The 144,179-nt window shown below is 35.7% G+C and overlaps 1 pseudogene; it reads left to right on the top strand.

The window, feature by feature from the left end:
* The first annotated feature begins 38,773 nt into the window (after nt 1-38,773).
* Nucleotides 38,774-142,720, top strand: LOC116274199 (annotated as a pseudogene).
* The last annotated feature ends 1,459 nt before the right edge of the window (nt 142,721-144,179 follow it).

Genomic DNA, 144,179 nt, shown 5'->3' with positions numbered 1-144,179 from the left:
TGATATATACAAACATTCTATTGACCAAAGTCAAGGATTTTAGTACCTGAATTACATTTATAAATATGCTACAAGTTCTGCTGTAAATTTAGCTTCTATTTCATTAATTTGGGATTCTACCTCAGGAAAATTTTTAGAATATCCACATGACTATGGGTATTTGAATTTTTCTTTGATAGTTTGAGGCCATATGGGCAATAAATGGGAAACTTTGTCAGTCAAAGCAGTCTTACTCACATAGTTTGAAGCAATTGCATTCAAAACCAAAAGGCATGCAGTTAGATTGACTCAAAGAGGGATGGAAGTTAAGAAAGCCAGGGATAACAATGACATTACTGTTAGAACCTAGTCAGGATAGCTTGCCATACGTAAGGAATTCTGTCCATCACTCACAAAAGTCTCCTTGAATCCCTGCGTAACTACAGTGGGATTGAATGTTGAACATGAAGGGAAATCTATACTCAACATATGAAGTATCTCAACCACACTAAAATTAATAAACTCGGTGAGGTAAATAAGCCATTAGTTAGAATTGGTCAAAATAGGTTTGTTGTCAATTGAGCATTTTGACTATTTGGGTCAGAACAGACAAAAATTTGACATGACAAAAAATGAAAACAGAGTTATATATCAACATAATGGATATTTATTAGAATTAATTAAAGTTCAGAGCAAAATAATTATTTGAATTTGGTCATTAAGTAAAACAAAAAACCAGTGATTTTAAAATGTCCACTTAAAAAAATACTGAAAAAGGTACATAATCAAATTTCCATTTATTTATATGTAGAGTAAAAATACTGTATATTTCATTTGTTTAAATGGATTTTCAAAGATATAAAAAATTGTCGGAAGTGATGGTTCACACTTGTAATCCCAACAGTTTGGGAGGCTGAGGTGGGTGGATCACCTGAAGTCAGGAATTTGAGACCAACCTGGCCAACATGGTGAAACCTGTCTCTACTAAAAATAAAAAAATTAGCCAGGCATGGTGACACCCTCCTGTAATCCCAGCTTCTCGGGAGACTGAGGCAGGAGAATCTCTTGAACCTGGGAGGCAAAGGTTGCAGTGAGCCAAGATTGCGCCACTGCACTCCAGCCTGGCAACAGAGTGAGACTCCGTCTCAAAACAATAAATAAATATAATAAAAATAAAATGTATGAAAAACAATTTGTTGGAAATTTAAAATCTTCACTGAAAAAAATATTTAATCTCTGCTATTGTGGTATCAGAAAACTATTAAATATATCTTCTACCATGTCCTCACTTCGATTATGACATAGCCTTTCTGTTTTAGATGAGTCATTCATAATTTTAAAGGTAGCTTATTATAATTTAAAAAGGGACACGATAAGAAACCAATTAGGTAAAATTAGAAAACAAAATAAGTGAAGATAAATATGAGAAAAACAAGATACAGTATAATACTAGAAACATTATATATTATCAAATAAAAATAGATTTTAAATTGTAGTTCAGATGCACCTATATACATGCAGTTTCAGAAAAACTATGTATAGGCAACAGTCTTATAAAGAAACAAGGAGAAAAGATAATGGGATTCAAAAGAAGAACCAGCATTGCAATATTTTTATAATTTTATATGAAATTATTTACGTCATTGTAAATTTTATCACTTTATTGACAATCAGATTATATGAACTAATGATTAGTTTAAACTGGAAGCTTGAGATACATAGTGATGTCAGGAAACCACATATGATAAGAAAAAATATAAAGACACGCTTTGTAATTTGTAGCGCTCTCCATGTTTTTGTTTTTCCTTTATTTTCATGTAAAATTATTCCTGAAATATTTCTGTACATCACAGGAAGAATTGTGCCTTTTCCTTGTTACAAAACTGATCAAGAACTTTGGGCTTCCTGGACTGCCATGGAGAATGGGATGGAATGAGAATTAGAATTCAGTAGAGGATTTTTAAAACCCAAAGAATAGAATATGTTCGCATTTAATCAGGCTTAGGTTTTTAATGGATTTGGGGATAAGAACACAAACACTTTTGTTTGCTGTTCCATGTCTTTAAATAGTCTAGTGGGAGGAAATCATCAAAGTGTATTCTGTAAATGTGGAATTAACAAGGCAAAACTAAAGACACTTAGGTTTGCATCATAAATTGTGGCTATTGACTAAATTGCCTAGAGAAAGTTCTAATATGCCTTTCTGGTTATCTAATAAGTTAACCTTTTCCATTTCCCAATTGGAAAATATTGGCTCAGCTTTGTCAACATATCTAGTGCCAATCACAAGGAGGTGTTAGCTTATTTCCATAAAAACTAATATTTTGGCAGAAACTATTCTCATGTATACAAAAATTTAGAATCTCATGTGAATGACATTTTAATTTAAAAGAAATCTGTTTGAGTATTTATGTCAACTTTGTCTACATAAAAGTCTACTTTTCCATGTAGAAATAAAGTGATTATGGAAAATTATACTACTTTGGAGATGTAAGAAATTGGTTTTTGAAAGAATACTTAAAAGCAGATTTTCTTCATAAGATGTCACTTTTTAAAAAGCATCAAAGCCTTAATCTTTCCTTATTTTATTGAAATAACAGTGGTTAGTGGCATTTCACTGAGTTTTGTACAATTTCTATATATATGTAATTCCACAGCTTTTTATTGCATGCACTTAACGTTTATGTTCTGGAATGACTTAACCATGATTATTGTAAATATCAGAAGTTGAGTGTCAACTGGTATTCAGATTTATAATCTAATTTGTATTACAGTAAGATTGCCTGTTATTTGGCTAAAAGAAAATCTTTTACATTTTGCATTTGAATTAGTATTTGACAAATGGGAAAAGCATTTACATTCTTACCTGTCTGTAAGTTTAATCCAAAAAGCTAATTTGTTTATTTATACTTATGTACTAAGTTCTGTATCCTGGATGAAGGAGTTTCACATATTAAAGTTAAAAATAACGTGATACAAATTTTAGGCAAATGAATGATTGAAATTGAAATTGAAGAATATGTTTATTTTCTTGTGTCTGTCTTAAGACTAAGAGCAAAAAGCCCTTGATTTCATTCACTAAGTGAGATCACGTGATTTCTGAGATAAAATAAGGAATTTATTTTATAAACTTTGGGTTAAAACCTCTAGAAATAAGATATGATTTTGTGCATTAAGATATGATACGGCTGAGGTGCCTCTGATCTTGCACAATTAAAATATTTTACTTTATAAATTGTCTTAGGGTTTATTAGTGTATATTATGCTAAACAAATTTCACAACAAAATTTACTAACCTGAATTCAGGAAAGCACTTTTTTATTTTCTATAATATCTTAATTTTTTCTATTTGTCTTGAAATGAGAATCAAGTTTGTGGAATCAGAGCAAACAACTTGAATGTTCATATTCATCCCAAAACAGAAAATAAAGACTTATTCCTGCTTTATTATGTGTCCATTAGACACATCTGACTCTAATTAGAACAATGCTGGAGAAACACATTCTTTACTGTTCTTCAACTTTTCTACTTCACAATCTATGTAGCTCAGCACGCCTCTATTGGTATTACCAGCCTCATGAAGTTTAAGTTTCTAATATCATAGCTTATTTTAAATAGAATACGAGGATTGCTACTTTCTATTACATTCAATGAGCCATTTAGCTATCATTAATAAATTATATCCAAGTGTACATTTTACTAGATAACCTTGAACCTTTATTTCACATATGTATTTGATATTGATATTTCATAATTTCCATATATATATATGGAAATATATATACATATACATGGTTTTTGCAGTGTCTCTTATTTTTGAAATTTCAGCCCTCTTCTCATTACATCTACAAAAGAAATTAGTATTTCCCAAACTGTGATCCAAGGATACTGATTTATATAAGATTTTGATAATTTTTAGCAAAATAAGAAAAAAGATTTTCTAAGACTAAATTCATTTAACTTATTTTTAGCATTATATTTCTTCTATAAAAAAGTGTTCATAATACATATAAATTATAGCAAATTTTTTTTCCTAATTTAGTAATTTTGGGAAAATAAAATGCTGGCAATTCTATATAGGACTAGCAACAATTCCTTTCTTGCATCCTTTTCCTCTTCTTCCTCCAGGAACAACTGTTGGGCTAATAAAGTTTTTCAGGTTTTATTTTTTTAAAAAAAGATTGTTGACTGAAAATGAGGCTGCCTTAATAGTCTTGAGATGAGTGGAAAGGTCTGACAAAGACAGATCAAAAATGTTGATGATATTGGAATCATTCCCACGAAGCAGATCTGGGAGATTTTACCTGAGTGCCCTGAAAGCTTAGCCGACTGGTTTTCCATAGAGAGGGAGTTGTGGGAGTGGTGAGAAATTCTAGCAAGGACCTGTAACTTGGCAGGAAGTTGTAAATATTTGGGAGGAAGAAAGTATAGCGAAGGCCTCAGCTTGAGTCTAAGAAAGATTTGCAGAGGACTGGACTTGTCTAGTGACCAAGTACTTCAAGTCTCCTAAAGCATATTTTCTTAGAGGCTGAGAAGCCTCCTGAAAAAGAATTCAAACTTTATCCGCCGCATATAGTAAAATTTGTTGGAACAATTGTCATAACTTAAGTGGACTGTTAAAGCACATTTTCCAAATGATTGGAAAGTTTTGGTTACTATTTTCTATATTGTGTCTTGAGCATTGTGGAAATAAAACCAAATTTGTAAAAGTTTTTGCTCTTTTAGTTTGGTGATTTTTTTCTGCAGATTTCAATTCTTTTAAATGTCATACTGGAAAATCTAATGTATTCTTTGTGGCATACAAGGCTTAGTGAATATTTGTTAATCTATTTTTTAATTATACATATGTGCAGACCTCATTCAATAATTGAATGATATAACCTTCAATCCTAATTTGCTGGGTACACACTCTATGATTAAGGGCCAATCACAGAACTTCCTGAATTTCTGGTTCTCCCTGTTGTGAAATGTGATTTTAACAGTAAATACTGCATAGGGTTCTTTTCCCCCCAGCTTTATTGAGACATAATTGACATATAAAATTATACATATTTAAGGTATACAATGTGATATTTTGATATACCTATACACTGTGAAATGATTTCCACAATAAAGCAAATTAATATATCCATCACTTCAGTTACATGTTTTGTGTGTGTGTGTGGGGGGGGGGGGTAAGACTTTTAAGATCTACTCTCTTGCAAATTACAAGTGTCCAATACTGTATCATTGACGATAATCACCATGCAGTATACAAGATCTTCGGAAAGTATTCATCCTACATAACTGAAACCTTAAATGGGGAGTTGTAGGTTAAAGGGTACACAGTTTTAACTATGCATAGAGTTGTAATGGGGGTTATGTGAGTTCATTCTCATGAGGTTCTTACTTCAGTCTGTGGCACAAGAAAAAGAGTCAATTCAAGTTAGTTTTTTTTCCCCCCCAATAATTCTGACATTTAGCATTGTGCAAAAAATTGAACTTATCATGAATTGTGCACTTTTGTAGTGTCTAGTCTGGTCATGCTTCTGTAACAAAATACCTGGGACTGGGTAATTTATAAAGAACAGAAACTTATTTCTTAGAGTTCTGGAAGCTGGGAAGTCCAAGATCACTGTACTGGCAGGTTCAGTTATGAGGGCTGCATCCTCCAGAGGAGAGAAATACTGTGTCGTCATATGTCAGAAGGTCAAAGGGCAAGAGATCTGAACACTGCATAAAGCTTCTTTTTATAAGGGTCTTAATCCCATTCATGAAGGAGCAGCCTAATCATCTCTTAAAGGCCCCATCTCCTAACACTGTCACATTGACCATCAAGTTTCAACATCTGAATTTTGGATGGAACACATTCAACCATATGAGGTGGGTAACCTGTCTTTTTTTTTTTTGCTAGTGTGCTTATAGAACCTGCATTTCATTCAACATTATTTTCAACATTATTTATATCTTGAAAATAATGTTGTCTTATTGATAAATACTATGCTTTATTTTTGGTTGTAAGCTCTGATTGCTTACAAGTTAAGAAAGTTTGCTTAACAATATGCTTATACTTCTGAGACTCTAGCTTCTTTATCAAAATCTCTATATTATTTCATCTGCAGCACTACTTTTCCACATTTATAGTCTTTAATCGATATTTTTATCTTCTTTCATTCTTCAGTAGAATTCATATGCTTCCAAAATGTGATAAGAATGCATTTTTCTACTCCATCGCAAGATTTTCCCCCCATTTTGGTAATCCAATTTCTTTCTAAGCAGCATTTCAGCTATTATTACCTGAAGGTAACAATAGCACTTACTGGTAAGGGGTAAGTGCTTTTAGGGAAGAAGGCATATTTGATATAGGGAGGGATCCTATTAGACAGATGTAAAGGCCTTCCCAGAAAAAGAATGTCTGGGGTTGAAAATAAGTTTCTTGGCATGTTGGTCTCTGTATTTTTCTATCTTCTTTAGAATGATATATAAAATTTTACATTTGTATTAATGGGATAATACAATTGATCCCCCACTCCATCTTCATTGCCTCCCCGATATGTTTTTTTCTTTTTTGGTAACTTTTCCCATTTCATTCAACACTATCTCATTATTACATTAGATATTGGAAGAACAAATACTATCTAGAAAGACAAAATACATAAAATAGGACGAGTTCCCATAACATGGGAAGGGGAAGCTCTTCAGATACCGGAAAGAAGTGTCAAGGAATAAAACAGGGATATTACACATTGAGAAGGACTGCTTTTGAATTTCAGACCCCAAAAGGCAGCAAGACTAAGGAGTAGTAGTTGTCTTGAAAGAAAAAAAATAGGCAGAGGAAGTTCAAACCTTGGTCCAATAGAACAGCGAAAATGTGAAATATACTTCTGGCTCCCTACAACCTGCCTATAGAAGACAGGGGATCCAGGTATACAGGATGTCTCAAGAGTCCACCAGTTCACAGGCAGTGGAGAATAACAGAAAGCTGACTGATGAGCTCCCATGGAGACTTATTTTGATGATGGGAAGGTTTGCCATACACTGAGTGCTACAGCACTGACTGCTCCTGTTAAGGATTGGGCTATCACCTTAAATCCCATCAAATCAGCAATAAGAATACAGCAGACACAATAGATGTTTCCAAGCAGTTGACTGACAGCCTCTGTTAGGTAAGCTGGACTGAGGGACAAAGTGATGTCCTCATAGAAAAGTCACAAACCTCGCTGGCTAGTATCTATGGTTCTGTAGCAGAGGCACTTCTCAAGGTGAAGAGGAGGTGGGAGTTGGCCTAGTCCCCAAGCCTTTTTAAATATTCATACCAAATTATTAACAACAAAATGAGACATTGTTTTTTGTTTTAGTTTTAGTTTTTATTTTGGAAGTGGGATAGCAGAAAAACCCAAAGGGATCAACTGCTCTTAGCACAAAACTAAGTGTCTAAGAAGAATGCTGAATTTATCTGTAGGAAAAAGTTGATGCTGACAGTAACGGAAATCTTAATTGCCAATGATGACCAAAAATAAGAGACAGAACAGTGAGAGATGGAGATGATAGTTGTAAACAATTTGATTTCCATTTAACTGAGAGTGTTAATGAAACTAGGGGAGGTGACAACTGCTTTGACTCTACATTTGTGTAGAAATATGAGTTTACATGTACAATTTAACTCAAATTGAACAAACAATATTGATGAGTTTATGAAAGTCAAGGTTAAGCATAATTTAATCATAATGCTTCTTCCCTGTTATTTGACTAAAATGAGTTTTAACTTTAAGTACATGATTGTAATCCCCAAACTCAAAATGTTAAATGGGCTTCTTTTAAAAAAAAAATTCAAGTAATTATTGGCAGCATCAGAAATGACAACTGGCAAATATATTACTCAACTGGTATCATTTCTTTACCTGCCCACCTGCTCACTATAACAACATGCTACCATACACTGTGTGAGGGTTAATGAGCAAATCACAAAAACCACTTCAGCACCATCTTTTTTCCCCTCAGTTATATGAAACTATTTGTTTCCAAATTACCTTAAATTGCATTCTAGCTTTAATTTTCCAATAATTATAGGACTTTTGAGTAGAAGTAGAAAACTCTTCAGATAATTTAAGGTAGAGATAAGAATTTCATGTGATTTCAAAATTAATTTTTATTCTACAACCTTTGAATTTCCCTCAAACATACTGTGTTTAAAAGAAGACAAAGCCTTACTCCCTTAGGGGTTCCTATAAGACTAATCACAATTTTCACTTTAATTTTTCTCAGAATATCACAATAAAGTGCTTTTTTTTGGAGTATGACCTTTGAAATCTCAACTAAAAACTGGGGCAGAGGGTAGTGTAATCAAAAGAAATGAAAGTTAACCTAAAAGTGTAACTTTCAAAAATATTTAGCTTAGGATAAACTGTGGACGAGGATTTAAAAAAATCAGATTATTAATTTTTTTTTTCCTCTAAAATGTTCAATCATCTAGGCACAGCAGGGAGACCAAGAAGCCATCTATCTTTCCCTTTCTCTCACTTGCTCCTGTTTCTGGAAGCATGGCAGATAATGCTGCAATTACAGATAGAAGGAAAGTGAGTTCTTTGACACCAGTATCTTCCCTTCAGTTTTTCTGTGTATCAGTTCACCCATTTCCAAGTCAGTGTAGGCTCTTTTAAAAACGATTAAATGCCAGATAGTAGAACCACTTTCAACTTTCACGTAATCAGGTGCAGTAAATCACATACAAAACAATTATCTTACTTTCCTTTTTTACTTCTTACCAAAATTCCTTCTTTGTTTCTTTCTCTCCAATTTTATCACTTGAGCGTCACTTTTTAGTCATTCTTTAATCACCATCATCATCAATAATCAGTAATAATTAAAGTTCAATATCTAGTTGACACAATATTAAGTACTAGATTCTATAGTGAAGGGGGCCAGAAAAAATCACCTTATTCAAAGAACATGCATTTTCATGCTTACAGTAGAATACTAATGGCAAATACTTACAAAATAATATTTTATTTTATTTTATTATTATACTTTAAGATTTAGGGTATATATGTACCACATGCAGGTTGGTTACATATGTATACATGTGCCATGTTGGCATGCTGCACCCATTAACTCATCATTTACATTAGGTATTTCTCCTAATGCTATCCCTCACCCAGTCCCCCACCCCATGACAGGTCCCGGTGGGTGATGCTCCCTGTACTGTGTCCAAGTGTTCTCATTGTTCAATTCCCATGTATAAGTGAGAACAGGAGGTGTTTGGTTTTCTGTTATTGTGATAGTTCGCTCAGAATGATGGTTTCCAGTTTCATCCATGTCCCTACAAAAGACAATAACTCATCCTTTTTATGGCTGCATAGTATTCATGGTGTATATATGCCACATATCCTTAATCCAGTCTATCATTGATGGACATCTGGGTTGGTTCCAAGTCTTTCTTATTGTGAATAGTGCCACAATAAACATATCTGTGCATGTGTCTTTTTTTTTTTTTTTTTTTTTCTGAGATGGAGTCTCGCTCTTTCGCCCAGACTGGAGTGCAGGGGCACTATCTCGGCTCACTGCAAGCTCCACCTCCTGGGTTCATGCCGTTCTCCTGCCTCTGCCTCCCGAGTAGCTGGGACAAAGGTGCCCACCACCACGCCCGGCTTATTTTTTGTATTTTTTAGTAGAGACGGGGTTTCACCGTGTTAGCCAGGATGATCTTGATCTCCTGACCTCGTGATCTGCCCTCCTCAGCCTCCCAAACTGCTGGAATTACAGGCATGAGCCACTGCCCCTGGCCGCATGTGTCTTTATAGTAGCATCATTTATAATCCTTTGGGTATATACCCAGTGATGGGATCGCTGGGTCAAATAATATTACTATTTTTAGATCCTTAAGGAATCACCACACTGTGTTCCATAATGGTTGAACTAGTTTACAGTCCCACCAACAGTGTAAAAGTGTTCCTATTTCTCCACATCCTCTCCAGCACCTGTTGTTTCCTGACTTTTTAATGATCAGCATTCTAACTGGTGTGAGATGGTATCTCATTGTGGTTTTGATTTGCGATTCTCTGATGATCAATGATGATGAGCATTTTTTCATGTGTCAGTTGTCTGCATAAATATCTTCTTTTGAGAAGTGTTTGTTCATATCTTTGCCCACTTTTTGATCGGTTTGTTTGACTTTTTCTTGTAAATTTGTTGATTCTGGATATTAGCCCTTTGTCAGATGGGTAGATTGTAAAAATTTTCTCCCATTCTGTAGGTTGCCTGTTCACTCTGATGATAGTTTCTTGCTGTGCAGAAGCTCTTTAGTTTAATTAGACCTCATTTGTCAATTTTGGCTTTTGTGGCCATTGCTTTTGGTGTTTTTGTCATGAAGTCCTTGCGGATGCCTATGTCCTGAATGGTATTGTCTAGGTTTCTTCTAGGGTTTTTATGGTTTTAGGTCTAACATTTAAGTCTTGAATCCATTTTGAATTAATTTTTGTATGAAATGTAAGGAAGGGATCCAGTTTCAGCTTTCTACCTATGGCTAGCCAGTTTTCCCAGCACCATTTATTAAATAGGGAATCCTTTTCTCATTTCTTGTTTTTGTCAGCTTTGTCAAAGATCAGATGGTTGTAGATGTGTGGTATTGTTTCTGAGGCCTCTATTCTGTTCCATTGGTCTATATCTCTGTTTTGGTACCATGCTGTTTTGGTTACTGTAGACTTGTAGTAATATTTGAAGTTAGGTAGCATGATCCCTCCAGCTTTGTTGTTTTTGCTTAGGATTGTCTTGGCAATGCAGCCTTTTTTTGGTTCCATATGAACTTTAAAGTAATTTTTTCCAATTCTGTGAAGAAAGTCATTGGTAGCCTGATGGGGATGGCATTGAATCTATAAATTACTGTGGACAGTGTGGCCATTTTCATGATATTGATTATTCCTATCCATGAGCATGGAATGTTTTTCCATTTGTGTCCTCTCTTATTTCCTTGAGCAGTGGTTTGTAGTTCTCCTTGAAGAGGTCCTTCACAACCCTTGTAAGTTGAATTCCTAGGTATTTCATTCTCTTTGAAACAATTGTGAATGGGAGTTCACTCACGATTTGGCTCTCTCTTTGTCTGTTATTGGCGTATAGGAATGCCTGTGATTTTTTCACATTGATTTTGTATTCTTAGACTTCGCTGAAATTGCTTATCAGCTTTAGGAGATTTTGGGCTGAGAGGATGGGGTTTTCTAAATATACAATTATGTCATCTGCAAACAGGGACAGTTTGACATCCTCTTTTCCTAGTTGAATACCACACCATTTATTTCTTTCTCTTGCCTGATTGCCCTGGTCAGAACTTCCAACACTATGTTGAATAGGAGTGGGGAGAGAGGGCATCCCTCTCTTCTGCCAGTTTTCAAAAGGAATGCTTCCCATTTTTGCCCATTCAGTATGATATTGGCTGTGGGTTTGTCATAAATAGCTCTTATTATTTTGAGATATGTTCCATCAATACCGAATTTATTGAGAGTTTTTAGCATGAAGGGCTGTTGAATTTTGTCAAAGGCCTTTTCTGCATCTATTGAGATAATCATGTGATTTTTGTCTTTGGTTCTGTTTATATGCTGGATTACGTTTATTGATTTGCATATGTTGAACCAGCCTTGCATCCCAGGGATGAAGCCACCTTGATCATGGTGGATAAGCTTTTTGATGTGCTGCTGGATTCGGTTTGCCAGTATTTTATTGAGGATTTTTGCATCGATGTTCATCAGGGATATTGGTCTAAAATTCTCTTTTTTTGTTGTGTCTCTGCCACGCTTTGGTATCAGGATGATGTTGGTCTCGTAAAATGAGTTAGGGAGGATTCCCTCTTTTTCTATTGATTGAAATAGTTTCAGAAGGAATGGTACCAGCTCCTCATTGTACCTCTGGTAGAATTCGGCTGTGAATCCATCTGGTCCTGAACTTTTTTTGGTTGGTAGTCTATTAATTATTGCCTCAATTTCAGAGCCTGCTATTGGTCTATTCAGGGATTCAACTTCTTCCTGGTTTCGCCTTGGGAGAGTGTAAGTGTTCAGGAAATTATCCATACCTTCTAGGTTTTCTAGTTTATTTGCGTAGAGGTGTTTATAGTATTCTCTGATGGTAGTTTATATTTCTTTGGGGTTGGTGGTGATATCCACTTTATCATTTTTTATTGCATCTATTTGATTCTTCTCTCTTTTCTTCTTTATTAGTCTTGGTTGTGGTACATCTCTTTTGTTGCTCTTTTCAAAAAACCAGCTCCTGGATTCATTGGTTTTTTGAAGGGTTTTTTTTTGTATCTCTGTCTCCTTCAGTTCTGCACTGTTGTTAGCTATTTCTTGCTGTTTGCTAGATTTTTAATTTGTTTGCTCTTGCTTCTCTCGTTCTTTTAATTGTGAGGTTAAGGTGTCAATTTTAGATCTTTCCTGCTTTCTCTTGTGAGCATTTAGCACTATAAATTTCCCTCTACACACTGCTTTAAATGTGTCCCAGAGATTCTGGTGTGTTGTGTCTTTGTTCTCACTGGTTTCAAAGAACATCTTTATTTCTGCCTTCATTTCGTTATGTACCCAGTAGTCATTCAGGAGCAGGTTGTCCAGTTTCCATGTAGTTGTGCAGTTTTGAGTGGGTTTCTTGATCCCAAGTTCTAATTTGATTGCACTGTGATCTGAGAGACAGTTTGTTGTGATTTCTATTCTTTTACATTTGCTGAGGAGTGCTTTACTTCCAACTATGTGGTCAATTTTGGAATAAGTGTGATGTGGTGGTGATAAGAATGTATATTCTGTTGATTTGGGATGGAGAGTTGTGTAGGTATCTATTAGGTCCACTTGGTGCAGAGCTGAGTTCAAGTTCTGGATATCCTTGTTAACCTTCTGTCTTGTTGATCCGTCTAATGTTGACAGTAGGGTGTTAAAGTCTCCCATTATTATTGTATGGGAATCTAAGTCTCTTTGTAGGTCTCTAAGGACTTGCTTTATGAATCTGGGTGCTCCTGTATTGAGTGTGTATATATTTAGGGTAGTTAGCTCTTCTTATTGATTTTTTCCCTTTACCATTATATAATGGTCTTCTTTGTCTCTTTTGATCTTTGTTGGTTTAAAGTCTGTTTTATCAGAGACTAGGAGTCTGCAGAAGTTTCTGCTGCCTTTTGTTCAGCTATGCCCTTCCCCCTGAGGTGGAGTCTACAGAGACAGGCAGGCCTCTTTGAGCTGTGGTGGGCTCCACCCAGTTCAAGCTTCCTGGCTGCTTTGTTTACCTACTCAAGCCTCAGCACAGGTGGAAGCCCCTCCCCCATTCTGGCTGCCACCTGGCAGTTCGAACTCGGACTGTTGTGCTAGTAGTGAGCAGGCTCTGTGGGCATGAGACCTGCCAAGCCAGGCAGGGAACATAGTCTCCCGGTTTGCCATTTGCTAAGACCGTTGGAAAAGCACAGTATTAGGGCAGGAGTGTCCCAATTTTCCAGGTACCCTCTGTCAAGGTTTCCCTTGACTAGGAAAGGGAAATCTGGACCCCTTGCACTTCCTGGGTGAGGCGATGCCCCACCCTGCTTTGGCTTACCCTCCGTGGGCTTCATCCACTGTTCAACCATTCCCAATGAGATGAACCAGGTACCTCAGTTGGAAATGTAGATGTCACCCGTCTTCTGTGTGGATCACTCTGGGAGCTGCAGACCAGAGCTGTTCCTATTTGGCCATCTTGGAACTATCTCTCAACAAAATATTATTTTTAATCAGATATCCTGTTTTTCCAAAATAATGATGGAACTTGTTTCATTATGCTATACATATGAAAGGTCATTAATAGCTGTCACTTTTTAAAGTAACTGAAATTCAGATATTTTTATAAGTAAAACTTACTAATGTGTATTCATTCCTTAAGACTATTCTGTTTTTATTTTTAAATAATACTAGTAAAAAAGTTAATTATATCACATATCTCCTTTTATTTACATATAATACATGTTATTTACATCCTTTGTGTCTTCTACACTTACAACAACCCTTTGATGTTTACGCTATTTTATCTCACTTTTACAGATGGATAAAACAGAAGTTCAGCCTCCCAAGTCATTAGTCTTGTTTGGAGAAGAATGGACAGGATAAGGCCCATACTTGTTAAAAAAAATTCTCACATCCTAACTTTTATCAATCAATCACAAATGCGTATAAAATTTCTAATAATTCCTCACTTCAAAATTGATAGCTTCCAGTTACCAAACTTCTTACTGCATAGCTACTAGGTATAAGGGAAAGAGTAACTGACCTTAATCCTATAGAGTACCACAAGTAGCTGTAACTCTCTAGTGAGTTGCCAGTGATTCTTTTCAAGCAATTGTCCACTTAAGGATTGTTTCTTTCTTCTCCTTGCATAGAAAAGTATACTAAAATTATGTGGCTACTTTGGTTATTTGGGATTTGTATTTTATGGAAAGGCTAATACATGACATATAAAATTGTATGTAAATTTTTTTAAGCAAATAATCTTCTCTTCTAAGACTACAAACGTTCCAATATACTCACAACAAAGTCACTCACAATTTAGATGAGCCTCTGAGGTATGGAATTTAGGAAAAACAAGATTGACTTAAAAAAGACTTTGATTTATTTCAGTTACAGTAATATAAGATCTTCTTATCATTGTGAACCTTTTTCTGAGTTTCTATACAAACAAACAAGCTTAATAATTTATTATTTCATTTGTCTAAACCAAAAACTTTTAAAGCAAGAAAATAATAGTATAAAATATCAATTAGATTTGAAAAGTAGTCTATTATTTAATTGCATTTTTAAATTGTTTAATATAACCTATTTTATTCTCACAGAAATATGAATATATTTTCAAACTTTCAATGTTTTAGACAATTAAAACTTTTTAAAGCTTTTTACTTAAAATTCAAAATATTGGCTCAAGTTATGATAAACCCGAAATCAGTGTAATCCTAACTATTACTTTCAAAGCAGGATGTCATTTATGTGTATAGGATGTTTGTGCAAGTTAACTTTTGTGTGTCTTTTATTTAAAGAGTTTAACAATATTGACATATTTTCTTTCAGTAAAATAACACATGCTCTTTGGCTTTGTCAGGAGATCATGGGGGGATGGATTTCATGGTAATTAAAAATAGAGAAAATTATACATACTAAATTGAAAACTTCCTCATATCCCGACTACTCATTCTTATTGGGTAACCACTATTAACAGTTTGCTTGTATGTCTTTCCGGACATATATCTCTCAGAATTCCAAAAACAACCCCACATGTACATTTAATCAATGCTAATATGCTATGATTTCTGTTCTGAAACTACTGTATTTTTATATTTGATACAATAGGAGTCTCTCTCATTATATATCTTAAATTTGAATTCTACCTAATATGCTTATTAGTTATGTGACTTGAATAAATTCCTTTGTCTCTCTAAACTTTGGTGTTCTGATTTGTAATTGCAGAAATCATTCTCATATGAGTTAGTCTGGAAAATGTTTACTCTCTAGGTGCAGTGACTATTCATCCTGGATTTTGCCTATTGCACCAGGAAAAGTATTATAGTGTTCCTTTTCTCTGTCTGAATTGTGCTGGTATGGAGGTTAATAGATATGATCCTACGTATAGAGTTTCTGAGAGGATTATCAAAGATAGTGTCTTGTGTGTTGTAAGAGTTCCACATATTTAATTTATGAGTAAAATTATACACACACATATATCAATATAAACACACATATGTATGATGCTAAGTCAACATATACGTAAATTACCCTAGTGTTTTCACTTTAATTTACAAGATGAAACTTAGATATATGCAGACTTACACAAATTCAGGATTATTACAGATCCACTAAGATTTTATATTTAGAGCAAACACCTCAGAATAAACCAATTCTGATGTTACTAAAACAGACTTTACAATATTGTTTGTACAAGGCCTATCATCCAGTTAAACTATAACAATATGTAAACAGAAGCCACTATTGAACTTGATAAGAAATGGCGGCACTTTTCACATTGTGTATCTAGCATAAAAAATAGGGTATTTTCATTGATTTATATCTCTTTTTAATTAAAAAAAAAACTAACCATCTAGAATCTTAATGTGCTCTTATTTAAAAGTAAACACAATGGATGGATAATTCCAGTGTTCAAAGACTAAGGTAGCTATTTCTGCAAGAAAAAAAAATACAGCATTAAATAAGCCAAAATGAAAGCTACAAGTGGGAAAAATAATGTCAAAAATACTAACATCTCAACTCTTTGTTAATAATTCTTTATTAACAGTTCTATAGGGAAATATTTAAATTGTATGTTTTCTTTGTCAAACGTGACTTCTCTTTCAACTTTTTGGACATATCTAAAAGTTTATTCCATTTTCCATTTATTATTAAAAATTGTTTAACAATAACTTCAACTATTTATTTATATTTATAGCTTTATGTAGATTATCATGATATTTTGCAAATGACTACTTATGTTGTAAATAAGAATCTTAAAAGCATTTGGAGGAACTTTTCATAACAATAGAAGTTTGAATCATGGTAAACCAGATACACTCAAAGACAGAACCTCAAATTAGTCAATTAGTATGCTATTTACGAGACTAGGGAAATTGTCATTGCAAGTGCATGGCCCTTTTTTAGAGTTTCTCTAATAAGCATAAACAATTGAGAAATAACAAATAATTAATGCCAGCCCATTTAAGTACCAAACAAGTGTTATAGCCAAATGATAGGTTATGCTTTGTGGTATATGTTGGTAAACATCAAAAGAAAAATTTTAAACTATAATTGGTTGCTGATTTTAAATGTTTGAAAATAGAGCAGAAACTGTTGTATTTCATTTTCAGCACATTAATGCTCTTGGATTGTTAATTTATTCATATATTGTGTTACAAAAATAAAGCATAATATAAAAAAGAAAATCTAAGTAGAATGTTTAGTAGTATTCAGATTTATTTTTAGCAGTAGACTTTTGTTGAAGAAAATCAGGCAAAGTTGAACTTGGAAAAAACATTGTAACGAGATTTTTTATACACCTTGTATAAAAGGATTGAGGCTTTATTTCAGAGGTGAAAAAATTTTTGCTATTCAAATATACCTTTTAAAAAAGAAATTATTCACAGTCAGAAAATAAATTAAGATCATTGGTCTGAATTCATTAAAAAATAGTTCATTGCTTCAATTGTGGGGAATAAATTAATTTTCATATTTCTCTATAAATATAATTCCTTCTATTAAATCTGTATGTTAAAGTTGTATCTAGGTCTTTGGAATTTATTCCTTATAATGGCTCCTTGTTTCACATCAGGCCTAATCTTCAAAGTTAAAGTTTTGTAAGATCAAAGCATTTCTGGGTCACACAGAATGAAACACATCTGGTACAGGATAGTTTTTCTCAACACAGTGGGTCAGAGTCAGGCATGCTGCAGCCATAACTTCCCAAGGAGATTTACCCACCTAGACAGAAGAGTTGATGGGGTGACCTGCATCTAATCAATCGCTATGTCAGATCCTTTCCATCACAGTAATGAAATGTTAAAATAATATACTACAAGTTACTGTATATGACTTCTAACCTTTGCATTATTATCCAGGATTAAATGGTAATCATCATTATCCTCCTACTTATTCTTAAGTCTCTCTTTTAATGACTCCTTAAGCCCTCTTATCATTTGCTGTGAAACAATTTTCAAGTTTGTTGTTTAGTCAGCTTCTTTATAACTTTGAGCATCCTGCTTCATTTCATAACTGTCCTTAATATGTGATATTTCTTCTAATAAGAATGGGGCCTGTAAAGCAGATATGCAGGGTGATGAAGAAAATTTTGGAGTCTTTCCAGTGAAATTTCACACACAATTTTAGGGGATAGGTAATCTCCCCCAAATTTTTGTAGCTTAATTTTGATTACAGTTTATATTCCATATTCAGAAACTTTCCCCTTTAATTTTAGAATTATTTCTGTATTTTTCAAACGTAAATGTACTTTAAAGGTCAGAAAATAATTTTATTTTGTAAAAATACCATGATTTAACTTTTTAAGGGCTGTTATTTTATGTCATTTGTTGTAAATAATCTATCTGTTGTCTTCAATTTTTCTGTTCTAGTTTAGTTAGTCATGACATTACTTATACTAGATAAAACTTCCATGGCAGTACAGTTAATAATCTGTAAGAATAAATATTTTTGTTTAAAAATTTACCTTTTGAAAATAGCAAAACACTTTTAGTTCTTAAATCTTCTTTATATTGCTGGAACTAGATGGAAAATTTGTTATTATTGCTTTACTAATTCAGTCACAGAGTCACAGAAATATTAAGGAAATTTCTCAAGGCTGTGATGCTCCAAGGACTCATGAATTTACTTGTTTCATTAAATCAACAGAGCTGTACTTAATTAATGAATTATTAAAAAAAATCATCATAATTTAGAACTCTAAATTATTATTGAGAGTCTCTCAAAATCAAAAGGGTTACAAATTTTCAGTCAGTTGCTTTTTGAAATTAAATTTTAGAAAAGAATTAAATTGACTCTCAATTTCCGCTCAGGTATATAGAGAGCCAGAAACATTATCATTCTCAACGTTACAACGAAAACAACAAAAGTCAAGTAAACAAGAAGTTTGTTTTAGTGTAGATGCTGATTTGCCAGAAGCTTGTATATTTTTTAAACACATCAGAGCATGGAGGCTGCAGGCCCCAAAATCTAAGGAGAGGCAGGCACCTGTGAGTATGGCATAAAACCAGAACACTGGCTTACCTGGGCAGTCTGCTCCTGGATTCCTGTAGAGTTCAAGTAAAATGACTGGCAAATTTCTGAAGTCTTAGTGCGCACATACCCCGCCAAATAAGATATAGAGAGTCCAGAAAAACTCTGCAGTGTGGGGAGAGAGAACAAAGGAGAGGAGAACAGAAACCAATGCAGAAGCAGTAAGGAACTCTGGGGGCATTCTCCCTCAGCTCCCCTAATGAAGAAATGCCATAATCTCTGAGGCAAAGGAAATGAATTGTCCTCAGGCACTGGTGAAAACCCACTACAGCTGGGAGAAAGGGACAGGCCATGAACTATATACCCCTGGGAAATAAGGACTGGGCTCACAACTGTGCTGGAGAGAGAATCATTAAAGAGGTAATGAATCCACCTTTGCAAAAATTATAACTGAGAAAATTATGACAGTGAAAAAGGTCTGATGTAACTGACTAAATCTTGCTTCTAATCTCCAAGCTGTCCTTGTTCATTCCTGGGCATAGGCCAAGCTAACTTTGTGGGGAGGTGGGAGGTGGAACTTAGTTTATAATTTAACTTTTAAACCGAGACGATAGCAGCCCTTTCTCAAAACAAACTGCCTTACTGCCTGGGAACTAGGCTGCCTTTGCAGGACTAAGAAATTAGCCACAAGATTAGAAATTATGGTTTAGGAGTCACGCGGCTGGAGACTGCAGGATGCTGAACCTCCCCAAATCGCTCCTGGGGATAATATCCTTAATATAAAACCTAAGATCAGTGCTTGAGATATTTTGCAGATCCTATACACCATGGATCAGCTAGAAACACCCAGATCAATAAACTGGACCATCTAGTCTTGTGGTCTCCACCCAGGAACTGACTCAGTGCAAGAGGACAGCTTCTACTCACCATGATTTTATCTCTGATCCTATCAGTCAGCACTCCCCACTTTCTGACCCCCTACCCACCAAATTATGCTTAAAACCCCACATTCCCTGGTTTTCAGGAAGACTAATTTGAATAATAATAAAACTCCAGATGTCTGTGTGAATTAAACTGTTTATTGCAATTCCCCTGTCTTGACAAAATCGGCTGTCTGGCCAGTGGGCAAGGAGAACTCATTGGGTAGTTAAAGTAATATCCTAGAGACCCAGGGACACCCTATCTACCTTGTAGTTAAATTTTATCAGAACAACATTGAATTCCCCACCTTTACCATCAGGTTAACAATTGTTCAATAAAGAAAGAATTACTTGCATGAAACAAAGCATTTCTGAGGTACAGTACGAAGGGAAAACCTAAACCTCAGAGTAGAGTAATTAATCGGGGGAAAATTCTGGCAAATCAACACCTACACTAAACAAAATAATCCCTTAAAGATTTTAACACCTGTGGTGTACTAAAACTAACTATAGCAACAATAAACATAAAACCCAGTTCAAGTCTTAATTAGATCAACTAAATCCAACTTACTGGAGGCCTAGCACAAGGAAATGCATGTCCATCTCAAGCCATAAGAACTCTTTGTTGTCAAAAAATAATGAGTGTCTGAGTTTTAGCCCTGTTTGCAGGCTAACAAGTTAATTTGCCACAGTTTCATGAATCCTGCCGGAAAAGAGCAAGAGTCAGAGACAAAGGATAGTCTTTTAACATACACCAATGAAACAGCTGGAAATCTATATGCAAAACAAAGCAAAATGAAGGAAAACCTTTAAGTAGCGTTATAGTTTCTTTAAAAAGAATTCAAAAGGTTCTTACAATGAATTTTTAAAAAATGGTTTATACACTATAAAACTTCTCAAAAAATTCCTAGAATATCTGAAGCTAAAAACAAAATAACTGTATGCAAACTCTGTACTCTGATTAGAAAGGCTACTTCTCACAAGGAAACAGGTCAGCAAGTAAGTCTGAAACTATTTTATAGCTATACTTGAACCGAATAAATGGGCAAATACAGATAAAGAGAATTGTTAAGGTAGAAGTCATAATTAAGCAAAGAGTGAATGGAAAAAAAAAAACAAAACTGTGCTCCTGGAGTGGAGTCAGAGATATCTGTATAAAATATATACACATATGTAGATACACACACACAGAGATGGATATACGTGGGTGTAAACATGGGTTAGTATATATACATATATAAGTTTTCTAGCTTTGTCTTCTGAGCAGCTATAGGCAGTGATACCCTAGTAGCAGTGAACAAACTTGATGCCTCTCAACATATCTTTTTTTTTTTTTTTTATGGTATTTCTTTTTTTTTTTTTTTTTTTATTATACTTTAAGTTCTAGGGTACATGTGCATAACGTGCAGGTTTGTTACATATGTATACTTGCGCCATGTTGCTGTGCTGCACCCATCAACTCGTCAGCACCCATCAACTCGTCATTTACATCAGGTATAACTCCCAGTGCAAACCGTCCCCCCTCCCCTCTCCCCATGATAGGCCCCGGTGTGTGATGTTCCCCTTCCCGAGTCCAAGTGATCTCATTGTTCAGTTCCCACCTATGAGTGAGAACATGCGGTGTTTGGTTTTCTGTTCTTGTGATATCTTTATTTTTAAATAGTATTCTCTCGTACAAGGAACCGGGACTCTTTAAAGAGGTGGTTGATTCTAGGGATATGCAAGAAAAATATAAATTAAACCTGGGTTATTTTGTGTTCCTAGAAGGAAGTTTCAATTAAAAAGAGTGGGGCCTTTTGAAAGACGTAAGAATTAACCTGAAAGGGGTCCCAATATCCAAAGTTGGAACAATTTGATCAGCAAAAAGAATGATAATGTTGAATTGTAGCATAATAAAATAATTGCTCATAAAATAAAATAAATATTCATATGCCAAACTGATATAAATAAATAATAAAGAGAAGGGAAAGTTCTTTCATACAGAAGAGTTATAATTAATCAATTTTGAAGAAAGAAAAATAGAATATCATCATTAGAACACTATATTCGTAATTACTGTAGGCATAGAGATTATTGTGCAAATTAAGAAGAAAGAGGATGTGTTTAATTAAAACAGTATATGTGCATAGTCTCAAAATATCTCCCTAAATAAATATTATTTACAAAGTATAAAAGTGTAACTTTACTAGAGAGACACCTGGAAAACACCACTTTAATCAAGTGATGAAAGTTAATATTATCAGTATTAAGACTTATAGTCACACACACCTTACCTAAAGCACTAAGGGGCACCTCACCATTGTGGTGTTCTTTGCTCAAATTCACAACTTCAATCTAACTAGAGAAGACAGTAGAAAAAAACAAATTGACGCACTTTCTATAAAACTATTGACCAGAGTTTTTAAAAAGTGTCAAGGCCATAAAAAAACCAAAGACTTAGGAACTGTAACATATTAGAAAAGAGTAAGAAGATAAGACAAAGAAATGCAATGTAGGACTCTAGATTAGATCCTTGGACAGATAAAAAGATGTCAGTGGAAAAACTGGTGGAATCTGAATAAGCATATAATTTGATTAATAATAACGTTAGGTTGGCAGAGCAAGATGGCCAAATAGGAACAGCTCCAGTCTCCAACTCCCAGCGCGAGCGACACAGAAGACCGGTGATTTCTGCATTTTCAACTGAGGTACTGGGTTCATCTCACTAGGGAGTGCCAGACAATCGGTGCTGCTCAGCTGCTGCAGCCCGACCAGCGAGAGCTGAAGCAGAGGGCGAGGCATCAAGGCCACCTGAAGTGCAAGGGGAAAGGGAATCCCTTTCAGCCACAGGGAAACTGCGACACACAACACCTGGAAAATCGGGTAACTCCACCCCAATACCAAGGCGCTTTACAAACAAAACCTAAGAGATTATATCCCACACCTGGCTGGAGGGTCCCACGCCCACGGAGCCCCTCATTAAGCAGTACAGCAGTCTGTGATCTCGCTGCAAGGCAGCAGTGAGGTTGGGGGAGGGGCGCCCGCCATTGCTAAGGCTTAAGTAGGTAAACAAAGCCTCTGTGGGAAGCTCGAACTGGGTGGGAGAGCTCAGAGCAGCTCAAGGAAACCCTGCCTGACTCCTGTGGTGACTCCACCCTGGGACAGGGCACAGTAACAACAAAAGCAGCAGAAACCCTGCAGATGCAGAAAGGACTCCTGTCTGACAGCTTCTATGAAGAGTGCAGTGGATCTCCCAACACGGAGGTTGAGATCTGAGAAGGGACAGACTGCCTGCCTGGCGGGTCCCTGACCCCCTGAGAGTAGCCTAACTCCTGGGAGACATCCCCACTAGGGCAGTCTTTGACACCCCTACACCACAGGGTGAGGCACACCCCTGAGAGGAAGCCTCCCAAGCAAGAATCAGACAGGGTACACTTGCCACCAGCAATATTTCCTATCTTCGGCAAGCCTCTGCTGCTGACACTCAGCAAACAGGGTCTGGAGTGGACCTCACCTCCAACAGACCTACAGCTGAGGGTCCTGACTGTTAGAAGGAAACTATCAAAACAGGAAGGACATTCACATCAAAACCTCCCATCAGTACGCCACCATCATCATCAAAGACCAGCGGCAGAGAAGCCGGTGCGATGGGGAAAAAGCAGGGCAGAAAAAAGCTGGAAATTCAAAAAATAAGAGCGCCTCCTCGCAAAGGAGAGCGAGCTCATCGCCAGCAACGGATCAAAGCTGGAGGGAGAATGACTTTGACGAGATGTGAGAGAAGAAGGCTTCCGTCCATCAAACTTCTCAGAGCCAAGGAGAATTATGTACCCAACGTAAAGAAACTAAAATCTTGGAAAAAAGTGGAAGAATTGATGGCTAGAATAATTAATGCAGAGAAGGTCATAAACGAAATGAAAGAGATGAAAACCATGACGAAATAATGACAAATGCACAAGCTTCCACTAACCGAATTCATCAACTGGAAGAAAGAGTATCAGTGATTGAGGTGATCAAAATGAATGAATGAAGCGAGAAGAAACCAAAGAAAAAGAAGAAAAGAAATGAACAAGCCTGCAAGAAGCGGCGCGCGCGAGATTATGTAAAAAGACCAAATCTACATCTGATTGGGGTGCCTGAAAGTGAGGGGGAAATGGAACCGTTGGAAAACACTCTTCAGGATATCATCCAGAGAACTTCCCCTCAACCTAGTAGGGCAGGCCAACATTCAAACTAGGAAATACAGAGAACGCCACAAAGATACTCCTTGAGAAGAGCAACCTAAGACACATAATTTCGCTAGATTCACCAAAGTTGAAATGAAGGAAAAAAATCTTGTTGGCAGCCATAGAGAAAGGTCGAATACCCACAAAGGAAGCCCATCAGACTCACAGCAGATCTCTCTCGGCAGAAACTCTACAAGCCAGAAGAGAGTGGGGCCAATAGTCAACATTCTTAAAGAAAAAGAATTTTCAACCCAGAATTTCATATCCAGCCAAACCACGCTTCATAAGTGAAGGAGAACAAAATCCTACAGATACAAAATGCTAAGAGAGATTTTGTCACCACTAGGCCTTCGCTGCCTTACAAGAGATCCTGAAGGAAGTACTAAACATGGAAAGGAACAACCGTACCAGCCAGCCGTAAAAAACACAAAATGTAAAGACCATTTAGACTAGGTAGAAACTGCATCAACTAACAACGAGCAAATAACCAGTTAATATCATAAATGCGGCATCTAGTTCACACATAACAATATTAACTTTAAATGTAAATGGACTAAATGCTCCAATTAAAGACACAGATTGGCAACTGGATAAGAGTCAAGACCCATCAGTCTACTGTGTTCAGAGACCCATCTCAATAATGCAGAGACATACATAGCTCAAAATGTGGATGTAAGGGAAGATTTACCAAGCAAATGAGAACAAAAAGCAGGAGTTGCAATAATACTAGTCTCTGATAAAACAGATTTTAAACCATCAAAGATCAAAAGAGACAAAGAAGGCCATTACATAATGGTAAAGGATCAATTCAACAGGAAGAGCTAACTATCCTAAATATATATGGCACTCCAATACAGGAGCACCCAGATTCATATAAAGTAAGTCCTTAGAGACTTACAAGAGACTTAGACTCCCATACACAATAATGGAGACTTTAAACTCCACCGTCAACATTAGACAGATCAACGAGACAGAAAGTGAACAAGTATCCAGGAATTGAACTCATCTCTGCAGCAAGCAGACCTAATAGACATCTATAGAATTCTCCACCCTAAATCAAGAGAATATGATTCTTCAGCACTATCAAGACTTATTCCAAAATTGGTTCATAATTCAAAAGCACCCTCAGCAAATGCACAAGAATGTGAAAATACAAACAACCGTCTCTCAGACTCACAGTGCACCTAAACTAGAACTCAGGACTAAGAAACTCAATCAAAACCGCTTCAATCCACATGGAAACTGAACAACCTGCTCCTGAAATGGTATATCAATACTGGGCATTATTAAACTTAAAATGAAGGCAGAAATGAAGATGTTCTTGGGTGTCCAAATGAGAACAAAAGATATGCATACCAGAATCTCTAGACACATTTAAAGCAGTGTGTAGAGGGTACTTTTATAGCACTAAAGCCCATAAGAGAAAGCGAAAGATTCCAAAATGGATACCTGAATACAATTAAAAGAACTAGAGAAGAAACACATTCAAAAAGCTAGCAGAAGGCAAGAATAACTACATCGTGAGAACTGAAGGAGATAGAGACACAAAAAACCTTCCAAAAATCAATGAATCCAGGAGTTACTTTTTTGAAAAGATCAACAAAATTTACAATCACTAGCAAGACTAATAAAAAGGAAGAAAAAGAGAGAAGAATCAAGTAGATCTAATAAAAAATGATAAAGAGGATATCAAACACCCACCCCACAGAAATGTACAAAACTTACCATCAGAGATCATGTTCACCTCTGGCCAAATAAATCCTAGAAAATCTAGAAGAAATGGATAATTCCCTGGACACTTGCAATTCCCAAGACCAACCAGGAAGAAGTTGAACTCCCCTGAATAGACCCAATAGCAGGCTCAAACTGAGCAATTACCAGCCCACTAACGAAAAAAAGTCCAGGGCCAGATGGGATTCACAGCTGAATTCTACCAGAGTGTATGTAAGGAGGAGCTGGTACCATTCCTTCTGGTAAAACTATTCAACGGAATAGAAAAAGAGGAATCCTCCCTAACTCATTTTATGAGCCATCAACCTGATACCAAAGCCTGGCAGAGACACACAACAATAGTAAAGAGTACCTTTAGACCAATATCCCTGATGAACACTGGATGCAACCTCACAAAATACTGGTAAACCAGATCACAGCACATCAAAGCTTATCCACCATGATCAAAGCGTCAATCCCTGGATGCAAGGCCGTCTAACATTCTAAAATCAATAAACATAACCAGCATATAAACAGAACCAAAAGACAAGAACCATGATTATTATCTCTTCAATAGATGCAGAAAAGGCTTTCGGTCAAAAATTCAACAGCCCTTCTTCATAAAACCGGCCACCTGCATTGATGAACGCACTCCTCAAAATAATAAGAGCTATTTATGACAAACCCACAGCCAATATCATACTGAATGGGCAAAACTGGAAAAATTCCCTTGAAAAACTGGGCAATAAGACAGGATGCCCTCTCATCACCCTATTCAACATAGTGTTTGGAAGTTCTGGCTAGGCAATTAGGCAAGAGAAAGAAATCAAGGTATTCAGTTAGAAAAGAAGAAGTCAAATCGTCCCGCCTGGTAGATGACATGATTGTATGGCTTAGAAAATCCCATTGTCTCAGCCCAAAATCTCCTTAAGCCATTAAGCAACTTCAGCAAAGTCTCAGGACACAAAATTAATGTGCAAAAATCACAAGCATTCTTATACACCAGTAACAGACAAACAGAGAGCTGTAACTCATGAATGAACTTCCATTCACAATTGCTTCAAAGAGTGGCCAAAACACCTAGAACTAACCATATGGGATGTAAAGGACCTCTAAGGAGAACTACAAACCACTGCTCAGTGAAATAAAAGAGGACAAACAAATGGAAGCAACATACCATGCTCATGTGGATAGCAATCAATATCGTGAAATGGCCATACTGCCCAAGGTGTAATTTATAGATTCAATGCCATCCCCATCAAGCTACCAATGAGTTTCTTCATAGAATTGGAAAAACTGCTTTTAAAGTTCATATGGAACCAAAAAGCAGCCCTATGATCTCCAAAGAGACAATCCTAAGTCAAAAGAACAAAGCTGGAGGCACTACCTGACCTCAAACTATACTACAAGGCTACAGTAACCAAAACAGCATGGTACTGGTACCAAAACAGAGATAGTAGACCAATGCAATGCAGAACAGAGTCCCTCAGAAATAATACCACACATCTACAGCCATCTGATCTTTGACAAACCTGAAAGAAACAAGAAATGGGGAAAGGGACTCCCTATTTAATAAATGGTGCTGGAAAATTCACAGTCGTGAAGTAGAAAGCTGAAACTGGATCCTTTCCTTACCTCCTTATACTTAAAATTAATTCAAGATGGACTAGAGACTTAAATGTTAGGACCTTAATACCATAAAAACCCCTAGAGGAAAACCTAGGTAGTACTCATTCAGGACATAGGCATGGGCAAAGACTTCATGTCTAAAACACCAAAAGCAACGGCAACAAAGCCAAAATTGACAAATGGGATCTCATTAAACTAAAGAGCTTCTGCACAGCAAAAAGAAACCGCTACCATCAGAGTGAACAGGCAACCTACAGAATGGGAGAAACATTTCGCACTCCACCATCTGACAAAGGGCTAATATCCAGAACCTACAAAGAACTCAAACAAATTTACAAGAAAAACAACAGCCCCATCAAAAGTGGGCAAAGGATATGAACAGACATTTCCTCAAAAGAAGACATTCATACAGCCAACAGACACATGAAAATGCCTACCATCACTGGCCATCAGAGAAATGCAAATCAAAACCACAATGAGATACCATCTCACACCAGTTGAATGGCGATCATTAAAAAGTCAGGAAAACAACAGTGCTAGAGAGGATGTGGAGAAATAGGAACACTTTTAAATGTTGGTGGGATTGTAAACTAGTTCAACCATTATGGAAAACTGTAGTATGGCGATTCCTCAAAAGATCTAGAACTAGATGTACTATATGACCCAAGTAGCCATCCCATTACTGGGGATATACCCAAAGGATTATAAATCATGCTGCTATAAAGACACATGCACACGTATGTTTATTGCGGCACTATTCACAATAGCAAAGACTTGGAATCAACCCAAATGTCCATCATCAGTGACAGACTGATTAAGAAATGTGGCACATATACACCATGGAATACTATGCAGCCATAAAAACGCATGAGTTTGTGTCCTTTGTAGGAGATGGATGCAGCTGAAACCATCATTCTAGCAACCATCACAAGAACAGAAAACCAAACACCGTGATGTTCTTACTCATAGGTGGGAACTGAACAATGAGATCAGCTGGGACTCAGGAAGGGGAACATCACACATCGGGGGCCTATCATGGGGAGGGGCCGGGAGGGGAGGGATTGCACTGGGAGTTATACCCGATGTAAATGACGAAGCTGATGGGTGCTGACGAAAGTTGATGGGCGTAGCACAGCAACATGGCACAACCATACATATGTAACAAACCTGCACATTATGCACATAAAAATTCTGTGAAACTTAACGTATAATTCTAAAAAAAAAAAAAAAAAACTAGAAAAAAAAGAAAATAAAAAAACAAAACAACAGCAAAAAAATAATAACATTAATTTCTTAGCTTTGATTGATGTAAGATGATTATGTAATATGTGGGGAACTGGGAGAAGGCATTAAGGGAAGTCTCTTTACTGTCTTTGAAATGCTTCTTTAAGTCCAACATGATTTTAAAATAAAAATGTAAAGAGTTAAATTTCTCAGTGTTAGAATTTACTTTTTTAAGTGAATATCTTTCAGATCCTGATATATGAGAGTCCTCTGCAAAAGGTATTCTACATTAAATATAAGATATATATGTTCTTCTGCTAAAAGATCTTGAATCTAAGAAAAATCTTTAACTCAATGTAATGTTTTTAACTTTTTAATCATAATAATATTGTATATAACTTAGGCCATGTTTATGTTGATTAAGCCATTCCGAGTGTGTGTGTGTGTGTGTGTGTATATATACACATATATACAAATATATATACGTATATATATACACAAATATATACATGTATATATGTATATATTTATATACGTATATATACAAATATATATACACATATACACAAATATATATACACATACACAGATACATATATACATATAAAATAGATTCTTTAGGATATGTTATGATTCTTCTACAGTGTATGAAGATCAAGTGGAAGACTACTGAACTTGAAAAACTTAACTTTGACTCTCAAATCTGCTGCTGATATTACTATGTGAACGGGATATGATTTGCTTTAATAAGTCTCAGATTTGCACTGTTATAAACTCTGTATAAATTGAAGGTAATAATTATCTTTCTGGGGCACCATTTTAACAGATTTATTAAAAATATAAATTATTTTTCTAATTTATATGTGACATTTAGGGAAACAGAAAATTTAGAAGCATAGGGAGAAAAAGAATTACTGTATATTTATTATCTTTATTCCTATGCATGTGTTTACATAATAGGAATCACATTACATACATTGTTTTGTTACTTACCTTTAAAAATGTAGTTAATTAACTAGTTTGTTTATTTAGACTATTTTCTAGAGCAGTTTTAGATACATAGCACAATTTAGCAGAAGATACAAAGATATCCCAAATACCTCCTCAGATATATACTCCCCTATTATCAACATTCTCCACCAGAGTGATACATTTTTTAAATAATTGATGAATCTACATTGACACATCTTCATCACTCAGAGTCCACAGATTACATTAGGGTTCCTTCTTGATGTTGTATACTCTGTGGGCTTGGACATAGATAACATGTACATTCCATTAGAGCAAGATACAGAGTAGTTTTACTGGTCTAAAAGTTAATTTTATTTTTTTCATTTAACATTGTAACAGTAAAATTTCCAACGCTATCACAAATTATTTTCAAGTAAATCTAATTGTTGTATTATATTACAATGTCATATGCATATATGTATATATACATATTATATATGTGTGTATATTATATTCAAATATTCATATATGAATATATGAATATTTAAGAGTTTTCAAGCTTTTTCTTATTGTAAACAATCTCTCGATGAACCTGTATATTTTTCCCTGTGTCTGGGTTTATTTTCTACTTGTAGGTCAATTTCCTAGATATTTAGTTTTGAGATGTATTGCGGGAACTGGTCAGCAGTCTGCAATGCAACGGGGCTCTCTCTTTGCTCCCAGGCAGATTGGCAGGTCGAGAAATAATAGACACACACAAGATAGTGAAAGCTGAATCCAGGGGGGTCACCGCCTTCTGGTCCTGTGGTGCCAACAATGCACTGGATATGCCAGCATTTATTATTGAGTTTAGTGAGGGCAGAGGTAGTTTAGTGAGGGATTTAGGGACATTTGATTATGAGGTGAGATGGTCACATGGAGATGAAGTAATTCTTTAACATAACATCTGTATGCAGAAGTACAGTATACAGAGATAAGAATTTACAGTATAGTGTGTGCATCAGTAATTTCTAACAGAGCCTTAAAACAGGAACAGCAGTAACAGTTACGGCAAAAGCTGGTTACAAACAATTCATAGAAACAGGACCTGAAGTTTAATTTCTAACAGAACCTTAAAACAGGAAGACAGTCTTTCCATAACCCATGATTAGCAAGATATTAATCAGCAGTAACAGTTGCAGCAAAAGCTGGTTCCAAACAATTCATAGAAACAGGACATGAAGTTAGACAACTGGTTAGACCAGAAATTCTCAGAAGGGAGTATGCCTTAACCCTAAAGAGGCCTAGAAGAGCCGCAGCAAGATAAGGGCGTTTATAGCTCGATCTTATCCATATGGACAGGTGCGCCCCCACCCCCCCCATCCATTTATAGGCTTTCCACGAGGGTCGCATTCCATTCCCAGAGCTATGAACATCTGCTTTTCTGGGATAGGAATCTTGGTGATGTGAAACCTCCCTGACTGCACGTCCATTCATAGGCTCTCTGCAGGGGGAAGCACATCATGTGCTGTTGGCTCATTCTGGCAGTCCAACCTGGCATTGTCTTTACACAATCCTGCATGCAGTTTTGTATTTACAATAATCAGGAGCATTTCATCTTTTATTCCATAGCAATAGTTTCAGGGGGTCTCCCTACAGGGATGGATGGATTACTATCAAGGAAGGTGGCAGGGAAGAGCACTGAATTGGGTAGAGGGAGAATTTGGGCTCTGATGCATGATCAAAGTGATCTCAGAGAACTTCATGTGAAACTGTAAGCTGAAATACTCCTTCAGATTTATCCTGAGTTGGGGTAGAAGGGCTAAATCTTTTTATCAATGCATTTACTAGTTACTGGTTGTGAGGTGCTTAAGGGAAGGGAGCAAGACTTCAGGTAAGAAGGATTTATACAGCATAGCTGTTCCCAAAGAGGGCTTTCTGCTGCCGACATTCCCAAGAAAAAGTGGAGTAATAAGTTCTTTCCTGATGGTCTGGCCCACCACAGCATCTAATATAAAGGGTGTCACAATTTTCAAGGCTCTTTATATATTGTAGCAAATATCTCTGCAAAACTGTTGTATCATTGCAATTAGTGCTGATGTATTAATTAACAGCTAAAAGTTCCTTTAAAGCAGTTCACATAATAAATTCTTAGTCTATTTAGTTTGTTCATGAAATACTTCACTACATAAACTTTAACAAACTATTATCTGGTCTTACTTGTATATTTAATTTTACTTAGATTTTATGAAATGTTTAAATATGTTTTCTTACCTTAAAATTAGAAAAATATTCTATTATACTTGGCTTCATAATGTACAGTTTATTTCCATATATAATCTTGCAGAAATTTGTTTTTGTATTTAACATTATGTAGGAAATACACTTTTTCTGTTTCCAAACAAGTAGTCATTTCATGAATAATCAAATATTTCCTCATTGATTTGAAATGTCACCTTTATTACATAATAAATTATCATATACACATATTCTCCATGCTTTCCATTGATCTATTTGACTATTCCTCCATCAGCACCACACTTTCCATTAATAAAGATTTATTATGAAAACCTCTCTCCATTCTTCTTTTTTTTCTCATTATTACCTTGGCTATTTCATACATTTAATCTCTGAGATGAAATTTAGAATCAGTATGTCAAGTTATAAAACAACCACAACCACAAAAAACAAACAAATCAAAAAGAGATTTAGGATGGATTTGTATTGAATTTATGTATTAATTTTGAAAGAACTGGCATCTTTACAGTACTAAGTCTTTTCTCCAAGCATGTGAATCTATTTCATTTACTGACGTCTTCTTTTATGTTGTCACAGCATTTTTTTTTTCAGGTGATTTGGCATTCGGTTCAAGCATAGATAAGAAATAGAATGGAATATCTGTATAAATCGATTCTAGGAAGAGTTTGGGTCAGGATGACCTACAATGTTGGCAGTCTGTTTCTGTCTAAATTTCCAGACTATAAAAACTGTACATTTGAATGTATAAACTTCAAGCATCTCACAGTACAATCTTTTTAAAGTTCCTTTTTGTCTACGTTTTGTATAATATTTTTCTGTGCAGCAATATTTTAGAATCTTCTCTCAAAGGAAGGGCATTCACTAAAACAAAAAACAGACCAACGTAATAGTTGATCTGAGACCAAGATTTGCTTTCTGTGACAATGTTCTTAGATTTTTCTTTTTCATAAAAGTGATTTTTTAACTTTTACCTATAAAACATATTGCTTTCATTTTTATAGAAGTCATTCCAAATGCAAAGGTTAAGAATTTCTCATTATTTCTTTCTAATAATTTATAGCATGATTCTTATATCAAATTATTTAATACACATTGTGATTATAGAATCAACATATTTTTGTGAACAATTTGGAAAATATAAATAATCCTTCCCCAATTATATTTTGCAATTAATAGCAAACCTGAAAAATTACTGTCTACAGATTTAAGTATTTCTCTATTATCTTAATATAAAAATAACAAAGCAGGTATTTTAAAACTTTTATAAGATACTTTCCCAAACACTCATAATTCAAAAAGATTATACTGAAGTATTTAGTATTATGGAATAATGTTTGAAATATATATTTCATTACATATATAATAATATATAATTATTCCATGATGTTAAATATACTTCAGCATAATCTTTTTAATTGACACATAATATCTTACCATATAATGTTAAAATACATTGAACTAATCCATTATATGTGGCTTACTAGGTTATTTTCAATCTTGTTTCTCAGAAAAGAATGCTGAATCTAAGTAAATGCTTATTTCCTTAGTATCAGTACCTAACACTGAAATTACCAATAGAGAATATAGTTTTTTTAATGATTTCAATGTATATTGCCAAACTGTGCTCTAGTAATTTGGTATCAGTTCACATTTGCATACATATGTTTGAACTCTATGTTCCAGACTGATTTTTAGTAATGAGAATGCAGCAGTGAATTAAACAGACAAACATCTAAGACTTCATGTAGCTTACATTATAGAAAGAAAGCAAAAATCATCAAGATAAATAGATTTACTTTTACATACACTATATATGATCATTATGAACTGAAGTGCATACTGAATTCATATGTTGAAGCCCAAACTTCCAATATTTAAATCTATTTTTAAAAAGAACTTTTAAGAGATAATCAAGGTTTAAGGAGGTCATAAGGATCAGATCCCACTCCTATAGGACTTACAGCCTTATAAAAAGAGGAAGAGGGAAAGCTCTTTCTCACTTTCTACAGGTGTCAACCAAGACACGGCTGTGTGAGCCTATAGCAAAAAATGGACTGTCTGTAAGCCAGGAAGAAACCTACACCAGAACAGAACCATATAACCACTCTAGAACCCTGATGGCAGACTTCTAACAACCATGAGAATATAAGTTTTTGTAGTTAATAGTCATAGAAATAATAAATCAACAGAAAGAGCAATATGGGTTGTCAAGGGTGCTGAAGTTTTATAGAGCATTCAGAGAGTCTCACTGACAATATGTCAATAAATATAGTAAGATAATAAGGAAGCCAGCATGCAGATATTTGAATAAGAGCATTTCTAGGCAGAAGGAGCAGAAGTGTATAGGTCTTAAGGTTAATATATTTGTTATGTAATCAAGAGACAACAAGGAAGGCAGTGCCACTACAATGCACTAAATAAGTGGAAGAATAGTTGCTGATGAGGTTGAAGAGATATTTTTGGAGCAAGACGATAACAAAACGTAGTAAAGACTTGGGCTTTAATCTAATTCTATGCGTAATAGTCAGAAGTCTCCAATAGAACCAACCAACCTTCCTTCCTTCCTTCCTTCCTTCCTTCCTTCCTTCCTTCCTTCCTTCCTTTTCTTTCTTTCTTTCTTTCTCTTTCTTTTCTTTCTTTCTTTCTCTTTCTTTCTTTCTTTTCTTTCTTTCTTTCTTTCTTTCTTTCTTTCTTTCTTTCTTTCTTTCTCTTTCTTTCTTTCTTTCTTTCTTTCTTTCTCTTTCTTTCTTTCTGTCTGTCTTTCTTTCTTTTTCTTTCTCTTTCTTTCCTTCTTTCTTTCTTTTTCTTTCTTTCTTCTATGTATGTATCTATTGACATCTATCTATCTATCTATCTATCTATCTATCTATCTATCTATCTATCAAAGAGGAGACTTATTAAGAGAATTGGCTTTCATGATTATGAAGGCAGAGAAGTCCCATAATATGCTGCCTGTAAGCTGATAAAATAAGAAAGTTGGTAGTATAATTCAGTTCAAGTCCAAAGGCCTATGTAACAGGAAACCGGCGAGCTGGCATGTCTCCCAGTCTGAGGTTAAAGAGAGGTAGAGGTGGGGGATGCTGATGTAAGTCCTGAGTCTTAAAGCCCAAGGGCAGGAGAAGACTGATTTCATAGCTCAGAAAACAGAGACAGAGTTCACCCTTTCTTAGTTTTTATTGTTCCATTCAGGCCCTCAACAGAGTGGATTTTGCCCACACACATTGTTTAGGATTTATCTTTCTTGCTCAGTATACTGATTCAAATGCTAATCTCTTCTAGAAACTCCATCACAGAAACATCCAGAAAAAAATGTTTTTTGTTTGTTTGTTTGTTTTGTTTTGTTTTGTTTTTTGAGACGGAGTCTCGTTCTGTCGCCCCGGCTGGAGTGCAGTGGCCGGATCTCAGCTCACTGCAAGCTCCGCCTCCTGGGTTTAGGCCATTCTCCTGCCTCAGCCTCCCGAGTAGCTGGGACTACAGGCACCCGCCACCACGTCTGGCTAGTTTTTCATATTTTTTTAGTAGGGACGGGGTTTCACCGTGTTAGCCAGGATGATCTCGATCTCCTGACCACGTGATCTGCCTGTCTCGGCCTCCCAAAGTGCTGGAATGACAGGCTTGAGCCACCGCACCCGGCCCAGAAATAATGTTTTGCTAGCTGTCTAGGTATCCCCCAATCCAGCCAAGTTGACAAATACAATTAACACATGATATGACATACATTTTAATAAACTCACTCCAGTTTTTCTGCTGAGAATGTACTGGAGAACTGCAAGAGTATAATAGGGATACCACTTAAGAGACTATTGCAATACTTTAGATACATGGTAGTGGTTTGGACCAGATTATTGACAGCATGAGTAGCAATAACTAGTCAAATTTTTAATATATTTCTAAAATAGAGGTAGTAAGATTTTATTTTTGATTGGATATGGTGGCAGAGAGTGAAATATAAATAACACCAAACTTTTGGCCTGAGAAAGTGCAAGAATAGAATTATTAACTCACACAGGGAATTATGGAAAACTACAGAGAACATTTTGAAGGAGAAGTAAAAAGTAGGTTTTTGGATCTGTTAAATCTGAGATGCTTATTAGATGTTTCAGTAGAAATGTCAGTAGGCACTTGGATATGTGAGTCTGGAAATTAGGGAGAGGCAGAAGGTAGACATCTTCAGAATACAAATCTGAAGATATAAGATTGGGGTTCACATATGGTGAGTGTGAATATAAAAATATTACAATGATTAGCTCCAGTGTACACCACTATTTCACTGTGGATGTGAGAAAAAAGCAGCAAAAGACTAAGAAAAAAAAGGTCAGGATTATCATAGGAGAGATACTAGTGAATGAAATGTCTTGGGAGCAAGTGAAAAAGGGTTCCAAATAGGAATGATTAAGTGCAGCTGATAGATCAAATTAAATGATCACCACATTTATTAATAATTAGAGACTATCATTGGTGACCTTGGGCAGTTTCAGTGAATTGGACAGGGCAAATTCTAAATGAGGTAGATTCTAGAGCAAATGAGAGAATGTAGGTATAGACAATACTTTCAGCAGTATTGCCGTAAAGACTTCAAGATAAATGGATGCAGTATCTAGAGGGAGAAGTAAAAAGATGTTTGAAGTTTCTTAAATTTATATATTACTTATTCTTCGAGATGAGAAAAACAAGGTTATTATTATTAACCACATAAATAAGGTCAAATATCCCATTTAAATGATTCAATTGAGATGGAAAATTGAGGAAGTAGAGAAAAAAGAAAACTGTTGAAGTACTGTAGTTAAGTATTTGAGAGGATGGAGGCACTGGCGATCAGGCAGGAGCAGACACAATCCATCCACTGAAACAAGAGAGCAATGAAGAGAATATGGATGATAATTAAATTAGGAGTGTAAGGAAGCTTGCTTGGTACATCTTGTCAGCATTAGGAATTAACATTATTTAAAAATGAGTACAGACCTCAATTCAATCAGCTGGAGATAGGTATTGTAGACATGAGGTCAATGGACTTGAAATCTGCCTCCAACTTTTGGCGAAGTAAATGTGTAAGTAATCAGAAATTAGATGTTGCTATAGTTTGGATGTTTGTCCTACCAAACCTCATGTTGAAATTTGATCCCCAATGTTGAAGGTATGTCCTAATGCAAGGAGTTTGGGTCATACGGACATATCCCTCATGAATGTCTTGGTGCCATCCTCTCGGTAAAGAGCAAGTTCTTGCTCAATTAGTTCTTGTTATCCTTTTGTCGTGAGTGAGTTCTTGCTCTATTAGTTCTCCTGAAAGTTGGTTCTTAAAAAGAGCCTGGCACCTCTCTCCTCTCCCTCTTGTTCCTCTCTCACCATGTGATACCTGCATATGCTGGCTTCCCTTTGACTTCTGCCATGATGAGTGGAAGGAGCTGAGGCCCTCACCAGTGCCCAGTCTTGAACTTTCCAGCTGGAAGAAAAATAAGCCAAATGAAGCTTTATATATATATATAAATCAGTATCATGCATTACTTTACAGCCACACAAACAAAGACAGATGGCTTGCATTAAAAAGTGGAAGAATGAAGCAAATTCACAAGGAGGAATAACAAATATTTTTTAAAAGTAGCGCATACAACTCCTGTAATAGATGACTTTGACATGACATTCTCAGTTCTACACTTTACATTTAGCAATTAAGTTCCATAAAAGTCCCAAGTATCCATCTAAATATGAGTAAATTTGCCTCAAAGTCTATTCCATGATATCATATGTTTCATAATTAACTCATGTAGGGAGTGTGTATGTGTGTGTGTGCGCGCACACACACACAGATACCCAAATGTTGTTTGGCCTTTAAATTTTGTTATGGATATTTCTGCCTCTATGACTGAATATATCAGACTAACAATCTTACTAACACAAGCTGTAAAAATAAGACTAAAAAATGTTTTAAAAGCCTGTTTGCAAGCCGGGCATGGTGGCTCATGCCTGTAATCCCAGCACTTTGGGAGGCTGAGGCAGGCAGATCACCTGAGGTCAGGAGTTCAAGATCAGCCTGACCAACATGGAGAAACCCTATCTCTACTAAAAATACAAAATTAGCCGGGTGTGGTAGCGGGCGCCTGTAATCCCAGCTACTTGGGAGGCTGAGGCAAGAGAATCTCTTGAACCCAGGAGGCAGATGTTGCAGTGAGCCGAGATGGTGCCATTGCATTCCTGCCTGGGTAACAGTGCGAGAGACTCCATCTAAACAAACAAACAAACAAACAAACAAAAACCTGTCTGCAGATATTATAAAGCAATCAAGGCAGCCAGGTCTTGATGGGCACAGTTTCTGTAGAGAAGAAACATACTGAGGTGAGATTTACATTTCCTCTGGGTGCATTTGCTCATTCACTACACTGGACATAAATGTCAAACAGAAAACAACATTTTAGAGCCCGTGGCAGTCTCTGTGGGTTTTGTAGACAAAAATTGGAGCTCAAGGCTGCCAAAGCAACCATGATTTGAGGAGTCAAAATCTTGGAGAAAAGAAAAATACTGTATAGAGAATGCAGCCTAATAGTCTTCCAGCAATTTCGAGTCATTTACTGATTCTTAAACTGCATATGCCCAGGGCAAGTTATTGTGAATATAAGCAAAACACAGTTAATTAGAGGATAAAATGTTAAGTAAAGAGAGCAAAAGACTCATTTGGCTGGAAAGACAAAAATTGGAACTCAGGAACTGCCAAAATAGTAGGGGCACTTGTAAACACCCAAAACTTTCAGTTTGAGATTCAGTTTTGGTTTTACCTTGGAGATAAGAGAAATTAGAATAATGCCAGACCTCACACAAGAAGAAGTTGAGCTAGAATTTATTCACGATGATCTTTTCATATTCTATGCATTTTCCAAAAGTAAACTTACGAAGAACTGATGACAAAGAAAAATTATAAAATCAACTATAGACTCATTACCTTCAAGGAATAATAATAAAGGTAATGGCCAACTTTTCACCATAAGCCATGGAAGCCAGAAAACACAATGACACCCTTACAGTGCTGAGAGAACTGGCAAACTATAAAATTCTATATTCACTTAAAATATATTTCAGGCCGGGCATGGTGGCTCATGCGTGTAATTCCAGCACTTTGGGAGGCTGAGGTGGGCAGATCATCTGAGGTCAGGAATTCCAGCTCAGCCTGGTCAACATGGTGAAACCCCATCTCTACTCAAAATACAAAAATTAGCCAGACGCAGTGGAGCGTGCCTGTAGTCCCAGCTACTCGGGAGTCTGAGGCTGGGCCCAGGCGGCCTGGGGGAGCGCAGAGGCCGTGGATGTTGACAGATCCGTGGCCCAGTACGCTGTGGGGATTGCCACGCTAGAAAGAGACGTCAGCCTGGGCCCAACCCCCAACCCCGAGCTCACACACCATCGTCGGACTTGAGAGCCCCGCCTTCCTGCAGGAGGACTTCATTCCTTCGCTGTGTTGAACATGATGATGGGCGGAGGCGGCTCCTTCTCGGCTGGCGGCCTCGGCAAGGGCATATTCTCCAGGCTCCACTCAACGTGCTCAGTAGGCACCACTGGATGTTTAATGCAACCTCCTACCACCTCAGCTAAGAGGACACTGGCCTCCTGTGCATCCATGCCAGCGCCCACCCGAGACATGTTCGAGAAATCGTAAAAATCAGCACGAAGGGGTTTATTTTAATGGGCGGAACCCTGGACGCGATGGAGCTGGAGCGAGCCCAGGCGCAGCTGACGTCCATGCTTATGACGAACCTGGAGTCCAGGCCTGTGGTCTTCGAGGATGTGGGGAGGCAGATGCTGGCCACTCGCTCCAGAAAGCTGCCACAGGAGCTGTGCACACTCATACGCAACGTGAAGCCGGAAGACGTGAAGAGAACTGCTTCTAAGATGCTCCAACGGAAGCCGGCAGTGGCCGCCTGGGCGACTTGACCAACCTGCCTACTTATGAGCACATCCAGACCGCCCTGTTGAGCAAGGAAGGGCGCCTGCCCAGGACTTACCGGCTCTTCCGGTAGAGCTGCTCCCTGACCTGCTGGATGCAGGAGCTGCAGCTGCGGCCCGCTCTTGCGTGTTAGTTTGGACACGAATTTAGTCTAAAACGCTATCTCGTTTTACAAACAGTGCGAACAGTGTCGCCAGAGCACCCACACAGTTTGCATTCCTTCAGAACTGAATATGCCAATCAGTGGAGTAAATACTGACACTGACCACGGGAAGGCAGGAAGCAGGTGAAGTGCCGAGCGCGGGAGGGCAGCGTGCCATGAGGAGGCTGGGTCAGCGCTCCCCCTCCTCAGGGGCTCTCAAGGCACGTGGTGTCGGGCAGGTTACTTGAGAGGAGCAAGCCCTGAGCCAGGAAGCAGCAGAGGCCAAACTATCAGAGCCTCCCCAGTGGCCACCAAGTTCCTATGTCGGGTACCAGGACTCACCTCTGACAAACGGGAGAAGACAAGGGCCTGGTCAGCTCCGAGGAGCGCGGTCCACGTGTGTGCACGCCTGCTTCCCTGGTAAGAAAGAGCTGTTATCTTTCTTAAAAAAATAAAAAATAAAAAAATAAAGTATTATTCAATCTTTCTATTATTTTTGCACCCATTAACTGTCTGCACCTCCTTTGCCCCAGCCCCGCAACCACTCTTCCCAGTCTTTGGTAACCGTCATTCTACTCTCCATGGCCAGGAATTCAAATGTTCTGATTTTCAAATACCAGGAATAACTGAGAACACGCAATGTTTGTCTTTCTGTGCCTGGCTTATTTCACTTAGCATAATGATCTCTAGTTCCAACTATGTTGTTGCAAATGACAGAATCTGCTTTTATGGCTAAATAGTACTACATTGTGTATATGTACCACATTTTCTTTATCCATTCATCTGTTGAGGGACCCTTAGGTTGCTTCCACATCTTGTCTATTAACAGTGATCCAACAAACAAGAGTGTATGAATATCTCTTAAATATAATGATTTTTCTGGCTCATACCTTATCTCTATGGTTGGCTTTTTTGAGAAACCTCCAAACTGTGCTTCATACTGGTTGTACTAATTTACAATCCCACTAACAGTATACGAGGGTTTCCTTTTCTCCACATCCTTGCTGGCAATTGTTATTGCCTGTATTTTAGATAAAAAAGTCACTTTAGCTGGGATGAGATGATATCTCACTGTAGTTTTGACTTGCATTTCTCTGATGATCAGTGATGTTTCAAATGTCTGTTTGCCTGTATGTCCTCTTTAGAGAAATGTCTATTTAAAATTGTGCCTCTTTTTTTTTTTTTTTTTGAGACAGAGTCTCACCTTGCCGCCAAGGCTGCAGTGCAATGGTGTGATCTCGGCTCACCACAACCTCTGTCTCCCTGATTCAAGCAATTATCCTGCCTCAGCCTCCCAAGTAGCTGGGATTACAGGTGTGTGCCGCCATGCCAGGCTTATTTTTGTATTTTTAGCACAAATGAGGTTTCACCATGTTGGCCAAGCTGGTCTCGAACTCCTGACCTCGTGATCCAGCCACCCCAGCCTCCCAAAGTGCGGGATTACAGGTGTGAGCCACCGTGCCTGGCAAGTTTTCCCATTTTTAGTGAGTTTTTTTCCTGTACAGTTGTCCAAACTCCATATATATCCTGGATATTAATGCTTTGTCAGAGGAGGAGTTTGCAAATATTTTTTCCCATTCTGTGTGTTGTCTCTTCACTTTGTGATCATATCCTTTGCTGTGCAGAAGCTTTTTAACTTGATGCAATCCCATTTGTCCATTTTGTTTTCGTTGCCTATGCTTGTGCATATTGCTCAAGGAAGTTTTGCCCCAACCAATTTCCTAGAGATTTTTCCTAATATTTTATTGTAGTAGTTTCATAGCTTGAAGTCCTAGATTTAAGTCTTTAATCCATTTTGATTTGATTTTTGTATATATAGTGAGTTAGGAGTCTAGATTTATTTTTCAGCATATGGATATCCAGTTTTCCTAGCACCATTTATTAAAAAGACCGTCTTCTCCCCTGTGTATGTTCTTGGCACCTTTGTCAAAAATGGTTTCACTGTAGGTATGTGTATTTGTTTCTGTGTTCTCTATTCTGTTCCATTAGTTAATGTGCCTGTTTTTATGCCAGTACCATGCTGTTTTTGTTACGATAATTCTGTATAATAATTTAAAGTCAGGTATTGTGATTTCTCCAGTTTTGTTCCTTTTGCTTAGGATGGCTTTGGCTGTTTTGGGTTTTTGTAGTTCCATGTAGGTTTAAGGACTGTTTCTTTGTATTTCTGTGAAGAATGTCATTGGTATATTAATAGGAATTGCATTGAATCTGTAGACTGCTACAGGTAGTATGGACATTTTAACAATATTGTTTTTTCCCAATCTATCAGTATGAAATATCTTTCCATTTTTTGTGTGTCCTCTTCAATTTTTTTCATCAGTATTTTATAGGTTTTCATTGTAGAACTCTTTCTCTTTTATGGCTAAGTGAATTCCTAGGTATTTAATTTTATGTGTGGCTATTCTAAATAGGATTGCCCTTTAAATGTCTTTTTCATATTGTTTACTATGGGCATATAGAATTGCTACTGATTTTTCTATGTTGATTTTGTATCCTGCAACCGAGCTGAATTTATTTATCAGCTCTAACAGTTTTTTTGTGGAATCTTTGGGCTTTTCTAAATATAAGATTATATCAGCTGCAAACAAGGATAATTTGACTTCTTCCAATCCAGTTTGATTGCCCTTTATTTCTTTCTCTGATCTGAATCCTGTGGCTAGGACTTCCAGTATTGTGTTGAATAGCAGCGGTGAAAGTGGATATCCTTGTCCCATTCCGGATCTTAGAGGAAAGGATTTGAGTTTTTCCCTATTCAGTATGATGCTAGTTGTGGGTCTGTCACATATGGCTTTTATTATCTTGAGTTGTGTTTCTTCTATATCCAGTTTTTTGAGTGCCTTTCTTATCATGAAGGGACGTTAAATTTTATTGAATGCTTTTTTGGCAGCAATTGAAATGATCATATGATTTTTGTCCTTTATTCTGTTGATATGATGTATCACATTCATTGATTTGCATATGTTGAATCATCCTTGTATCCCAGGGATAAAACTCCCAGGGTCATGGTGAATGATCTTTCTAATGTATTGTTGAATTCAGTTTGCTAGTATTTTGTTGAGGGTTTTTGCAACAATATTCATCATAGATATGGCCTGTAGTTTTCTTTCTAAATGTGTCTTTGGTTTTGGTATTAGATACTGGCCTTGTACAATGAGTTTAGAATTATGTGCTCCTCTGTTTTTCAGAAGAGTTTGAGTAGAATTGGTATTAGTTCTTCCTTAAATGTTTGATAGAATTCAACACTGAAGTCATCAGGTCCTGGGCTTCTCTTTACTGGGAGATTTTTTTATTATGGCTTCAAGCTCATTACATGTTATTGGTCTGTCCAGGTTTTAGGTTTCTTCTCGTCTAGTCTTGGTATGTTGTATGTATGTAGGAACTTGTGAATTTCCTACTTTTGGTTTTTATTGTCTTCTCTGACATTCTTTACCCTGATGTTACCACATATATTTAACAGGAGAATTCCTTAATATTCTTAAAGGCACAGCCTGCATTATCCTCAAGTGCTTTAAAATATTGGCTACTTAGGGACTACACTCACCATGCCCAGTTAGGATTATACTATTGCATTGACAATATGGGTGTTTTTCCTATGCTTTCAGGAAACATCATCTGTGAAAATATAATAGTTTAATAGTTATGATATATACCCTGAATATGATATTTAATAAAAACTTTTCATATGCACACTATTATTTATTACAAGTATAAGATTTGTATTTTTTTAAAAGTAAGGAAATAAAGACTTAGGATAACAATGTGATTTACCAAGAGTATTTTGTTATTAAGTGATATATGCTTGAACACAGGATGCCAAACTCCAAATCTCAGAATTAAATGCTATCTTGATTTATATTAATTGTCTTTTAGTAGACATTACACTAATGCATATGTATACAAAATGCACAAAATTAAACGTTTTGTCTTAAGGAGATATTGGAGAGATAGTGTGTGTCCCTAAACTGTATTTATCCACTATGTCAATGCCAAAGTTTCCTTCACAGAGCCTTACTGGGTAACCTTTTTATTAGAAAGAACCATCTTCATTGCATGAGCTGTAAGTTACCAGTCACCAATCTTAGCTCTGGTTCTATGTTTCTTACCAACAAAATGTGTGGTTTTGAGTAAGATCATAAAATTTATATGAGTCTCACTTTCTTCCTTGGTGAAAAATATGCATAACTACTAGAATAGTAGATAATTCCTGAATAGGCTGAGATTGTTCCTGCCTCAGATCTTTGGCTTTAGCCTTTCTTTTTAGTTGGAATTTCATCCACACGTTTTTCTTTCTAATTTTATTTTACCTGTTTATTACCAGAATTCGCATTGTATGTGTTTTATATGTCTAATTTCCTTTTGTGTTTTCTAGAATATAAGCAGCGTGAGAGCTAGAAGTCTGTTTAACTTTAATGTTTTATGTCTCATGCCTAGAGCACTGTTTAACACATAGTAAAGACTCAATATAAATTTTCTTTAATGAATGAATGAATACATAAATATTTGTAAAAACTAAATGAAGTAATATATAGTGAATGAAAATTAAACACTTTCATGGCATTCTATTATTATAACCCTTTCACTTCGTAAATATTTATTCAATGCATGTTCATTGCTAGGATTTCAAACGCTTTCACCTCGTAAATATTTATTCAATGCATGTTCATTGCTAGGATTTCCATGTGCCTATTGTGGTCTTTAATTAAATGAATCAGGAAGCTAGACCAGTCAATGATGCCAAATAAAACTAGTTAATAATGCCGAATTTTGTGCTCAGTTTCTCCAGGAAAAAGATTGTGATACATCTTTCAATAGTAGCAATAATGGAGACGGAAGAATGAGAGGTTGGGAGAGAGGTAGATGGGATTTTGTTTTCTATAGCAAATGTAATGAAAAATGATGGGATTAAATGGTTAAGACTCAGGAATGAAAATTAAAATGATTTCCCCATTCCCCGACTAAGCATGTGCTATTGGCAAGCTGTAGAATTTACACTCATGGGCCCCAGTAAGGCCAGGGAACAAAGACCATGGCTGAAAACCTGGCAGAGTTAGAGTCTGATATTGCTTCTGTGTAACTGCATGTGGCTGAGGCTTTGGCAGTTCAATAGAGGAAGGTGTCTGTACCCTCAGCCCCATGAATAACACAGATAAACATATATTTTATACAATAAAAGTTTTTATTTCCATGTATAATATCTAGATATAGTATTTAAAATTATTGCTATCTATTAAAATATTTCTGTAACTTTTTGTTTTCTTTTGTTGGACTCTTGCTAATGTGGATTTTGGTAATGTCTCAGTAAGCAGTAGTAGGTATAAAAGCTACTCCATTCTTTCTCTGGAACTAGGCAAACATCAGCGGTTCAGGTAGTCAGTAGCTCTTTCTTGATTATCAACATTATGAGCTAGGCTTTGATTTAATAGTCTTGAAATTTGTTGAGGAACATGAACACTTTTAAGAATTGCTTAAACAATAGCTACTAATTTCAGCCCAGGGAAATGCACACATACACACACACATGCACACACACACACACACACATAATTTTTGGCATATAATTTCAGGAGAGCTAGAGATCTCTTTACACTGATCCATGGACCTAGGAAATTTTCTATCCTTTTAAGTAAATGGTAAACTCAAAGCTCTAAAATATGAACCGTGCTTTCTATTTACTGTGAAAGGTCTCTCTGAACATTTTTTGGATATTTGCTGAATTAGAACATTATAACTTTTTTACTGAAAATGTTCACCTGCTTTTAATTCAGCTTATAATAATGAGATCTACTTAGTGTGTGGGAATTAAAGTTATTGAACATGGACAATTGTAGCAAGTACACACAAATAGTACACAGAGTTGGGTTTGAATCCTAACTTTGTCGACTTACGAGGACTCTTTCGCTTGTCATTTACAGAAAATCTAACCCAAATTGGCTTAAGCAGAAATATAAAAAACAAAATGACAGGGAACTTCATTAGTGGTCAAACTTTAGACACATCAACCTAGGAAATCAAGTGCTACATTTAAATATTGTTTCTCTCCTTATGATAACTTACTTTCATCCATTTAGGTACAATTCTCTGGCAAGCTACATTAGATAAGAGCTAACAGGTCCCAGTTAATTTTCAAGTTCACTAGAGTTAGAAAGAACATATTTTTTGATATATCAAACTGAAGATGAATTCTTTTGTCTTAGGTCATGGCCCTATATCTGAACCAATTACTTTGGCCAGGGTTTGAAATTGGCCAAATCCAATTCATATATACACCTCCAAAACTATCAGGGGTAGGTGTCAGGTCTCCCTGAAGTTCACTGAGATCCTCTGAATTGAAGCCAGGATTCCATGGTCACTAGAAGAAAACTAGTTAATAGTTACCAAAAAAATAAAAGGAAAAGATGCAAGACTGGCAAAAACAACAGATGTTTGCACACACAGCCCAATTGCTATCTGTGTGCCCTGGGACAAGTTACTTAACACTGTGGCTGCCAGTTTCTCTAACTATGAAGCAGGAATAATAATATCTATCTTCCAGGGTTTTCATGACCATTAAATGAGATAGGCAATCTACATAACTTTGGCATAATTACATATATAATAAGTTATCAACAAATAATACTGTTTTCTTTTCATCTGTACCTCCTCTGACTCCTTGCTCTCTTAACCAATATCAAATGCACAGTATAGTTATATTTTATCCAAAACATAAGAATCTTTTAAAATTTGGATAAATCTGTTAGAATTTCTCCTTTTTAGACTTCTGTTCTCCCTACTCCTTCATAACCTCTGCAGTCTAGAGCAAGTAGGACTGATACAGAGAGGAGACAGCCAAGGGTCCATGGCAAAACCCTGCCTTCTAGCCTAAAAAAGCATGAAGGCTGAAAAATCAAACTGCTGCTCCCGGATGAAGCCCACCCTTTCCCGACTGTTTCTCTCTGACTAATGCCCACCTATAGCCTGGGAGGATAGAGTGGAGCCTCAGGCACTTCATGCCATTTGCAACCGAGAGGAGCCTGGCCTCTTCAGTTCCTGTGTGATGACCTGGGATTCAACCTGTGAGGTGGAGGGCCTGTTAACAGGACTTCATCTCACTTTGCTGAGTTTTTTATTTTCCTTTTTTCTTTTCATCCAATAAATTTTGTTCCCCACCCTTCTATGTGTCCACGAACCTAATCTTTTTTGGTCATGTGACAAGAACCCAGTTTTAGCTGAACTAAGGAGAAAGTTCTGCAATAGGATGAAGTACAAATGCTGACCGCAAAGGTTTCATGCTTAAAGCAGTCTGAATATAGAGTGTAGTGGTAGTAATTGCGAAAAAGCACATTAGCACCACCCCTATAATTTGAACAATTATAATATCAACATTTTCCAAATAAATGATTTATTTTAATATCATATTATTTGTATTCATCTTAGGTCAATTCAAGGTAGTTTATATTGTACTTAGCATAAAATGTTCACTAAGAAATCACCTAAATTAAATCAATAATTCTTCCTGTGCCACTACTATTAGGTTCAATTACTTGAGAACAGAAAATTAATATTAGGGCTGACAATAGTTACTTATGTATCGTTATATCTTAATGAGTTTAAAGTGTTAACTAACATTGGAAGAGAGAGTTACACCATGAAACTAGTATACATTAATTTAAAAACTATATTGTAATCACACCCCAAATCAAATACTCCAGACCCCTTGACCAGGGCATACTTCAAATGTGAAGCCCCACGACATCAAGAGGCACTGCAACGAACCTTAAAAGTTTTCATAGATTCATTAATTTGTTAAAATGTATGTGGAAGATAACTTGAACTTTCAAACAGATTTTATTAAAGCATTGTCTGTGTCACATGAGGCTTATTATTAAGAGAAATATAATAAACATACAAACCACAAAAACAATAAAGATTTCAAAAATATTACCTTTGCTTCCGTGCTACTGTGAAGCTGACTTACTTTAAATTATATAAAATTGTACATTAAGAATGTTGGCAAAGTATTCACTCATAAAACTCATTTAATTTTCTGCACATTTTGAATACATAGTTTAGCAACTTGTTTCTTCATATTATGTCTATATTTCAGGAAAGCAATTTAGTACATGATAAGAAGCACAGTTTTTAAGTCAAGTGAAATCGTATGTGTTAAAATACTGCAAAACCTTAAAACCCTGATTTTTAAAGTGTTGAGATACTTAAGTCTTTGAATAAAGATATATCTTTATCCTAAATCAAACACTTTATTTTTTTTTTGCCGTGTATGTCCTCACTCAATCCATTGGAGAATGAGCTATTCCTTCAGCTTTAAAAAATGTTTTTAATCTCAGATATTTAGAATAGCAAGATGAGTGGTGGTTGAGCTGGTCTTAATTCAAAGTACTAAAGATGGGAATAGAGTTTGAGTTGGAAGTAGAGCTCCCTGGAATTTCCATTAAGATACCATTAATTTTTCTAAAAAAATTATTCTATGATTGCCAACTGCCTTCTCCATCTCTTATTTTTCCATAAATTTATATTTTAGGGAATTTGTGCCAGCTTATTTGATATATTTCTTTTCACTTTTTAGGTTTTATTTTTAAGTTATCCATTCTACCATATTCCTTTGATTTTATCTTCCAAGGCTTCTACTGATTTAAAAAATTATTATGGAAGTTATATTTTAAACTTGTAAAATCTGAATAGTCAATTCAATCTTGTAGAATAACAAACCCAGTGCATTCATAGTGTTAGAGATTAAAACCTAGTATAAAGACACAGTAATGAATATAGTCTATGTACCAACATAGAAAAGACCAATAACAACTGAGAGTCAAAAAAAGACCCCCATACATATCTGTCTCTTGACTTATGACAAAGGTAACACTGAAGTGTGATGGAAGAATAACAGTTTTGCCAATAATTATTGCTGAAAATATTAGCTATTTATGTGAAAAAAAGTATTGACCTTACTTAATACCACATGCAAAAACAGTTACAAAAATATTGCAAATCAAATGTAACAAGTAAACTATAATGTTTAATGAGAGAGCAGGAGCACTGTCATCTTGGACAAACACCTAAGTTCCGGCTCCCTTTCTAGTTTCATGCATTTCAAGGAAATCACTTCTAACTATAAGCAGACAGAAAGAGCAGACAGTGAAACACAGATAAGACAGCTCAGGCACAGAGAAAAGTAGGGGGAAAGTCTCTTGGGTTATTGCCGAACTTCACCCTCATACAATGGGCCCCAGTAAAACAGTGGGCCTTAATAAGAACACTCCTTTCTCGTCAGGTGCACTAAGGTAGGGAAGCTAAAAGCAAACTCCGGGGGATATGCCTGCAGCTGCAGAAAGATGTATGGGAACAAACACCCAACTCTCCCTCTCAGATAAACACAACAAAGAGACACAAAAGCAGTCTAATCTTCTAATAAACTCTCCCACACTAAATGCTTAAAAACTCTTAGCCTGTAAAAAAGTATGGCTCTAACCTAACTCGGCCAGCAACCCTTCTCAGGCTTGTTTAAAATAAACCTGTTCCTGTTAACTGTAAAGCCAACCTTCATGTTTCTCTCCTGTTTCTTTAATTCTTACAGTTTTTATTAGAAAACCAAGAAAAATATCTTAATGGCATTAGATTACATAATGATTTATTTACAAGCACACAAAAAATACAAATAGGAGTTGAGATTTATCAACATTAAACACTAAGTGCTTCTGTTCCTCCAAAGACAACATTGAAAGAACAGAAATTCAAGCCACACATTGGGAGAAGATATTTACAATACTTCTATCTGACATAGAACTCATATCCTGTATACTTACTGATAAGACTCCTATGAGTTACTATAAAAAGAGAAAGCTACAAAGAAATATGACAAAAATACTGACTTCGATATGTTACAATATACAACATTTAAATGTATAATAAACATATCAACTTATGCTAAATTTAATTAATCACTAAGAAGGTGCAAATTTAAATCCCAGTGTAATACTACTCAACACCCATTCATATTGCAAAAATGAAAAAGACTGACACCAAGCATTGTCAAGGGTGTGGAGCAGCTAATGGTGGGAGTATAAATGATTGGAATCATTTTGGAAAATAATTTGGCAGTATCTGCTAATGTTTAGCATCTATATACTGTTTAGCATCTGCATACTGTTTGAAGCAGCAAATCTCCTCCCAGGTGTAAATGTAACAGAAATGTGGACCCATGTACACTGAAAGACAAGTTCAATGATGTTTATAACAACACTATTCATAATAGTCCCAAACTGGAAGCAATGCAGACATGAGTAGAATTAATAAATATACCTATTACTCAGAGTGAAAGTGAACAAAATTATCACTGAGCAACATAATCACAAAAACAAAGTGTTGAGCAAAAGAAACCAATCACAAAAGACTTCCTACTGTATAAATACATGTAACTTTTTTTTTTTTTGATAAGCGAAACTAAACAGTGTAGTAATTTTATTTGCTGACAAGAGGGAAAGAGGCTGGAAATGATGATAACAAAAGCATCCGTGGTGTTGATATTATACTATGTTTTGATCTTTATCTCATTACAAGGATATATTCACTTTATTAAAATCATACAGCTATGTGAATTGATTTAAGCACATTTTGTATGTATATTTCATGAAAATATTGCATAAATTTCCAATGTCTTTTTAAATGCTTTCTTTTTCTTTCTCATATTAATTTTTTATAGATATACATTTTTCTTGATCTTTTCAAAGTGAAATTTTAAGATATTTAAATTATCAGATCATCTTAGGATTTTCTTTTTTTCTTGGTTTTTAAAATTTGTTTATCCTTATAATTCCTGTTTTCAGAAGATATATCAGATATGTGTTGATTCATTGTTTCTATTTCTATCTAAAACGAATCATTGAGAAGAACAGTATTTCACTCAATGCAAGGCAAAACTTGCTTACCTGCAACATTGGTCTAGGGCAGCTGAACAGCTAACAAGCCATTATGCTGGTGTTTCTTTAAAGAACACAATTAAGAAAGCTTCACTTACATGAGTTGCTCTGTTTCTCCTAAAATAGTATATTGAATTTATTTTGAAAATAATTTTGTTTTTGTGTTTGTCCAAGATTAATGCTTAGAGACTGACTTTTCCGCTACGGTTGACATTGAATGTTGTCTGCATGTCTGGATATAAAGCATGTAGACAAGGGATTCTTAAATACTGTTGCAATTGAATCCCTAATTTTTAGTCCTATATCTTATGCTTGCATCCCCTCCTGTCCTGCATCCTTGAACTTGTCTAGAATTCTTCCAAGGAGGGGAATTCCCTCTTTGGTTAAAATCTTCCTGCACACATTCTCATTTGTGAAAATTTAATTTCCTTCTTTAGTCACTTCCATTTATATTCACCTTCCAGAAAATATTTGAAATATTTCATTTTATGATTATCTGTTTCCCATGATCTTCATTGTCATGGGTTTATACCTTTAAAAATCTTTCATTATTATCTTATTAGTATCTGTGCATAAAGTAGATCAATGCATAGACTTAATTTGTAACCTTGAATCACAAGGCATATAGATATATATTTAAACATAAGAGTGTTTGTGTTAGTGTGTGTGTGTTACAGCTGAAACAGCACTGTAGTTAGAGTCAAACGATATATAAATCTGAATTTAAGTTTCTTTACAGCCATATACCAGATGGTTGACCTTGAACAAGTATGTAATAACCCTGAGTTAAATTAACATAAAACGTAAGGACCTAAAGCATATTAATCTAACACATGAAGCTCAGCACATAAACTTTGAAATGCTATATAATTGAGAATGATTTATTATATGTCCTTACTGAAAACAATGAGTTTCATCATAATTATATAGAAAGCAGTATACTCTATAATTTTTTAACAATCTTATTTAACATTCAATGCAGTAGTAATTGATGACTCTGCAGATTTTATTCTTACTAATACTAATTATAATGTTGAAGCCATTCTATATGTACTATATTTTCCTAAAGCGATTAAGAAAATATAATAAATTATAGCCTCCCTATTTTTATTCAGCCTGTTCAGTTATCTTTATATATTGCATAGCTCTTAAGATTAAAATGGATGTGTTTTTTTTTTTAACTCAGTAGATTATGAGAACCAGAAATATGTACATACATTGGAATAATGTAATGAATTTGTACTATGTCAACAAAACTAAAGTGGAACTATGTTCCCTAGAAGTCTGTTCCGTATGAGACTCCAGGTTAGGATTTTCCACAGGAGAATTCTCTGCAATATTTGGAAGGCGGAAGTGAAGCAACAGCCATCGGTAGGCTTAGCTAGTGAATGTTGGATACAGCGCTGCTGCAATTCATCCACATTGTCTCCCGTCTGCTGGGTCACTTTGTTGGTGTGGGCCAACAGCTGTGCCTACAGCTTGTGTATGTAGTATATACAAATTTTCCTCTTTCATTTTCTCTAATACCTGTGCCTCATAGCTGTGTGGTTTCATGGGAAAGTTGCTAATGTTTTCCTCATGTGAATTTGGTGGCTGGAAAGGTTGAGAAACAGATGATGATTTTAATTTGTCCCAGAGGTTCCACCACATCATTAGATCTGCTAGTTTGTCCTTGCTCTCCATACTTCACATCCAATTTTTTTCTTGCCGTTCGACCTGATGACGAAATCCAGCACCAAAAGCAGAATCAACAGCTTTAAATAGGCTGCTTGACTTGCCCTCACAATTGAGCAAGTTCAAAATCCTATAAAAGCACACTCTACTCATATTATTAACAGTAACTCTGCTTATCTGATTGAAACATATCTGATAATGAACAGTAAGATGTAATCATGAAGTAGGCACAAGACAATGGACTGCATGCATCTTAGGAAATGAAAAGCTGAACATGACCTAGACAAGATGAATCTGAAAATTGATATAGAAATAAAGAATATGTAAAGAAAAAGAGATTGCATATATTTTCCTAGTGGTAATTAGAAGACAGTGCAGGAGACTTCAGAATTATTGTTTTATTAATCAGCAAAAATATTACATCATATTTGCTGAAAGATAAGCCAAATTGATATGTTGATGACTGACATGTAACGAAGGGAACCATGGTTGTAAATACCAGTGTATTGATCAACATGTTATGTGAAGAATTTTAAAATAACATAAGGTAAACCCATTTAATGTGCCTATTGTAGATGACATCAATGTGAAAATCAGATAATTTATTCTAATTTTTAAATTTTAGTTTCAAGAGGGGACATGTGCAGTTTTGTTACGTGGATATATTGCATAGTACTAGGATTTGGGTTGCTATTGAACTCATCACCCAAATAGTGAATATAGTAGTTAATAGGTAGTTTTTCAACCCTCGGTCCCTCCCTCTCTCTTTTCCCACTTTTGGAGACCACAGTGTCTATTGTTTCTGTCTTTGTGTCTGTGTGTACCCATTTTGTAGCTCTCACTTGTAAGGGAGAACATGCAGTACTTGATTTTCTGTTTCTTCATTAATTCAATTGTGATAATGACCTCCAGTTGCCTCCATGTTCCTGCAAAGGACATGATCTCATTCTTATGACTGTGTAGTATTCCATGGTGTGTATGTACCAATTTTATTTATCCAGTCCACCATGGTTGGGTACATAGGTGGATTCCACGACTTTGCTGTTGTGTGTAGTTCTGCAGTAAAGATGAGTTCAGGTGTCTTTTGGTAGAATAACATCTCTTCCATTACTTAGATATCAGTAACAGGTAGTTCTATTTTTGATTGTTTGAGGAATCTCCAATCTACTTTCCACAGAGGCTGAACTAATTTATATTCCCACCACCAGTGTGCAAGCATTTCCTCTTCTCTGCATTCTTGCCAATCTCTGTTATTTTTTGACTATTTATTAATAGCCATTCTGACTGATGTGAGATGGTATCTCATTGTGGTTTAATTTCATTTCTCTGAAGATTAGTGATGTTGAGGATTTTTTCATAAATATTTTGGCTGCTTGTGTGTCTTCTTTTGAAAAAGCAGTGTTAATGTTATTTGACCACTTTTTAATGGGGTTATTTGATTTTTATTTGTTTAAGTTGCTTACAGATTCTGGATACGAATCCATTGTCAGATGCCTAGTTTGCAAATTATTTTCTTCCTTTTTAGTAGGTTTTCTGTTTACTCTGTTGATTGTTTCTTTTGTTTTATAGAGAGCTTTTTAGTGTAATTAAGTACCATTTGTCAATTTTTGTTTTTGTTGCATTTGCCTTTGTGGTCTTAGTAGTGAATTATTTGCCTAGGAAAATGTCCAGAATAATTTTTCCTGGGTTTTCTTCTAAGATTTTTATAGACTGAGGTCTTACATTTAAATCTTTACTACATCTTGAGTTAATTTTTTTATATAGTGACAGGTGGGGATCCAGTTTTGTTCTTCTGTATATGACTGGCCAATTTTCCCAGTACAATTTATTGAAAAGGTGTCCTTTCCTCATTGTTTATTTTTGTTGACTCTGTCAAAGATCAGTTGGTTGTGGGTGTGTGGTTTTATTTCTGAGTTCTCTATCCTGTTCCATTGATCTATGTGCTTATTTTTGTATAGTACCATGCGGTTTTGGTTATTAGAAACTAGAAGTATAGTTTGAAATGAAGTAATGTGAAGCCTGCTCCTTTGCTCCCTTTGCTTTGCCTTGACTATTGGACACTTTTTTGGTTCCATATGGATTTTACAATAAATTTGACTAATTCTGTGAAAAATTATATTGGTAATTTTATGGGAATTGTATTGAATCTGCAGTTTGCTTTGGGCAGTGTGGGCATTTTAACAATATCACTTCTTCCAATCCATGAGCATGGAATGTTTTTCCATTTGTTTGTGTCATCTATCAATTTATTTCAGCAGTGTTTTGTAATTCTCCTTGTAGAGCTCTTTCACCTCCTTGGTTAGATGTATTCCTAGGTATTTTTTTTTTTTTATGGCTATTGTAAGTAGGATTGCACCCTTTATTTGGTTCTCAGCTGGAACTGTATTGATGTATAGAAATGCTAGTTATTTCTGTATGCTGATTTTGTATCCTGAAACTTCACTAGAGTAGTTTATCAGATCTAGGAGTCTTTTGGAGGGAGGTTTAGAGTTTTCTAGGTATAGAATCATACTGTAAGCAAATAGAGATAATTTAATGTCCTCTTTCCTATTTGGATGCCTTTTATTTCTTTCTCTTGTCTGATTGCTCTGGCAAGTAACTACCATGCTATATTGAATAGAAGTGGTGAGAGTAGATGTCCTTGTTTTTGTCCAGTTCTTTGAGAAAATGTTTTCAATTTTTTTCCATTCAATATGATGTTTGCTGTGAGTTTGTCATAAATGGCTGTTATTATTTGGAAGTATGCTCCCTTGATGCCTGGTTTGTTGAAGGTTTTTATCATGAAGAGATATTGGATTGTATTTAATGCCTTTTTGCTTCGATTGAGATTATCACATGGTTTTTGCTTTTAATTCTGTTTATGTGGTGGATCATGCTTATCGATATGCTGATATTGAACCATCCTTGCATCCCAGGACTAAAGCCCACTTGGTCATGGTAAAATATCTCTTTGATGTGCTACTGTATTCATTTTGCTAATCCTTTTGTTGAGGATTTTGGTGTCTATGTTTACCAGGGATAATGGCTTGTGGTTTTCTTTTTTTCTTGTGTTTTAGCCAAATTTTTGTATAAGATGATTCAAGTTTTGTAGAATGAATTAGGAAGAAACACATCTCCTCAATTTTGGGTTAATAATTTCGGTAAGATTGATATCAGTTCTTCTTTGTACATCTGGTAGAATTCAGCTGTAAATCTAAGTGGTCCAGGAGTGTTTTTGGTTGGTAACTTTTTTATTGCCAATTTAATTTTATAATTTACTATTGGTCTGTTCATGGTTTCAGCTTCTTTTTTGTTCCATGAAGAGAGGTTGTGTGTTTCCAAGAATTTATCCATATCCAACAGGGGTTTTTTTGTGTGTTCATTTAGAGATCTATATAGTAATCTCTGAGGATTTTTGTATTTCTCTGAGATCAGTTGTTACGTCACCTTTGTCATTTTTGATGGTGCTTATTTGGGTCTTCTCTTTATTTTCTTTGTTAATCTAACTAGTAGTCTATCAGTCCTGTTTACCCTTTCAATAGCCAACTTCTTATTTTGTTGATCCATTGTATAAGTTCTTTCTTTGGTGTCAATTTTATTTAGTTCTGCTTTAATTTTAGTTATTTATTTTCTTTTGCTAGCTTTGGGTCTACTTTGTTCTTGTTTTCATATCTCCCTTCAGTGTGACTTCAGGTTGTTAATTTGAAATCTTTCTATTTTCTTGATGTAGGCATATGGTGCTCTAAACTTTCCCCTTAACCATTACTCTTGCTGAATCTTGGAGATTTGGGCATGTTGTTTCTCTATTTTCATTTGTTTCAAATAACTTTTTTTTTTTATTTCTGCCTTAATGTCTTTGTTTATTCAAAAGTCATTCAGGAACAAGTTGTTTAGGTTCCATGTATTTCTGTGGTTTTGATAATTCCTCTTGGTATTGAGTTCTAATTTTACCCCACTGTATTCAAAGAAGATGGTTGGTATAATTTTGATTTTTCTGAATTTATTGAGACTTGCTTTATGGCCAAGCATGTAGTCAGTCCTAGAGAATGTTCCATATGTGGATGAGAATAAGGTATATTCTATAGTTATTGGGTGGAGTATGCTGTAGCTGTCCATTAAATTCATTTGGTCAGGTGTTCTACTTCAGTCTGCAATTTCTGAGTCAGTTTTCTACATCAATGGTCTCTCTAACATTATCACTGTGGTGTTAAAATCCCCATGATTATTGTGTGACTTTCTATCTCTTTTCTTAGGACTAATGGTAATTGGTTTATAAATTAGGATGCTTTGATATTGGGTGCATATATATATATATATATATGTGGTTATATATATATATATATATATATATATATATAACCAACATATATATATATGATGGTTATGTCTACTTGTTGAATTTCATAATGCCTTTTTTTGTACGTTTTCACTATTGTTAGTTTTAAGTAAGTTTTATGTAATATAAAAATAGCAACCCTGGCTTTTGTTTGTTTTCAATTTGCATGATAGATCTTTCTCCATCTCTGTAGTTTGAGCCTATGATTGCCATTACATGTGAGATGGGTCTCTTGAAGAAAGCAGAAGATCATTTATTTTAGCCAATTTGCCATACTGGCTTTTAAGTGGAGCATTTACACCATTTATGGTAAAGGTTAATATTGATAATGTGAAGTTTCCTTTCTCTCATATTGTTGATAGCTAGTTGCTTTGTAATCTCAGTAGTATATTTGCTTTATAGGGTCTGTGGACTTTGTACTTACGTGTGCTTTTGTGGTAGCAAGTATCATCATTTTGTTTCATTGTTTAGAATTCTGACATTTTTTTGTAGGTTTAACCTGGTGGTGACAAATTCCCTTAACATTTACTTGTCTGAGGAACACTTTATGTCTGAAGCTCAGTTTAAAAGGATATTAAATTCTTGTTTGGCATTTTGTTTCATAATTAAGGCTAAAAGTAAGTCCACAATCTTTTTTGGCTTGTATGGTATCTGCTGAGAATTCTGCTGTTAGTCTTATGGAATTCCCTTTATAGGTAATTTTGCCTTTTTCTCTATTTTTTTCTTTAAGATTTTTTCTTTCACATTGACTTAGGATAGTCTAATGACTGTGTGCCTTGGGAAGGTTGTCACATGCAGTGTCTCACAGAAGTGCTCTGGATTTTTTTTTTTTTTTTGTATCTGCATGTCAACGTTTTTAGCAATTCCTGGATTATACTCTGAAATCCCTTTTCCAAGTTGCTTACATTTTCATCTTCATTTTCTCTTTCAGAAATGCCAATAAATTATATGTTTAGTGGCTTTACATAATCTTTTAATTCTCAAAAGTTTTCTTCATTAAAAAAACTTTTTTCTTTATTTTTGTCTGATTTGGTTAATTCTGATTTGATTTTTGAGCTCTGAAATTTTTTCTTATGTTTGATCTAGTCTATTGCTAAAGACTCTGATATGGTTTGGCTGTGTCCCCACCCAAATCTTATCTTGAATTTCCATGTGTTGTGGGAGGGACCCACTATGAGATAACTGAATCATGGGGGCAAGTCTGTATCTTGCTGTTCTCGTGATAGTGAATAAGACTCATGAGATCTGATGGTTTTAAAAATGTAAGTCTCCCTGCAGAAACTCTTTCCTCTTGTCTGCTGCCATGTGAGACATGCCTTTCACCTTCTATCATGATTGTGAGGCCTCCCCAGCCACGTGGAACTTTAAGTCCAATAAAACTCATCTTTTTTTTTTTTTTTTGTAAATTGCCCAGACATGGGTATGTCTTTATCAGCAACATGAAGATGGACTAATAAAGTCTCCAATTGTATTTGAAATTCCTGTAGTGAAATTTTCAATTCCATAAGCACTCTTTGATTCTTTTAATATAGTGATGTCTTCTTTCAAATCCTGGATCATTTTACTGTTTTCTTCGTGATGGATTTCAACTTTCTCTTGGATCTCATTGAGTTTCTAGCAATCCATACTTTGAATTCTTTATCTTTCATTTCAGATGTTTCAATCTGGTTCAGATCTATTGCCAGGGATCTAATGCAATTTTTAGAGGTAACAGAACACTGTTTTTTTTTTTTTTTTGTACTGCCAGAGTTTCTGTGCTGATTTACTCTCACTTGAGGAAGCAGCTATTGATTCCATTTGTTTTCTTTGTTTTTCTTTGGTTTGGATGGGACTTTTTAACTTTTAATTCTTTTTCCCCTTGAGGATTTGACTGTGGTGTATGTTGTATGTGATCCATTGGCTTTGTTTCAATTATTTTGAGGGGGCCAAGTCTCTGTATGGGTGTCTTGGTTGTGAATAGGTTCTGTGTGGTGGTTTTCTCAGATGCTTCTTGATGTAGTGATATATTTTTGTTTGGTGATGCAGTTCAGACTGTACTCCAGTATGATGGCATTTAACATTAAGAGCGGGCACGTGGCCTGGTGCCTAGGGGGCACAAACTGCCCTAATGAGGTTGGCACCTAGAAATCATGATGGGGTGTGCTGAAATATTGGGGGAAGAGTGGGTGCACCAGTTCCTTGACCTGAGTCAGCAGAAATGTCATCCATTTCCCTATCATGCCCCTGTTTTGAGTCTAACAATCTTCTGTTTGTATAAAGGCTTTCTCCTTTGATTCCTGGCCTTAGTGCAGTTCTGGGCTGCAGATCCAACTCTCTGATGACTATAGCTAGAATAGGGCTTGGAGCAGAACTTTTCCCCAAGGCCAGGGCAGGAAACTCCACAGTCTCTTATTAGTTTCTGAGGCACTGCTGCTCACTGAAGGGAGAGGAAGTTGGGCCTCACTTTTCATGGAAGCCTGAGCAGATGCCAGTTTACGTTCGGTGGAGTGGAGTGTCTAGGAAAGTGGAAAAAGTTCTTTCTTTCCATAGGTGCTCACTGGCGCAATGGGAAGAACTGCTGTTGCATCTGTAACGGTGTATTGGCAGTGGTGGGGGCGGGGGGGGGGGGGGGCGGGGGGCAGAAAGAGGGTGAGAGATGACCGCCTCTCCACATCCATTGCCAGGCATTAGTGGTGCCTCCTTTGGTGGTTTATGCCATGCTCACATTTCCTTTGTATCATAGGGGGTTTGGGTGGGTTGCTCTCTCCCTTCCCTTAGGAATGGCTCATGCTGAGGGTGAGATGTCCAGAGGGCACACACTCCCTGGGGACCTGCCATTTCCCTGTGCTTTCCAAAGTCAGAGAGGGTTGTGAGATATGTCTGTGGGTGGTCTGGTGGTGCAGTGGTTCAAGGACAGAGGTTACCCAGGCAGGGGAGTGACACCATGAATGAACCACCAGTATGGTGCGTACCATCTCATTTTGGGTGTTAGGGGTTGTGGCATGGCTATGTGAGCTGGCCACCCAAGTCTCTGTTCCTAAAAAGTTCTCTACTTGCCACCTATGGTGTTGCCCCAGGTTTCATGGGCAGAAGGGCTCTCCAGCAAGTGGTTAGCAGATTGCCAGAAAGCTGAGGGGAGCAGAAAAGCCTTTCCATCCATCCTTTTTACTGTGCTCTGAGTTCCTCAGGAGTCTAACTCAGCCAGACTCTTGCTGTTTTTGTTTTATGTGCCCCAACATCTTCCCATGGGTGCTGCAATAGGTCCTGGCTAACTTCTCACCATTTTTCTTTTAAAACTTGACTATTCACTGGTAAATTTGATCTTCTTTCTGAGGAAAATGGGCTTGTAATGTTCCTAGTCAGCCATCTTGAAAAATAAGAAAATTTTTTAAAAAATAAAAAGACTGAATAATTGATCTTTTCAGATAATGGAAAGAAACAAAAATATTGGAATATTTGTAGAAATGAAATAATACATACAGTAAATCTTGTCTTTAAAGATCCTATAGACCAGAGATGAATATGTTTATTACCAAATGGCAGCTCTAAAAATATTTCTTTAATTTTTCCTCTTTGTTCCATCTCCACTATAACTCTTAATGTAATCACCATCAATTCACATGTGAACTATTGCAAGGGCTTCCTGTCTTCTTTGGTTTTCACCTCCAAACTATTCTTTATAGTACATCCAGAGATAACTTTAAAATATACAAACCTGCATATGTCACTCTTTTGCTGAAAATCCTTCAGTGACTTCCCATGTTTTTTGGATATTGTACAAAATCTTTTATATGTATTATAATAGTGAATAAATGGAATTCACTAATGACATCTGTAATCTTGCTTGAATCTCTCTTCAATACAAACATACTCCAGACCACCTGAACTTAATTCAGTTTCTTGTGCAAGATAAAAATTTTGTCACATCATGTTATACAAATGTATACCTGCCAACCCCTCTGCCTGCAATGTTTTTATCCCCAGTTTTTGTCAGTTTCTTGCTTGTAAATCCTTCAGGACTAAGCTCAGGGAACATTTTCTCACAACAATCTCCTAAACCAGTGAGATGGTTCTGCTGTGTCCCCACCCAAATCTTGTCTTGAAATGTAGTTCCCATAATTCCCATGTGTCTTGGGAGGGGCACAGTGGGGGGTAATCGAATCATGGGAGCGGGCCTTTCCCATGCTGTTCTCATGATAGTGAGTGTCATGAGATCTGATGGTTTTATAAAGTGGGGTTCCCCTATACATGCTCTCTTGCCTGCCACCATGTAAGATGTGACTTTGCTCCTCATTCACTTTCCGCCATGATTGTGAGACCTCCCAAGCCATGTGGAACTGTGAGTCAATTAAACCTCTTTTCATTATAAATTACCCAGTCTCAGGTATGTCTTTATTAGCAGAATGAGAACAGACTAATACAACCAGGTACTGTTCCCTTTTCCACAAATCATAACAATAGAAGGTTTTCCTTTATGGCACTTACCATCATTGTAATGAACATTTTGTGCAGTATTTTGTTTATCTCCTTACTTGTTAGAAGCTCTAATTTGGCCACAAACAGTGATCCATAGCTACATCTCCCTAGTATTTGTTAAAGAAATGAATGAAGTGTCTATGTTACTCAGGATAGGATTTTGACCTCCTAATTGTTAAAAGTATTATCAAAAGATTGATAGTGCCTCTCATAATATTAAATTATATGAAAATATTGGGAAATGCCTTAAGAAGTAAACAAAAACTTAAATGTTAAAACTATAAGTACATCTCTCTCTCTCTTTAACATATATGTGTGTGTGTGTGTGTGTGTGTGTGTATATATAGTCCAAAGCTCTGACACGATTAAAATATAATGTGGGATAGTCTATATTTTTGTAATATAGACCTCAAATACATCACCAATAATAACGAGAAAGATAAATTTTTGAAATAAATATGTTAAAATTTCCAAAGAAAATTAAAACAACAACAGACTCATGTCATAATTATAGTGCATATTTTGTACCATTTTTATAGTATCTTTTATGAACTTCATAGCTCTAACATGATAATAACACCAGGATATACATCCATTACATTGTAATTGTTTAGGAAATGTAGCTTATTAACCAAAATTAAATGAACATGGAAGAGACTGTTACCTAGTATCAATCATAAAAAATTATGATAAATACCTGCTTACCACATAAACTTTAATATGCTATCTTTATTTTAAATATTTATTTCCATATTTTATTTTTATAGTTCAGTGATTTTCAGTAATCTGTGTTTGTGGATCTCATATCAATTTCTTATGAAAACCAGAAAACGAGAATTTTCATTGTTATCAACTTCTACAACATGATCCAAACTTCATAGGTGATGGTAAAGGTAAAGAAAGATGATAATATATTTACTGATCGCCAAGACGTTATATTAAAATTAAAATTACTATGACTGCCATATTGGATAAACTATTATAATAATGTCATTGGCAATGAAGTAATTTATAATTGCTTGTAGTTCTGGGGTCAATGTGTAAACACCAGGAAAGTACTTACAAAATTACTTCTGTAGCTAAATAAAGCTAATATCTATATGTACTGACAGTCTTTATGGATGATGTATTATCAGTATCATTCCTCTCTTTTAAAGAGAGTAAAGATTAGCGGTAGAGTTTTCAACAGATAAAACGTGGCTAGAATTAGGTCATGGAGGACTGGAGTATTAGAGTGTCAGCCACAAGGGAAGATGCTAAGCTTGGAGTGTGGAGCTGATCAAGAAATGATAATGCAGAGGCTAGATCAGAAAATAGTGTAGTCTCTATCAAGGGCCTGAAGGGTATTGAAGCAAGATTTTGAAACCAAAGGAAATAGATCGAATATCAAGATCGATATTGGAAGGCTAATTGTTCTGAGTTTTGGATATTAGCTGACTCTAAAATTTCTTTTTACAACTCAATAGAGAAAATAATTTAAAGGGCCAACCACAGGAAAGGTAGTGTTACACATATGGGCATACTGAAATTGATCCATGTGTAATATTTATTGCTTTAAAATACATATTTAGAATGGTTATTTCTGAAGCATTTGGGAAAAGATTGATCCTGGAGGCTGATTTTTCTACATATTTAGGGCTTAAAATTTTATGTGATGGAGTTCTACATGGTTTCATTTTATAAGTGTTTCAAATGCCTTGTGCATTATCCTATCCTTAAAGAGAGAGAGTGTAGACAGTGGTTAAAGAATAGTCTTTGGAATCCACAGACTTGGATTTGAGTCCTTCTTTTACCATTTGCTGTGTAATCTTTGTCAATATTGACTTCAGTTTCCTCACTCAGTTATAGTATTATATAGTTAAAATTATACTTTAAGAATATTTCTGGATTCAAGTATTCCCATAGTTTGTTACATAATATAGTTTAAATTAGTTAAAGAAATATTTATTGAGCACTTCTATGTCCCAGAACTTATTTTAAACACTGGTAGGTTTTGAGCTACTTTATTTTTTGTATCAGTTTTATGTTCAATTCTCTTGAATAAAATTCAGTATGACTTCATAACACATTTTGAATTCTGGAGTGTTTACAGTACAGTAATTTAACATCCACATTTCTCATCCCCTTAGGACAGAGGAATTTATAAAATAATTATAAAGATTCAATGAGGGTATAGTTCAAAAAGACGCAGAGGATTTGAGGACTTAAATTTCTTTGAACAATTTGTGCAGCAAGATTAAACCCATTAGGAAAGAAACTGAACAAATGATATGAATCAGAATAGTTTAGCACATTAAAAACATTACATGATCAAAGCAGAAAACATTTTTTAGTCATCTATCTACTTATAAATATTTATAAATCAGGAGAAAATATGTGTTCCATATAAATCATTTATATATATATTTGAAGTTTTAATAATTTTTGTATACCATTCCAACTTTGAAATCCTTAAATTTTGATTAATTTAGTTGTTAATGACAGAGTTTTCAGTGTTTTTTTAAAAAAGCGTTGGCCAGTAGTTCACGCCTATAATCCCAGCACTTTGGAAGGCTGAGGAGGGCAGATCACTTGAGCCCAGGAGTTCAAGACTAGCCTGGGCAACATAGTGGGACCCTATCTCCGCAAAAAATAAAAAAAAATTAGCCAGATATGGTGAGACATGTCTGCAGTTCTAGCCACTCTGGAGGCTGAGGTGGGAGGATTACATGAGCATGGGAGTTTGGGACTGCAGTGAGCTGTGATTGCACCACTGCACTCCAGCCTGAATGACAGAGGGAGAACCTGTCTCAAAAAAAAGAAAAAAATTAATTTAATTTAAAATGAATAAAAATAAAGTCTTTATCTCTCAAACACTTGATGTTTGCTCTTTAAAGATGCTGTATGATGCTTAATTAGACTGTCAAGGATTCATATTTTTGAAGATAAAATTATTAACATCAATGCTTATTTAAAAAATGAGGAGATGATTTTAAAATGCAACTTCTCTTGAGTATCTTGTTTGCTGGAAATATTTTTCTTTGTCTAGAAAATGTATTTGGTTACCAGTTTTATCACAGTGATATTGAAATATTTAATTAGGAATTCTGATAGATTAAATGCACTTAAAAAATATAAATAATTTAACCAAATGCTTTCATTTTGACCTAGGTATAAACTAGAGGGAAAAGCTTAGAAAAAAATCACAATAGATTAAATATTAAAAAGGTTGGATATGGGTAGCTCAGATACCCTTGTACTCAAATCATCCCACTTAGAGGAATTATGTTAAATACAAAAGTGTGAAAAAGATTCAATTGACATACATAATTTCAGAAATATTTTGATCCTATCTACACAATACCATGTCTTTATTTTAGTTAAAAAAAAAAAAATTGACAACTTAAAAATTTTATATTCCAAAATATGGATACATTATTTGTAGTAGAAAAAGAGTGTAAAGGAAAAAAAATAGTGCCAGAAGTTAGAAAACCTACCATTTTTTTCCGTAGCTTTGCCACTAATACATTTTATAAGATTCTGATTTCTCATGCCTGAAGTATAGATTATATAGTTTCATTTTTAAAATTCAATAAATGATTTAATTACCTTTCCATTTTAATTTGTTAAAAGTTGACAAATAACATGGTACATTTCAATGGAGTACAACATGTTGTTTTATTTAATTTAAAAATATACACTTTAAATATATATACACATATACATTCTTTAAATATATATAATATATATACTTTATATGTGTAGAGTGAAATAGTTACATCTAGCTAATTAACAAATGCATTACCTCACATAGTTATCATTTTTGTGGTGACAGCATGTAACATCCACTTTTTTATATTTTTCAAGTATATTCATTTACTATAGTCACCTTGCTTTACAATGTATCTCTTGAAATCAGTTCCTCCTATAAACTGTAATTATGTATCCTTTAACCAACATATCTCCCCATCAGCCTCTTCCCCATTACCATCAGTCTCCAGGAACTACTATTATATTCTCCTTCTACTTCTATTTTTTTGGTTCCCATATATAAGTAAGATCATATAGTATTTGACCTTCTGTGCCCGGCTTATTTCAGTTGACACGATGTCCTCCAGGTTCATCTATGTTGTCACAAATGACAGGATTTCTTGTTTTTGTGTGTGTGGCTGAATAGTATCTCATTGTGTATTTATACCACATTTTTCTTTATCCATTTATCATTTGATGAACACTTAGGTTAATTTTATATATTGACTACTGTGAAAGGTACTACAATAAACATTAAACTGTAAATATCTCTTCAGTATATTCATTTTATTTCCTCGGATAGAAATGGGATTGCTGGATTGTATGGTAATTCTATTTTTAATATTTTAAGGAACCTTCCTGAGGCAGGCAGATCACTTGAAGTCAGGAGTTCAAGACCAGCCTGGCCAACATGGTGAAACCATGTCTTTACTAAAAATACAAAAATTAGCTGGACATGGTGGCGCAGGCCTGTAATCCCAGCTACTTGGGAGGTTGAGACAGGAGAATCACTTGAACCTGGAAAGCAGAGGTTGCAGTGAGCCGAGATCGCATCACGGCACTCCACCCTGGGCGACAGAGTAAGACTCCATCTCCAAAAATAAAAAAATAAAATAAATAAAATAAAATAAAATAAGGAACCCCCATACTGTTTTCCTTTATGACTATACTAACATACCCACCACAGAACACTGTGTAAGTATTCCCTTTTCTCCACATCTTCAAAAATTCTTATCTTTTGTCTTCAATAATAGCCATTTTAACTGGGGTAAGATGATTTCTCATTGTGGCTTTGATTTGCAGTTCCCTGATGTTTAGTGAGGCTGAGCATGTTTTCCGTATATTTGTTGGTCATTTTTATGTCTTCTTTTGAGAAATATCTATTCAGGTCCTTTGTCTATTTTGAAATTAAGTTATTTGATTTTTCTGTTATTGTGGTTTGAGTTCCTTATATGTTTTGGATATTAACTCCTTGTCAGATGTATTTTCTCCCATTCTGTAGACTTTCAATGGATTCTGTTGATTTTGCCCTTTGCTGTGCAGAAGGAATGTACCTCAACACAATCAAAGCCATATAAGATCATCCCAAAGCTAATGTCATACTGAACAGGGAAATGTTAAAAAATTTCCCTCTAAGATTTGGCATAAGACAAGAATACCGACTTCTATCAATTCTGTTCAACATAGGACTGGTAGTTCTAGTCAGAGCAATAGAGCAATGAGGCAAGAGAAAGAAATAAAAGGCATTCCGATTGAAAGGAGGAAGTTTAATTTTCTCTGTCATTATTGCAGATGACATAATCTCATATACAGAAAACCCTAATGACTCCACCAAAAAACTGTTAGAAATAATAAATTCAGTAAAGTAGCACGATACAAACTCAACATACAAAAAGCAGTGGAATTTTTATAAGCTAATGTTGAACTATTTGAAAAAGAAACTATGAAAACAATCCCATTTACAATATCTTTAAAAAATAAAACCTCTAGGAATACATTTAACCAAAAAGATGAGAGATCTCCGCAATGAAAACTATAAAACACTGATGCAAGAAAGGAAAGAGAACACAAATAAGTGGAATATACACTGTCTTCATGGGTTGAAAAATTAGTATTGTTAAAATATCTGCACTAAAAGTGATGTACAGATTCAATCTAATCCCTATCAAAATACCAATGACATTCTTCATTGAAATAGGAAAACAAATTCTAAAATTTGTATAGAACCACAAAAATCCACAAATAGCTATATCAATCTTAAGCAAAAAGAACAAAGCTGGAGGCATCAACATAGCCTGACTTCAAAACATACTACAAAGCATTAGTAACCAAAACAGCATGATTCTGGCATAAACACAGACACATAGATCAATGGAACAGAGCAGAGATCCCTGAAATACATCCACACATTTACAGCTGATTAATTTTTGGCAAAGACGCCACACACACATTGGAGAAAGGACAGTCTTTTCAGTACATGTTACTGGGACAACTAAATATTCACATGCAGAAGAATAAAATTGGACTCTTACTTCTAAACATATACAAAAATCAACTCAAAATGAATTAAAGACTTAAATATATAACCAGAAACTGTGAAACTACTAGAAGAAAACATGTGGGAAATGCTTCATGACATCAGCATGGGGAATAACTTTTTTTTGGATAAGAATTTTAAAGTACAGGTAGGTAACAAAAACAAAAACCAACAAATGAGATTACATTAAATTAAAAAGCTTCTGCACAGTAAAGGTATCTTCATTTATAAAAAACATTTGAGTGATCTGATTCTAAAATAGATTTTTTTGTGTGTGAACCATGTTGAATAATACTGAATTAGGTGATGCCTGTGGCTATTTCCAAGTTCTGAAGTTCTACGAATTGACAGTGTTCTGTAATCAGTATATGGAGAGATATTAGTAGCAGAACATGAAAACCATAAAATGAACTTTACTTCTAATTTGCAGGGGGAAAGAATAACCCAGCTGTTTTGTTTTGATGGTTAATTCTTTTTAATTATCTACATATAAAATAGAAAAAGGAAAATTGAATCACATGGAAAATCCAGTCAAAAAATACCCTTAAATACTATCTTTAAAGAAGACAGCTGATATTTTTATATTTCAATAATCCTAACATCCAATGGCTTTTCAGCACTCTGTTACTTACTAGAACTATACTTAATAAAAAAAAAAGACAAATGATTGAAGTGGTAGAAAAATTATCAAAGACTGGGCACAGTGGCTCACACTTGTAATCCCAGCACTTGAGACCAAGTGGGAGACGATAGCTTTAGCCCAGGAGTTCCAGACCAGCTTGGGCAACATAGAAAGATCCCATCTCTACAAAATAAATAAATAAATAAATAAATAAATAAATAAGACAGGTATAGTGGCACGTGCCTGTGGTCCCAGCAACTCAGAAGGCTGATATGGGAGGATCACTTGGGCCTGGGAGGTTGGGGCTGCAGTGAGCCACTGCATTCCAAGCTGTGATAGAGCAAGACTTTGTCTCAAAAAAAAAAAAAAAAAAAAAAAAAAGATTTATGAGGTAAAATTATAATTGATATTTTTAAAGAAATTCATCTGTTTACTTTTTATGAATGAATAAATATCAAATGAACACAAAACTTAAAATATTTTTACTCATTACCACAAATTGCATAGAAATATATTCTGATTAAACTTTTCTGTACCAACATTTTAAAGTTGGAGAGGAATTTGGAAATCTTTTTTTTACTTTTTCAAACAGATGTACCAAACAACATAAATGAAGCTGACATGAAGTTTACTAGAGAAAACTTTAAATTTTAAATAGACTAAAGTTTTAAGAATAAAAAGAAAGCTAGAAAATTTGCAACAATGTCTCTTGTCCCAAATCATACCATAAATAATTTTTGTTTGTATGTTAAATAAAAATAAAATTATGATTGCATTTTTATTACATTTTTCTGTATTAAAATGATTAATTTACCATATATTTACTTGTATGTATACATGAGGTAAAAGGGAAAAAATTACATTTTTTCTTGCTATTTCCATTTTAATGATTTATTCTCACAGACAGAAAGGTACTTGTAAATAATTTGTATGATACAATATAAGCAAATATGTCTGTAAAGGCAAATGATTATTTTGCATTAAAAAAGTGTTCAATGTATTAGTCATCAAGAAATAATTTTTTTTTTTTCCGAGATGGAGTTTTGCTCTATCGCCCAAGCTGGAGTGCAATGGTGCGATCTTGGCTCACTGCAACCGCAGCCTCCTGGATTCATGTTATTCTCCTGCCTCAGCCTCCAGAGTAGCTAGGACTTCAGGTGCCTGCCACCATACTCGGCTAACTTTTTTGTACTTTTAGTAGAGACGGGGTTTAACCATGTTGGCCAGGCTGGCCTCAAACTCCTGACCTCAGGTGATCTACCCACCTCGGCCTCCCAAAGTGCTGGGATTACAGGTGTGAGCCACCACACTGGCCAGAAAATACTAATTTAAAAAAAAAAAAATCTGTTTCCACCACCCATTCATCAGAATGACTAAAGTTTAAAAAGCTGATAAAACCAAATGTTGAGAATAATGTAAAATAATTGGAATTTGTGTACATATTTGGTAGAATAGTAAAATGATACAACCATTTAGAAAAGGTCTGAAGGCTCATAACAAAAGTAACTATACAGTTTATCCTTGAACTACATGGGTTTTAAATGTGAGGATCCACTTATATGTGAATGTTTTTCAACCTAGTGGATTGAAAATACAGTATTAACAGGATGTGAAACCTGTATATATGGAGGGGCAATATATGCAGGGCCAACTGTGTGCCTTGAATATGTGGAGATTTTGGTATATGCAAGGGTCCTGGAATGAATTCCATGTATGCTGGGAGGCAACTGTATACCTTCCCTGTAACCTAGCATTCCCAATTCTAGGTGTTTACCAAATAGAAATAAAAACATGTTTACAAAATACTTGTGTGAGACTATTCATAGCAGTTTTATTCACAGCAGTCAGGAATTTAAAAAGTCAAAAAACGATAGATGTTGGCATAGACATGGTGAAAAGGGAACACTTTTACACTGCTGTTGGGAATGTAAACTAGTACCACCACTATGGAAAACAGTATGGAGATTCCTTAAAGAACTAAAAATAGAACTACCATTTGATTCAGCAATCCCACTACTGGGTATTTACCTAAAGAGAAAAAAAATCTTTATATGAGAGATACATGCACAGGGATGTTTATAGCAGCACAATTCACAATTGCAAAAATAAGGAGTCAACCTAAATGCTCATCAACCAATGAGTGGATAAAGAAAAGATGGTATATATACACCACAGAATTCTACTTAGCCATAAAAAGAATTGAAATAATGTCCCTTGTAGCAACTTGGATGGAGCTGAAGGTCATTATTCTAAGTGAAGTAACTCAGGAATAAAAAATCAAATATCCTATGTTCTCACTTGTAAGTGGGAGCTAAGCTATGAGGATGCAAAGGCATAAGAATGATATAATAGAATTTGGGACTTGGGGAAGGAGAAAGGGTAGAAGGTGGGTGAGGAAAAAAATACTACATATCGGGTGCAGTTTACACTGCTTGTGTGACAGGTGCACCAAAATCCCAGCAATCACCACTAAATAATGTATGCATGTAAGTAAAAAGCACTTGTACCCAAAAAACTATTGAAATAAAAAAATTAGAAATGGAACTAGTGTCAATAGTAGAATGGATAAACAAAGTAAGCTATGCAAAGACATTGCTTTGCAATAGATTACAGATATATTTTTGGTATAATTATTTCTTTTCTTTGTGTAGATATCCAATAGTGAGATTGCTGGATTGAATGGTAGTTCTACTTCCAGATCTTTGATAAATTTCCATACTATTTTCCATAGAGGTTGTACTAATTTACATTCCCACCAACAATGTATAAGTGTTCCCTTTTCTTCACATCTTCAACAACATCTGTTTTTCTTTTTTTTTTTTTTTTGTCTTTTTAATAATTGTCATTCTGACTGGTGTAAGATGATACATCATTATGGTTTTAATTTGTATTTCTCTGATAATTAGTGATGTTGAACATTTTTTGATATACTTGGACATTTGTACATCTTTTGAAAAATGTCAATTCATGTCCTTTGTCCACTCTTTAATGGGATTATTTTTGTTGTGGTGGTGGTTGTGGTTGTTGTTGAGTTGTTTGAGTTTCTTGTATGTTCTTCATATTACTCCCCTGTCAGATAGATAGTTTACAAATATTTTCTCCCATTCCGCAGATTGTCTGTTCCCTCTGTTGATTTTAGCTTTTGCAGAAGCTTTTTCATTTAAATCCTATTTGTCTGTTTTTTGTTTTGTTTTGTTGATTGTGCTTTCAAGTTCTTAATCATGAATTCTTTGCATAGACCAATATCCAGAATAGTTTTCTCTATGTTTTCTTGTAATAGTTTTACAGTTTTAAATTATACACTTAAGTTTTAATCCACTTTGAGTTGATTTTTTTATATGGAGAGTAATGGAGTCAAGTTTCGTTTCATTCTTCCTAATATGGCAACCTAATTTTTTCCACTACCACTTGCTGAAAAGAGTGTGCTTTCCACCGTGTATGTTATATTTGACTTTGTTAAAGATTACTTGGCTGTAGATATGTGACTTTATTTCTGAGTTCCCTATTCAGATTTGTTGATCTATGTGTCTGCTTTTATACCAATATCATCCTGTTTATTTACTATAGTGTTGTAGTTCAATTTGAAGTCAGGTATTGTGATGCCTCCAGCTTTATTCTTTTGGCTTAGGATTGCATTGGCTATTTGGGCTCTTTTTTAGTTCTATATTAATTTTAGGATTGTTTTACTTACTTCTGTGAAAAATGATTTTCATAGTTCGGTAAGAATAGCATCAAATCTGAAAACTGCTTTGGGCAGTATGGTCATTTAATGATATTAATTCTTCCAATCCATGAGCATGAGATATTTTTTCATTTTTTTTCCATTTGTTTGTTATCTCCAATTTCTTTCAGCAGTGTTTTGTAGTTCTCTTTATAGAGATATTTTTTTCTCATTGGTTAGATGTATACTTAGGTATTTCAAATGAAATTATGTTCTCAATCTAACTATTGTAAAGGGAATTGTGTTCTTGATCTAATATTATTGGTGTATGGAAATGCAACTAATTTTTGTACATGGATGTTGCATCCTGAAACCTTACTAAAATCATGTTTGTCAGTTCTAGGAACCTTTTGGCAGGGTTTTTAGTGTTTCTAAGTGAAGAATATTGTCAGCAATGAGAAATAATTTGACTTCTTCATTTTCTGTTTGGATGTCTTTTATTTCTTTCTCTTGCCTGTTGTTCTGGCTAGGACGTTCAGTACTATGTTGAATAGGAGTGATGAAAGTGGGCATCCTTGTCTCGTCCCAGTTCTCAAGTGGAATGTTATAAGCTACTCCCCATTCAGAATGATGTTGGCCATGGGTTATTTGTTTATTTATTTTATGATTATACTTTAAGTTCTGGGTTACATGTGCAGAACGTGCAGTTTTGTTACATAGGTATACATATGCCATGGTGATGGCCACACTCATCAATCCATCACCTACATTAGGTATTTCTCCTAAGGTTATCCCTCCCTAGCCCCTCACCCGCTACAGGCCCTGGTATGTGATGTTCCCCTCCCTGTGGCCATGTATTCTCATTGTTCAACTCCCACTTATGAGTCAGAACATGTGGTGTTTGGTTTACTGTTCTTATGATAGTTGGCTGAGAATGATGGTTTCCAGCTTCATCCATGTCTCTGCAAAGGACATGAACTCATCCTTTTTTATGGCTGCATAGTATTCCATGCTGTATATGTACCCCATTTTCTTAATTCAGTCTATCATTGAGGGATATTTGGGTTGGTTCCAAGTCTTTGCTATTGTGAACAGTGCCGCAGTAAACATACATGTGCATGTGTCTTTATCATAGAATGATTTATAATCCTTTGGGTATATGCCCAGTAATGGGATTGCCAGGTCAAATGTTATTTCTAGTTCTAGATACTTGAGGAATCACCACACTGTCTTCCACAATGGTCAAACTAATTTACACTCCCACCAACAATGTAAAAGCACTCCTACTTTTCCACAACCTCTCCAGCATCTGTCATTCCCTGACTTTTTAATAATCAGCATTCTCACTGGTGTGAGATGGTATCTCATTGTGGTTTTGATTTGCATTTCTCTAATGACCAGTGATGATGAGCATTTTTTCATATGTCTGTTGGCTGCATAAATGTCTTCTTTTGAGAAGTGTCTGTTCATATCCTTTGCCCGTTTGTGATGGGGTTGTTTGCTTTTTTCTTGTAAATTTGTTTAAGTTCTTTGTAGATTCTGGATATTAGCCCTTTGTCAGAGGGATAGATTGCAAAAACTTTCTCCCATTCTGTAGGTTGCCTGTTCACTCTGATGATAGTTTCTTTTGCTGTGCAGAAGCTCTTTAGTTTACTTACACATCACTTATCAATTTTGGCTTTTGTTACCATTGCTTTTCATGTTTTAGACATAAAGTCTTCATCCTTGACTATGTCCTGAGTGACATTGCCCAGGTTTTCTTCTGGGATTTTTATGGTCCTAGGTCTTACATTTAAGTCTTTAATCCATCTTGAATTAATTTTTGTATAAGGTGTAAGGAAAGGATCCAGTTTCAGTTTTCTGCATATGACTAGCCAGTTTTCCCAACACCATTTATTAAACAGGGAATCTTTTCCCCATTGCTGCTGTGTGTCAGGTTTGTAAAAGATCAGATGGTGGTGGTTGTGTGGTGTTATTTCTGAGGCCTCCATTCTGTTCTGTTGGTCTATATATCTGTTTTGGTACCAGTAACATGCTGTTTTGGTTACTGTAACCTTGTAGTAATATTTGAAGTCAGGTAGCGTGATGCCTCCAGCTTTGTTCTTCTTGCTCAAGATTGTCTTGGCTATGCGGGCTCTTTTTTGGTTCCATATGAAGTTTAAAGTAGTTTTTTCCAATTCTGTGAAGAAGGTCAGTGGTAGCTTGATGAGGATAGCATTGAATATATAAATTACTATGGGCAGTAAGGCCATTTTCACGATATTGACTCTTCCTATCCCTGAGCATGGAATGTTTTTCCATTTGTTTGTGTCCTCTCTTATTTCCTTGTGCAGTGATTTGTAGTTCTGCTTGAAGAGGTCCTTCACACCCCTTGTAAGTTGGATTCCTAGATATTTTTTTTCTCTTAGTAGCAATTTTGAATGGGAGTTCACTCATGATTTGGCTCTCTGTTTGTTATTGGTGTATAGGAATGCTTGTGATTTTTGCACATTGATTTTGAATCCTGAGACTTTGCTGAAGTTGCTTATCAGCTTAATAAGATTTTGGGCTGAGACGATGGGATTTTCTAAATACACAATTATATCCTCTGCAAACAGAGACAATTTGACTTCCTCTCTTCTTATTTGAATACCCTTTATTGCTTTCTCTTGTGTGATTGCCCTGGCCAGAACTTCCAATACTATGTTGAATAGCAGGGGTGAGAGAGGGCATCCTTGTCTTTCACTGGTTTTCAGAGGGAATGCTTCCAGTTTTTGCCCATTCAGTATGACACTGGCTGTGGGTTTATCATAAATAGCTCTTATTATGTTTAGATATGTTCCACTGATACCTAGTTTATTGAAAGTTTTAGTTATTGAGAGTTTTAGAAAGGCTGTTGAATTTTGTCAAAGGCCTTCTCTGCATCTATTGAGATAATCATGTGGTTTTTGTCATTGTTTCTGTTTATGTGATGGATTACGTTTATTGATTTGCATATGTCGAACCAGCCTTGCATCCCGGGGATGAAGCCAACTTGATTGTAATGGATAAGCTTTTTAATGTGCTGTTGGATTCAATTTGCCCATATTTTATTGAGGATTTTTGCATCGATGTTCATCAGGGATATGGCCATGGGTTTTTTAATAATTGTCTGTTATCATTTTGAGGTATGCTACTTCAGTGCTTCATCTGTTGATAATTTTTATCATGAAGGGATTTTGGATTTTATCACATTTTTTCTGCATCTATTGAGATGATCATATAGTTTTTGTTTTTAATTCTCTTTATGTGGTGAATCATACGTATTGATTTGTGTATGTTGAATGAGACTTGCATCCTAGGAATAAAACCTGCTTGATTATGATGTATTAACTTTTTGATGTGCTGAAGGATTCAGTTTGCTAGTACTTTGTTCAGGATTTTTGTGTCTTTGTTCATCAGGAGTATTGGTCTGAAGTTTCATTTTTTGTCTTGTCATTGCCAGATTTTGGTATTAGGCAGTTGCATGTTTCATAGAATGAATTTGGTAGGATCCCCACCTTCTTGATTTTCTTGAATAATTTCAATAGAATCAGCACAAACTCTTATTTCTACTGCTGGTAGAATTTGGCTGTGAAACCATCTCATCCAGGGCTTTTATTGGTGGGTAGGTTTTGTATTACCAATTGAATTTCAGAGCTTAATATTGGCTGATTCAGAATTTTAATCTCTTCATGATTCAGTCTTGGAGGATTGTACGTTTTAGGAATTTATCCATTTCCTCTAGATTTTGACATTTGCATGCATAGAGTTGTTCATATTGTTCTCTGAGAATCTTTTGTATGTCTGTGAAATCAGTTGTAATGTGAAATCAGTTGTAAAGTCATGTTTATTATTTTTTATTTTACTTGTTTGGATATTGTCTTTTTTTCTTTGTTAATATAGCTATCAGTGTATCACTCTTGTTTACTTTTGAGGAACCAACTCAATTTCATTGACTTTTCAATGAATATTTGTATCTCAATTTCATTCATTTCTTCTGTATTTTGGTTATTTTTTCTGCTAACTTTGGGGATGGTTCATTCATTCATTCTTTTTTTTTTTTTTTTTTTTTTTTGGTAAGTTCTCTACGTTCAATGTCAGATTGTAATTTTAGATTTCTCTATCTTGTTCATGAAGAGGTTTAGCACTACAAACTTTATCACTGCTTTAGTTGCATCTCAGTGATTTTTGTATATTGTATTTCTATTTTCATTAATTTCAAATAATTTTTGTTTTTTGCCTTAATTTCGATGTTTAGCTGAGTTATTCAGGAGCAATTTGTTTGATTTCCATGAATTTGTGTAGTCTTTATAGATCTTCTTGATACTAAAATCTGTTTTAATGTCATTGTGGTCTGAGAGTGTGCTTGTTGTGATTTCATTTTTTTTGAATTCATTGAGACTTGCTTTATGATTGACCATATGGTCAATCCTGGAATACATTCCATGTGCAGATGAGAAGAATGTATATTCTGTAGTGTTCAGTGGAACGTTCTGTAGATTTCTAATGGATCCAGTAGGTCAAGTGTCAAGTTTAAGTCCAAAGTTTGGTTAATAGTTTTCTGCCTTGATGATCTGTTTACAGCTGTCATTGATGTGTTGAAGTGTCCCACTGTTATTTTGTGATTGTGTACCTCTTTTTGTAGGCCAAGAAGAACTTGTTTTATGAATCTGGGTGCTCCAGTGTTGGGTGCATATATATTTGGGATAGTTAATTCTTCTTATTGGATTATACTCTCTGTCATTATTTAATGTTCGTCTTTGCCTTTCTTCATTTTTATTGGTTTGAGATTTGTTTTATCTGATACAAGAATATTGACTCCTGCTCTTTTTGGCTTTCTATTTGGATGGTAGATATTACTCTATTCCTTTACTTTGAGCCTGTCGTTATTGTTAAATGTAAGATGAGTCCCTTGAAGACAGCAGATGGCTTGGGTCTTCTCTTTTTATCCAGATTACCCCTCTATGCTGTTTAAGTGGGGACATTTAGCTCATTTACATTTAAGGTTAGCATTGATATTGTATTCATTAGTGTAATGGCCTGTAACTTATTTAACCACCATCTACAGCCGCAGAATTTATCAGTATCAGTATGAGTTTTTACCAATTCTAAAAAATGCAAGTCATTTTAAAATGCATTAACTTGCAAACTTTAGAATACAGCAACTCATTTATGAGTTTCCAGTATGAGGGCAGTGTGAAAAAGTCATGAATATGTTTACATATTTCTTGTAAATATCATTGTTCATGCACATCTAGTAGTTAAGAAAACTGAATTTACCTCTTGTTATGATAATTTTTATCTCTATTAAAATGTGTAGGTGTTCAGAACATTCATATGTTAACTTTTTCTATATCACTTATTAACTTACACTCACATACTTTGTTAGAAAAAAATATATTAAAAGATGATCTACTGAACATAGAGTTAAACAATACCTCCTACATGGGGTTTTACTTTATTCATCAAATTCAGAGCTGAAAAGGAGAAAAAGTGTGACAACTGAAATTTTTAACTAGAATAAATGCCCTGATAGACATTTAAATACAATTTACATACAATGATGGGGATCTCAATCAATGTAGATGTGGAAACATCTCAGTAAATGAAGAATTTGAGTTGGCATTTGTATAGCAGTTTGAGAGCTTTGAATTTGAAATTTAATTCATTAACATAGATAATTTTGAGAGATATCAAAATGGAAAGAAAAAAATTGTAATTTTACTGATGAAGACACTAAGTGCTAAATGTTTTGTCTGATATATCAAAACTGATAAATACAGAGTAAAGATAAGAACTGAACACTTAACAGTACAATATAGTTTTCATGCTCTAATATTTCTATACAAACCATTTACTGGGTATTGAGATAAACACACATCCACACAGAATTTTAAGACTATGCAGAAGTTTCCACATACGGCGATCTCCTAAAAGCTTTAAATTGACATAGAGCAGTTATTTATCTTATTCTTTGAATACTCCAATATTCAGAGAATACTGTATTTAGAGAATACAGTATTCTCTAAATACTCCAGCTCCAGCTTTTGTTTACCAGGGAGAATCCAATGATTGATTTTGGAGTAGATGGGTATTTATAGGATTCCTTCATTCTATAAGATATTTCAAGTGGTTTTATTGCTGGCATACTATCTCAAGTTTACACTATAATTCAAAGAGTTCATGTCTTAGATTAAAAACAAAAGATCAAAAGATGATTGCCCACACTGCAGTTAAGACAGAAGCTAGAATCAGCAAGACTCTTTACGACACTTTTCACATCTCAGAAACCACTACATTAGACTGATTCTAAACAAGAAACCATCTAATGCTTAAGATAAAATTCTTAGTTTTAATAAAAATTAATACATACCTATTTTACAAACATATTTAAATAAATTTATGTGTTACTAAATTAGTATGTTTTTATTTTATAAATATTTCTAAGAAATATATCCATATTCAGTAATCAGTAAGAAAATAAATTATAATAATGCATACCAGTTCTGCAAACTGGGGATTGTGCTCTATACAGGTTATTAGTTGATCTCTATAGGACCATGAGTCATGAAAGCTAAAGACGATTTTGTAAATAGGCATAGTAAGAAGTCGTGATTTTGTCATTGTTGACTCACCATTTGAGGTTGTTTGGGAGGTGGTAACTCAGGCATACAGCGATAAGTATCTAAGTGTGTTCTTGTTATTTTACACTCTGTATTGATTGCTTACATGGCCTGAATTGAAATGGACTGTGAGACTAACATGGGCTTATTTGCCTGGCTGCTTGAGTGGTTCAGATTAGGTTATTCAGCAGGAATACTCTGGCAGGAGGGAGCTCTAGGTCAATAGCCTGAAATTCAAACATAAGGACTCTCTCTAAATGAGAAGGTGCTTTAGGAGAAAAGAGAAGATACACATTTTTTTCAGAGAAATCACCAATATATTTTCTGTTTTACAAGGATTGAAGAATTAAAAATGAGTAGGAACTTAGCATACATTTATCCATTACAAAAGTTGTTTCTGTAACCATTTTATTGCCGCTTGCATCCTCCCTCTATCGACATTTTGTTCTATCATTTTTAGGGTGAGGTTGGGCCCTAAAAGAATTCTACCCGTTTTCTTCCAGGTCTTGATACATTCATTCTGAAGATCATCACATCAAATTGCTAGAGCCCGGCCTACCCATAAGTGTACATAGCGTTTTCCTTGCCAGTATAATTCTAGTGACCACATAAGTTAGTAAAATCAGACCTTCTCTGGCTGAATGTGTAGAGACCCTTTCAAATATAATGTGCTCTGCAGTGTGTTTCTGTGGCAGTTTATTTTTTCTGAAGAAAAACTCAATATTTGCATCTTTATCACCTGGCCTATTTTTTAAAAAACACATGCAATATTACACTTGAATAACGGCTGGCTTAAGAACTGCACAAGAACCTCCATGGTAACTATTTTGGTGAAAAAATATTTCAATGACGTTTTCATAAATCTGTTGTTACAGTGTGTAGGCTTCTGGAAATAGGTGACTCTATGGAGACAGAACATCATAAGGATTTAGAGGGCAAACGCTTTAACATACTTGTGGGAGGAATGGTGTTTGGGAAGTAGGCTGGCAGTGTGTTTTCACTTTGATTAAGCTAATCTAAAGTTATGCCTCTATATGCAAGATGGACTCAAAGACTCTTTGGATCTGTTCCACTTTTTGTTTTTATGAGGTATCCACATTGTGCTACTTAGGTTTACTAGTCACTGCAGCTTGCATGGTTGTAACATTTGTGGCAAATATATAGTCAAATTCAATCCTATCGGCACTTACACAAGGCTGGCTTCAATTCCAAATTCATAAACATCAGACTGGGTTACAATGAGGTGTTTTATTGTTATTGTTGTTTTGGGAGAAGGATGTCCTAGTATTTATTAATTATATACCAGTGCTCTGAATCAACAGGAGATGTGGAGTTACTGTGCTGGCCAGGGTGATTGATGTTGACTGAGAAACAGAAATAGACAACTTTAGGGAGGTTAAGAAAAAACAGGTTGCAAGTTGGCAGGAATAGGCATAGAACGGGGACTTTGGTCCATCTATCTCTATAATCCAGTTTCCTGCCATTGTATCAAGCTATTTGAATTCGTTTGGGTTATCTAGAGAAACAGAACCAGTAGTAGATATATCCATAAAGATATTTATTATAAGGAACTGGCTCATGCAATTATGGAGACTGAGAAAATCCCAAGATCTACAGTTGGCAAACCGGAGACCCAGGAGAGGAGAGTTGATGGTATAGTTCCAGTTTAAGTTTAAGTCTGAAGGCAAAAGACTAATGTCCATGTTCCAACACAATGAGGCAGAAAGAGATAATTTTTCCTTCCTCAGCCTTTTTGCTATTTTGTTCTAATCGGGCCTTCAACTAATTAGATGAGGTCGACCCACTTGGGGGAGGGTAAGCTGCTTTACTCAGTCTACCAATTGTTTATCCTATCCAGAATCACCGTCATAGAAACACACAGAATAATGTTTAATGAAATATTTGGGCACCAGGTGACCCAGTCAAGCTGACATACAAAATTAAATATCACAAGTCATTTCTTTATCTAGCTGACACCCATAAGCATGCCCTTAAACCACACTTAATGTCCAAATAAAAAAACAGGGTCATAATTTCTCCTACATGTTATAAATATCCTGCATACCACTGAAAGTGCAATAACCCTTTCCTCAGGACAGTAGGTAAAGTTCTTGAGTGACATTTACTCTTCTTGATGTCTTGTAACTTAAATACTATCATGTAAAATCAATAAATACTGTGATATAAAGTCAATACAGCTCATGCTACATGATAAAGGAATAAAAGAGGGCAAAAAAAAAAAAAAACCACACAAAGATTACATATGTATGTACACACAAACACACACGCATATTTTAACAAAATGGGAAGATACTCATGATAATTACTTCCCTTGCTTGAATAAGTTGTCATATGGTCATAGCTGGAATTTATAACTACCTTCTTCCACTACCTATTCTATATTCTTTTGTGTCCAGCAAGTGCCTCAGATGGCTGTGTTCTTTATTTGAAGATATGACCCAAACTTTCATTTCTGAAGGATCCAGGTCATTAGTACTCCTGTTTGGATTTGGTTGTTGTAATTTTCCATTGACCTTAATCATTGATGGTAATACTAAGAGATGCATAAGGGATCTCACATATTTTGTACATACTCTTCTTTACCTCCATTGTGGAGTAGTTGTATATTTCCTTTTGGTAGTCAACATCAATCGCCTCATCAGCATAGAAACTCCCACCTTTTCTGTTGATTTAGATCATGAGTTCAGAGTGACCAGGAGGCAGTCTTAAATTCGAGTTCGGGGAATCACTGTGTCTTGGAGTTGAAGTATTCCTTGCCTTAAAACTAAGACCTCTAGACCATCAGAGCATAAGGTCATGGGAACAGGAAGGTAAAACTGTGCTTGTGGGTAACCAGGGGTAACAGTGAGTAGTGCCACTCCCATTTCCACTATTTGATTCCTAGACCTATGAATTCTGGCAACAGGAAAAATAGCACCATATATTTGGACACCGAGGCAGAGTATATACAGCATTCTAGAAAACCTTGCTCCAATTAGGGAAGTATTGCCCTGTAGCTGATGCTGTAACTGACTATTCAAAAGGCCATTCCACTGTTCCATCAAGCCAGCATTTTTAGGATGGTGGGAAACTTGAAGAGAACAGTGAATTCTGTGAATGTTGACCCACTGCTACACTTTGTCTGTAAAGTGAGTTTCTTGATCTGAAACAATGCTGTTCAGAATACCATGACACCCTATGCAAGAATATACAGCATGCCCCAACCTGCTAGAAAACTGAAATACATTAGTGGTCCTTGTAGCAGTGGTCAAATGGTTGTAGATTTAAGGTTTCAAGTACCTGTTAAGGCATGAGGTGAATCATAAGTGGATTTTTAGCAGTGGTATGCTGGGAAATATTTAAAAGTTGGCTTCTGGGAGAAGAAAAATCAGTATACCAAACCTTGCTTTGTAGTGTTATCTAATTTTCATGGTGTAAATACTCATTCTGTGACTGATTCCAAGCTACCAAATGTACTTATTAAATGAAAAGTTGGAAAGTGATTTTTCTAGAGCAGTATGTTGTATGTTATTTCTACCATATAGTACAATAGACATAAATAATCTCAAAATAATAGTAAAATAGGTAATAGTAAATACTAAATAATAAATTCCAAGTAAAATGTAGTAAAATAAATAGAAACTGAATAGTTTTAAGTATTGATTCCCTATGATATTATAACATACTTCACTATACATTTATATAATTTAATATTTAGTAATAGCTGTATTTAACAAGCAACTACACAAAAATTTTAAAAATTTAATAATTGCTTCATCCAGGTATAAGCCTTCTCCAACATATCACTGAATAAATGATGGTTTTATATTAATGCAAAAAAGATTATCTAGTTTTTCCTCGGCAAAAATAATAACCACATTATGATGAGGAAATTACCTGAATGGAAATGCAGATGACCCTTGACAAAATGGAACTAATGTATAATATCCTGTGATAGTTTCCTAGGCTCTTGTATGTAAATATTTAGGTAGCTTATCATGGGTGGTAGAATGCCAAGTCCCCACTGAAACATCACAGCACATCAATATCTTACTGAAACATTTCTTCTTTTTCCCTACTGCTCCATCCCTTCCTCAGAATTATCCCTTTGATGCCCTAACTCTGGGTCACAAAAATTGCTAACTGGGAAGTGTAGTTCTTTGGAGGTACGAAATATGAAGTTTCAACTTGACTTTTCCACTAACTCCAATTAAAAACTTGAGTAAAATGCAATCTTTCTGAGACTGGATTTGCTAAATTAAGAGAAGGCATTCACCAGATTAACCAGATGATCTCTAAAGTCTTCTAGTCTTAATACTGTATGATTAATATCTCTCAGAATATTTATCTGGGTGATCAGATTGACTTTTGCTCACCATCATAGAAGTTAAACATAGGCCATCAATCAGATAGATACTCACAGTCTACTTCTTTTTTTAATTGTTGCCTGCATAAGTAGATCCAATCGAATATTTAGGAATTAAATTTGATTTGTACTGCTCTGGATGTAGTCAAGCAAACTGAACATCAGAATATTCCCTCAGTCCGTTCCTATACATATTCTCTGCAATAATTCCCATATTGGTTAATGGTAAGCACATTTCCCTGATGATCTATGGAGAATTTGGGTGGAATAAAAGTTTGAAAAATACAACTGAATGACATTTAAGTTAAAATGCATTTTCTTAGGCTACAGGTGGTCACTAATATTAATGAAATATAGGCCACACCCGCTCATCTAATCTTAGCAAATATTATAGCAAATCCTTAGTAAATTCTACCAGCGTTTAAGCAAACAAGAAGAAAATTTGTCCCTTAAATTATATGATTGGATAGCCTTGAAATATCTAATTAGTTTTGAAAATATTCTTTCTAAAGATTTCATTTCTTAGTCTCTATGATTCAAATCCAATTTAATGGAAAATGTTTTTTCAACAAAAATTGAAACTAGTTTTAATGAATACATCTCAAAATAGTGAAACAACACATGTAAGAGCAAACCAAAAATGTTCTCTTTTACAGGAATGTACTGGAATATTGTTATTTATAGTGCTTTGGAAAAGAAATGAATTGGTTTATCTACTGCAGCTCACATATGAAAAACTGCTCACTTGTAAAGCAGGGTAATCTCACAACTCATGAGTATAGTTGTTTTAACATAGTCACAAAAAGCCAAACTAAATATAAACCTAGTTTCCGATATCTCCCAGTAAACCTTGTACCAGCCCATGTTTACAAATTAAAGACTGAAGTCACCTGTTGACATTTTCTTTATGGTATTATTTAATCCAGCTAATCTAATCTATCTGCTTACCAGCTTGCTCACAATACTGGGCTAGGTACTTCAAGAAATAAAAAGTTGACCTCAAGTTTTCAATCTATTTTTTAAAATTGATAACAAGGTAGACATAGAGTAACTAGAAAACCTAGCTACTTGCTAGCTAGGTGACTTTGGGACAATTAATTAAACATTCTAAACCACAATTACCCATCCTTAAAATGAGTACAATTATAGTATGTAAATTATTTATTTGATATAAGCATTAGATGAGAAAATATATTAAAAAGATATTTAGACCAACACTTGGAATATAGAAAGCTCTTGTGTTATTAGCATACTGTTAATATATACGTTACACACAAAGTGCGAGCAACTTGATATGAAGATCAAAGTAGTAAGAGATCACAACCAATCAGGAGTATCTTTAGCAAAGGTCTTTGGTTTGGACTTTAAATGATGAAAATAATTTTTATAGCAGAGATTTAGATTTGAATAACAATATGGTTTAGCTGTGACCCCACTCAAATTTCATCTTGAATTGTAGCTCCCATAATTTCCACTTGTTGTGGGAGGGACCCAGCGGGAGATATGGGAATCATGAGGACAGTTTCCCCCATACTGTTCTCATGGTAGTGAACAGGTCTCAAGAGATCTGATGGTTTTACAAGGTGTTTCCGCTTTTGCCTGGTTCTCATTCCCTCTTGCCTGCTGCCATGCAAGACATGGCATTGCTCCTCCTTTGCCTTCTGCCGTGATTGCAAGGCCTCCCCAGCCAGTGGAACTGTGAGTCAATTAAACCTCTTTCCTTCAGAAATTACCCAGTCTCAGGCATGTCTTTAGTAGCGGCATGAGAACAAATACAAATAGGAAAATAGGGCATTTTAAAAAGAAAATCTGCTATGAATCGAGCGATGGAACTGAATATAAAGGATATATTTGGAGATAGCATAGTCCAGTTTGATTGGAGCATGAGGTATTTGTTAGTATGTAGAATAAGGCAATCCAAGGTAACTTTGGTTTACATTGTGGAAAACTAAATAATGAAGTTTGGAGGTTTTTTATTTTAAAGGAAAGAAGTGTTCACTGAACATTTTTATCGGGGGATGACATAAATGTAGATGCGGTGTTTCTTATTAAAGTATTGATAAGAATGAGATGAAGCAAATTATTATAGTGTGGGGCACATTTTAGAAAGCTATTTTAAAAGTTCAGGTAAGATAATAAGAACAGGTCTAATGGCAATGGAATGAAAGAAATGGCTTTCAGAAATGTAATCAGAATAAAAGAATAATTAGTTACAGATTTCTGAGAAGAGTTAAGGATGTTTGTAAACTCTGTTTTTAAATGGTCCTATTTTCCAAAATAAGCTTGTTAAAAGAAGGCCAGGCACGATGGCTTATGCCTGTAACCCCAGCACTTTGGGAGGCTGAGGCAGGCAGATCACGAGGTCAGGAGATCAAGGCCATCCTGGCTAACGCAGTGAAACCCCATCTCTAATAAAAATACGAAAAAAAAAAAAAAAAAAAATTAGCTGGGTGTGGTGGCAGGCACCTGTAGTCCCAGCTACTCAGGAGGCTGAGGCGTGAACCCGAGGGGCGGAGCTTGCAGTGAGCGGAGATCGCACCACTGCACTACAGCCTGGGTGATAGGGTGAGACTGCGTCTCAGAGCAGGGGCGGGAAAAAAAAAGAAAGAAAAGAAGTTGCTGCTTTGTAGTCAGGGAAGATAATGAGATGAAATTTGCCTGTATCTGGTGTCCTATTAACACCTAGAATTTCCTTCCTATCTAATGCTGCTTCTCATTGAAATTGCTGTTTAATTCCCAGAATTCTGGCCGAGAAAAGTGGGGCATACTTAATCCTGCTTTGTGGCACAGTTAATGTGGATGCCTGACACAATTTCTACTTCCAAAAATATGTTTGAGTGAATTTTGACACTCAAACTGGAATGCCTGGAGAAACAGAACTAGAGAAAACCAGAAAAAGCCAGTCTTCAGAGAGAATTAATAAAAAATCTAGTGTGTGGAGAGAAAGAGATGAGAAACCATTCAACATTAGAGATCAGAGAGAGTATTCTTGGTTTGTGAACTTCCAGTTTTATAAAAATGTTTTTATTAGTACATATTTGTACATACTTATGGAACACAAGTGGTATTTTGATACCTGCAAACAATGTGTAATGATCAAATCAGGGTATTTAGGATATCCATCACCTCAAACATTTATCATTTCTTTGTGTTGGGAACATTTCAAATATTATTTTCTAGTTATTTAAAAATATTAAAGATCTAAAGACACAAATACCATTAGACCCGGAAATCTTTACCCAAAGGAATATAAATCATTCTGTTACAAAAACACATGCACGCATATGTTTATTGCAGTACTATTCACGATAACAAAGACATGGAATCAACCTAAATGCCCATCAGTGATAGACTGGATAAAGAAAATATGGCATAAATATACTATGAAATACTATGCAGCCATAAAAAAAAAAAAAAACAAGATTATATCCTGTGCAGAAACATGGGGGCCTTTATCCTTCGGAAAGTAACACAGGAACAGGAAACCAAAGACTGCATTTTCTCACTTACGAGTAGGAGCTAAATGATGAGAACACATGGACAAATAGTGAGCAACACAAACTGGAGCCTTCCAGAGGATGGAGCGTGGAGGAGGAAGAGGGTCAGGAAAAATAACTAAGGGATACTAGGCTTAATACCTGGGTGATGAAATCATCTGTACAACAAACCCCTATGACACAAGTTTAACTATGTAAAGAACATGCTCTTGTACCCCTGAACTTAATATAAAAGCTTAAAAAAATTAAAAACATACAACATATTAACTATAGTCACTCTACTGTGCTATCAAATAGTAAAACTTAGTTCTTCTATGTAAATATATGTTTGTTCCCATTAATCAACCTTTCTTCATCCCCTTCCCACCCTGGACACAAACCCTTCCTAACCTCTGGTAACTACTGTTCCACTCTACCTCCATAAGGCTAAGATTTTTAAACTCCCACATATGAGTGAAAACATGTAATATTTGTTTTTCTGTGCCTGGCTTATTTCACTTAACATAGTGACTTCCAGTTCCATACACATGTTGTTGAAAATGACAGAATTTCATTCTTTTAAATGGCTGAATAATATTCCATTGTGTATAGATGCTACATTTTCTTTACCCATTCATCCATTTGTGGACACTTATGTTTCTTCCATTTTTACAAGAGTTTTACTTGGCTATTGTGAATAATGCTACAATAAAAATTGGGATGCAAGTATTCATTTGATTTCCTTTCCTTTGGAAAAATATGCAACAGTGAGATTGCTAGATTGGATAATAACTCTTTTCATTTGTTTGAGAAACTTCCATACTTTTTCCCATAATGGCTGTACTAATTTTCATTCCCACCATGTAAGAGTTCCTTTTTCTATGCATCCTTACCAGTATTTGTTATATTTCATCTTTTTGAAATAGCCGTTCTAACTGGGATAAATGATAACTTGCTGTAGTTATTATTTGAATTTCCCAGATGAATAGTGATGTTAAACATTTTTTTTTTAATACTTGTTGGCCGTTTGTATGTCTCTGTTTGAAAAATGTGTTTCAGATCCTTCACGCACAATTTAATGAGATTATTTCATTTGCTGTTGAATTTTTTAACAAGGGACCATGAATATTCCGAAAACTGGTCTCTTGTTGGGCGAATAGTTTACAATTATTTTCTCCCATTCAACAGGTTGTCTCTTAAACTCTGTTGATTGTTTCTGTTGTCTGTGATGTTGAGGTCTTAGCCACAAAACCTTTGCCTAGATTAATGTCCTATAAAATTTCATCTATGTTTTCTTCTAGTAGTTTTATAGTTTACTGTTTTATGTTTGTCTTTTATCCATTTTCAGTTGATTTTTATATATGATGAGGGGAAAGGGTTCACTTTCATTCTTCAGCAGATGAATATCTGATTTTCCCAGCACCAGTTATTGAGAGGATATCCTTTTCCCAATGTATGTTCTTGGTGCCTTTGTCAAAAGTCAGTTGGCTATAAACACATGGGTTTATTTATGAATTTTCTATTCCGTTCCATTGGTCCATGTGTCTGTCTTTATAGCAAATCACATTCTCTTTGCACTACTATAGCTTTGTAGATTAAGTCAGGTAGTACACCTTAAACTTGGTTATTTTAATATTTTGAGTATCGCTTTGGCTATCTTGACTTTTTATTTCATACAAATTTTGGGATTGCTTTTCCTTTTTTGTGAGGAATATCATTGGTATTTTGACACAGATTGCATTGAATCTGTAGATTGCTTTGGGTAGTATAATCATTTCAGAAATGTTAATCTTTTTAATCTATGAGCATGGGATGTCTTTCCATTTGTTTGTGTCCTCTTCATTTTCCTTCATCAGTGTTTCATAGTCTTCTTTGTAGATTTCTTTAATCTTGGTTACATTTATTCCCAGGTATTTTATTTTTTGTAACTATTTCAAACAGGATTGTTTTCTTGATTTCTTTTTAATCTAGTTTGTTAGTGTTGCATAGAAACACTATAAATTTTTTGTATGTTGATTTTGTATTCTGCAACTTTACTGAAATCAATGATCAGTTCCAGATTTCTGTGGACTCTTTAGGTTTTTTAGTATGTAAGATCTTGTTGTCTACAAAGAAAAAAAAATAGAATTTGTCTTTTCTGTTTTGGGTGCCTTTTATTTCTTTCTTTTGTCTTATTGCTCTGGATAGGATTTCCAGAACTTATATTTACTAGGAGTGGTGAGAAGGGGTATCCTTGTCTTGATCCAGTTCTTAAAGGAAAGCATTTCAGGTTTTTCCTTTTCTGTATGATATTAACTGTGGGTTTGTTATCTGTGGCCTTTATTATGTTAAGGTATGTTCTGTCTACCCTAGTTTGTTGAGAGTTTTTATCATGAAGTGAAGTTGAATTTTATCAAATGCTGTTTTGGCTTCTATTGACATGACCATACAGTTTTTGTCTTTCATACTATTCATGTGATATGCCACATTTATTGATTTGCATTTGTTGAAACATCTTTGCGTCTGTTGGATAAACCCCACTTGATCATGGTGTATTATCTTTTTGATATGTTATGGGATTCAATTTGCTAGTACTTTTTGAGGATTTTCGTATTCATGTTAATTAGGAATAGTGGCCTGTAGTTTTTGTTGTTGTTTCCTTGTCTTATTTTGGTATCTGGTTAATACAGGCCTCTTTGAATAGTTAGGCATAGTTCCCTCCTCTTCATTTTTTTTTTTTTTTTTTGTATTTTGAAATAGTTTGAGAAGAATTGGTGTTCTTGAGAAAAATTAGTTCTTCTTTAAACTTTGAAAGAATTGAGCAGTAAAGTCATTTAGGCCTGGGCTTTTCTTTATTGGGAAATTTTATCATTGATTCAGTATTATTACTCACTATTCACCTGTTCAGATTTTCTGTGCTTTCTTTGTTCAATCTTAGTAAGTTGCATGTGTCCAGAAAAGTAGCCATTTCTACTAGGTTCCATAATTTGCTAGAGGATAGTTGTTCTTAGTAGTCTCTGAAGATCCTATGTATTTCTGTGGTAATAGTTTTAATGTTTCATTTTTCATTTCTGCCTATGTTTATTTGAGTCTTCTCTCTCTTTTTTGGTCAGTTTAGCTAGTGGTTTATGAATTCTATCTTTTAAAAAACCTTTTTGTGTTTTTTTATTTTGTATTTGTTTAGTTTCTATTTTGTTTAATTCTGCTCTGATCCTTATTATTTCTTTCCTACCACTAATTTTTGGGTTCGTTTGTTCTTGATTTTTCAGTTCCTTGAGGCATATCTTCAGGTTATTGAAATATTTCTACTTTTGATATAGGCATTTATTGCTATAAACTTCCCTCTTAGCACAGCTTTTCCTGTGTCCCATAGGTTTTAGTATATTACACTTTGATTTTTATTTGTTTCAACAATTTTTTTTTCTTTTTGAAGTCTTCATAGAACCATTGGTCTTTCAGGAGCATGTTTAATTTTCATATAGTTGTACAGTTTTCAAAGTTCTTCTTGATATTGATTTCTAGTTTTATTTCTTTGTGGTCTAAGAAGATACTTGATATGCTTTCAATTTTCAAAATTTTGTTAAATTTGATTTGTAGCCTAACTTGTAGTCTATCTTGGAGAATGTTCCATGTGCTGATGCAAATAATGTGTATTTGCAGTTGTTGGATAAAATGTTCTACAGCTGTCTATTAGGTCCATTTGGTCTAAAATCAGGTAAAATCTAATGTTTCTTTGTTAACTTTTGTCTAGACAATCTGTCCAATGCTAAGAATGTGGTGTTGAAGTCCTCAAGTATTAATATATTGGAATCTATCTCTTCCTTTATATTTAGTCGTATTTGTTTTATGAATCTGGGTGCTTTGGTGTTGGGTGCCTCCATACTTAGAATTGATCTCCTTATTCTTACATAATGACCTTCTTTACCTCTTTTTTACTGTTTTAGACTTAAAGTCTGTTTTATCTGATGTAAGTATACTTAATTATCCTCTGTTTTGGCTTCTGTTTGCATGGAAACATTGTTTTTTATCTCTTTACTTGCAGTATATATGTGCTAAGTGAAGTAGCTTCTTGTAGGTACCATATTGTTGGGTCATGAAAAAAAAAATATCCGTTCAGGCAGTTTATATATTTTAAGTGGGCAATTTATTCTGTTTACATTCCAGGTTACTATCAGTATGTGAGGTGTGTTTATGTTGTATTATTAATTGTTTTCTGGTTGTTTTGTATTTCCTTTGTTCCTTCCTTTCTCTCTTATTATCTGTCAGATTGCAATTTGATGGTTTTCTGTAGTGGTCACATTTGAGTTCTTTCTTCTTCCTATTTGTGTGTGTGCTCTACCTGTGAGCTTTATATTATTATGTGCTTTCATAAAGATGGATATTGTCCTTTCATTTCCAGGTATAGAATTCCCTTAAGCAATTCTTGTAGGAACATTCTAGTGGTCATAAATTGCCTTTGCTTTTGCTTGTCTGGGGAATAGTTTATTTCTCTTTTTCTTATGAAGGAAAGCTTTGCTGGGTATTACATTCTTGATTGAAAGTTTTTCTTTCAGCATTTTAAACATATTATCTCATTCTCTTCTGGACTGTAAGGTTTTTGTGAGAGATCTGGTGTTTGTCTGATGAGGTTTTCTTTATATTTGACTTGATAGTTTTTTGTTGATGTTTTTAGAATTCTCTTGGACTTTTGATAGTTTGACTATAATATAACTTGGAGAAGATCCTTTTGGATTAAATATATTTACAGTTCTGTGAGATTCCTGTGTATGAATTCTTGTATCTCTTGAAAGACTTGGGGGAAATTTTCAGGAATCATTTTGTTAAATAAGTTTTCTGTGCCTTTGCCATCCTCTTCCAGGAAAACCCAAAATTCGAATATTTTCTTGCGTTATATTGTTGTCCCATATGTCATATAGGCTTTCTTCATTTTTTCTCTCTCTTTTTTTTTTTTTTTGTCTGAGTGAGTTATTTCAAAAGACTTGTCTTTAAGTTCAGAAATTCTTCTGCTTGATCTATTCTATTTTTTAAGCTCTCAGTTGTATTTTTTATTTCATTCAGTTCAGGATTTCTATTTGGTCATTTTTTATGATGGCTACCAATTTGTTGAATTTCTCATTCAGATCATATATTGTTTTCCCGATTTCTTTGTATCGTTTTTCTATGTTCTCTGGTATATCATTGAGTTTCCTTTAATATCATTATTTTGAATTCATTTTTTCAGGCATTGGATATATTTCTCTTTTTGTTGTTGAAATCTGTTGCTGAGAACTATTGTGTTAATTTGGAGGTAACATGTTTCTTTGCTTTTTCATGGTATGTGTGTGTGTCCTTACACTGATATTTGCACATCAGGTATAACCTTCACTTTTTTGGATAGACTTTTGTAGAAAAATACTTTTTCCTCTAGAGGTACCATTAATGTTGGTTGGGTAGGGTGCTTTAGCTTTGATTTTGAGTGCATGCATTAGTTTAGTCTCTATATGATATTTTGGGCTATGATTATTGTCAGTGATGTCTGTGAGTCCCTCAGTGGCATAGGCTGCAGTTGTTAATGGAGGCTCTGGGGAGGTTTTGTTGGGGATGGGGCTGCCAAGTGGGCTGGTGGGGATAGCCACAGGCTGAGCATGCCTATCCTTGGGACCCCAAGTGATGTACACAGGCACTGGTGTTCCTAGGTCCAGGCAGCTCTATCTTTGGGCTTCCAGGGAGCTTGCTCAGGTGTCAGCAGTGACAGTGATGGATCACGTAGGTGGCGTTTTCTTTAAGCCCCTGGGTGGTGAGCATGCAATAGCAGTAGTGGTGATGGGCCAACCCTTGGACCTCAGGCAACATGTATAAGTGCCAGTGGTGGGTGGGGCTGGCCAGTCCCCAGACCCTTAGGTCCCCAGATGGCATGTGTGGCTAGGTGCTGATGGCAGTGGTGGTGGCAGGCTGAGCTGTTCCTTCTTCACGCTCCCAGGAGGTGTGTGCATATGTCAGATACAAGTGCTGGTGAGTGGTGTAGATCAATCCCCATTCCCCTGGATGATATGTGCAGGTGCCAGTAGGCCTGGCAGGCCTATTCTTAGGCCTCCAGGAGGAATTCAGTGATGCCAGTGGTGCCATGCAGGATGAGTTGATCTCCAAGACCCAAGACAACAGAACACACAGGCACTGTTAGGGTAATACCTGGCAAGATGAGCCTGTCTTCATGCCCCCAGTGGTGCTCAAGGGAACAGACTTTTGTGGGCAAAGCTAGTCAATCCCCAGGCCCCTGGTCAATATGTGCATGCACTGACAACCTGGACCGTCTTCTCTGGCAAGGCTCTGGCAAGTCTCTGGCAAGGTGTTATGAGTGCTAGTAGCAATGGGCAGTACAGATTGATCATCTGGTCTCTGGACAACATTCTGGCCTTTGCAGGGGTGGTTTTGAGTGAGGTAAGTTTGTCTTTAGGCCCCCCAGTGCTATGCATGAGTCAGGCTGTGATGGGCAAGAGTTGGGCAATTTCTAGTCCCCAAACAGTAGGCTTGGGTGCTTGTGGCAGGTGGGTTGGCTTTGTTTTCAAGGTCCTTTATAGTTCGTGCATGTGCCAGAAACGGCAGACAGGGTGGGATGATCCTTAGGCCCCCAGACAGCATATCTGGGCTCTGGCAGCATGGTGCCAGGTAACTGGGCCTATTGTCAGGTCCCATGATTGTGCATACAGGTGCAAGCTGTGGTGGCAAAACCACCCCTACAAACTTTATGAAATTAATCAGGGAAGAAGGGAGGGGGATAAACAAAAATAAACCAAGCTTGAAGCTCATTTCATATTAATCATTAAATCAGCTTACTCTGTTACTTGGTGCCTATTGCCCTAGAATCATGTAGATCATGTTATAAGATTATAGTTCCCCTTAATTGCCCCATAAAAAACAATTTGAATAGTATGAAATATTAAGTTTCCCCTTTGAGACATTCTTTCAAGTTGTATGTACTGATGAAACTATTACATCAGCTGGTCTAAAGAACCTCACTGGCTCATCTGGTCTGAGGGACCCCATAATTAGCTAACTCACCAAAAATGCAGTTTCCCTATCCTGATGACTTTATGCCCCTTGTCCCAATCAATCAACAATCCAATTTTCCAGCCCCTTGCCCTCCAAAATCCCTTTAAAAACTCTATCCCAGAACTCCTTAGAGAGGCAGATTTGAGGGACTCCTCCATCCCTCTTACTCAGTGCCCTGTGATCATTAAATTCTTTCTCTGCTACAGACTCTGCTGTCTTAGTATAACCTGTCTGTTACTGCACAGTGGGAATATAAACCTGTTGGTTCTGTAACAGTGGGGAGGATGGGGTGATCCCCAGGCCCACCGAAGGTGCTGGTGCAAGTGCTCACTGGCTCTGCTGCTGCGGGGTATATTGCTGTCAGTGGCGACAGCCCTAGTAGGTGGCTTTCAGGTTCTGGGGAGGCTTTGGCACCTTTTGTCCCTAGGGCAGCCTCTCTGGCATGCTGCACCATCATTTTTTGGGGGATTTAGGTCACTTCATGGGCTAGTGCTGGGTACTCAGTCACACCACTGAGTATAACCAGCATCATGATACTGAGGCGCTCTGGGTGGATGTGAGCAGATGTCAGTGGGGTTCTAGGAATGTGGAGATGCAGGGGCTGTTGGACTCTATGGGAGGATGACATCTGGTAGTGACTGGGTTCTCAAAATGGTGCTATGCTACAACTGCTTAGGTCTTTGGGTAGAGTGTGTGGGACCCAGCACAAACTCCCGCTCTGGAACAATGTCCTTGGGCAAACTCCAAGCAGCTTCCCATACTAATCTTAGGGCCCTTAATGGCTGAGGGCTCTTCCATGGCTAGGATTGCAGGAGTCCATGATGGGAATGTGGTCCACTGGTCTACATTCTGGTTTTACTTACTGTTTCCTCACACTGGGCAGTTTCTCCTGGCTCTCAGCTAATCCTGGCAAGGCTGGCTGCTTTGCTTTATTCTCCTTCAGTGCCTCAAAAGTTCCTTGTCACTTCCCTGATGAATTCCAGTATTTTCTCTTAGACATTCTATGCAATGTGTGATTATCTCCTCACCATTTTGGTATCTCCTTGTGGAGGAGGTGAGTGATGGGTGCCTCTCATCAGCCATCTTGAAGCCCCTCCCTGAAATCCTAGTTCTCAATCCCGAACATTGGTGAGGACCTACTTTTCTTCTGACACTTGTGGGAGATATGTATTATTTCATATATTTCAACTTTTCAAATGTTTTTGAAACTATTTTTGTTTATTGATAACTAAGAATTCTTTACAGTCTCTACAATAAACAATAGTATCATGGCTTGCAGTTTAAGGGACTTAAATTGCAATAGAGTAATTTCAAATTGACCATGATGGCCCCACAGATGGGGGAGCCATAGATCACAGTGTGGAGAGTGACCTCTGGAGATGTGTGCTGGAGCAACTATTGTAAATAGCCTTGCTCCTTACAACTGAAAATCTTTTTCACATAGGAACTTATATAATTTTCTTTTGTTTCTGGAAGTAGGAAATTTAAAATGCAAAAAGAATCAAATAATTATTCAACAAGTGTTTATTAGTGGCCTAATATATTCAGGGTATAGTGTTAGGCACTGGGTGAAAAGTAGTGAAGAATATAGATGATAATAATTGTGTCTTGCCTCAAATTACCTCATGCATATTTTTCATGAAATTATCCTGACAAAAATGGGAATTAGTGGGAAAATTATATGGAAATGATTTTAATGTTTATAATGAAATTAAAAGTATAGGATCCAATAAGTCATCACATGGAGGAGCCCAAAGCAAATTGGGGGCATAATTCTGATCCTGTGAGCTTGAGAAGTGCCCACTGAGATAGGGCAAATAGGACAAAGAGGATGAATGTTTAAAATTCATTTCTTTATAATTATGCCTGCAGTTAGTCCTTATTAGCAGTATATTTTGTCTTCATCCGATAAGTATGCACATTTAAAAATATTCCATTTCCTAATATTTTACTTAAGTTTTGATTTTTTACCCAATTTTTGGAATAGATCATGAATGACTATAAGCCTATAAAGATAAAAAGAAGGCAAAACACCTGTATTCCTTCAGAGAAATACAGCTAAAATAATAGAAAAGCAAGTGACAAGCCTAATCGCTTCTGAATGAATTCCATGAGAAAGTCAAATTATTAGAGTGTGTTTAATCCATCAAAATGAAACCTAGTGCTACATTTATAAAGTAAATAAGACCTTTGAAAAAATAGACGGCTTAAATAATGTAAACTATCTGCAAACAATAACTTAGGGAGGTGATCTAGAGCATAAGACGAGAATGCCAGATAAAGGGGAAGAAAAGCTGTTACGGTCTCTTAATGGTTCCTGGTACCATTGGAGTAGCTGCCACTGCAGGGGAGAAAGGTAAAACATCCGTGGAAAACAGTAGCTCTTTGGTTTCCTACTTGTGCTTTTGAGTGACCCATATCCTGACATGCCTTTGCAGAACTACAAAGAGGAATCTGTGTGAGTTTTTGGGTAGAGAATAATATGACCAGGAAGGATCGTAGTTTATTTTTTTGAGAAAGAAAACGGTATCATTTTCTTATATAACATATAACAAAGAAGATTGCCATATAACAAAGAAGAAGGTTGCCAGTTTATATTCCTTACAAAGGTTGTTGTTGTTTACAGCCATTCTTATTCTGTTCCAATGTCCGCTTTGAGAGGACAGAGTAGGTGATGAAGACGTACTCATTTTTTGGCCAGTCTCCCATTGTAGAAGGTAAGAAAGGGTAAAATGAGTAAAAGGAGAGATAAAGATACCTGGTAAATCATGGGTACGATGTTTTCAGTCATTAGCCACTAAAATCTCTCATAGTCATTCCTAAAAGCTGTCTTTTTCTAAACTCTGTGGAGAGGACTAATTTGTAAGCATTTTAAATATTTACATATATGCTAATAATAGTATAATTAATTTGGGAGACAAAGAACTATTTTCAAAGGAGAAAAAAGAAATGTGGTTTAATTCACAATATTTAAAAACCCATGGTTGGTGGATCCTGGTCTGTGGAAACTGACATGAGGTTTAAATAATTTATTAACAGTAAACCCCTCACCACCCTCCCTACCTGCTGCATCTGTGTGAGTTTCATCCCTAACCCCTGAACTCATTGACAGAAGGGGCATTTATTTTTATACCTAGCACAATGCCTGGCACAAAAGCTATACTACTTATATAACTTTTCTTGAATTATAATTGAGGTGCATTATATGTATCAGCATTTTTTCTTGTTAGTGATGTAGTTACTACCTCAGGATCCAGGCTTCTAGAGACTTTTTTGTTTTGTTACTATCTGCTTCATTTTTATATGAGATACTTGCTACTCACACTTTTTTCTCCGTTGTCCAGGTAGCTGTCAGCTTTTGCTATGCAAGAAACCACCACAAAGCTTAGTGACTTAAAATAAAAAGCACTGGTACGAATGTGGTGGCTCATGCCTGTAATCCCAGCATTTTGGGAGGTCAAGGTGGGTGGATCACTTGAGAACAGGAGTTCGAGACAAGCCTGACCAACACAGCAAAACCCCATCTCTACTAAAATTACAAAAATTAACTGGTTGTGTTGGTGGGCACCTGTAATCCCGGTTACTCAGGAAGCTGAAGTGGGAGAATTGCTTGAACCAGAGAGGCAGAGAGAGGTTACAGTGAGCCGAGATCTCACCAACGCATCCCAGCCTGGGTTATAGAGGGAGACTCTCTCTCTCTCTCTCTCTCTCTCTCTCTCCCCTCGTGGCTGGCTCAGAAAAACCTGTGGTAGGCTGTCTGCTTAATCTGGTTGTCTCAGAGAGCTTCTTTGCTCCAAGCGGCCCCTTATTCTTAGCACACTAGCTGGACTTGTTCACATGATGATCTCGGAATTAAAGCAGCAAAAGAAAGTCCCAGTATGCAAAAACGTTTACAGTCTTTGTTGCATTGCATTTGCTTGGCCAAAGTAAACTGCATGGCCAAGCCCAGGTTCGTTGTTAGAGGATTCATTTTTTTTTTTTTAATACTTTAAGTTCTAGGGTACATGTGCACAAAGTGCAGGTTTGTTACATATGTATACGTGTGCCATGTTGGTGTGATGCACCCATTAACTCGTCATTTACATTAGGTATATCTCCTAATGCTATCCCTCCCCCCCCCCCCACAATAGGCCCTGATGTGTGATGTTCCCCTTCCTGTGTCCAAGTGATCTCATTATTCAATTCCTACCTATGAGTGAGAACATGTGGTGTTTAGTTTTCTGTTCTTGTGATAGTTTGTTGAGAATGAAGGTTTCCAGCTGCATCCATGTCCCTACAAAGGACATAAACTCATCCTTTTTTATGGCTGCATAGTATTCCATGGTGTATATGTGCCACATTTTCTTTTTTTCTTTTTTTTTTTTTTTGCCTGTCTACTGATTGAATTTATTTACTATATATAGGTAGTAAAATATCACATATATAAACATACAGACAGAAGCAAATTTTACAGTGTTGTAACATTCTTCTTCAAATAGTTTATTTCCCCACTTTATTCTATCACTCTCTTCCTCACCTGTTCCATTGCTCTAAATAATTGTTAGTTAGTTAGGCAACTCTAAATTTGTACTTCCAAAAACATGACTCTTAAGTAAAAATTTACATCCCAAAGACATAGTACTTACATTTAAACACCATAGTTGCTGAAACAAAGAAAAGAATAGATAAAGGTTCACTAAAGACAGCATTGACAGTAAAAGTATCTTTAACAAAGATAAGGTTTGTTACATAAACTTCAAGCCAATGTTTCCCCCATCTCAAAAATTTCTAGTGGCTTAGATACAGAGAGGAAGATGTCATTATAAATGGAGATTTCCTTTGTAGATGGAAATTTATTTTACAAAAAATTTAAAATAGCCAGCTTAATGCCAATAAGTCATATTTTGGAGACCAATCTAGTTACATAGGCAGTCTTTTCAAATTGTTTCTTGATTCTATTACTGACTTCCAGATGGAGTCCCTTAATGTACAGGACAAAGAAAGCATGCAGTTTTTAAGGCCTTAGTATTTAAATATGTGACAAGTACGCATAGGTGAAAAACAAAACACTTAGATCAACCCCAGTTGAGGATCCCATTTTTACATTGAATTTTTTGATCCCAGAAAGAGGGAAACACCATGAGTCTGCAACACTTCCACAGTGCAGCTCATTGCAAGGACATTCCCCCCAAGACTGGCGGGCAACCCAACACCAATAAGCCCATTATGTGATCAGTCCATCCCACTTGGAATCCTTATCCCTCAGTGGTGAGTGTTTCATAGCCTCCCGGGCTCCAAGTTCCAGTTTTCTTACCTGTACCCACAAATAAATGAGTGGCCCCCTTCAGTAATAACCATTCATCATAAACTCTGTCAGTCACATCCAAAACTTCAGGTAGCGCTCACCAATCACTTGTTGGCCATTGCACATTAAAAGGTTATGTGCTTTCATGGTACAAAGTGATCCCTGGTGGTGCCACATTTTCTTAATCCAGTTTGTCACTGATGGACATTTGGGTTGATTCCAAGTCTTTGCTATTGTGAATAGTGCTCCAGTAAACACATATGTGCATGTGTTTTCATAGCATCATGGTTTATAATCTTTTGGGTACCCAGTAATGGGATGGCTGGATCAAATGATATTTCTAGTTCTAGATCCTTGAGGAATCGCCACACTGTTTTCCACAATGGTTGAACTAGTTTACAGTCCCACCAACAGTGTAAAAGTGTTCCTATTTCTCCACATCCTCTCCAGCACCTGTTCTTTCCAGATTTTTTAATGATTGCCATTCTAACTGGTGTGAGATGGTATCTCACTGTGGTTTTGATTTGCATTTCTCTGATAGTGACTGCTGATGAGCATTTTTTCATGTGTCTGTTGGCTGTGTGAACGTCTTCTTTTGAGAAATGCCTGTTCATATCCTTTACCCACTTTTTGATGGGGTTACTTGTTTTTTTCTTGTAAATTTGTTTGAGTTCTTTGTAGGTTCTGGATTTTAGCCCTTTGTCTGATGAGTAGATTGCAAAAATGTTCTCCCATTCTGTAGGTTGCCTGTTCACTCTGATGGTAGTTTCTTTTGCTGTGCAGAAGCTCTTTAGTTTAATTAGATCCCATTTGTCAGTTTTGGCTTTTGTTGCTGTTGCTTTTGGTATTTTACACATGAAATCCTTACCTATGCCTCTGTCCTGAATGATATTACCTAGGTTTTCTTCTAGGGTTTTTACGATTTTTGGTCTAACATTTAAGTCTCTAATCCATCATGAATCAATTTTTGTATAAGGAGTAAGGAAACAATCCAGTTTCCGCTTTCTACTTATGGCTAGCCAATTTTCCCAGCACCATTTATTAAATAGTGAATCCTTTCCCCATTTCTTGTTTTTGTCAGGTTTGTCAAAGATCAGATGCCTGTAGATGTGTGGTATTATATCTGAGGGCTCTGTTCTGTTCCAATGGTCTATATCTCTGTTTTGGTACCAGTACCATATTGTTTTAATTACTGTAGCCGTGTGGTATAGTTTGATATCAGGTAGCATGTTGCCTCCAGCTTTGTTCTTTTGACTTAGGATTGTCTTGGCAACGTGGGGTCTTTTTTGGTTCCATATGAACTTTAAAGCAGTTTTTCCCAATTCTGTGAAGAAAGTCATTGGTAGCATAATGGGTATGGCACTGAATCTATAAATTACCTTGGGCAGAGTGGCCGTTTTCCTGATATTGATTCTTCTTATCCATGAGCATTGAATGTTCTTACATTTGTTTGTGTCCTCCTTTATTTCACTGAGCAGTGGTTTGCAGTTCTCCTTGAATAGGTCCTTTACATCCCTTGTAAGTTGGATTCCTAGGTATTTTATTCTCTTTGAAGCTATTGTGAATGGGAGTTCATTCACGATTTGGCTCTCTGTTTGTCTGCTACTGGTGTATAAGAATGCTTGTGATTTTTGCACATTGATTTTGTATCCTGAGACTTTGCTGAAGTTGCTTATCAGCTTAAGGAGATTTTGGGCTGAGATGATGGGGTTTTCTAAATATACAATCATGTCATCTGCAAACACGGACAATTTGACTTCTTCTTTTCCTAACTGAATACCCTTGATTTCTTTCTCTTGCCTGATTGCCCTAGCCAGAACTTCCAACATTATGTTGAATCAGAGTGGTGAGAGAGGGCATTCCTGTCTTGTGCCAATTTTCCAAGGGAATGCTTCCAGTTTTTGCCCATTCAGTATGATATTGGCTGTGGGTTTGTCATAAATAGCTCTTATTATTTTGAGATATGTTCCATCAATACCGAATTTATTGAGAGTTTTTAGCATGAAGGGCTGTTGAATTTTGTCAAAGGCCTTTTCTGCATCTATTGAGATAATCATGTGATTTTTGTCTTTGGTTCTGTTTATATGCTGAATTATGTTTATTGATTTGCGTATGTTGAACCAGCCTTGCATCCCAGGGATGAAGCCACCTTGATCATGGTGGATAAGCTTTTTGATGTGCTACTGGATTCGGTTTGCCAGTATTTTATTGAGGATTTTTGCATCGATGTTCATCAGGGATATTGGTCTAAAATTATGTTTTTTTTGTTGTTCTCTGCCACGCTTTGGTATCAGGATGATGTTGGCCTCGTAAAATGAGTTAGGGAGGATTCCCTCTTTTTCTATTGATTGAAATAGTTTCAGAAGGAATGGTACCAGTTCCTCATTGTACCTCTGATAGAATTCGGCTGTGAATCCATCTGGTCCTGAACTTTTTTTGGTTGGTAGTTTATTAATTATTGCCTCAATTTCAGAGCCTGCTATTGGTCTATTCAGGGATTCAACTTCTTTCTGTTTTCGTCTTGGGAGAGTGTAAGTGTCCAGGAAATTATCCATATCTTCTAGGTTTTCTAGTTTATTTGCATAGAGGTGTTTATAGTATTCTCTGATGGTAGTTTGTATTTCTTTCGGGTCAGTGGTGATATCCACTTTATCATTTTTTATTGCATCTATTTGATTTTTCTCACTTTTCTTCTTTATTAGTCTTCCTAGCAGTCTATCAATTTTGCTGATCTTTTCAAAAAACCAACTCCTGGATTCATTGATTTTTTGGAGGGTTTTTTTGTGTCTCTATCTCCTTCAGTTCTGCTCTGATCTTAGTTATTTCTTGCATTCTGCTAGCTTTTAAATGTGTTTCCTCTTGCTTCTCTAGTTATTTTAATTGTGATGTTAGGGTGTCAATTTTAAATCTTTCCTCCTTTCTCTTGTGGGCATTCAGTGCTAAAAATTTCCCTCTACACACTGCTTTAAATGTGTCCCAGAGATTCTGGTATGTCGTATCCTTGTTCTCAGTGGTTTCAAAGAACATCTTTATTTCTGCCTTCATTTTGTTAGGTACCCAGTAGTCATTCAGGAACAGGTTGTTCAGTTTCCATGTAGTTAAGCGGTTTTGATTGAGTTTCTTAGTCCTGAGTTCTAGTTTGATTGCACTGCGGTCTGAGAGACAGTTTGTTGTGATTTCTGTTCTTTCACATTTGCTGAAGAGTGCTTTACTTCCACCTATGTGGCCAATTTTGGAATAAGTGCAATGTGGTGTTGAGAAGAATATATATTCTGTTCATTTAGGGTGGAGAGTTCTGTAGATGTCTATTAGGTCCGCTTGGAGCAGAGTTGAGTTCAATTCCTGGATATCCTTGTTAACTTTCTGTCTCGTTGATCTGTTTAATGTTGACAGTTGGGTATTAAATTCTCCCATTACTATTTTATGAGAATCTAAGTCTCTTTTTAGGTCTCTAAGGACTTGCTTTATGAATCTGGGTGCTCCTGTATTGGGTGCATATATATTTAGGATAGTTAGCTCTTCCTGATGAATTGATCCCTTTACCATTATGTAATGACCTTCTTTATCTCTTTTGATCTTTGATGGTTTAAAGTCTGTTTTATCAGAGACTAGGATTGCAACCCCTGCTTTTTTTTGTTTTCCATTTGCTTGGTAGATCTTCCCCATCCCTTTATTTTGAGCCTATGTGTGTCTCTGCATGTGAGATGGGTCTCCTGAATACAGCAAACTGATGGGTCTTGACTCTTTATCCAGTTTACAGTCTGTGTCTTTTAATTGGACCATTTAGTCTGCTTACATATAAGGTTAATATTGTTATGTGTGAACTTGGTCCTGTCCTTATGATATTAGCTGTTTATTTTGCTCACTAGTTGATGCAGTTTCTTCCTAGCCTAAATGGTCTTTACATTTTGGCATGTTTTTGCAATGGCTGGTACCTGTTGTTCCTTTCCATGTTTAGTGTTTCCTTCAGGATCTCTTGTAGGGCAGGCCTGGTGGTGACAAAATCTCTAAGCATTTGCTTGTCTGTAAAGGGTTTTATTTCTCCTTCACTTATGAAACTTAGTTTGGCTGGATATGAAATTCTGTGTTTAAAATTCTTTTCTTTAAGAATGTTGAACATTGGCCCCACTCTCTTCTAGCTTGTAGAGTTTCTGCCGAGAGATCTGCTGTTAGTCAGCAGATGGGCTGCCCTTTGTGTGTAACCCGACCTTTCTCTCTGGCTGCCCTTAACATTTTTTCCTTCCTTTCAACTTTGGTGAATCTGACAATTATGTGTCTTGGAGTTGCTCTTCTCAAGGAATATCTTTGTGGTGTTCTCTGTATTTACTGAATTTGAATGTTGGTCTGCCTTACTAGGTTGAGGAAATTCTCCTGGATGATATCCTGCAGAGTGTTTTCCAACTCTTTTCCATTTTCCCCATCACTTTCAGGCACACCAATCAGACGTAGATTTGGTCTTTTCACATAATCCCATATTTCTTGGAGGCTTTGTTCATTTCTTTTTACTCTTTTTTCCCTACATTTCTCTTCTTGCTTCATTTCATTCATTTGATCTCAATCACTGATACTCTTTCTTCCAGTTTATCGAGTCAGTTACTGAAGCTTGTGCATTTTTCATGTAGTTCTTGTGTCATGGTTTTCATCTCTATCAGTTCATTTATGGTCTTCTCTGCATTGATTATTCTAGTTATCCATTCTTCCATTCTTTTTTCAAGGTTTTTAGTTTCTTTACCCTGGGTATGTAGTTCCCACTTTAGCTCTGAGAAGTTTGATTGACTGAAGCCTTCTTCTCTCAACTCATCAAAGTCATTCTCCATCCAGCTTTGTTACATTACTGGCAATGAGCTGCATTCCTCAGTTGAAAATGCAGAAATCACCCATATTCTGTGTCGCTCACGCTGGAAGCTGGAGGCTGGAGTTGTTCCTATTCAGCCATCTTGGGCACCCCCCATGGGAGATTCATTTTTAAGAGCATGAATTCAAGAGACTATGAACCAAGGGGTTGCAATTACATTAACGACCTCATACTTAAACACACTCATGAATCAAAAGGCTCATACTTGGCACCTTGGAAATCAGGCATCTGATTCACATACAATTCTTCTAACAAAGGCCTTTTTAAAAATTTTAAATTATATATATATAATTTAAAAATTTTAATTAATGACCTCTCATTGAGAAGTTAGATTGACTTCAACTTTCTATAGTATGTTATACTTATAACCATGATTCCCTAAGCTTTCCCATGTTGACAACTCTCCTTCTGCTTCAGTTCTTTTTTCCATTTCTTTTACCCCAGCATTGTCATTATATATTATTTTCATATTAATTGCTAAATGGTAAGGAACTTATGACTATATCTGCTCTAATGCTGGTTTTCATTTTAATTTTTAAATTAACAAAAATGTTTCATAGTATACCTGCTGGCCGCATCCCCTAAAGTGTTCTTCCCAACAGTTTTGCAGTGCTCTTTCCTTCTTGTCATCCAGATTTCAATTTAAATGTCACCAATTTAGAGACTCAAATCTAAAGCTCATGATTAGTCTCTCTTATGCCATTTCTATGCTTTATTTTTGTCAAAGCAATAGATTATCTAATTCATTTATTTAATATGTATTACTTATTTCTTCCCTTCAAATGGCACACAACAGTATGATCAACCAATTGATAAAATATTAAAATACTTCCATACAGTTTGACAAATAGCCATTTCTGTGATATTCCCAAAGCGTGTAAGCCACCCAAACATCCAGTCCTCTCTTTGACACCCATTGCATTTACTTGTCATCCAGAAACAAAAGAGTTAATTCTGACTTAGCAAGTACAGCCCAGGGTTGCCTGGAATAGCCAGTGTCTACTGTGAATAAGCAGAGGCTGTGCTGTAACCACTGTTAGATATTTGTAATTATCACTGTTTATATAATATTTGCTGTCTGCCTCTAGCATTGAGCAGTGTGTTTCCTTAATTTGCTATTAGAAGTAAAATGGGTTGTTTTTAATAGAAGAATTCAGTACAACTTATCTTTTACACTTGGACCTTGGCAAACTGAAAAAAAGAAAAAGAATTTTGTTAGGCATTCCTTTGTCAAGATAATAATCTATTTTCTTATTTCAAATTTCTGTTTTCATATTCCAGAAGTGAACCATTACCTCATCTTTCTCTATGCCTTCATTCTTTAACAACTCCTAATCTCCCCTTTGACAAATAAATATTTTTAACACTTAATGGGCTAATGCATAGTTTAAAAGTAGAGGTGGGGGCAGGAGAGTGAGGGTCGAGAATACCACACAATGTTTTTCTTAAAATATTGTTGCATTCAAAATGCTGAGTAAATTGGGATCTGAACATTAATATGGCATGAAAAGAAATCATTTTTGATGCAGGGCTACAAACAAATTGAGAAGAACACACCTAAATTATCACCATGAAATCACTTTATGGGCATAAGATGTATGATATGTATGGTATTACTGTATTAAAGCTGATTTGAAAGTACAATTCATTTTCATCAATAAAATTGATTCATGAAATTTGATGTCAGGCTAAATGGAATTAGTATCCAGATTGCTGGATAACTCTAAGCCTCAAATGAGAACCTCACTTAAACATGCTTTGTGTGGCCAGGTGTGGTAACTCATGCCTGCATGGTGGTTCACACCTGTAATCCCAGCACTTTGGGAGGCTGAGGTGGGTGGATGGCTTGAGGACAGGAATGCCAGACCAGCCTGGACAACATGGTGAAACCTTATCTCTACTAAAACAGAAAAATTAGCCAGGTGTGGTGGTGCACGCCTGTAATCCCAGCTAGTTGGGAGACTGAGGCACAAGAATAGCATGAACCCTGGAGGCAGAGGTTGCAGCGAGCCAAGATTGCACCACTGTACTCCAACTGGGCAACAGAGTGAGATTCTGAAAAAAAAAAAAAAAACTTTGCATGTGTCTATATAAGTCTGTCTTATTATAATTTTTGCAAACATAATACTTATTACATCAAGGAAAGGAAGTGCCTTATTCATTTTGATAACCCTAGTGCTTTGTGCATTCTAGGTACAGAGTAAATTATTGTTGTTATTTTTTACTTAAGCAGATGAAGACCAAAACTATTTTAATCTTCCTGTGATACTTGTACCCTTACCTCACTCTCTAGACTATCTGAACTTCCCCAAATACTCTATTCATTTAATTTTTCCTTATTCTCAGAGGTAAATTTGTTTTTTAAAATAACTAAAAGTACAGACGTCCGTCTGGAAAAAATTATTTAGCAAGTTGAAAAATGATGGGCCTAAAGTAGCAAATAATAACTAAATGTTATTTTATTAAAAATAAACATTGCTCTTAAATATTAGCTTAAATATTCACAAAGACCATTATAAAGAAGACAGTGTGTTGTCTCCTAAGGCATTATGGGAAAGTTTTTGATCGTGGTGTATCTGAATGGCCAAAGTGGGCAGTCCTTGATTAAGCTAGACAGGATTATCTACCTTTGGATCTTATATTTCTCATGTGAACTTAGATTTTTCTAAACTTTTCAGATGAGTAGTCACCTTCACCACATTTTAAGAGGAGAGCCCAAAGTGTGAACATCTCCAAGATATGCAGATTATTTTCCAATGACATGGTACCTAATGAAGCAAAGTCTGGCAGTAGAATCTGATAAATCTGCTACACATTTTAAGCTCCTACACGTCATTAAGGGTTTCCAAAGGGAGACTGATTCTGATCTTTATTACCTTAAACATTACAGAGGGGGCTACTTGGATTTAGTAATCTAAACTTTGTTATATTTTCCTTCAAAACTCAACGATATTGACAGACCCAGAAATAGGCAGATGCCTTTGTTAATATAAGCCCCTTAACAATAATAACAATGTGCTTATTGTGTAACAATTCTGGAACAGAAAATAGATATGTAAAAATGAAGCTTCTGAAGGATTGATTTTGATTGTATGAATGACATAATGAAAAATGTTTATCTTCTAGGGCTTAACCTCAGAGGAAAGGTATAAGCATAGCACTGGAAAGGATCATTGAACTGCTATAGGTTTACATTACACTAGCCAGAGCCTTTGTGATTATAGAAAAAGAGAAAGAGCAGCCAAACTATCTTTGCCTGCTACACAGTTTTGGATTTGCTAAAATACCACAGGTGTTATTTTCAAAGAGTATTGGAGAATTTGTTTCAATTGTGTGCTTTTTTTTCTATGGTACATTATAAAAACTTGAAAAAGCCTGACCACCTCTTCTCAGAAGTTGTCAAATGTTAAGACAGCAAGAAAAAAACCTCTTTGCATTTAAGATCTGTTTAGCTTTGTTGTCTCTTGTGTTCTTGGCCACTCTTTCCTTTTGCCCTTGTGTACTTTCAACTTCTCCCTCCAAACTAACAGCTGTGGCCACACACTTGGCAGCTGGCAAGCTAACACCCAGATGCCAAGCTCTTGAACAGATTTTCTAGGAGCAAACTTGGGCTCTAGGGCGGCTACCCACAAACCCCCTCCCTGCTAGCTGGTTCCTTGGCAAGTTCTTTGATTCATTTGATTTTTGGCCGAGTAACTTCCCTGCTGACTATGAAGTCTCCGAGTCTGTCAAACGCATTAGTCAGTCTAAACGTTTATTTGACTACCCCTTCTTACCATGTCTAAAGATGAAAGTTGTCCAAGATGTATGTTTAATGTCATAGAGCTAAATAAAAAGTGGTTCTGCACAGTTGAGTTATATTACTATGAAGGATGAGAATAAGCCTTAGCCCTAAGGCCAAACCTTCATTGATTCTAGCCTCTTTCCAATGAATGGTTTGTAACATAATGCTGTGATCATTTCTTGGCAGAGACAACTTTTTCTACCTTATGGAGTGGCAAGTTACCAACACTCTCAAAGAAAACATTTGGCCCAGACACTGGATACTTTCTTTCTTTCGCTTAATGGTGAAAATATGGTAAATTATTTCCCCTAAATGACTCTCCTTTACAAGCAAGGTTGCTGAAGAGATTTTGGAAAAATCTGCTTTAGGTACTAATTGGAATTGGCCTTCTATCACTCATAGACCTGAGTTCTGCTGTGGCTAAAAGATTTAATTGAAAAGATTCAGTCTGATTTATTCTCTGTCTCTCTATGTGCATTTGAAAAATAATTCAGGTGGACATCACTCGCTTTACAGTTATGTATCAGAAATCTTACACAGGTATGTTTGGGAAGATCTTTTACTTCCTTGAGAATGTCTCCTTTTTAAAATAATTAATCAACTCATATTAATGTTATACAATAATACAACAAGATCAAAAGAAGTAGAAAATATACATTTGGAACTATAGCTAAGTAACTGACAGACTTGACTCCTCAAGCTGAATGGACTGACTTCCTGCTTTAGGAAAAGGGATTGCAGTAGAAAGCTCCGCTTCTATTTCCTGTATCAGATATTGTATTTGTCTGTTTTCACACTGCTATAAAGAATTACCTGAGAATGATTAATTTATAAAGGAAAGAGATTTAACTGACTCACAGTTCTGCATGGCTGGAAAGGTTTGAGAAAACTTGTAATCATGGCAGAGGTGAAGGGGAAGCAAGGCACATCTTATATAGTGGCAGGAGAGAGAGAGAGTGAGGGGGTAAGTGACACATTTTACAACCATCAGCTCTCATGAGAGCTCACTCACTATCATGAGAATAGCAAGGGAGAAATCTGCTCTCATGATTCAGTGATCTCCCACCAAGTCCATCCCCTGACATGTGGAGATTACAATTAGAGATGAGATTTGGGTGGGGACACAGAGACAACCCATATTATTCCACCCTTGGCGCCTCCAAAATCTCCTGTCCTTTTCACATTTCAAAACCAATCATTCCTTCCAACAGTACCCCAAAGTCTTAACTCATTTCAGCATTAATTTGAAAGTCCAAGTCCAAAGTCTCATCTGAGACAAGGTAAGTCCCTTCCATCTATGAGCCTGTTAAAAAAAAAAAAAAAAAAAAAGTTAGTTACTTCTAAGATACAATGGGATCGCAGGTATTGGGGAAATGTTCCCATTCTAAATGGGAGAAATTGATCAAAACAAAGGGTCCACAGGCCCCATGCAAGTCCAAACCCCAGTGGGGCAGTTATAAAATCCTAAAGTCTAGAAATAATCTCCTTTGACTCCATGTCTCACATTCAAGGCATGCTGACACAAAATGTGACCTTGCAAAGCCTTAGGCAGCTCCACTTATGTCTCTCTGCAGGGTACAGCCCCCTCAGCTGCTTTCACAGGTTGACATTCAGCACCTGCAGCTTTTCTAGGCACACAGTGCAAGCTGTGAGTGGGTTTACCATTCTGGAATCTGGGGGACAATGGTCCTCTTCTCACAACTCCACTAGGCAGTGCCCAGTTGGGAACTCTGAGGGTTCCAACACCACATTTCCCCTCTGCATTGCCCTAGTAGAGGTTCACCATGAGGGTTCTGCTTCTGCAGTAGACTTCTGCATCCAGACACTTCCATATATCCTCTGAAATCTAGGCAGAGGCTCCCAAAGCTTAACTCTTGTCTTCTGGCAACCTGCAGGCCGAACACCTTGTGGAAGCTGCCAAGGCTTAGGGCTTACACCCTCCAAAGCAATGACCCAAACTGTACTTGGGACCCTTTTAGTGGTGGCTGGAGCTGGAGCACCTGGGATGCAGGGTACCATGTCTCAAGGCTGCATAGAGCAGTGGGGCCTAGCCCACGAAACCATTTTTTCCTACTAGGCTTCCAGGACTATGATGGGAGGAGTTGCCGTGAAGATCTCTGAAATGCTCTGGAGAAATTTTCCCCATTGTCTTGACTATTTACATTCAGCTTTTCTTACTCAAATTTCTTCAGCAGGTAGCTTTATTTTCTCCCTAGAAAATCCGTTTTTCATGGTGCAAACACAAAAACAATAAGAAAACAAAACCAAAAACAATGAATCCAGGAGCTGGTTTTTTGAAAAGATCAACAAAATTGATAGACTGCTAGCTTTACTAATAAAGAACAAAAGAAAGAAGAATCAAATACACACAATAAAAATGATAAAGGGAATGTCACCACTGACCCCACAGAAATACAAACAGCCATCAGAGAATATTATAAACACCTCATGCAAACAAACCAGAAAACCTAGAAGAAATGGATAAATTTCTGGACACATTCACCCTCCCAAGACTAAACTAGAAAGAAGTTGAATCTCTGAATAGACCAATAACAAGTTCTCAAATTGAGGTCGTAATAAATAGTCTATCAACCAAAAAAATCTCAGGACCAGATGAATTTACAGCTGAATTCAACCAAAGGTACAAGAAGGAGCTGGTGCCATTTCTTCTAAAACTCTTCCAAACAATTGAAAAACAGGAATAGTTCTAATCTCTAACTCATTTTATGAGACCAGCATCATCCTGTTACCAAAACCTGGCAGAGATACAACAGAAAAAGAAAACTTCCAACCAATATCTCTGATGAACGTTGATGTAAAAATCCTCAGTAAATTACTGGCAAACTGAATCCAGCAGCACATCAAAAAGCTTATGCACCACGAACAAGCTGACTTCATCCCTGGGATGCAAAGCTGGTTCAACATATGCAAATCAATAAATGTAATTCATCGCATAAACAGAACTAAAGACAGAGAGCACATAATTATCTCAAGAGATGTGGAAAAGGCCTTTGATAAAATTCAACATCCCTTCATATTAAAAACTCTTAACAAACTAAGTATTGATAGAACATACCTCAAAATAATCGACCATTTATGACACACCCACATCCAGTATCATACTAAATGGGCAAAAGCTGGAAGCATTCCCCTTGAAAGTCAGCACAAGACAAGGATGCCCTCTCTCACCACTCCTATTCAACATAAGATTGGAAGTTCTGGTCAGGCCAGTTAGGCGAGAGAAAGAAGTAACGCATATTCAAATAGGAAGAGAGGAAGCCAAATTGTCTCTGTTTACAGATGACATGATCCTATATCTAGAAAACCCCATCGTCTGAGCCCATAAAGTCCTTAAGCTGATAAGCAACTTTAGCAATGTCACAGGATACAAAATCGATGGGCAAAAACCACAAGCATACCTGTACACCAGCAATAGACAAGCGGAGAGACAAAGTAAGAATGAACTCACATTCACGATTGCTACAGAGAGAATAAAATACCTAGGAATACAGTTAACAAGGAAAGTGAAGGACCTCTTTAAGGAGAGCTACAAACCACTGCTCAAGGAAGTAAGAGAGGACACAGATGAAAAACCATTCCACACTCATGGATGGGAAGAATACATATCATGAAAATAGCCATACTGTCCAAAGTAATTTATGGATCCAATCTATTCTCATTAAACTACCATTAACATTCTTCACAGAATTAGAATAAACTACTTCAAAATTCCTATGGAACCAAAAAAGAGCCCGTGTAGCCAACATAATCCTAAGCAAAAACAACAAACTGGTGGCATCGTGATACTTGACTTCAAACTATACTACAAGGCTACAGTAACCAAAACAGCATAGCACTGGTATAAAAACACACACATAGACCAATGGAACAGAATAGAGAACTCAGATATAAGACCACAAGACCACACATCTATGACCATCTGATCTTCAACAAACCTGACAAAAACAAGCAATGGGGAAAGGATTACCTATATAGTAAATGATGCTGAGAAAACTGGCTAGTCATATGAGAAAATTGAAACTGGGCCCCTTTCTTACACCTATACAAAAATTAACTCAAAATGGATTAAATACTTAACTGTGAAACCCCAAACTATAAAAAATCTAGAAGAAAATTTAGGCAATACCATTCAGGACTTAGGCACGGGTAAAGATTTTTATGACCAAAACATCAAAAGCAATTGCAACAAAAGCAAAAACTGACAAATGGGATCTAATCAAACTAGAGAGTTTCTGCACAGCAAAAGAAACTATCGTCAGAGTGAACAGACAACCTGCAGAATGGGAGAAAATTTTTGCAGTCTATCCATCTGAAAAAGGTCTAATATCCAGAATCTACAAGGGACCTAAACAAACTTACAAGAAAAATACAAACAACCCCATGAAAAAGTGGGTAAATGATATGAACAGAAGCTTCTCAAAAGAAAACTTGTATATGGCCAAAAAACGTGAATAAAAACTCAACATCACTGATCATTAAAGTATTGCAGATCAAAACCACAACGAGATACCATCTCACGCCAGTCAGAATGGTGATTATTAAAAAGTCAAGAAACAACAGACACTGGTGAGACTTTGGAGAAACAGGAATGCTTTTACACTGTTGGTGGGAATGTAAATTAGTTCAAACACTATGGAAGACAGTGTGGTGATTCCTCGAAGACCTAGAACCAGAAATACCATTTGACCCAGCAATCCCATTACTGGGTATATACCCAATGTTATATAAACCATTCTAGCATAAAATCACATGCATGCATATGTTCATTGCAGCACTAGTCACAATAGCAAAGACACGGAATCAACCCAAATGCACATCAGTGATACACTGGATAAAGAAAATGTGGTACGTAAAAACCATGGAATAGTATGCAGCCAAAAAATTGGAATGAGATCATGTCCTTTGCAGCAACATAGATGGAGCTGGAAGCCATCATCCTCAGCAAACTAACACAGGAAGAGGAAACCAAACACCACATGTTCTCACTTATAATTGGGAACTGAACAATGAGAACACATGGACACAAGGAGGGAAACAACACACACTGGGGCCTGTTGGTGGGTGGAGGGTGGGAGAGCATCAGGAAAATTACTAATGCACATGAGGCTTAATACCTAGGTGATGGATTGATAGATGCAGCAAACCACCATGGCACACATTTACCTGTATAACAAACCTGCATGTCCTGCACATGTATCCCAGAACTTAAAATTAGATTAAATTAAATATTATAAAAGGAAGAAAATCAATTTTCCTTTTCTTCCACATGGTCAGGCTGTAAATTTTTATAAACTTTTATGCTCCACTTCCCTTTTAAACATACATTCTAATTTCAGACCATGTCTTTTTGAGTTGGCATACTTATGAAAGCATATGACTGTATACTTTAGGAAAAAGCCAGGTCGCATCTTGAACCTTTTGTGGCTTAGAAACTTCTTCTGCCAGATACCCTAAATCAACTTTCTCAAATTCAAAGTTCCACACATCTCTAGAGCAGGGGCACAATGCTGCCAGTCTCTTTGCTAAAGCATAGCAAGAGTGACCTTTGCTCTAGTTCCCAATAAGTTCCTCATCTCCATCTGAGACCACCCCGGCCTGGACCTCATTCTATATCACTATGAGCATTTTGGTCAAAATCATTCAACAAGTCTCTAGGAAGTTCTAAACTTTCTCACATCTTCCTGTCTTCTTCTGAACCCTCCAAACTGTTCCAACCTCTGCCTGTTACCCAGTTTCAAAGTCACTTCCTCATTTTCAGGTATCTTCGTAGCCGTGCCCCCAGATTCCAGTACCAATTTTCGGTGTTAGTCTATTTTCACATTTTTATAAAAGACTACCTTAGACTGGGTAATTTATAAGGGAAAGAGGTTTAATTGACTTACAGTTCCACATGACTGGAGAGGCTTCAGGAAACTTACAATCATGGCAGAAGGCAAAGGGGAAGCAAGGCACATCTTACATGGGGGCAGGAGAAAGAGAGTGAGAGGTGAGGTGCCACACTTTAAAACCATCAGCTGTCATGAGAACTGACTCACCATCCTAAGAAAAACAAAGGAAAAATCCATTCCCATAATTATAAATATACACATGAGATATATAACATTAAATAAAATTTAAATAAATCAAATCAAAAAAATAAAATATAAATATATATTTAATATTACACAGATATTGTAAATAAATCTCCCACCATACCCCTCCTCTGACACATGAGGATTAGAATTCCAGCTGGGATTTGGGTGGTGACACAGAGCCAAACTGTGTTAGATATTTATACCAATGGCATATATGCTACTTGAAGTGTCTTATTCAAACATAGTTTATTTTCATGGCATATTTGGTGAATTGTTTTAACTTTTCCCTTTAGATTTACTATCACATGGTTTATTGTAGAAGAAAAGGTGCATAATATCATCCCAAATTCAATATGTTCATAAAATATGTATTATGTGCTTATTATGTATAGCACATTTTGAGGAATACAATGATATCACAGGCATCTTCCTCACCACTCAGCAGTTTACAGTTCACCTTAATTTAAATTGAATTCTACACTTGATATAATTCTGTCAATATAGATGACATTGGTTTCATGCACTGGATTATAGTTTCATAATTTGAAGTTCTATAGAATAGTTTGCAGTAAAACACAAAGTGAAATCATGTATTCTCATAGAATAGGATTTTTAATTCAGTAGTAAAATGTTTAGACAATAGGTATGCACCTAGCTAATTTTCTAGTTATTTGGAAACATATACACAAGAATATATGCATATCATAAATATACATATATCATAATATGTATAAATCCTAAAGTAAAACACATTAGTTTTCTTATACTAAAAACATTTTTATTAATATCTATAGCCATGCAAAGAAGAGCTTATCTGAAACCTTCACAAAGCACATTTTCAAGAATAGTGTTTTATCTCTTTTTATAGGATACTATTTTATTAGTCTACTATTTAATAAAATATAAAACATATAATTATCTCATTTTTGATATATATAAATGAAATATTCCTTACTTCCATTACTAGTCTGACTGGAACAAGTTAACTGTAAATTTTTTAACTCAATGCTTTTCCCACTTTCACATATAGAGTTGTCATATATAAAATCTAACTTAAAATTATACCTATAAATTATCAGCATTTTAGTGCCTAAAAGGTATGTGTGTACATAATTTGAATAATATAAAATCCAGGGACCATGTATTCAATAAAATATATGCTATTAAAAGGTGTGCACAAATTGCTTCAGGGCATCTATCAAGCGATTATTCGTTTTTAGAGGATGGTAGTAGAAATGAATTAATTGAATCACCAGTGGAAAAAGGGAATGGTATGTAATAACAACAAAATCTGAAATACTTTTGGAAAAATAACATTTGAAATAGTAAAATTTTATCAGTTATTTTGTACATTTAATGAAGTATTTAAAATCTTTTCATCTCAAGAGATCTAAAACTGCTAATTAAAGAGTTGGCTAGGATTTGATGAGAAGATGAGATATAATTTATTTTTCTAATGTTCCAAATTTTTAAAAGACAGATGGATTGATAGACAACTCCTTGCATGAAGTATAAAGCACACATTACCACAGTTTCCTGAGTAACTAGGAACTGGTAGAGCAGATCTATATTAAAATTAGTCTAGTATCTTGTAAACAATCATATCTGAGTCAAGTGATACCACTACTATGATTTCTAGGCCATTAAGTAGCCCTTCTGAGAAACATTGATTCCTTAAGATGAGCTATTTGTAATCCTCATAGATTTGTGGCAGAACTTTCATGGAGAAATGCCTTGAAAGCCTTTAAGGTGAAGCCAAACTTAATAGGAGAATAAGAAACTATCATTATGGTACGAAGATATTTATTATTACACACTTAATAGAAAACTTTCCATTTTTCAGGTGACTTAATTTATGCCATATTGTCACTACAGAAATGTAAATTTGTATTTTGTTCTGGATTCAGTGGATTCTTTCTTGGTTAAAAGAACAGAAGCAGAGGGTACATGGCATCTCTAAATCTTCTGCCCAGCATAGCAGTTATTGCTTGCAATTCAGCAGCCAAGTCACTGAGCCAGACAAACTGATTCCTCCATTCACACCCACAGCCATAAACAACAGTCACCTTTAGGGAAATCTTCCATACACTGCTTGCTTTTCTGTGTCTATCCATCAAGCAAATGAGCAATCTATTTCTGCCATGGTACACTCCCACCTCAATCAATCCCTAGGCATCTGCCACTGTCAATTTGTACATCAGCAAGCAAAACCGGAAATAGATCCAATTTGTCCAGTTTTGTAGGAGGATTTTCAAGTACTTTCCAATATACCTGTTCAGTTGGTTGTAGTGAAGAGACTCAGTTCTGAAAGGAGCTTTAGAATAAGTAATTGAGTACTTAGGATACTCTAGAAGAATGTATGAGATATCCTAGGACAACTCAACTGGGTATGCATAACCACATACTATGGCGAATTGTAACTCAGTTATGAGAAAAAGTTACAGATAGTGAAGAGAAATTACACTCAATGTGAAATTTACCTTATCTGTATAGTAGCCCATGAGGATGTCTCACAGATAATAGAGTCTATCATAGAAGCAAAAAACAAGACCCTCAGCTTTATATTAGATATTTATATGCATATACTACTGGAAAATTTGACACACTACCTGACACACAAAAAAATCAATTGGAAAAAACAGGAATAATTTGTTAAAAATTACCTTATACCTCTTGCCCTTGATCCTTAGGGATATACCTAATGAAGTTATCCAATCAATTATTAAACTTAAATCCTATTTACATGGGTTTCCCAGTATGTCTAGATTAAGCTTTAGTAATGAATGTAAAATCATTTCTAAAAAGCAAAATTTCTGGATGCATGAATGGCATTACAATAAAGGCATACTTTAAGAAGTATACGTAAAAAGGGTTTAATATACTGTATTCTATATTAAGGAACTATAGTTCTATAATTTTAATATTTTACTATGATTCCTGAAATAAGTGATAGAGTTGCAATTACACAAAACAGAGAAGCATATTATATTAATTATTTTAATTAAAATATCTTAAGCATTATTTAATAAAGAAATACTGCCTTAGTTGAATTTAGGCAAAAGCTATCTGTAGATATAAAAGATTTTTATTTCATTCTGTCAACTGCATCAAAGAAGCTGCTCTATAATGATATGATATAAAGGCAATTTGTAGTGCATTTGAGGAAAAAAGATGAGGACAATAAAAAGGAATATTTTTCACATAACAATGGGAGCTTAGCTTATATTTTGTTACCTATGAAACAATGTCTCCAAGCAGTAACCTTTAGTATTAGAAATTATTAGAGTACCTCCTGACGGTAACTGTAGACAGTTTTTACAGGGAGAGGTAATGTTTAATGATACAGAAAAAGGGGAGGTGCAAACTTGGAATCATGGAGGTCATGAAACAAAGAAGAAATTGTAACAGCAACTCAAGCCTTATATAAATGAATTTTATATGCTGTGCTTCTTGACAACTGTTACCTAAGTCTAGCCGGAAAGTATCTGCACAAAAGGCAGAATAATTTGATGAATACAATGGGAAAAATATGATTCTTAACTATATAGCACAGGAAAAACAACTGTAAGAATTTTGGAGAGCACAAAAATACTTTGCTAAAATTTAGTTGAGTTTGAAAGAATTTGCATCAAAATGGACTTAAATGCAAAAAGGGGTGGTATAGCAAAGTGAATATTAATTACTTACTCCTTAATAGAGATTGTAGAGAATCAATGATTTACAGAAAACGGCATCTAATGATAACTCTTTTTTGTGTCCTCTATAAAAGAAAATACCAACTTCTTTCCACTCACCTATTTCTAAAAATAAATAATGAAAAATATAACAATTTACTCAGTAAATGCATCCAAGTTTAATCATCTACTTCATTTCCTTAGGACTCCATAGGGAAGAATGAAGGAGAAAGAACTGATGACAGAAAAAGAAAAATGAGAGGGAGGTAGAGAAAGTAAAGACGTAAAACAAAAATAGATGTAGTGGAATAGAGACAGTAAGCTAGACAAGTATTTATATCTGGACAGTCAGCTTTAGAATGCCAATATCTACTTAAAGCCCTTTGATGGTATATTAGTTGGTTAACTACTATTTATAACTTCCTAACTACTCAAAATATTAAATCATAAAACATGAAACTATTAAATCATGTAATATTAAGTCATTTAGAGTAATTATACACAAACACCAATAGGAGAACTATCATTTTTAAGAAAGAAGAAACGTTATTGATGACTTGTTAAAGCAGAAGGCTGAATTGTTCACCACTGGTTTTATTATTTTAGATTTATATGTTTTATAGTAATAAAAACTTATGGCAAAGAATACTAAAATTGCTTAGCCCAGGATATCATCAACATTTTTTGAGGGAGTTTATCTACTTAACATTTTCTAGTTTCAATTTTACATAATTAGCAGGTACTTTGTTTTGTTTTGTTTTGTTTTGTTTCTGAGACACAAATTGTATTGCTAGACTGAGGATGAATATAAGCAACCTGATTAATAGTATGGAATTAGCACATATTATTATACCACTTGTAAAATGTTGACTATATAGTATGGATTTCAGAGTGTTAGGAAAAACACATATAGAGATTAACATAAAGACTGACAATTCTTGAGACAGAAAACTTATAGCTATTTATTATCTTTTACACAATTACAAGGAGTTTAGAGTTTTAGTTATCATGATGTGGAGGTAATGCAATTTATAATGAATATGTTCTGTGTAGGCTGGTGAGTGGCCATTTAAAACAGATATTATCATATCAAAAGAACTTTCCTTCAAAGAGGGAAGACACAAAGATAAGGAAGTTTATTTGACTTGTCATAAGCTTGCAAGGCTCAAATTCAAATAATTCTCAGAAAGATACAGAATCACTAGAATTCTGAACAAATTTGAAATTTTAAAAATTTTGATTTAAAAAATGTATTTTAAAAATGCTAAATATATGTTTACAGATGGAACATTGGGTAATAATTTAGCATGCCCCAGTACCCCAATGTATTGCCAGAAATTGATATTGTAGACAAAATTTATGATAGGAATTCAATAAAATCTGGAAATAATAGCTGATTACTTTTTAAATGACTCAAAAAAATTGTAAAAAGTTAGGTTTCTAAACATTTCTTCCTTCAAAATGAAAATTATAACTACAATTTCAGCTTATGGTGATAATGGCATTGAGAACTCTTCCTACCTAAACGTATGAGTTGCCATAATAACTGTATTCAAAAAATTCAAATTGTAGTTTTAAATAACTTTAATCTCAAAAATAATTAAGCGAATTAAGAATTCAATTCAATAGATTAGAAAAAAAGCACCTTGCATATCAGAAGACAAGTAGAAAGTTGTAAAAGATAAAAATCTGAAATAAGTTTTTATTTAATACATAATTTTATATTTATATACAATTATGTAAATATTTATATTTTTATATAATTTTGAAAATGAATAAAATATTGTTCCAATGAAAGCTACCAGCTTGTTTTATGATCATTGTCCTCTGTACATAATTGATAAGCATCTTACTAGAGCTATTGATCCCATTCCCCATGGCTTTTTGGAATAGAGGTTATGAAAGTTAGGTTTCTGTCTCCTGAAATTAAAAGTTTTAATGAATTCAAATGGAAAATTAAACACAAAATAAAAATGACCTCTGACTTTCTTAACAATATTAATAATAATATCAATGTCAAAATTAACAATTATTGACATTTAAATGTGTGTGCTTTGCTTTACGACCCTTTTAATCTTCGCAACAAAATAAACTAAGAATTCGGCACTTTCCTTAAGTTCTTTTCCAGATGAAGAGTCTGAAGCACGGAATGGTCAGATAATTTGCTCAAAATCAAAATGTGTTTAGGTTTAAAGTTTTGTTTTTTTGTTTTTATATTTGATTTGAAACTGTAGCGAAAGCATAGATGTTGTTTTTGGTCAGGTTTTCCCTGTTTAGAAGAAGCTGGTCTGCAATTTACGCAAGGGTGAAGAAAGGCAGTATAATACATTTGTCATAGCTATTACAAATTTGACTCTGGATTCAGGCTCTTGATCGATGTAAAACAACTACATGTGTTCACAATTCATAGTTTTCTATATAATAACAATAAATACTAAGAAGGAAATTTTAGAAGATACCATAGAAAAAAATTAAATTAACTTAAAACTCTAAAGGAAAAAAAACATAAAGAATACTGAGAACTTGAGGAAACGGAAAGATACAGTATAACATCTGTAAAAATATCAATTTTCTCAAATATAATAGCTAAATAAAAACTCTACTTTTAAACTTAAATGTTTACTATAAACACAAGGATATAGTGAAGACAAAGTTGAAAATGAATACTAATGAGGTAAAGTGTGTTTATATATATATAAATTATTTTAAAAGTATAATAATTAAGTGGTATAGAATTAGCATAAAAAGAAATAGATAAATAGAACATAGCATTTGAAAGGAGACATATATTTATGTGAACACAAACACATGTACACACACATACATGCACACTTGCTCAAAGCTACATTTGAAATCAGTGTGATAATTTAAAATAGTAAATGATTGTGCTAATACATGGAGACTTAGGATTCCACTTAATACTATACAATGAAATTAATTTGGATAGACTTAATATTTAAATAATTTTTAAAAGTTAAGCCATGATATTACTAGAACTCTATATGTGATAAAAATGTAAATAATCCTAGTTGAGAAAGATGTTAACAGTATTCCAAAATTGAATATTACAGAAAATATTGACAGACAGGAATAAAAAGCATTTGCTACAGGAGTACATTAAATAAAACAAATCACAAAAACAACAAAGACTAAATCAACCAAGGGGACAAAAGACAATCTGGAAAAAAAAAATTGAAAATATATTAAATTAGATAAACTTATCTAATTTAATATATAATCTAATTTATCTAATTAAGGATATTTATCTCCTTATCTCCTTAATAAATGAGAACTTTCTCCATTGACAACTACATTCTTAAATATGTGCAAAAATTTAGCATAAGCTTAACAGACATCTAGTGATGTTTGTAACAGCAAATAATAGAAAATTGTATACATCAAGATGGTCTTAATTATAACTCATTGTATATACATAGTCGTTAAAAATGTTAAGGCACTTTTTACAACCTTTAAAAATGTTTACTATATTGTTCCACTGGGGAGAACATGTTCTAAAAATTAACTACAACTTGCACCCCACAGAAGGGAATAGGAAAAAGCCAAACAGTTTTTCTATGTAGTCAGGGGAACCACTGGAACAAGAAAGCAATGCTAGTCATTTCCATTGACTAGGAAGCCATGGGATTTTCCTTGGATAATATGGCCTAAAACACTTTGATAAGTAGAAGATGAATTCCAAAAAAGTACTTAATTCAGCATAAATCTGGAGTACAGAAAAAAAGTGGAATAGAGGACAACTTCATGCTGCAAACACACATGGAATATGGAAAGTGCAAAATTAAAACAAACATTGAATGTAGACCACAGAAACACAGTAGTGGCAATTCAGGAGGAAATTTAGAAATGTCTTTGAGAGTTAAGTCCTTGAAATAGAATAAACGTTTTCTGGCTTTTCTTGAGTTCATAAAACATATATAAGTAGAAAGTGAGAAAATCTATAAACCTCTGCAATATAATCACAAAAAGGAAAGAAATGGATAAAATAGAAAAAAGTAGAAAGCAGGAATGAGCTAGAACTAATATTTTCATATTTACTTCATGGAAAACACTTTAGTACATTTTATTTATCTTCAGACTCTCCTATCTGTGTAGAATTTAAAATATGTTAAAGATGAGGAAACTAAGTTTGAAAGAATCTCAAGAAAACCCTGACTTAACATGCACACAGCTAGTAAATGAAGAATCTAACTTCAGAATCCAAGTCTGTCTGGCTAGTATATATCCTAGAATTTTTCCACCACATACCTGTGCCTCCGGCAGAGTTCCTGGACAGTAGTGGTGCTTAATAAATATAAGTAATGCCACTGACACCACAATACTAGTAAGCAGGTGTCCATTCAGTGATGGTAACACAATTTCAGTATTGATTAGGGCTGAGTTAAAAATGAATGCCATTATTTGTCAACCATATTTATAATTTATTTTGTGAGGCAGAATATGTACAGGAGAATGGTGAATTTAGACAAGAATAACTTGGGAACCATTCACAAATATTTCTGAAAGATAAAAAATAACAAAAATAAGATGAAGTTTGTAGCCAATTTTGCTCATGGGGTCTTGGATGCAAAATTCAACAGTGACTCACGCTCAGAGTATCTAAAAATAAGGTTTTGAAGGTGACACTTTCCTCTTCAAAAGTTTATGAAACCATTTTTTTCAGTCTTTGCTTAATAATATATGTTTTTAAAAAGTATATAAGGCATTTAAATCCATTTGTGAAACATTTATCAAACAAATGCCCAAAATTATTTTCATTCATCGTTAGAACTCAAATCATACACATTACTCATTCTGTACATCTTAATTGATTCTATGTGCATCCTTTACAAATTTCACCTATGTGAGAGCTACTAGAAACGAGAAATTTATTTTCTAAAGTGGGCTTCCAAAGTATGTGCTCAGAAAATCTGGAGACTTGTGTAGAATGGAATGATTATTAAGTTGCAATTATCTATACCTGGATTACAAATATACCTATTAATATCGAGTGCTAATTACCCATCTCAATGACTCAAAATCTCTTGAAAATTATATCAGTGAAGAATATGTTAATTGCTATTACAGTAGATGTGGAATACATGTCAATGAAATTGTAGATATAAATTCATTTTTCTCTGGTTCAATACTCTGCCTTTTTTTCACAGTGCTAAGAGCAAAAGCATAAAATGCAGTGTTATCAATTATGTAATTTATTTTTCCCTTCTCCCTCAGTTATTTGATTTTTTCTCTTTCCTTCCTTGCTTGCTTTTATTTTTCCTTCCTTTCTTCTTTTTCTTTTTTCTTTTTTTGTAATCAAGAACTTGTCTAAATACCTTCTAAAGAAAATATTTTGGCATGTGTATTGAGGATATTTTTATGATTCAAATTTATAGGATACTAACTGGATGATATATCTATAATTGTAATGAGAGAGGGATTTTTGAGTCTACTACATTTGAAACTACTGGTGGCATTATTGTTATTGTGTAAAATACTGTCCCTATTTTCTTGGATGACTGTCAAGGACAAACTATTTCAGATTTTCAAGCAATAGTAAAATAAATGGAATAAGATTTTTTTCCCAGCATGATACCAGAGGAGACTTGTATAAGACTCCGGAGGACATTCAGAAAATTTCTGTTTGCAGCCAGTGAATAAACCAAAGTCTTTCAGTTGTGTTTTATTATTAGTTGAGAGATATTGGCAAGGATGCACAATGACTGTAAACCTTTCCATGAAATCCCTGAATGAACTGATGCCAGCAAATTGTTTAATGGGAAACATATTCCCAATCATGCCTTTGACACATATGCTTGAATTCTTATGTGAATTATTTATATACAGGCAAGTGCATACATATATATAGGTATGCACACACATATATATATGCCTTATTATTCAGCTGTCTTATGAAAACTAACTTTAATCTTATTATCTATTATAAGGTTTTTAGCATGCTTTCCTGAGTCATCTACAGGAGAATTAAATTCCAGAGGTTTTTACTTCTTTTTTACCAAGAGATTGGTGACAAAGCTATGAAAGCACTCTATAGAGGTGCAGCAAAAGATAAATGAGTTCTTTCAAAGTCTTTTTATACTTGGATTTATTTTTAAAATGAAGGAGCATACTTTGGTTTCTTAAATACAGTATATAGAACATTTCATGATCATGAGGAATCTCAGAAGGACTGAAGAAATTCCAAGGATGAAGCTATGGTCTGAATGCTTATATATCCTAAAATTCATAGTTTAAAATTAAAATTCTTAATGTGATCTTATTAGGTGGTGGGACCTTCAGTATATGATCAAATCATGAGGCCAAATCCTTCATTAATGGAATTAGTGTCTTTATGAAAGAGACCCCAGGGAAATAATCCCAACCCCACTCCCCACCATATGAGGTTACAAGAAAAAGGAAGTTGGACTTCCACCAGGCACTGAAACTTGATCTGGCACCTCACAGCCTCCAAAAGTGTGAGAAATACATTTCTGTTGTTTATATTCTGCCCATTCTATGGTATTTTGTTATAGCAGCCAAAAGAAGGACAGACAATCTTAAGAACACTTCAATATGTGCTTTTACAAAGTAAAGCCAAACTTAATACACGTAATCAGAATTGTGATAATTTAGGGGCTTGATACCAGATTTCTCTTAGGAAGTCTTTTTCTACCTTAATATTCAATAAAATGATGACCTATCAAAAACTTTATTAGGCTGGGTATAGTGGCTCATCCCTGTAAACCTAGCACTTTGGGAGGTCAAGGTGGGAGGATCACTTGAGCCAGGAGTTCAAGACCAGCCTGTGCCCAGGGAGACCCCATCTCTACCAAAAAAGAAATAATAATAATGAATTAATTAATTAAAAAATAAATTTAGAAAAAAATAGCCAGGCATGGTGGTGTGCATACACACCTGTGGTCCCAGCTACTTAGGAGGCTGAGGTGAGAGGATGACTTTAGTTTGGGAGGGCAAGGCTGCAGTGAGCTGTAAGAGTACCACTGCACTCCATCCTGGGCAACAGAGCAAGACTCTATCTCACAAACAAAACAAAATGATAACACTAGCTTTTATTAACAAAGCACCAAGACACATTTATTTTGAGTATAGATAAGACAGTAATATACGAGCCACTACTATTTTTCAGATGACTTAGAAATTCATTTTAAAGGACACATTTTCTAGACAGGTATATATTTGTACTTTGTTAAAGTGTTTTAAACACCTTTTTAGTCATTCCAGTTTAGAGAATGCTAAAGACATATGGTCCAAAATCTTGCCAAATCTCATTTTAGTAGAATTGGAAACATATTAAACAAAATGTTTTTCCTTGAGGAGCCCAGCAAGTTGATTTCTTGTTTTCAATAGGCACATTTGGTATATTATTTTACAAAATGGAGAATTCTCGGCCGGGCGCGGTGGCTCAAGCCTGTAATCCCAGCACTGGGGCTTGAGGCAGGCGGATCAACGAGGTCAGGAAGATCGAGACCATCCTGGCTAACTGCAAGTAGAAACCTCTAAAATAGTAGCAGGCGGTGGCGAGAGCCTGTAGTCCCAGCTACTCAGGAGGCTGGGGAGCAGGAGAATGGCGTGAACCGAGGGGAGGCGGAGCTTGCAGTGAGCGAGATGGCGCCACTGCACTCCAGCCTGGGGCACAAACAGAACTCCGTCTCAAAAAAAAAAAAAAAAAAAATGGAGAACCTCACTCCTTGGCTTCTCATCTAGCCATGATGAACATATGAATCATTAACCAAATCATCAAATCAGGTCAGTTTATAGAAAGAATGAAAGTGCTATTAATAATTGTTCAGAGACAATAAGCGTAAATCAAGGTAGTCCTAGGGAATCCAGGAAGTATGGTTACCCCAATCATATAGGATAATGTTCATTTTCTCTCATAAAATGCCCAGAATGTAATTGTACAGAAGAGTGAGAGATTCCTTTCTGCTCAAAAAAAAAAAAAGACCCATATTCTTCTTTTCATCAAGGACACACAGTTAAACCACATTTCCCAGGCTTCCTTATCTTTCTAGCCAATTCATTGTGAACAGGAGTTTGGGGTGCTATTTCCACATCTGGGCTGTAAAAATATTTCACTCTTTGCCCTCTACCTTCTTTTGTTTGTTTGTTTTGTTGAGACGGAGTTTCGCTCTTGTTGCCCAGGCTGGAGTGTAATGGCCAGATCTCAGCTCACCGCAACCTCCGCCTCCTGGTTTCAAGCGATTATCCTGCCTCAGCCTCCCAAGTATCTGGGATTACAGGCACATGCAACCATGCCCAGCCGATTTTGAATTTTTAGTAGAGGTGAGTTTTCACCACGTTTGTCAGGCTGGTCTCAAACTCTGGATCTCAGGTGACCCACCCACCTTGGCCTCCCAAAGTGCTGGGATTACAGGCGTAAACCACTGCGCCCAGACTGCCCTCTATGTTCTTTATTCTTTCTGGAAGTCTGATATGGCTATACATTCCAAGGTAACATTGGAAACCATTGTTTTCATGATGTCAGAGCTTCTGTTAGTCTGTTCTTGAGTGACTGTATGGAGAATAACCCTGTCAACCTATTTTACCTATACAGCAGCTTACCTTAGCAAGAAATAAACTTCTTAGTGTTTGTTTTGAGTTAAATTGTTTCCCCCAAAATGACATGTTGAAATCATAATCCTCAGAATGTGATCTATTTGGATATAGGGCTGTTGTAAATGTGATTAGTTAAGATGAAGTTATACTGGAGTATGGTAGGCCATTAATTCAATATGATTGATGTCCTTATAAGAAGTGGGAAATCTGAATACAGACATAGACACACACAAAGAGAACCTCATGTAAAGACATGAAGACAGACACAGTGGGAAGACAGCCATAAACATGGAACCAGAGACTGGAGTAACACTTCCACAAACCAAGAACTACCTGGCTACACGAAGCTGAAAGAGGCAAGAAAGAATCCTCCTCTAGCAGCTTTGGAGGAAGCATGACCCTATCAATACCTTGATTTCAACTTTCTAGCATCGAGAACAGTGAAAGAATAAATCTGTGTTGTTTTAAGCCACCCAGTTTGTGGCACTTTGCCTCAGTATCCCTAGGAAAGTAATACAATTTTTAAGTCATTGTGGACTCTTTGGGGTTTATTCAGTACAGCAATTAACATCACTTAATACACAAGGAAGAGCCATGGTTTTGACACTGGGATTTTAAAAAGTTATTGTTCATGTGACAGGATGAACAAGCTTTGAAATTGGAAGAGAGGTCACAGTGGGACAAAAGCAATTCCCCAGTTTCACAGTTGAAGCAAATCTACTTCCCTATAGTTGTTTTGAGGTATTTCCAAGCAATGAATAATTTGTGATGAACCATTTTCTCTCAGAATCAAATAGCCTTGCCAAGAAAGGGAGTTATTAAACAATCCCCGTGACTGGCTAGCAATTCTCTCTTTAAGTATGTGAAAGGTCTTGTTTGGTAACCATCTATGCTTAAATACAAAAATTAAATATTTTGAAATTTCTTTGCTGTCCCAAATATCAAAAACACAAGATTTAAGCAAGCTCCAAAATTGCCCTATAAAATTTTTCTGTGCCAATTCTTATTCCATAAGCTGCTTTCCTCTCTGGCTACTAACCCTACACCTTAACCAAATAAACTCTGAAACTAAGACTCATGTCTTAACAAGTATTTAAACAACACTAATTTATAAAATAGGCAACGTAATGCAGTTATTCAGAAGGAAAAATGTCTCAAAGACATTCAAGTAGCAATCTATTTGAAAACAATAGCCTGTGAACTGTTTATGAAAAGCTCGTGGCTGGAATGGGTTTCCACTGTTATGTAAGAAAGACTGAAATATATGAGTAAATTTTACAAAAGATCAGAAAACAAAAAACAAAAAACAGAGAATAAAGCATTATAGCCACATTTAGCATTGGAAAAAGGACAAACTGGAAACCATAACTGAATATCTGATCTATTTTACCACAATCAGTAAGACTTATATCTATCTACCACTGGGAATATAACAAAAGCATCTGTGATATACTAAATGAATTAACAACAGTAAAAATGACAACAAATCCCTGAGATAAACAAACAATATCTAAGCTGACTACTACATAGGAATTATGTAAAGAGCAGTAATGTCTGATGCAGAGGATGGAGTACACCTGAACTGCATTCAAAAATTGCTAACACATGGCAGCCTACAGCAAATGCTCAGCCAGCTCCCTGCCAGAGAAACATGCCTTATCCACAGGTTATAGAATAAACACAGATGCAGCAAAATGAGTCACCAGAGGAAAACAAAAACCTAAATTGAAGGTAAATGAAGCTTTGTGCACATGCATGACAAGAAATCCATTGAGCAAAACTAATTTTATATCTGTGCCAGAATGGCTGTCTTTTATGTCGGGAACAGGAAACAGGAGGAAAAGGAAATAGTCACATAATAGTAGACCTTGAAATGTACTAAGATAGATAATACCTTCTGTACTGGAAGAAAAAAGAAAAAGAAAAAGAAAAAAAAAATGTATTCTAAGAGTTAAATTTCATCTACAGAGCTCTAAAGTGAAATAAAGAAATATTGGTACATATAAGAGAGAAATAAAAAGATGTATAAAAAAGAAAATACTGAGAATAAGAAAAATGTTCAATGGAAGATGTAAGAAAAATATGAAATGTTCTAAAAAAATGGCTTCCTTTGTAATGCACATAAAATGATATAAAAATCATCACCAGGAATATATTTATATAAAGTTGCTCTCTAATTCTTTCTGTTTTTTAAAGTTACCATATAACTATCTAATTTTACTGAAATCAATTATTAGTACTGAAGGAAAATTAATTTCTGAATTGTATACTGGCATAGACATTTCTACTCATTCAAAACCAAAGGTCTATGAAACATTTCTTGCTCCTTTAACTTAACGCAACATCTGCAGAATGCACGTACATTTGTGTGTCTATAGGATAGTATTATCACACATTTCTTGAGGCAGAGGGCTATACATTAGTCCCTTGACTAAAATTAGTTTAGACCCTAAAGTTTGTTTAGGATCTATACTATTTTTCACTTATATTAAAAGCACAGCTCTTTAGGACTAATTCCTTATCAGAGAAAAAAGTGGGATTTTCATACCTCACTATGAGTTAAGTTTAGTTAGCAACTTTGATGTTAATTCACCTTAGCTGCCTTGCCTTTTTAATGAGGCAATGTGATTGAATGAATTTAAGTATTCCAAATTCCTTTTCCAAGTGTGTCAATAGCATGAAGTGACCTTGGAGAGGATCTTGGCTCATACATAATAGTGTCTTGGTAGAAAGCCATTTGGCCCTAATACAGTAGTGGATCAGCTCATCCTGCCCATTTGCCACAGACCTGCTATCTTGGACACACGCTGCTCAGATGAACATTCCTGGTTTATAGCCCCAAGTGCTGGCTCCTAAGAGGAGGGAAGGAAAGTGAAAATCACTCTCTCTCCTGATACTGATTCCCTCTGAGGAAAATCTGTCTTCATTTAATTTGTTTAGAAGTCTTATATAGGTTAAAGAAGCAAGTTCAATCAGTGAAGCTATCTAAACCGGAGTTTTCCGAAATAGCAGACTTGCAGCGAAGAGCTTACTGTACAATTGGGAAGGGATGAGAATGCATTTGCTAAAATTCATTGATCTCTTTAGGAACGGGGATAAATTTGGATGCTTATGAGAGAAAACTATGATACAGTTAGACCAGATCAATAAAGACTATATGGTAGAAAGGCCCTAGGTTGTTTTTTTTTTTTTTTTCTTATTCTTTTCTTATTTTTCTTTTCTTTGTGGAAGGAAATAAAAAATAAGATGCCAATGGGAAAGCAACAAAAGAAGCTAATTGCCAAAAGAAAAGCAAAAGGCTAAAGATAATATATTTGTCATCTAACAAATGAGGTTCTCTGCTTATTAAAATTTTCTGATAAAAAATAGAAGCAAAATCGTTTATTTGAATTTTGATTCTTTGAGAAAAGTAACAGAAAACAAGGGACTTTTCAGTAGAGAATGCAGCCCATAATGCTGAACCATCTCAACTGGTGATTCTAAACACCTCAGAGTAAATAAAACCTTAAATTCATTATATTAAATCTACTAGTGGCCCTAGGGCTATTTGAGCCCAGAATCATGATATGTAACTTATAATACATTTTGATTCTGTAAGAAAATAATCCATATAGGGCATAAGAACTTTTAAAGTGGAAGTTTGTTTACAGTATTGTGACTCCTGTTGAGATGTGATACTGTGGCTTTTCAGTCTGGAGAAGCTGAACTACATTTCCAAGAATGTTTCTGGTTAAGATTTGTCACAAGACAAGTGTGTGTGAAATTTGGAAGGCAGAAAGGAAGCAGTGGCCATATTTATTCTTGGGAGGTTGAATTAGATTGGGCATGTCTTTGCAGAGCTGCTGAATCATCTTGTTGATTTGGGCAATAAATGATTCCAAAGGCCAGTCCTCTTGAAATTTCTTCCATTGTAACCTCCAAGTCATTGTGTGAGTAGGGCAAGGGGATAGTCAGAGACCATCATGAATTCATTCCAATGAGAGGTAAACTGCAAGTTCCAGCTTGTTCCTTGGGAGCCCCAGTTGACACTGCTCTTCCCCGCTTTCCCTTTGACTGCCTATCTAGTGACTTCACACTTAGCACCAGATGACGAAATAACCAAACCAAGATTGTTTTAGCAGCTTCTACAATCATGTAAAATTGCATTGCTCTACATATCTATCATTCTACAGCATTTCTAGTAGTTCTGAATGAATGCTGTTCTCCCTAAATGCTTTGCTGTATTTCTAATTCTGGTATATACTATAATCCACTTCCTTAGACTACCATGCTGTTTTTTACATTATACTGTTAAATTTTCTTATTAATCTAAATATAACAAGTTGTTTTGATCTTACATCAGAAAAAAAAATGGGTTATGCACCTAAGAACTTAGTAGTACCTTTAACACCTAACAATATTCTACCTTCTTTTTCAGATTAAACTCAGTTCTCCATTGCTCCAACTTTCTACGACTAAAGGAGACATCAGAAGTTATATCTTCTATACTATCACTTTCTTTTTCTTAAGGTCCATTCAGAGAAGTGAGAACTTAATCCTATCAGTTCAATTGTTTATTTTAAATAGGATAATTAGTCTAGTAATATACGAAATTGCAATTAACAACATTAGGAAATTCTATACAAAATATAACAAAGTTCTATCGAAGTAACTTTGGCTTAGTTTAAGGTTGGTTCATTTTCTCCTGCCCCAAGTCTGTTCTTGTTTTAAAGTGCTGTCTCAAATTAACTAATGATAGCATTACTCTAACATTTTTTTTCCTATCTTTTTAAAATTGAAATATAATAGCTGTACATATTTTTGGGGCACATGTGATATTTTAATACATACATGCAATGTGTAATTATAAAATCAGAAGTAATTGGGATATCCATCACCTCAAACCTTTATCTTTTCTTTACATTAGGAACATTCCCACTCTTCTTTTCTAGATAGTGTTACTTCTTTATTTATCTAAATGGTTTAAAGCATACCAGACTCTTATCATTATTTCAAAAAATTGTTTCCCCTTTATGTCTCAAAATTTCCTGTTTTAGATTCGACCAGAATGGGATAAAATCGTGGGTTTGAAGAATTGTAGATCCTTTCTTGGTGTCCCAATTCTGGTTTTACTTAGTTGCTTATAGAGATTCTAGAGAATGTTTGAGCAAATTAAGTAGTTTCTCAAAATAACAACTAATGCTGTTTCACAGGGAATTAGACAGTTTGTCATATTTGGAACAAATTTTCAAATAGGAGAAAAATGCTAACAAATATTCACCATAACCAGTGTGTAATTTATGGTCAACAGTCATAAACACAAAACAACCAGCATTAAATTTCTTACCCTCATCTTGCAGTAAAAGGATGTTAACAGCTGGCAATCTGTATTTGTTAGAAATTAAATATTACTGAATAAGGTTACAGAAAAATAAAAAAAAAATGTCTGCATGATTGGATTCTTTTGTTTAACACATGCTGTTTAACTCAGAAGGTTTTGGACTTATAATAAGTCCAGCTGCTTTCTTATGTTTTAATTATGTTTAAAAATACATTAGAGGTTAAAGTCTAATTTTTAATTTCAATAGTACATGCCTACAGCTTTTTTGGCAGCCAGAATGGTATTTAGTGGTGTTTGCTTTTGGTATACATATATATTTATGTCTGCATTAAAATGCTTATAAAAATTTACATGGATCCACATCCAAAAATGGTAATATGCTTTCTTCCTCACGCCCTTTGGTAAATGCACACTTAAACTGTGTGATTAGAACAAAACATCAATATTGTACAAAATATTGCATAGCATTTACTTAATCTTTATCAGTCATTCTGAACATAAGTCTTATTTAAATTATTAGGTAGAATTAGTCACTCTTAAAAAATGTCTCTCTTGATGGACTACCAACAGTCCTAGCAGTGATTATTACTTTTCAAAGATATAACTGAATAAAGCATTTTCTGTGTACTATATGCCATTATAGGGTTTATGGACTATGTATTAGAAAGGTTAAAGGCAGACTCCTTCATAACTATGGATTCAACAGCGCAGGTTCATGACCTTCAAAAGATGAATTTTAATGACCCTGAAATCTCTCTCAAATAAATTAATACATCTATATGCATGAGAAATAAGGGTGGAATAAAATGCCTAAAAAGCTAAATAAAGTAGAAAAGAAAACAGTTAACTTTAACAGAAGAAACACTTTAGTTTTTTGTTTCCTCTAGGAGGCAATTTGATGCCAGCCAACCACATGGACATAACAGAAGGTATTGTGGGCAGGAATGTCAATGAGCTTGCTTTTTCTCACCTTAGGAAAGTGAAGCAGGCTGTTAGCCATAAAATGAATCATCTTCTTGGGAATAAAGTGGTTCACCGTTGACCCTTTTTCCCAAACCCAGGCCCTACAGCACTAAATGAGCTAGAGTCAGTGCTGCCCGGGTTGACCCTTGGCTTCATAGGTGGAAACTCCACCATCAGTGGAGCCAGCTGCTGCCATGCTCCCTGAAATTTTGCCATGACGGACAATTTTCCTTTGAGTCACCACACACCCCTAACATGTACGATGGTGTCAGTGCTGCTACCAGATCTGTGAAGACACGTTTAAATCTGGAAGGGAGACCATTCAAATGCTTGGCCTCAACATAAACCCGAATGTTTCTCCACCATTTTGCCTCCACTCTTTTAATATAAGAATTACATTCTCTTCAGCTGTATGACCAAACAGTCCCATCCAACAGGAGTGTTTTGCAGTTTAATTCAAGCAAGGCACAACAAGGCAGCAGCACACCTCGAAAATGGGAGTTCCAGAAAATACTAAAGAGAACCAGCCAGGGTGCACTACAATATTTTTTATTATTATTATACTGTATGTTCTAGGGTCCATGTGCACAACTTGCAGGTTTGTTACATATGAATACATGGGCCATGTTGGTGTGTTGCAGCCATTAATCAATTACATTAGTTATATCTCCTAATGCTATCCCTTCACAGGCCCCAGTGTGTGATGTTCCCCTTCCTGTGTCTAAGTGTTCTCATTGTTCAATTCCCACCTATGAGTGAGAACATGCAGTGTTTGGTTTTCTGTTCTTGCAATAGTTTGCTGAGAATGATGGTTTCCAGCTGCATCCATGTCCCTACAGAGGAAATGAACTCATCATTTTTTATGGCTGCATAGTATTCCATGGTGTATATGTGCCACATTTTGTTAATCCAGTCTGTCATTGATGGATATTTGGGTTGGTTCCAGGTCTTTGCTATTGTGAATAGTGCCGCAATAAACATACGTGTGAATGTGTCTTTATAGCAACATGATTTATAATCCTTTGGGTGGTCATCATCACTAGCCATCAGAGAAATGCAAATCAAAACCACAATGAGATACCATCTCACACCAGTTAGAATGGCAATCATTAAAAAGTCAGGAAACAGCAGGTGCTAGAGAGGATGTGGAGAAATAGGAACACTTTTACACTGTTGGTGGGACTGTAAACTAGTTCAATCATTGTGGAAGAAAGTGTGGGGATTCCTTAAGGATCTAGAGCTAGAAATACCATCTGACTCAGCCATCTTATTACTGGGTATACACTAGAGTATTTTTTAAACCTCATGTGCTATAGGAGCATTTTTCAGTGTGTATTAAGGAAAAATACTTTTGAACTATGTCGAAGGGGATAAAATATGATGCCTCTCAGAATTAGCATATTGGAGGTTAGCAAATGAAAAGAACCCTAAAGAGAAAGAAAGCCCAGAAATTGGTGTTTGTTTCTCTCTGCATTATTCTCTTCTATATCTGAAAATTCAGTGTGGGTCTCTGCCAAAAATATTGAGGTCGCTGTATTTCTATGAGTGTGTGTATGTGCTGGGAACTGGGCATGAAGAAGGGGATTTGCATGTTTGTGTGATTTACAAAAGATAAATAAGTTGCTTGTAGTATTAACGCTATGATTTGAATTGGGGGATCAGCGAGGCCCTGATGTAAGGATTCCTCATATTTCCTTGCATATGGCAGTTTAATTTAGTAATACACAACAAATCAAAACAAGTAGAAAGTCTCTTGCAGCCTTCTTTTGAATTAATATGGGGCCCTTAGAAACTGCGATTGGTGTTCATTTTCTCTCCATAGGCTAAGGTACCCATTCATTTAATAAACATTTACTAAGACCATACTGTGTGCCAGGTACTAATTTAGGTACTATTCTGCCATCAAAAATAAAAGTCCCTGCCTTCAATGGAGCTTACATTTCAGTGTGGGGTATGAGAGGAGGAAACACTATAAGCAAATTTTAACATGGCCTATCAAATGGTAATGTATGCTATTAAGCAAAATAAAAAAAGAAGGATAAAGAGAAGAGGAGTGGAGGAAATGCTGTGATTTTAAATATAGTTCCCAAAAAGGACTTTCCATAGAAGATGACGTTTGAACAAAGGTTTGAAGGAATTGAGAAGTCAAGTATGTGTATATCTTGTGTATTCAAGGGGAGAGAAGAGTAAATATGAAAGTACAAAGGCTTGCAGCAGCAGGGTGCTCAGAGTCTTCAAGGAACAGGAAGAAGACACTACTGAAATGGGCAAAGTAAAGGTAGAAAAGATGAGTGGAGAATAACCATAAGGATGGCTCTGATATAGGAAGTTATTTAAGCAACATGAGCAGAAGAAAGATGTGATCTGGCTTACATGTAAAAAGAGTTGCTGTATTCTATTGAAAATACTGTGTAATACTTCTTAGGAAGCAGTAACAGAAATAAAGAGAAACACTAGGAAGCAAATGAATGATTAATTCAGAAGAGACACAATGGAGCATTGAGTGAGGTGCTGACAGTGGAAGTGATAAAGCATATGAGATTTTTTTCATTTTTGAAAGATTAAGTGAAAAAGATTTTCCGGTGGATTAGATGTAGATTATGAGAAAAGGAGAGAAGCTAAAGACAACCCTCACATTTTCAGCCTAAGCACCTGGAAAAATAGAGGTGTATTTATTAACCTAGTGACAACCTTAGAAAAATAGGGTGGGGTCACATAACAGTTTTGAACATATTGAATTTGAAATGACAGTTAGACAATCAGTAGCAGATGCTGAGCAGGCAATAGGACATGCAAATCAGGAATTTAGAGGCATCGTCTATGTTAAAGGTGCAGACTGGAAATTTTACACACAGGTAAGATTTAAAGCCATCATACTTCAGGAAACCAAAACTGACACTTCCCCCTGTTTCCATTATAATTAAGCACTTCACACACCATAGTTTGAAAACAAACAAACAAAATAAAACAAAAATCTGTACATTCTGAGATTGAAACAAAACTAATAAGATTTCTTTAACTGGTTCTGGTACTGGAAATAATAAAACCTTGGATATTGTTCACAAATCTGGAATTTGTAACACAAAGAACTAATCCTTGAGTTATGATATATTGATATCTAAATATATGTCATGGCCTTTATAAATATAATAATCATTTTAGAAAGTTGTTTGTCTTCCCTCTGCGAATAGACTAATGAAAATTTAGTAACTTCAATCGATTTGTAGATTTTCCACCCTTCAGATATGCACTATGTTCTTTATTTGGTAAGTCAGTACTCCTGATATCTGATGGTCTCGCACACTTGATAAGAAATGTGTTTCGTTTTCAAAGTGGCATCACCTAGGAGTAAATCTAAATGATGAAGAGGTCCAAACTGAGGCTGGGCAGTCCTGTCAAACCTCATGTTAGAAACACCTGGGGTATTGAAAAGCTACCTTTGCCCAGGTTCCATGCCAAACCAATTATTTATGACTCTTTGGAAGTAAACCTCAGCTATCTGTCTCCAAAAATCCTCAGTTAATTATAGTGTGTAGTCAAAAAAAACATTAAAAATCATTGATGTCGAGGTTGCAGAGGTAAGAAGAAACAAGAAAGGAAGACCAAGAAGAAATAGAGAGAATTGGCCCTAGAGCCAAGTGAAAATACTGAATGAAGAAGGAGTATATCATGAAGAAAGAATATATCAAGCACTACTAATAGACCAATGAAATAAGTAATAAAAGTTGGTCATTGAATTTGGCAATGTGGCTGTCCTTAGCAAATTTATAAAACATAGTTCAGCAGATTTCAAAGAAAAGAAAGGGAGAAGAGGTAGAAAAAGAATATATAGACAACTCTTTCAAGGAATTTTTCTCTAAAGGGAAGACCAGGGGAATACAAATGTAAATAATGTGGCTGTGAGATTAAGAAAGATTTTTTTTTCAAATAAAGTACTGGTTTCTTATGTATTTGAGAATGATTCTGTATGTGTAATGAAAAATTGTGTACACATAAATGAAAGAAGTGAATTACTGAAGCAGTGGCTCTGAGTAGAAGACGAATCGAAGCCAATGAATAAATGGTAGATTTGGCCTTAAAATTAGAAGCATACAATTCTATTCCTGGAGGAGGGAAATTAGGGGTATCTGACTACAGATGCAAGTACATTGGTAGATTTGGAGAAGAAAAGCTTATGGAAGCTCTACCTGATTCTCAGTGAAATATGAACAAGGTCATCAAGTTAATGTAATAAAAAGGAAGGCCACTCAGGGTGGGGTCCCCAAATCAGCAGCATCACCTGGGAGCTCGTTAAAACTCCAAAATTACCACTCCCACAAGAGACCTATTGAATCAGAATCTGTGTTTTTAATAAGATCCTCAGGTGATTTATATGCAGATTAAATTTGAGAGGCACTGATCTAGAAAAAAAGAGTGGAAGAGTTAAAGGATTAGGGAAATATAGTAGGCTAGCTAACAAGCATTAAGGGCCCACTGGAGGTTAATGATCGCATAACCAATTAGCATAGTTATGAGGTTTTATACAAACAGTTAAAATATGTGGGTCCAGGTTGAAGAGTACCAGAGAGTTGCTTTAACAAGTGTTATATTTTGTCAGAAGAGGACAGAGATAAATAAGTAAGAGTTTACAGTAATTTTAAGGAAGTTATGATTAAGAGGTCTGGGGATTTAAAGTGGGGTGATATAGAAAATGAGAACAAGATATAGTGAAATGGGAAGGACAAGGTCAGAGGCATGTGAATAAGAGCAACTCTATGTTGAACAGGAGCTGGTTAAAATAAATCTGAGACCTACTGGGCTGCATTCCCAGATGGTTAAGGCATTCTAAGTTACAGGAGGAAATAGGAGGTCAAAAAGATACAGGTCAGAAAGACATTGCTGATAAAATGGATTGCCATAAAGAAGCTGGCTAAAACCCACTAAAACCAAGATGGCCACAAGAGGGACCTCTGGTCATCCTCACTGCTACACTCCCACCAGCACCAGGACAGTTTATAAATGCCATGGCAATGTCAGGAAGTTACCCTATGTGGTCTAAAAACAGAAGGCATGAATAATCCACCCCTTGTTTAGCATATAATCAAGAAATAACCATAAGAATGTTCAACCAGTAGCCCTTGGTGCTACTCTGTCTATGGAGTGGCCATTCTTTTATTCCTTTGCTTTCCTAATAAACTTGCTTTAACTTTACAGACTGTCCCTGAATTCTGTCTTGCGCGAGATCTAAGAACCTTCTCTTGGGGTCTGCATCAGGACCTGTAACATCTTTCTGGCAACCACAGAAGGGACACAAAGACTACCTTTGGGTAAGTGGTGGGGTCCAGTAACATCTTTCTGGTGAACCACAGAAGGGGCTATACTGAAAAGACCTGAGATCCAAAGGGAAATAATCTGCGAGCACCAACTGGCTGACTTTGGGTAAGTGGGGTACATATATCCGGGTAAAGAATGGGGTTGAGGTAGCAGCCCAACTTAGGCAACTTAGGGGAGTTAGTGTCTCTCCTAAGACAGAGAGGGTTAAAGAATCCTCTCGATAAAAGGCAAGGATGCCTGACCGAGCTTGGGTTAGAGGCCTGACTTAGGAGTGTTAGAATACAGTCTAAGATTTTGAATGCTAAAAGCCCTTCTCAGTAAAGTCCCTTTTGGCTAAGAATGTGTTTGGCACTACAGGATTTTAATTGCTATTCTCTTTGGAATAATCTGCCTTGCACTCTTTGCTGACAGCTGCGGGTGACAGGATTAGGTATGTACAGGATCATGGGACATGGGGAGCTTTTTCCTCCCCCAAAAGGGTAAACTTGAGAGCTAATGGGACTCCCTGAAAAAAAAAATCCCTTCACTACAACAGCCGCCTGAACTTTTCAGTATCACTGCAATAGATGGGTCCTTCTCTGGTCTCCCTGAGCATTTCACATTCCACACCCTGCCGCATGCAATGCTTTCCTCTCTTTTCTCTTTTTCATCTTTTCTATTACTCAGGGCAACCATCTTGCCCAGAGACCACATATTGAAACTCCTAGTCGGAGGTTGAATTAACAATGATGGGGCAAGTTTGAGCCTCGCCAGTTTGATACTGGCGGAGTTGTCAATACTAAGCAGAGTCGTCAATGTCTATGTTTTGTCACAGATATTTTACTCTGGCCAGGATGGAAAGAGATAATTCTCCTTCGTATTTCAGCTTGGCCCCCAAGGCTATGGTCCAGTCGCTTGGTCACTAGGGCCACTCAAAGAAAGGGAACACAAAAGCCTCACATGCCAGCAAAATGGTAGGAATTTCTTTCTAGTCAGATTTCTAGCCTCTCTCTCTCTCTTTCTGTATATGGCAAGGTTGGTGGGGGGGTTGCGTGGCAGGGGATGGGTGTGTAAACTATATGAGATTTCTTTCTGGTCAGTCATGTCCTTGGGACCTTGACCTTGTAGCCATGTGGCAGTACCTACTCTTGGTCTCCACCATCACAATGGTGGCTGGGGTTCAGGATTAAATTCCTGGCTTGGGGGATGATCATTTATCTTCTGTCTGTCTATGTATTTATATGTATTATGTGTGTAATATAAAAGAGCTTTAATTAATTGGTGCAATAATAATAAGAGCTTAAATCAAATATTTTGTCAGAAAAGTAAAAAGTGTAATGTCTTTTGGTTCACATGACTTAAGTAATCTTTGGGAAATAAAGACAGCTTTAAAGATTATTGGTAAAATAAAGACAGTTGGTCTAAATTATGCAGGTCAGATACTAAGTTTTACAAATGCTGTAAGGTCATAAACTGTTTCTTTGACTTTTGAAAATTATTCAATTTACCTACTTTGGAGCATTAGATTCTAGATAAAGACTAGGGACATGTGGAATTAGCCATGCTCCCTAGCTATGCAAAGAAGGTCCCTCATAAAATGCCACTATGACTTGTAACTGTACGACTTGCCTGCTTTACAGCTAGGTAAGGCCTAGGAACATGTGGAGTTAGCCATGCCCCCTATCTGTGCTGGAAAATGTCAGACCCTGCCTGCACTTCTGCTTGGTATGTCCTAGGCTAGGCTCCACACCTAGTACATAATCAAAATCAATTACTAACCAGGCTTTTCACCAAAAGTAAAAGTCCCTAAGAGTTAGCAGTGTCACATGTATCAGAGACTGCTGAAGAAACAGTTCTACAAGCAAGGCGTGTAAGTGAAGTGAAATGTGTTTTTGGTGAAAGATTATAAGAAGGCATGGGAAGGTGGATTTCTTGCCTAAGTTTAAGAGGTTAAAGAATGTTTTCAGTTAAATAGAATAAAGCTAAAGGTTTGAGCAAGTTATGAAAGGTTTGTGAAAAATTAATTGTAAAAAAATCTGTGTGAAAATATTAGCTGAAATTGAAGGGGTATTCACTTTTTCTATAAAAACTTTTATAGAAAACAACAAAAAGAGCCCTCTTTTGGGGTCTGGATCAGGACCCCTTTCCTGTAACATCTTTCTGGAATACCCTATTCTGTCTATGGTGTTGCTGGACTTTCACTACTTTATTTTCTTAACAAACTTGCTTTTACTTTGCACTGCAGACTTGCCCTGAATTCTTCTTTGCACAAGATCCAAGAACCCTCACTTAGGGTCTGGATCTGGACACCTGTCCTGTAACAAAGATGTTGTGGTTTCTAGCCCGGGGGAAGTTAAAGTACTGTTGGAGTTGTGGTGCTTCGTGGAATGAACTGAAAATATTTTCCTCATCTCTTGTTAGTTATGATTGATTGCTAAGAATGGCATTTTATAAGATTGCTTAACTTTCTATTTTTCTTTTAAATTCATTTCTCCTAAGCTGAACATTACTCATTTTCCTAGCACCTTGAGTTTATTTTTCCCCTTAATTATAGGGTTATATCTCAAAGTGTTTTCTCTGACACTTGTTTTCTCTGACACTTTTTTCACCTGTACCCCTAAGTATAGCATCTCCAGTTTTACTCCAATATGGATGAGACTCAATCTCTTGGAGATCAAGAGCTCAAAAGAAGCAATTACTTATTGTAACCACCCAAGGGGTTCTTCTTGCCCAGTACGCAAAGAAAGAGCACAGCACTGCACTAGAGAAAGAGTTTAATAGACATGAGGCCGGCCACGCCATATGGGAGATAGAGTTCATACTCAAATCATCTCATTCAGAGCTCATAGATTAGGGGTTGTTCAAGAGCAATTTGGGGAAAGAGGTGGGGGTTGCCAGGTAACAGGTGCTTGCTGCTGAATGGTTGGGGTAGAGATGAAATCATAGGGGGTTAAAGCTGTCCTCCTGCCAGCCAAATCAGTGTTGGGTCACAGAAGCAGGGTTGTTAGTGCAGCTGGTGCCACAGATATATGACATGCAAAAAACCTGGAAAGATATCTTAAAAGGCCAATCTACAATAGTAGTATTATTTGCAGGAGCAGTTGAAGATGTTGCATATCTTACAACCTCTGGAATGAAGTCTGAACGTTAGCAGGTCTCAGGCTCCTCTCCCCCTGTTCAGCCTGATGGCCTCCTATTAGCTTTATAAAAGTGGTTGAGTTTTGGGCAAGGCCTATTATCATTTAAACTGTAGCCTGAATGTCTTCCAAAATTAGTTTGGCCCAATAACCCAGGAATAATGAAAGGAAAGGCAAGATGGGGGTGGGTTAGCTTAACTTACTGTTATAATTTTCTCACTCATATAACTGTTGCAAAGCAGCTTCATTATCAAGGGCCAGAAAAAGACTGGATGCATACCTGAAAAAAACTATGGTAACTTCCTGAAGCTAGACCAGGTATTGGTTGGGGGCAAAAGAGAAAAAGACTGACTACTCAGGATAGAGAAGGTTTGAATGAAAAGGTTTTAGTTAAAAGTGAAAGCTGTGTGAAGAATACCTCAGCTTCAGGCTCTGCCTCTGATTACAGGCAAGAAAAGACTATCAACTGTCAACTACTATGCTTATAGAATATGAAGTTTGAAGTGTGGACCATCAGTACCCTAGAGACTCGTTAGCCTGTGGAAGAAAATTGCACGGGATAACGTAGATGAGCAATAAATATTTTATTCAGGATGATGGCAATAGGGAGGAAGACTACTAAGCTCAACTCTATTGGGTAAGCTAGGGGACAGGTACTGGAAGACATTAGGTGGGAGGCTGGTCAGTGTCATTAGGCCATCTGTGTTTGCTAGTTAGTGATTAGTGTAGTTAAACTCCTGTCCTCTCACAGAAAATAGGACATAGGGGCACCATCTTTCTTGATGAATACATTTCAAAGGGATGGCTTCCATGTACTTGAGAAAGACATTCCTGGGTTGTAAAATTGGCAGGAGTCTGAAAGAACATTTATATCTCAAGGAACAGGAAATAATTTGCATTGCAAGTTTTCTAAAGAAAAAAAAAAAACGGCCAGGAGCCCATAGACAGAAAGAAATATGTCTAAAGTTTGGTCAAGCTGAGGGAAACATTAAGGCCATCTTGATCAAATTCTTCTCTTCAAAGCCTATCTCCTGTGATAACCCACCATCTCATAGTAACAAGGGAGATGAGCATCTTGGGTGCCTTTGTCATAGAAGGAAAAATTGCCTATAGACTGAAGCTGGGTTAGACAGGTCCAGTTGAAAATTGCTCTAAGAACTCAATAAGAACTCATATTAGTTTCCACTTCCCATCACAATCTACTCATCGTCCTATGAGACACTTTCAAAATTTTCACACAAAATCTATCACACTTGTGTTACTTAGCACATAACACAAGTACAACATATTTAATGTTAACAAATACCTTAGTGCTAAGTATAAAGAAAAGCAAACAGATTCAGTAAAATGGCACAGTCAAATAATTCTGATAGAACTTCTGCCACGTGCCTGCAAAGTGGCACAGGGCTTTGCTCTGGAGCACTGTTCATAGTTATGAAAGTTCTTAACTTTCGATTTGTGATTTGAGAAATTTTTGTGCTATATTCTTGACTTGAAGAGATTAACAATTCAAAATAAAACCCCAAATCAGCCTTAAATCACAAATCAATAACTATCATAGTTTATAACAGTATTTACTCATACCTATTTATGATTTAGTAGGTCATTCTCAGTGCCATGTTGCTTTGACTATTATTTATTTATATACTCTTTGAGGAATGTTGTTAACATGGGAGAAATTTATTTGACACTGGTGTGACATTGTGCCAGGATGCGGACTTGTTGAAGCAGATCTCTTCTCTGTTATTCAGGATAGTAAAATGTGCTGTTGCTCTAGAACAGGGTGAAAAGCAAGTCTGCCTCATGCACTGTCATATAATCCCAAATAGTGGAGTGCCTGAACACAGTAGGCCCTCAAGAAATAGTTGCTGTGTGTAGATATAGATTATGACAGATATTTTATACTGAAAGTAGGATTTATATCAAAATCTAAAGTTATCATCCCTGTACATTTTGTGTACACATTGGGGTTCTATGTCTTATTAATTAAAAACAGCACGCATTCAGTAGTTTTCTGAATATTTGTTTGTGCACATGCTTATCTTTGTGCCTACACATTTTACTCTTTGATTTGCACTTGGTGGGTTTTTTTTTTCATTTTTATTATTCCCCAGGAAATAATGTATATTTTCTCTGAAACAATTAATATTTATACAATAGTTTCTAATAACTATTTTATGAAATTATTTCAAAGTAATGAAATTGGAATGACCTTAAAATTTAAAGACCCTTGCATTTTGAAAATATCTTCTCTTCCCTTGTTTTTTCTTCACTTCCTTTCCTTTCTCTTTCCTTTCTTTTCTTTTCCTTTAATAAAAATGCAGATATGGTTGTCTAAGCAGCTTGTAAGGATGGCAGCTTCCATTTGTCATGTGCTAAATTTGACTAGTTAATCTACTTGGTGCTTTTAAAAACCTCATTAAATTGTTAAAGTGATATCTCAAAGTAGGTATTTTTTTACAGGTGAGAAAACAGAATTGTAGAGTTTGTATAGTGACGTGAAGGTCAAATGGATGGCTAAGCATGATTTGAAAGCAGAAATATATGTCATCAAAGTTTATGAACATTTCACTATCTCCAGATGCCTCATATGGCCCAAATTATAGATAGGTACTTGCATTTTAAAATCATACTTAACTCAAGAATATGAGTAATCTTTCAGAAAATTAATAGCATCAGCACTAATGCTGTAAATTACTATATCCCTTAAACATTGCAAATGAGAATCTTGATTGTATTACTAGTAGATAAAATTTACTCAAGGTGTTCCCTAAAGAATTGTTAGTCATTGTTTTTCCTGAAAATATTTGTAGGTGCTAATGTCAACTTGCAAAAAAATTCATCCAGGAAAATGTTGAAAAAAATGCTAGAAATGAAACTACATACCTATTTATTTAGCTCTAATGCCTGTTTCAAACCATCTAGCACTTTTCAATCTTTACTTTTTTTTTTTTAAATTATACTTTAAGGTCTGGGATACATGTGCAGAACAAGCACATTTGTTATATAAGTATACACGTGCCATGTTGGTTTGCTGCACCCATCAACCCATCATCTACATTAGATATTTCTCCTAATGCTGTCCCTCCCCTATCCCCTCACCCCACAACAGTCCTCAGTGTGTGATGTTCCCCTCCCTGTGCTCCTGTGTCTCACTGTTCAACTCCCGCTTATGAGTAAGTACATGCAGTGTTTGGTTTTCTGCTCCTGTGTTAGTTTGCTGAGAATGATAGTTTCCAGCTTCATCCATGTCCCAGCAAAGGATGTGAACTCATCCTTGTTCATGGCTAGACAGTATTCCATGGTGTATATGTGCCACATTTTCTTTATTCAGTCTGTCATTGATGGGCATTTGGGTTGGTTCCAAGTCTTTGCTATTGTGTACAGTCCTACAATAAACATATGTGTGCATGTGTCTTTATAGTAGAATGATTTATAATCCTTTGGGTAAATAACCAGTAATGGGATTGCTGGGTCAAATGGTATTTCTGGATCTAGATCCTTGAGGAATTGCCACACTATCTTCCACAATGGTTGAACTAATTTACACTCCCGCCAACCATATAAATATGTTCCTATATCTCCACATTCTCTCTAGCATCTGTGGTTTCCTGACTTTTTAACAGTCACCATCTGACTGGAGTGAGATGGTATCTCATTGTGGTTTTGATTTGCATTCCTCTAATGACTAGTAATTTTGAGCTTTTTTCATATGTTTGTTGGCTACATAAATATCTACTTTTGGGAAGTGTCTGTTATTATACTTTGCACACTTTTTGATGGGGTTGTTTGCTTTTTTCTTGTAAATTTGTTTAAGTTCCTGCTTGATTCTGAATATTAGTCCTTTGTCAGATGGATAGATTGCAAAAATTTTCTCCCATTCTGTAGGTTGCCTGTTCACTCTGATGATAGTTTCTTTTGCAGAAGCTCTCTAGTTTAATTAGATCCCATTTGTCAATTTTGACTTTTATTGCCATTGCTTTTCGTGTTTTAGTCATGAAGTCTTTGCCCGTGCCTATGTCCTGAATGGTATTACCTAGCTTTTCTTCTGGGTTTTCATGGTTTTAGGTCTTACATTAAGGTCTTTAATCCATCTTGAGTTAATTTTCATATACGGTGTAAGGAAGGGTTCTAGTTTTAGTTTTCTGCATACAGCTAGCCAGTTTTTCTAATACCATTTATTAAATAGGGAATCTTTCCCCATTGCTTGTTTTTGTCAGGTTTGTCAAAGATCAGATGGTTGTAGATGTGTGGTGCTAATTCTGAGACCTCTGTTCTGTTCCATTTTTCTATATATCTGTTTTGGTACCAGGACCATGCTGTTCTGGTTGCTGTAACCTTGTAGTATAGTTTGAAGTCAGGTAGCATAATGCCTCCAGCTTTGTTGTTTTTGTTTAGGATTGTCTTGGCTATATGGGCTCTTTTTGGGTTCTATATGAAATATAAAGT

Source organism: Papio anubis, chromosome 3 (genome assembly GCF_008728515.1).
Source record: "Papio anubis isolate 15944 chromosome 3, Panubis1.0, whole genome shotgun sequence".
Taxonomy (NCBI): Eukaryota; Metazoa; Chordata; class Mammalia; order Primates; family Cercopithecidae; genus Papio; species Papio anubis.
Note: the sequence above shows the minus strand (reverse complement) of the source record. Positions and strands in the feature narration are given on the sequence as shown.